Source organism: Ruditapes philippinarum, unplaced genomic scaffold (genome assembly GCF_026571515.1).
Source record: "Ruditapes philippinarum isolate M1 unplaced genomic scaffold, ASM2657151v2 ctg1715_1_1_1_1, whole genome shotgun sequence".
Taxonomy (NCBI): Eukaryota; Metazoa; Mollusca; class Bivalvia; order Venerida; family Veneridae; genus Ruditapes; species Ruditapes philippinarum.
The window spans coordinates 11,435-155,613 of record NW_026866475.1 but is presented as its reverse complement, the minus strand read 5'-3'; the positions used below and the strand labels follow the sequence as shown (position 1 = coordinate 155,613).

Here is a 144,179-nt window from a genome sequence, read left to right as displayed (position 1 = left end):
GCCACAAACGCCTGTCTAACAGAGGAGGGTGTCGTCTGTTCTATTGCGTGACGCAGAACTACAGGAAATCTCGATCTTCCTATTGACAGGCTTGGGTTGGCGAAGCCCAGATGCGTCGCCAGATTACTGAATCTGGTCTTCAGTGGTCCATTTACCTTCAAAATATCAGATCATTCCTTATAGATATACGTAAAGTGTAACTCAAAGGCTTAAAATAATAAAACGAAACTAATTTTGTATATATTATATAAATATGTTTAAGAATATGTACATACTTGCTCTAAACCTTCCCAATATATAAGGTAACAAGTACATAAAATATTATAATACAATTTAATGATATTATCATGTATCTTTTCTAATGCAAGTCTCGACAAAAAAAATCGTTTATGTAATTGCATGTGCATGTACTTACTTTTACATCCAATGGTTGAAGAATGTACGTTGTGTGGGCAGGCAACCCGAGCAGTACCACATCATTTAAACGGGCAGTCTCCACCAATGGCAATGTAACATGGCTATCGTGGTTGTCCATGACTAACAGGACGGGTCTCTCCCTGCCGCAGTTAATCAGAAATATTTCTTTAAACCACGTCAGAAACAGGTCACCGTCCATGTAGCCGTTCTCGCTCTTGCCGTACAGCCAACTTCCAGGTATACCGTCATGCATGGACCGGTGTGGTAACGATTCCTGTAATACTGAAATCCGGTATACATGCATAAACTATTATCTAGAAGAAAGCGGCATGATTGTACTGTGTTGTAATGAAAATATATTCTTTATTACGAGCTCTGTATAGATTTGCAGCGTATACTACTCGATGGCTTAATACTCGATAGCTTAAAAAGACTCACTTAAAAATACTCATTTGTACAATGTTAAGGAGACGACGTGTTTAGAACAAATTATAGCATAATTAATGTATATAACGTGACAATATTCATGTAAATTATATAATGTATGTTTTACTTTATATATTATCATTGGCGGTAGTATTCTGCCATCTGCGCAAATACACATGTTGACCGTCACATGTTCACATGATGTGATATTGTTGGCCGCAAAGCAGTGGGCCCCTTTCTGTCCAAACACTTTCACCTTCTTTCTCTCCTTCCCCGACCAACCCACTTCGTCTACATTGAAAATCTGTAATTAAAAAAGCTTTTACTTCATAAGAGATGAAGTAGAAAATATTTGATATTTTTTCCAAAGAAAATTCAATATATTTCATAGATTAAAATTTTATCAAGAGTAAAACTTGGTATAAAGGTACCTGTCCTTCCTTGTTCTCGAGCTTCTTGTCCCTCAAAACTTTCTTAAGGAGCTCAAACCAGCCGTCCATTGTATTCTGACTAGACATTCTCGCTCTAGACTTGTCCAGGTTTTCCGGGGTTCTCTCCGACAGTTGTGGGTGTCTGGCGAGGAAACCCCGGAACCACTTATCAGACGGTCCAGTTTCCATGCAAATGAGGGACACACGTCCTGTAAAAAACAAGATTATTATTAGAATCGCAATATCTCGGTCATGTATGAGCAAATGAAAAGACGCAGAAATGTTAGGTTTAACAAAGTTTTGCATTTACAAATCTATATACTAGTAGTTGCTACATTTGCTAAATCTTCCATGGAATTAGTTATCATATGCATGCCTATCATATCAGAATTTAATAGTTAATTGAATGTTACCTGTTCTACGTAAAATCTCCCGCACATACACACGAATCATGGTCCTAGTCATAGGGAATGACCGCCCATGTAAAGTACAAATTCTACCAGGGCCCCTTCCTCTTCTACAGTCAACAGCCTCGGGAGCTTCTTCCGGCTGCAGATGTCCAATGGTCTCTCCTGCAACCTGTCATACAGAGTGCTTTTAGGTATCCCAAACTCCCGGGCTGCAGTCCTGATCGGCTGTTTCTTCTGTCGAACAGCAGATAAAGCCTTCTTCAATTGTCCTGGTGAGTAGTTTGCCTGCATTTTCTGAAAGATATGAACATTTGGTTTGAATTTCTTATATATTCCACAAAGCAAAGGCATACTTTCAACTTCTGTGTCTTTTCATTATCTTAATATGCGTAATAACAACCCTTTTGTATTTAAAGCTTGAAAATTGAAGCATGACCCAGTGATTAACAGATCGAAAGGTTAACAGTCCCTTGCGTTCGATAGAAGTCGGTCTTCATTGAGCATGGATCTAAATATATTATATCTGTGCATTGACCAAGATTTAAAATATTAAAGGGAACAGATTGGTATGTGTGTTTGAAAGCTTAAGAAGAGTCTTAATCTGTTAAAAAAAAATCGATGAATAAAAAAATCAACATAAATAACTCAAATTATCTATTTTTTTCTATTTTTTCTTTACACGCAGCAAAAAGACTCTATAACTAAATGGTGTTATAAATACTCCCAAGAAATCCACTTATTTGTAAGGGAGACAAATCTGCAATTTTCCGACTCGATACGTTCGTACGAGTTGCCTCCCTTAGATTTAAAAATCGAGCGTAGTTTTTCCATGAAAATTGTAAATTTTCATTTATTTTTCATATTTTTGCGATATTTTGGTGTAAATATGTCAAAACTTTTATGACATAACATTTTAAAAAGTTTTTCTTTCGGCGAAAATAAAGTTTGATATTATCGTCTGCCGACATAAATTTATCGGTGATACTGCAGACGGGCCTCACATAGGAAGGGGCTGGAATTCTGCGCATGCGCATTGGACATTTTTCAACTTCCCCCACGATGATAAACACGGAAGTGAAATTTGGAAAATTAAAATGATTATTTTGTAACAAATACTTACAAACAAACACTGCTACTTTCTGATGTTGGTCAAAAACAAGCGTTTGATTGATCGACAACAACTGATCAAAGAAAACAACGAAATCAAGCGTTTAATGAACCGTCCGGGTTTGATGGTCATCCGGATTTGGTGGTCGCCAACCAGTACCCTGTAATAATTTACATGAAACACACATTTAAACTAAGTACTGTCTCTACCCTGTAATAATTTACATGAAACACATTTAAACTAAGTACTGCCACAACCCTGTAATAATTTACATGAAACACATTTAAACTAAGTACTGCAACTACCCTGTAATAATTTATAAGAAACACACATTTAAACTAAGTACTGTCTCTACCCTGTAATAATTTACATGACACACATTTAAACTAAGTAATGCCACAACCCTGTAATAATTTACATGAAACACATTTAAACTAAGTACTGCAACTACCCTGTAATAATTTATAAGAAACACACATTTAAACTAAGTACTGTCTTTTCCCCTGTAATAATTAACATGAAACACATTTAAACTAAGTAATGCAGATCAGCCCTTTCAATCGGTAATTTTTATTTGAACAAGAAACTAGAGTATATTTAATCAATAAGTATTTAAATATGCTTGTATCCATAACATAATTTCTAAAAACCAAACGCTGCTTTTAGGTCTTCGAAATACAATCACAAAATTGTTTTCAGCAGCAAAATGAAAGGGATAAAAAAAACTCAACATAGGAATAATTTTTACCTTAGTTAAAAGCTATGATCAAGGAAGTTGAGTTAGTAACATGTGTTATGTTTAACATTTAGATTCAAATAAGAAAAGTACAATGCACTACATACCAGCATGTTATTTATCTGTCTTTTAAACCTTGTGCTGTTAGTTGTATTCTCAAAATCTTCCCAACTTTTCCTCTCAACAACAAATGGCAGTACCTATAGGTTAAAATAACTATCTTTATTATTATCACAGATATTTGTCCCACTTACATGGAAAATGCATGCAAACTTTTTTCATTTCAACTTTAAACATACCTAGTGCATTTGATATATAGATGATATTGAATGAGTGTAACTTTAATACTTAATTTATTGAACGAGTTCAATAAATTCAGTAATGAATTTACATGAATTTAATATTCTTTTTATCACATACCAAAAATAAAGACTGTTTGACGTGAAACCATTTTTCATTGACACGCCTATAGAATAGCCCTGACTTTTATCGCGTCTTAACACTATGTTTGCATAGAGCAAATGACTTTGTGACAAAATATATGCACGGCTGTGCAAAACCACTTTTACGGAGTCAAATTATCGCCACAGGTATGTGATAAAAATTCATAGCACTTTGTAGATGCACCGTGATTGAGTCCTTCACCTTAAGCAATACTCATTACGGGTGAAAAAGTGAAGGTTATTTCAACTTCTTTTGCTCTTATAATTTTAGACATAAGGTGTAACAATTAGTGTTAAAGCAATAATAATTCATTTACCATCTCATTCCCATAATCTTTTCCTGTATAAACTACAGTAGTGTCTATCATAGGTGGAGTGAGGACCCAGATATAGTCACCGGCAGGAAGGAGTCGCACCTGGGCATCTATATTCTTCTCTTTAGCATATCTTAACAATCTCTGTTTATCTCTCTCATTCTCATCTATGATCAAACATAACTTTCTGTTGTTGATCACTCCAGTTCTGAAACTTCCGCTGAAAGAACAATGAGAGGGATGGTGTTAATTAATCATTTTAAAGACAGAAACATCCAAACTTTTGCTTGATTTTTACATTTTATTAAAAGAGAAGGTATTAGTCAATCATTTTAAATACAAAAACATCCAGGTGAGTCGGAGCACCGCAAACCAAAATTTTTTTAATGATGGTCTTGGAATGTCAATTTAGCTGCAAGGAAGCCTTCAAAGCTTAGTATTTTGAAAGTTACATATTAAGACTGGTTAAAACATTAAATCTAGAAACTATTTAAATTTACCTGTCAGTATTTTGAATCTTCGGCAGCCTACAGGATTCCATGAAGGTATAAAACTGGTTGTAAAATGTGTACAACTTCTGTCCTAATACCTGACCACTGGCTGACAGGGCATAACTGTGGCAAATTATGTTAAAATATAAGGTCAAACAATAATGATAAATTATATTAAAAGTAAGACCAAATATTAATAATAAATTACATTAAAAAGTAAGATTAAACGTTAATGATAAATTATATTAAAAAGTAATGTGGCGGGATTAGTCTTCATTAATGATATAATGTTAAGTTCTGAATTACTTTCCCAATGTAAAACTTTTTTTAGAAAAAATCTCTTTGAAACTGCCAGTTAGATGATAAATGGTAGATGATAAAATAGCTTCTACTATATATACTGACAAAAATGAAGATTTCAGATACAAAATACAATATATTGTTTTGTGAAAAGTTGAAAACAAATGTTGCACCGGGTCCCCTGAGTTAAACTGATGAATATTATTATTGCAGACAAACTGTTTTTCTATTGAAATTTTAAATATGCCATAAATATATACATTAAAATTCAAATCTACAATTCAATCATTTAAGAAGCTACTTACGTAGGGACCCTAGCAGCTTCTTTCTTCACCAGACCTTTATTCATGAGAACATTCTCCATACAATCAAATCCTCCCACATATTTTCCTATAATTATATATAGAATACATCATTGTAACTGTGGTACATTCATGCTATACCCCACGATTATACTATCAGTCTGTTCTTATACTATCAGTCTATTCTATCTACAATTTATTTTTTTATTATATCACTGTCAATATTCATCACATGCTCAAATACAATCCAACAGAAATAAATCTGTATCACACTTGAGCCTGATCAAAAATGATATAGCTGGTGATATTTCAATTATGATATGGTTGAATTTGTAGTTTCAAATCAATAAAGTATGTAATAAAGGGTTATTATAGGACTCTGATGGATTTTACTTGAATGGATAACAATTGGCGCTACAGCACCTTGTGATATCCTTATCCTAATAAAATCCACTCAAGTCAAATGCACATTCCAGCTAAAGATACACTTATAATATCCCTTTTATAACTTCACTTCCTACAATAAAGTCGATTTTTGTTCGCTCGAACTCGGAGGACCTGTGCAAATTTGTTTGAGAGATCGGTAGTTCGAGCTAACCAAGGTTGAACTACTATTATGATGATCATATGCCTAAAGGTTTCTAGCTTACATCAGTCAAATGATAAATACGTCAATATAATTGTTTGTTAGTACATCTGTTCATCGAATATGTCATATTCAGAATTATTATCCCAGTGTTTTCAATTAAGTATTAACGGTACGCTGTGTTAATCTATATTCTTGCATATTGTAATTGGTTGAGATCGATTTGGCAATCAGACCAAACTTGTTGAACAATGTTCAAAATATCTTTATATGTTTATTATGGGATGAACCTAATTTTAAAAAATAAATTAATGAATAAATTTTTTGAAAATTTTTTACAGCAGCATCTATCTGTAGTGATTTACTAAAATAAACACACGCACAAGTATCATTCTATAAATAGATAATACTGTTACAATTCATGTCACATGAACCACGGTTGTAATCAAAGCCGTCTTGGTAAACGTTATTCTTTATTAAGGTAGACCATGGGTAATGGGCACAATAAGGAACTGTAAAATTGACAACATAGGACAGTTACATGTCTTCAAGGTCACCTGTATGCAAAATTGAAATAAAATTTACCATGTGGTTTATGAGTTATGGATATATTTCTGAACTAAGACCTTGCCATTAGAAGGGCTTATTTTCAGAAATGAGGAAACTGTAAATAATCTGTAATATCATCATTATAAAAAATGTTTTACTATTGCTTATTGTTAAGAAACAAATAATAACATTCAAGTAACACATTACACAAGCAAAATGTTTGTTTCTAAACAAAATGTTCTTAATATGTATAAAAATGTTACCCTACCCCACCCACTTTTAACACTAATTTTTACATTTCCCTATCTAAAATGCCTTATTCAAAATATCCCTAAAATTTATCGAAATGAGGGTCTGTTTTCAAAGTTTGCCTAACTTTTCTCAAAGGTATATTAGTTGATCGTGCGAAATATAAAATACTTTTACCGTGTAGTTTTTATTTTATCGAACTTTGAAAATAAGAAAGAAAAAAAAAGTTGCCTCTTCTGGGGTTTGAACCCACGCCCCTCAATTTCAATGTAGTTTACAAGCGATTCTAGCCTATTTGAATACTCTTCAAAGTGGAGGTAATGCATTACCCATGGTCTACCTTAACTATTGCATAATTCATTTATTTCACGAGTAACTTTCTTTTTATCATTACCATGAACGGCAAATCAACAATATTATCATAACAAACAAATTGATTACAACACCTCCTATTTTGTATCAATTAACCTTTATTAACTTTGTCTTGATCACGAGGTTTTGAAAACATGTGTTGCTGTCATTTATTTAGGACATGACAACTTCTTTTTTTATGTTCGACCTAAAAGGTGTGATTTTCACCATATTTCTGCCAGACCAGAGATCAGGTTCCAGAGTTTGAGCGATCGGTGTTCGAGCGATCCGAGGTAGAACAACATATATTATATAGGAATTTTGCCGGGACTGGGCTATGAGTTTGAGCAGGGGAGGTATTCGAGTGATCCGAGTTCGAGCGATCAAAGTTTAACTGTATATACAGGAAAGATTCTCCATGGTTAATTTCATACAATAATACATTTCTTTGCAAGACAAAAGGAATCATTCACCATGCAACATAACCATTACATACTTTCCCTAACATAATCAACATAGCACTCTCTCAAAAATACACTCTTAACTAAGTTCTACATTATGTTGTAAGATTTCTTGATGATTATTACAAAAATATGCACTGAGCTCTTTTTTTCTTTTTTAATAAAAAAAAATTAGAAATCTTATGCAACTGAGAATATTTTATTGAAAATCTTGGTCACCTACCAGCTTGTTTATCTTGTAAATCTGTGTCAGTAAGAGGCTGTGCTCTTTTCTTTATTGCTTCTTCTGTCAAACTCAGTATTGAATCTCTTGATAATGCACTGAAAAACAAAATAAAATAAAGATATCAAAGATGTTTCCCTCTGTAAAATGCTACTTCATACAAAAGAATAGAGCATCAGTGTGTGTCAAAATATTCACAAATAGGTCGCATTTTTCACAACCTCACTTCATGTAATTTCCTCTGCTTTAGACTGCTCCTTGTTAATTAAATGACCCGATAAAGTAGTTTATACAGAATTTATTTCAGTTCAATTTAGCTATAAGCTTTAGATAAACTCATATCTGTTCCTGAAACCAAAGACTACTATGCAATGTGTGTAAATTTTCAAGGCAACAACAGCTTGCCACTTACAGGGTTTTAACCCATACTGCCACCAATCCTTAGATTACAAGTATGACACATGGACTACTTGGCCACACCCCCAACTTGCCTGTTATTTATACTATACTATACATCTGTATTGAATTAAGACTTTTTCAAAGAAATTATACTGAATTCAAAGTATATTCATAATCTCAAAAAACATTAACTGGGACAAAATGATGGTAATTAATAGGAATCAGACAAAGAACCAAAATTTTACAGTAGTGGGACTGGCATTTAGCTTGTATGATAAATTCTGCATCCTTCCCCTTTATCAGTCAATCTGCATTTTAAAAAATATATATTTTACCTGAACATTGCCAGCACTATGGAAAATGGTGCAAGGAAAGCCTGAAATTAGAAAAAAAACTCAGGTGAATGAAATTCAGAAGTTTGGCAATAACCTTACATGTAAAGCTGCACTATCTTGAACAAAAAAAAATTTAAACTAAATAAAACTTTCACCATATCACTCATATTCCTCTAATTTCTGCCAATTGACAGTCATAGAAATGAAATATAACCTCTCAAGTGTTCACAATAAACATAATATTGTATGGATTTAGATAACATCAAATTAAATCAAACAATGTTTGTACCTTAAATAACAATATGAAACTTACCCTTGGTACGTATGGCTTGCTAGCACTTGAAGGGGCTTGGTCAATATCTGTATAAATTTATTGAATCAAAATTACCGTGAAAATATTTCTGTATGTTATTTTGATTATAAAGTATTTACATATACATTACAGCATACTACCCAAAATATAAAACAGTTTCTATACTGAAAACAAGAGGGTCATGATGGCCCTGAAATCGCTCACCTGTACATAGGCCCCTGGGGTAGGGCAAATTTTAACCCAAGGGCTTTTATTTGAACACTTTTGGTAGACACCCATTCGAAGATGTTTCATGATAAATATCTAAGCTATAGCGCTTTGGGGATTTTAAAGAAGATTTTTTAAGTTTTTACTGTACACATATAGGGAAAAACAATGATTCCCCCTTCCCGGGCAAGCCAATTTTGACCCCAGGGATTTTACTTTAACAAACTTGGTACACACTCACTAGAAGATATTTCATGCTTGGTATCTAAACTCTAGTTCTTTGGGTTTTTAAAAGAAGAATTGAATTCCAACCATTAGTCTTCTAGTTATGCTAGAAAAAAAAGCAATGGAAAAGTAACAAAGGGCAATAACTCTGTAATTACTTTATATAGAGTTATGGTTCTTGTGCACTGCATTTCCCCTTATTGTGCTTGACCATTGTATGAAGTTGTTTTGAATTCCAACTAGTAGTTTTCAAGTTATGCTCCAGACAAGGAAAAGTAACAAAGGGCAATAACTCTATAATTAGTCAAGATGGAGTTATGGTTCTTGTGCACTGTACTTCCTCTCAATGTGCTTGACCATTGTATGAAGTAATATTGAATTCCAACTATTAGTCTTCAAGTTATGGTCCGGATAAAAGAAAGCTATGGAAAAGTAACAAAGGGCAATAACTCTATAAATAGAGTTATGGTTCTTGTGCACTGCACTTCCCCTTCTTGTGCTTGACCATTGTATGAAGTTGTTTTGAATTCCAACTGAAGTTTTCAAGTAATGCTCCGGACAAGGAAAAGTAACAAAGGGCAATAACTCTGTAATTAGTGAAGATGTAGTTATGGTTTTTGTGCACTGCACTTCCTCTCAATGTCCTTGACCATTGTATGAAGTTGTATTGAATGCCAACCATTAGTCTTCAAGTTATGGCTTATGATCCGGACAAGGAAAATGCAATGGACGGCTGGACCGACCGACCACCGAGTGACTCCTATATACCCCCTATACAGTATACTTCGTTTCGGGGGTATAAGAAGGTTCTAAAATATTTAACAACTAAAAATAAGTACATTTGAAATGATTTCTGATAAAGTCCACAAGTAATACCTTGTAAGTTATGTCTCCTCCTTGAAGCCCCAGCATGGAGGACATTAGAACATGAATGACACATTGCGAGGCCCCCCTGACATTCTCCGCAGTAAACCTCCGCCAAGGCCTCCTCACAATCATCACAGTATTTCCCCTGTCACAGAAACATAAACTTATCTAGTTCATTTACAATTTTACTTTTTAAAAAATGCATAGATGGAGGAAATAAAAAGTTCTTTCATATAAAATTTTACTTGAAGATAATAATTAAGAGACAGTCTTCCTTTAATTATGTTACAATATTTTTTCTGCCTAAATTCAATAAAATTTAACATAAAGTGACAGTGTAAATGTTGAGAGTCAAAATAAGTTTACATTTTGCCACATTTGTATCCAATTTCATACTGGTATTCTATTTTTTAATAAATACCCATTAACCCACATGGCACGCTGAATTTTCTATAAATATTTTACAGAATGTATTGGTTATGCTCAATTGATAAATAGAGAGGGGCAGTCTTTTTGTTTTAGGCAGTTTTTACACTTAATCCAAAACATTTCTTATTAAAAATTACAGGTCAATAACAATTCAATTATCTTTTAAAATATATATCTAATTCAACTTTATCTGACAATAATAGCATAATGTCACATTAATATGCCAATCTGTAATAATGAATCAAATCATTATTAATTGACTGTGTGGACAATTGTCAATGTCTTTATGTTGTATGAAAATAAAGAAAAATGTACATGTAATACAACATATCAAACCTGCTTTTTTCTGCCTCCCCCTCTTTGTTTTGTTGTTACATTGTTTCCTCTGTGTTCAATATTTCTGTCTCTTATAACTTGTCTTACCAAAGGTCTTTGCTCTGAAGTTACAACTAGAAATGTGTCCATAGGACACGAATGCCCCCACACGCCACTGTTCTGTCAATCTTATGACTCTAGGTCAAATATTTTTTGCACTACATGTGCCACATTCAGTTAAAAACTAAAAATCAACAAAGGGCCATAATTCTTTTAAATTTGGTCGCAACAAAAATTCCTTCCTTTACTACCATCTACACATTAAGGTTGTTCATCCTTGGAAGTTTAAGCAAAATCTGCCATCCGGTTTAAAAGGAGTTGCGTTCACAAAATTTCTATATGGTATATAGTGAAAAAATCAACAAAGGGCCATAATTCTCTGAAATTTTGTCGCAGCAAAAATTCCTTCCTTTACTACCATCTAAACATTAAGGTTGTTCATCCCTGTAAGTTTAAACAAAATCTGCCATCCGGTTTAAGAGGAGTTGCGTTCACAAAATTTCTACATAGTATATAGTGAAAAAAAATCAACAAAGTGCCAAAATTCTTTTAAATTTGGTCGCAGCAAAAATTCCTTCCTTCACTACCATCTACACATTAAGGTTGTTCATCCCTGTAAGTTAAAGCAAAATCTGCCTTACGGTTTAAGAGGAGTTGCGTTCACAAGATTTCGGGACGTACGGACGGACAGACGGAAGTTCTCACAGGACAGTAATTATGTGGCTACTCTATTGTTCTCTCTATTGTTCTTTTTAGCCACTCAAAAGAAAATAGCCACATAAAAGCGTTATGGAATGAATGACATCAAAGAGAAAGAACAGTTACCTATTGTCCCTCTAGCCACATAATTACTCTCCTGTGAGTGCATACGGACGGACGGACAGACGGACAAGTGCAACGCTATATGCTCCCACTTTGTGGGGGCATAAAAATTCATGAATTTAGAAATTATTTTTTAAACATATCAGCAAAAGATATCATAGTATAAATCATCAAAATGTTACCTTAAACAGTTTGTTCCAGGCAAATTTAAAAACATGGAGCTCTTCTTATTATACATTACACCGAGCATTGATTTTTTTTCATAACTCCATCATAAACCTAAAATTTTCTTGTCTAGACATTCTTTTTTTATCGTTTTCGAAAATTTATCGCTTTTTCTGTCATCTTCTGTTTCAATTTTCCCTTTATAAAGTTACGACTGACACATATTTATCTCAGTATCTAACATTTTCTTTTCAGTATGCAATGGAAAATATCCATTTTTAGCCAACTATTCACAAAAATATTACTTAAAAAGAATCTTCTTTACAATAAATTAACTTCTTATCTGCTTTTACCCAATGTGTTCAGCCTTTGTCACCAGTAAAGAACCAGGCCAGCTTGCATATTTATATAGTCTGCCAGTCTCTATACTGTTGGTAGCTCTACTTTTGTAGTTTCACACCAAAATCCCTTTTACTCTTAATAGCCTGGAATGGCAAAACCATTTATCAAATTTAGTAGGTTACAGATTAAATCCCTACCTATTTCATCAGGTAAAGCAAGCCCTAATCTGACAGCATGATGGTCAATAAATGCAGCAATCGGATCATCATATCTTCCTACAAACTCTTGTCTATACTCCCTTTCAAATGCCCTCATATCTTTCTGGGTGTACTCAGGGTGCATTGTAGCTGCTTTTTTCTTAAGTCCCTCCAAATACACAGCAAAGTCATCCAGTGTAGGGAAATGTGGAGGCTGCTTACCATATTCACTATATCAAATAATAATATAAAGTAATCAGATCATCTTGGTATGGAACTAAACTTCAACATAACAAGTTGTCCCAATAATAATTAAATAAATCAAATTTAAAAATCAGCCACTTCTATCTTGAATAGTACAGTTTAGTAAACTCATCCAGTGTTAAGAAATGTGGCGGCTGCTTTTCATACTCACTGTATCAAATACAACTTTACAAAAATAGCAAAATTTTATAGCTGAGCTGTCATAAATTCAGTTTTACTCATCTCTTGATAAAATGCTACCTCAAATATTAATTTGACTAAGCATGTTTTTGTAAGGTATTCTCTTGCAATCTGAAAATTATTTCTAGATCTTTATTAAAATTTTATAACATTTTTTGCCCAAACACAGTCCATATTGTTCTTATATAAGATAATGTCATATCTATAAAGTCTGAGTGTAATAACATTTTATTGACAAAAGAAAGAAAATGCCTCCCTCTTTAGCCATACAAAGATAAAATACATGCATCATGTCTGACAGCCATATCTAAAAGTGGCAAATAGAATATGTTTCTTAAACAGTAGTTTACTAACAGTCAATGTGTCTTTTTCTAACTTTAGATACGACTTGTTGTTCAAGACATTGTATTTACATAAATGTTCCTTATACAAAACTTTTACTAGCTAAATAAAAAAAACCAGATCATAACAGTTTATGACTTTAATCATAGATGTATCTTAGATAATAATACTTAAAAAAATTATGTACTTTTTAGAATTCAAGAGTACACCAATCAGCACATATTTCTTGGGTAGAGATTTCTGAGTCCATTTTTGTATGTTAGCATCATTTGGGTTCCCCTCCATCTCCTGCTTGATCTCCGAGGCTTTAATATACAGGCACGAGACCCATAGAGGGTTTGATGTCGTCTCCAGGATACATCCATCTTCTAGATTGTAATGGGCTACTGACCTATAACATTGTGTAGGTAAACATGTAAACATTGAGATTTCTGTTGCTTTTGTTAAAAAAAAATAAGAACTATTATGATATTTTTCCGAGTTAAAACATTTGAAAGAATGATTTATAGATTTGTTTTTCATGCAAAAATAGTAACATGTATATAATATTATCTAAAAAATAAAAGGTAAGGTTTGTTAATTTTTCTTTAACATAAGTTAAGTTTAAGTTTAAGTTATTCTTATTTGTTATATTCACATGATGATTGTTTGACTCACCTATCATCAGCTAGTGACTGATTATTAAGAAATAATTCATCAATTCTTGCTGCACCTCCAGACTGTCTTTTCACATTCTGGGAGAAACAAGAATGTTAGATATACAAAATACATGTATTCAACTATAATCATTTATTTTAAACGGACAACAACTTGAACAAGAGCCAAGCAGAAAATCTATTAACATCCAAAAGGGGGAAAATCATTGAAAATCAATGCAAAAGTTATACATCTAGTCAGTGATCCATAAGACATGTGTATAAATTATAATATTATCTTCACTGGGTGTGGAGAGCCTGCAAAGAACAGAAATTTTCTAATCAGTAAGCACTTAAAGGGAGATAATAACGGATCAATGCTTGAGTTACGGGTCTTTTATTGTAACCTAGCATGATACTTCCCAAGGCATTAAAATGAAAATATCAAGTTAATGAGTTAAAAAGAGAGTAGCAATCAAAATGAAAGCAGAGAGCCAGAGTAGAGGCTAAGGTAAACCAGAATGTATAGGACAATGCAGACAAGTCTGTTTGTAGTTGAAACATCTGCATCCAAAATAGCATTAGAATAACAAAGCCTGCAAGATGTGGTTTCTGCAAAAGTTGTTATTAGGCAATATTGAAATGATGTGGTGATCAATAAGAAATGATTTTTTTCAATTTACATTTTTAGTTTAGCTGTTTTAGATGATCTGATGATAATGCTAGTCCAACTAATTGTACTGCGCGGCGAGATATTGTGCTATTTTCGTGTCTGGGCAATATCTCGCCTCTACAAAAAGCGATATTCTGCCCCAGAACGAAAATATCTCAGAATCAAGCTTTGGCACGTCAATATATTTTGACTAATGATAATGCAACACGCCCACCATTTCGGCATTTGATACATATAAACTATATGTAAAAAAATGTATTGTTTCATCAACATTAAAGCAGTTAGACGTTATGATTATTATATAAACAATCCAGTTCCCTTACATATTATTCGTTTTTGAGTATTGATACTAAAAGTTCGAAAATTAAAGGGACGAAAAAAATGTAAACAACTTAAAATTCGAAACCTCTTTCACTTCTCCAATGGTCGTTCCTGCAAAATCATTTACATCTACATAGAGGAAGTTGCGTTCAGTAGTTTCAGGGTTATATCTGCTTTTGTTTCGAACAAAAACACGAATACTGCACGCAGGCCTCATTATTGTGCATTTTTCATAATACGCTCTACATCACATACTTAGTTACTTCCCCTTGATACCGCGTAATTTTAGGTGATCGTGCAACTGACTTTAAAGCGGCTGGCGGCTTGCACGTAAATTTCGCGCATGTATTTTTTTGCGCGAAATGGTACTTTTGCGAATGGTGCTATATAGGATATTGCATGAGTGTATTATGATATTGCATGAGTGTATTATTAAATTAATTTAAACAGTTGAAAAAAAAAATCGAATACAGAGGATTACCTGACGAAAAAGATACAATGTAGTTCTAAAATAAAAAAAAAATTAAAAAAAAAAATTAAAATTAAAATAAAATAAAATTGAATCATTTACTTTTATTTATTTTAAAAATTTAAATTTTAAAAAATTCTAATTCTATTTCTGATTTTAGGGTTGTGTACATAAATAGAATTCTTGTATGATGAAATTTTATGTGATGTTTGATTGTAGTGTTATATTTGCTTTTAATCATTTAATGCTTTCTTACCCATATTTATATGGGCTGATAAATCTTAACTGTTTTATAGAGTCTTTCATAAATGTACATTGATCTTCTTAATACTTTTATATATTTTCTTTTATACAGATTGTTTGTTTGAATTGTTAAAGGATAGTCAGTTATGTCGGAAAATAGCTTATATAGCTAATGTTTATATGTTTTTATGAAACCGACTATAAATAAAGATTATCTTATCTTATCTTTATCTAAGCAAGACAAATAAGTATTTAAATATAGTTATGTTGATTGTGAGACAAAATTGTTTAAGAAAGGAGTGTCTCATAACTTAAAAGCGTTTAAGAGCTTCAAGACATGGACAGGCATTCAGCTCAATGGTCAAGTCAATAATGATAACATATATAGCTATCTACCTTTCATTTAGTCAAACCCCTGTCGGGGAACTAGACTTTGTTAATCAGGAACAAAAGTATTTGTTGACAAGATAAATAAGCCAAAATCATTAATCATGGGCATGGATCTTGGATTTAAGGTCGATTGCGAAACAAGTTCTTGCAATTTATATTAATCACTTTCGATTCCACTTTTTGGAACCAACCAGTACTAATGTCATATGAAGAAACATGGTCGTGACTCGAGTAGGGATCGAACCCATGATCTCTGGGTTGAGAGGCCTTAACCACTTCGCCACTGCTCCCCTTATGGATCTGAAACGGAGGAAGAAATAATATACATCACATAAAGATATAGTACTGCTGTTGTACACAGAAATTTACAGACATTAATTTAAGAATAAGATGTGTGAGGTTTGCAAATACGGGTGTACACGTTCTGTCTGTTCCCGTGCATTATTTTTTTTTTTTTTGAAAGAAAACTTAGAAAGAAGACAAATGACAATTCTACCTTAATTTGAGGCGTTCCTAAATGCAACCCTTTTTTTAAAAAGTTTTCCTGGTTTGTTGTTATTATTATTATTATTATTATTATTATACCACACTTGCAAAATTATATATGTATATAATTATGCAAATAAAACAATCTTCAAACACCAAAGAATATGTAAAATGTGTACTGCAACTATTTGTGCACATTATATTAAATCAATAAATTATATGCATTCATTTCTTATTGGAAAATTTGAAAATTTATAGAAAATAAATTTCTAACTACCTCCCTTTGTTTACATGAAATGTTAAATTCTGTAATATCTTTATAAATAATGCTTATTGGAACTTGCAATATTGACAAATCTTAATTTGAACATTAAATTTATGATATAAAACCATGAAAAAAATGTGTTACAGGATCTTTAACAAATCTATAAGTCATGGATTTAATTATTGAAATAAGTGCATGATTGTGTGTTACAGTTTTGACACGATATTTTTTATCACTATTCTCTGTTTTACATACTGTGTTTCTTAGACTCAAGTAAACGAAACATGTTTTTACTTGTAATTTGTATTTAAGTACATAAACTTGTACTTTACTTAGCGTAGATATTCTGAATAATGTTGTATTATTTTTTCAGGTTTTATATGTTAGAAGTTATATTCCTTTTAGGCAGCGTCTCTGGGCTCATCAGTTTGAGAGACATTGAATTAGGGAAGCTAAATCGAAATATATCACATACACGTGCAAGCACGAGTCAAAAAAATTTATGAAGTAAACGGTACAAGATCTTTGTCTATGAAAATAGGTAAATGTAAGACTTGAGAAGATAATGGGTTATATTAGAAAAAGGAATCCAGGAAAAATCAGTCACATAAAATTGTTGAAGTTTTGGTTTGATTGACCCTGTTAATGAACGGTAATTTTTCATAAATGCTACTGTATACGCTCCCTAGCACCGGTTAGAAAATTCAAGTTAATAGTATGAACGCGGCATGTTATGCCACGAAACGTTATATTTAAAGAAATATACCATGCTTATCATTGGGTAAAATATTTCAATCACAGAAATGCATTGAAATCTATAAAATTCTTACTGAATGCGCCTTATTTGAATAAAAAATGAACAAACTGTATGGGAAGCTGCTGTCCCTATTACAGATCAAGTAAGGTTGATCCTTTCTTAAAAAGATCTGCCAGTTTTTTAATAACATATACTCATATTGTGACCACTTACAGTGTGTAGAGTTTCAAACATAACATATCTATTTAGTGTGAAGTTAAAACATGTTTATTTTATATTTATAAAGAGACTGTGAAGCAATTATCAATATTTTCTAATATCAAATTTGAGCATAGTATATCTTTAAGTTTAAGATGTAAATGATATAACTTGCTGATCACAAACAGTTGTTATAGTCATGTAATTTGTTGATTCGACAATGTTATTAAAGATAATTAAATAAGAGAAAAAGAATTAGAGACATTAAAACACTTTAATTACAAAAAAAACAAACAAAAGAAAGTTTGAACAATTTTCCCAAAAAGACTAAGGAAAATAACATCGGTCCCAAATCTGGGTCGAATGAATTTGAAATACAAAAATTTTTGGATTTTTACAAAGGAAAACTTTGAAAAGCCTTTACAAAAAGCAAATTTTAAAAATTTAAAAATAAGGCCCAAAATCCCCTGGCAGAAAAACGTGCGGAAGTATTTTTAAATCCTCAACTGCAATTCAATTTTCCTGGTAACGTTTTTAGAGTAGTCGAATTTTATTGGATGCAGAAGCACATCAATGCTGCAATGGACTTGCGTTTTATTAAACAGGAACGCTTACTATTGTCACGAGCCACTTGATAAATGAAGTATCTTTCACATGTAAGAAATAAACTTTACTTAAGAGTATGAGTCATTGTATTTAAGGAACAGAGATAAAAATAGTATATATTGTAACATATCATCCGACCTCTGCATTGTTCAGTTATAATCACTTATTCATGTAACGGAACAGCAAATTCAAAACTGTCCTAAATAAGAAATATATAACTTCTAGCTGAACAAAGCGAACGCTACTCTATGACATCATTATCAAGAAATCGATTAAAATAAAAAGAAATGTGGTACATCCTTTATAAATTGTGGAATTGTTGGTGCCAGGCTAAAGTTACTATTTAACCCATTCATAGACGTCTTTTCGCGCCTTTTCAACACCCCCCTTTTTGAGGCCTTAAATAGTGAAAAAAAATGCCCTATTTAGACCCCCAAAACTTGTTTTCGTTTAAAAAAGTGATTACTTTTTCGGCGCCATCCCCTATCAAAAAGATAGATAAAGGGGTTGCCAGAGGAGGGGATATATCCCCTTCTGCTTGGGGTTTGAAGGAGTAGGCAGACTTCCTCAACTCCAAGAAAATTTTGGACTTGTGAGAGGCTAAAATGACCCCAGGTCGACCTTAAGGTAAAGTGTAACCAACGCTGAAAAGCCTTTGACTCTATCTCAATCCATTGAGAAGTTGCAAAAAACTTTTGGGAAACAGTTTTTGAAATTTGGAAAGTCAACTCAAAAAAAGAAAATTTTTTACAAACTCAGAAAATCCCAATCGTTGCCATGGTAAAAAAGGGAAATTACAAAAAGGGCCATTTTGGTTTCCCGGTTAAAATTTGTGCCAATTTGAACAGTAATTGAAGCCCCTTTTTTATAGTTTCAAAAGCCCAAATTTTGAACTTTTATTAGGAGGGGGGTTTTCCAAAAAAAAACCAAAACCCCTTTTTTTCGAAAAATTCAAGGAAAATAATAGGGAAAAATTTGTAACACCAGATTAAAGTCTTTTTTCATTTCGGGGTTTTTTTAAGTAAGAAAATTGCCTGACAAAAAATTTTATTTAAAATATTCCCTTTACATTAATTGGAATAAAATGCCTGGGCCCCCCCACCCAGACTTTATCATGCGCTGACAACATGTGGTCAGATGATGGCAGCCGAGATCATCGAGAGAATATTTATAAGTTTCTTTTTATTATGTAACAACCATCCTGTTTATATAAATTTAAGACTGATTAGTGAAGTATTTCACGCACACGAAGACAAATCAACCAATCCGAACGATCAAGGAACTGTCTCAGCGTATATATTGTCTTATTTTTTACGTTCTAGTCATCACTAGAGTGTCGTCTGTTCGCACAAAAATCGGTGGGGCCGTCTCTCGGGACACGAATAAGAACAAAAGACAAAAATTCCCCGAGGGTAGGGGAAAAATTTTATATAACTTATTATATTTGTTTGAAAACAAAAAATTTAGCTTAAAATCTCTCTTAGAGGATCAAATTATAAGGGGAGATGTTTTAAGTACAAAAATTCCTTATGTTTGTCATGATTAAATGTCGAGTTCTGCTTTGTTAAGTTGCATTTATCATTGCCGTTCATGAACAGACTCAATCAAACCCTGCTTGTGACATTTTTTATTTTTGATGTTTTTGGGCATTCTTTGAAGTTTCAATTTTATCTATTTTATTTAATGTAAAACATATTTCCAGGTTTTCAAAATGAAGATTTTATTGATGCTGTCTGCATGTGTATTGATGGTGAATGCTTGTGGAAAAGGAGGTGACCATTCTGTTGACGATGGAGGATATCATTACACGAATGATGATGAAAGACATTCCCTTTACCCTAGAATTCGTGGTGACAAATATGGTGCCACATATACCTACGAGAGGGGTGATTTGGAAGTTTACGGAGGAGGAAGCATGAATTTAGATAGAGACTGGGAGGCGGAAGTTGGTATAGAATACAGGTTTCGCAGAAGTGCCCAGTCGGTACTTGAAACTATTTACATTGATTATTTTTCTTTACCGAAAAATGTACACTTTGTTAGTTGAAAGAGCAAATTTTCTAGTTTTCAAAAATAACTTTATTAAGAGACAATTAAGTATCTAGTTTTAAATTCATTACTTAAGTTCCACTTAAAATTATGTTAAGATGTGTAAAATATCTAAGCTTCCTTGTGACACATTTGTGTAAAAGTATACTTTAAAACTTTTAAATATTTATGGAACAAAATTATTTTATTCACATTTAGCTTCGTTGTCTTAGCATTGTTAAGATGACCTCATTTTGGGTATCATTATATCAACTGGCAGAAATGAGATGTATATTTTATACAAGGAAAGTTACACGAAAGTGTATTTCTTTTAAAATAACATTTATCCGCTATGTTTCTAACGCACTGTATTGATAAGATTAATAATGATTAACAAGGTTGCTTTCATTCATTTTTGTCAAGAATCAAGAACTATATAAGTTAATATATAGACTTTTAAGACGTGTTCTGTATTGGAAGGGTCGATAATGTTGTAATGTGTATTGTTACAATGTTTAAGTTACGATGCATGGACTATATAACAGAAGTTTTATACAGATTGTTATGTCGAATACATGAGTGTACATTGCTTACCTGAAATGAAAGGTTTCACTTTCTTGTTAAAATATATGTGAATTGTTAGAGGATGTTATATTAAGATACTCCAAGGATTAAAGTTAAAGGGATGTTCTAGCGTCTAAACTTGAGCAAGCTATTATGATGTTTTTTCATTGTTTTTAAATTTTATTTTTATGACATGTTTAAATGAAAGTTGATGTCTTTCTTTTAGCCCAGGTTTAATGTTACCCTTCATGTGGACCCTTGTAGTTTCTTGGCGTATGACCTCAACAGAAACGGAGAGTTCAGCAAAGACGAACTGAGTGCAATCTTTGGAAAGGACGAAAAAGCCAACGCTCTGTTTGCAGGCCTTGATATGGATCCAAGTATGTACTTATCTTTTTTTATAAATGATAGATATATAACTATTATAATGAGTGATCTTGTATCATTTATCATTTATTATGCAACAAAACAGCAAACTCGTCGTCGTTTTTGTGAAAATATAAATTACTTATATGATACTTTAGGATAAACACTGTAAATGTTTCAGTATTGCGACATGTACATGTAATTAATGTCAGATACTCTTTAGTATCATTTTATAGCATAATTTTGTTCCCGGGACTTTTTATCATTTATATCTATAGACATGTACGTATATATTCATGTGACTAAGATACTGTTATATAGGAATAATCTGCCACATATATCATGAAAATTTAAGTATAGCAAAGCATAATCTTAGAGAACGCCCAAAGCGGCAAAACTTGAAAAAATGCAGACCCTGTTCATGGACGATCGTGGGTGCAGAATACCGTCTACACCCCGCCATCGGCTTTAGCAGATGTCAAATTTAAGATTTAGTGGTCAAATTTTAAATCAATTCGAGTATCGTACGCACATGCGCGTATAGGGCGGTTATCATTTTTGTTTATTATTCTTTTTTCCAGTTCTGGTGCGGCTATGACATTTCTAGATTGATTAAACAAGAACTTCTAATACTTTTTATATATTTGTGTATATATACATACCATATAATCAAACACTGTTTACCTGAAAAAGGGATTGCTTTAATGACTATGGCAACATGTTACTACTGAAGTCGATTTATAAAATATTTCTCTCAACAAATATATGTTCAAGTTTATGCTTTCTATTGAAGGTGATGGTGTTATAACAGAAGAAGAATTTCTGGCGATTGGACCACTTATCATAGCAGACTGTTTTAATAATGAAAAGTAATGCATTGTAATGCAAATGGGTCCGTGAAATGCAATGTATAACATGAAGATTACACCAATAAACTCGTATAAGACACATACGTCTATTTTTATTCCGCATTTGTCCTTGAAGTAAACTAATACCGATAATACGGTTACAAAACTCGAAGTTCCTCACATGTTCAATCCGTTTTGAATGAACCTGCTATGCGTGCGTGTGTATGTACATGTGTGTGCGTGTGTGTGCGTGTGCGTGTGTGTGTTGTTCTAGCAAGCCATATTAACCTCCCATGAAGCTTTTCATGTTGACCTCCCTTGATAAAGATTAAGCTTTGCGGGGATTTTAAAAATGGTTTTATGGCCCTTTTTTTAAAATAAACGGACACAATTAAAAACCTGATAATTGTGACTAGTTTTAAGGGGAAAGGGGAAAACAAAAAGATGCCCTCTCCATGCAAAAAAACCTTTAAAATTAAAAGAGGTGGTCTCCCAATTTAAAACGACCCTTCGTCGGGGAAAAATTGCTAAAAGTAGGGGTGAAATGATATGAAAAAAAACCCGAACATTTTCGGACAAGAGATTTATAGTCAACGGTAAATTTACCAATTTAAGGGCCCCGGAGGTCCCCCTTCCAAATTTTTAAAACCTACCCAGAAAAAGAATTAAAACGCTTAAAAAATCAATTTTGAGCCCCCTATTTGAAAAAACGATCTAAAAAAGTAAATTTAGGGTTTTAAATTTAACATTCTTAGATATTTTAAAAATTTCCCGGTGAAAAAATATTAACCCAAATTTTTAAACCAAAACAGAAACAAACTCTTCTATGTGCAACCCTCCCTTTCTTCAAATTTTCATACGACTATTTTCATCAAGTGTCGTTCACATTATCTTGGGTGTTTGACATTACCCGGCTTTCCTGAATAACTAGACAGGTTTTACCAGTTTCACCCCTAGTGACCGAATACTTATCCCCTGATCCCACATGATTTCTAAATCAACGGTGAGCGACAAATGATTAATTTGACGGAAAAAAATGTCGCCCTGTCAGAGGATGGAACCAGATCCGATTCTCTACCTAATGAGCTTAGCAAGCAGACAAATGATAAAGTGCAAATTACCTTATATCGAGCCTTGGGGGTACACCACTGTTGATTGTATGGCAGAACAAGAGTTTTACACATTGAAGTCTAATATTAAAGTAAGAATAAAAATGGACAAAGAATTCATGGGAACATTATTTCTTGTGCTCTTCATGTTCTACTAAAACAGAAATATGTGTCATATAATTATGGTGTGTCCGTGTGTCCGCTAGTATAGGTAGTCCGTCGTGAATAATCTGGTATTTTACCGACGTTAAGCCAAAACTCGAACTGTAAATGTATGAGCTGAAATGCTCATATATCAAAATTAGAATTTTGCAAGACGATAAACAACAGGATAGGAAAGTCTTAGAATTTCAATAGCATATCTCAGTTCAAGTCGACCCATTATGCTACATTCTAAATTGCTTCTTTAACACATACTTTTCAGTGAAAAAATATGAAACATCTTTTTGTCCGATTCCTTAAAATACCCAGGTCTGATATTTGACACGTGTTTATGTGCTGTGATCACCACCGCCAGCAGATGTATGCATGTTTTACTGGTGTAAATATATAAGATAGAGTTTGCATAATCACCTAGTGGTCTTCTACCAATAAGTGACCCCGAGGGTCACATATTAGCGCTGAATGTTGTAGTACACTCTAAACAGAAACCCAGTCTGAATAACAAAAATCTGGGTTTGATTGTCATAATACGTTCCACTTACGGTCATATGTATTCCTGTGATGCCTCTAAAGTATATCATAGTACCGCTATGAGGATTCCCAGCTATACATAGACTTATATTGAAAAGTCTAAAATATCCTCTCGATAGAGACACTTAGGCAAAAGATGCTTCATGTTGATGTTTAAAATTTGTTAAAAATTATGTCCTGACGGTAAAAATTGGCACGCGTCATGATCACAGACCAGTTTTTTTATAAATACTACTCAAAATTTGCTAAAGATCACCTTTTTGACATTGCTTATTTCAGTCCTATTATCATCATATTAAAATAATATTTCCGCTAACGATACATTTGTACGGGGACCTCATAACTGTGTACTTAATTAACCGATTTGTCGTGTACACCTTGCACGATAAGCACGTGGAAAAACATACCAATGGAAATTTGGTGTTTTATGGCCATGTGCTTTCACTTAAACGTGTACAAGCAGCTACACTTTCCTCGTTTTATTGTGAAACTGTGTTCGAAATGAACAAACTATGGCAAATCGACAGGTTAGACGTCGTTTTAGTGAAGATGAGATGAACAGGGCTATTGGAATGTTGGAGGCTGGCCGTTCACAAAGGCACGTTGCCCATGTCCTTGGGGTATCCAGGAGGTGGAACCGATTGCAAATGACTGGAACTGTCTTGCAGGACCACGCCGGAGGTCGGGAAAGTTCAACGACTCAAGCCCAGGACCGATTTATTGACCTTCAAGCCAGACGCCAACGGTTCTCGAACGCTACGTTATTACGAAACGACTTCCAGAATGCAACTGATGTACGTGTTAGTACACAAACTGTTAGAAACAGGTTGCATGATGCTGGGTTGAGGTCACGGAGGCCAGCACTAAGCATTCCTTTTTAAAGAGCGTTTGCAATGGGCGCAGACTCATGTCACATGGGCAGCTACTGGTTAGACCCCGGTCCTCTTCACTGATGAGTCAAGGTTTTGTGTGGACTTCACGGACAGACGGGCTAGGGTTTGGAGAAGTCCAAATGAACGCTTAGATCCAGCATGCCTTGCAAAACACGACTGTTTCGACGGGGTTCAGTCACGGTGTGGGTGGAAATAAGCGCTCAGGGGAAAACGGACCTACACATCATTGAAAACGGTACACTGTCGCAGAAGAGTACGTCAATGAAGTTGTGAGTACGTCAATGAAATCTTAGACGTCCATGTACGCACGTACGCTGACGCAGTCGGCCCTGATTTCATTCTTATGGGTGACAATGCCCATGCACACAGAGCCCACATCACAAACCGATATTTTGAGGAGGCAACTATAGTCCGCATGGATTGGCCAGCGAAGTCCCCGGATTTAAATCCAATTGAGCATGCTTTGGATATGCTGCAGAAAGCCATTTCTTCACGGTGCGTCCAACCAACAACAGTTCAGGAGCTAAGGCATGCAATCATAGTGAAATGGGCCCAGATTCCTCATCACAAGGTCCGCAGGCCCATCAGCAGCATGCGGCGGCCAGGCCGTAATTATTGCCCGCGCATACCATACTCGGTATAAGACACCCTACGCCAACCATTTCCTGATTTCAAAGATTCTTTTATTCCACTATGTGATCTCCAAAATGTTGATGTTCGTCCAGCACACTCTTTCCGCAACAGGCACACTTCAAGGAACACTTCTATTGTCATTATTTTCATAAAAATCAATTCCTAACTAATCACATTTAATTCATTTTAATCAATATTCACATTTCTTACAAATACACAAAAGTAACACATTGTAGAAAATTTTAAATTTTTTTAAATTTAGCAAATTTTGAGTAGTATATATATAATGTACTAAGGCCCGTATTCAGAATCGATATTTACACTCACACTCATTGAGTAAATCTAATATAATAGCCTAAAGGTCAAGACAGTCCTCAACCTTTCAGCAATATAAAGTCAGTTTCGAGTAAACTAAGGTAAGTTGAGAATTTGTGAGATTAGGAAGGGGCTACCTTGAGGTGTTCTCAATAAAATTATACTGAATACCACTTGGGTTTGAGGATTGATTTTGAATTATTTTGGTCCCATATTATACATTAAAATGGGTCACTTACTGGAACTGACAGAATTTGAGGAAATAAATGTTAAAAACAGATACTTAGGGATAGAGATAATCTCTTTAAAATTTTGTTAAAAGTTGAATTTTATCAAAAATTTTAATATACGAAGGAGTGTGCCCATTTTATATATGCACTTTGCACATTATGAGTTGTGAATGCAAGCTCAGTATGTGTATATTTTGAAAATCTGGAAACAAAGTGATCCCTCGGAAACATTAATCACAACAAAATTACATAAGAATTGCAGACTCGGTTTGATTGAGTCTGTACATGAGGGATAATGAATAAGTGCAACATCCCTCACGCCCCCTAGTACCGGCTTGAGCGGTACTCAATTCTCAACACTTAATAGTGCTGGCATCATTGATCCAGAAGGACCAGAAAAATATAACAACACTGAACCCTTTAAATCGTTTTCTTTAGAACTACAATGTATTAGCCTTTGATATGCAGTATGATGCATAGATCCCTGATGTCAGGAGAAATGACTGCCTTGATGTTATTTAATCTAAGAAAGATTCAGTAATAAAAACTAGAACCAATATCTAAGAATTGGGGGCCGGGCAGCACCGCCTGACAAAAAATTGAAATATTCTCTGTTGGAAAAAAAACTAGCATGTAATTGTTAAGTTGACAATTTTATTTCTTTAGATAATTTACCTTTTTCTTTCTCAAAGCCATATATACATTTAAACAACAAACTCTCATTATTATTTACACCCAAAACAAAGAAATCTGATCATTATTTACACCCAAAACAAACACACATCATTTATCAACCACTTATACGAAATATCTTTCACGTATACGTCTTTTATACGAAACAATACTAGACACCTGGCGAGCCCAAACTCTAAACAACTTATGATCAAACAAAACAATTAAATCACCACAAAATGAAGAACACAAATATGAATATTTTTACAACTCTGAGATACAGTATAAGCCACAAACATTCAACCAACAATATCTTCACAAAATCTAACCAATATCAGAAAAGCAAACTAAAGCTTCCAATATTTACATACATTCTCAAATCAAAGCATCAACTTATATAATCTTGACCAGACAAACATTCAACCAATATCAACTAATTATATCTTCACAAACAGATATAACTCAACAACCAAAACAACTAATTACAACCAATAAAATAGATAAATACAGAATCCCTAAAGAAAGCCCAACATGGCAAAATTGAAAATGTTGCAGGCTCGGTTTGATTGAGCCTGTTCATGGACGGTACTGGAAAGTGCAAGTTACCGTCCACGCCCCATAGCACCGGCTTAAGCAGAATTCAACATTTAAACGTGAAATAGTAAAAATTTGAATTTAGAAACATCCGCAGATGTGTTCATACGGCGGTTATCATGGAACCTTCAATGTGACACTTCTGTGCCATTCCATGAAAAGCGGCGTATGGTCCCCAAGTAATAAAATGCGTGTGCCCTAAACGAGAAAACAATGGGCGGAACTAAATAAAATGGAATTTTGAAAGGGGATCAGAGGTTATGAAGCCTGCGTATCACAGATAAGACGTCAAAAGACAAATTTAAAAAGCAGGCAACATATCCTGAGGGTGATTCAACATTATTCAAGTAGGAATATTGGAACCACCCATAGAGAAAATGCCGAAAAGTTGAAACTAAAAAACCCTGATCAATCAAGATCACCACAATAACATTCAACCAACTTCAACAAATCAACAAAACTCCATTTACAACAACAATTTCTCTTCTCAACAAAAAATAAACGCTATACACTATCAGTGTGTCTCTCCTAAACTGATGTAAATTCTCTCTTAAAACTCACATATTTCCTGTTATACCGATTTGACATTTAACATGTATATACGCACAGCGACTTGTTTAAACATGATATTTACACTCCATTTAAAACAATGTATCACTGTAAAGAAATATTAACTCGTTTTTTCATCTACAACAATATATCACTGTAGGGAATTATTAAATATTAACTCGTTGTAAGATACATATCTACATATAAACTTCATGATTATTCTGACAGCCCCCTACTCAAGAAAACATTCCAGTGTTTTCAAACAATTTGAATAATCTACAATTTTCCATTTCAGGTATCGGGTCTACTTAGGTAATCTGCACACACGTTGTCCTTTCCTTTCACAGCTACTATTCTAAACTTATATAGTTCTGTAGAAATAATGACCATCTCATTATGCGGCCACTTTCAACTTTACATTTCTGAATATACGTTAAAAGAGCATGGTCTGTATAAGCAGCTCAAATTCTTTTCCGTACAAATATTTGTTGAATTTCTTTATTCCAAATACCATTGCAAGACATTCCCTTTCGATAACCGAGTAGTTTCTTTCTCAATTCAGCAATTTCTTACTCGCGTAAGATATTGGAAGCAGACCATCATCAAATGTTGAACAAATGCACCCTCAACTCCTGTGTCTGAAGCATCACATTGCGAAACAAATGACTTTGAAAAGTCTGGAAGTCGTTGTATTGGTGATCGTGTCGATACTTGCTTCAATGTCGTTAAGGCTTTTTCATGTTCTGGTTTCCATATTATTTTATATGGCTGTCCTTTCTTAATAAGATCTGTCTATGGTGTAGCAATTTCTGCAAATGAAGCAATGAATTTTCTGTAGTATCCAGCTAGACCAAGAAATGATCTCAGTTGCTTCTTTGACTCTGGTCGCATAGCGTCTCTAATTTTGATCAATTTGTCATCTTCCATTTGCATTTGTCCTTTTCCAACAACATGACCAGTAAATTGTATACTTTCAAATCCAATCATACATTTAGAAGGTTTAACTGTGATCTTTAATTCTCGTATTCTTTCGAATAACTATCTCAACATTTTCATATGTCTCTTCCATGTAACCGTATATCCAAGCACATCGTCAACCTAGCTTTCAGTACCATTCACTACGGAAAGCAACCTCGGCATAATTTCATTAAATGTTGCACCAGAATTGACACTTCCAAATGGCATCTTTCTGAATTGGTAACTACCTTCCGTTGTAGAAAATGCTGTTAGATGTCTTGTTTTTGCTTCAATTGGTATCTGCCAAAAACCTTTGGTCAAATCAATTTTCGTGAAGAACTTATCTTCTTTAAGCTTTGCCATCACATCATCAACATTACCTATTGGTTTGGTATCAAACTTTGTTACAGAGTTGAGTCGTCTAAAGTCAATACAAAAGCAGTTTGTATTATCCTTTTTCTTCACCAAAACAATTAGAGAATTAAAATCAGAATTTGCTGGTTCAATGATACGACATTCAAGCATTTTCTTAATTTCATCCTCTACTGCTGTCCTTTTTGCATATGGAATCGTATATTGCCTAACACGAATTGGTGATTTATCAGTCAACTCAATCTTGTAAAATTCAAGATCTGAAGTTCAAGGAACATCAGTAAAAATATCATTTAATTCTTGAAGCAACGCATTAACTTCTGATTTTTGTTTAAGTGATAATTGATCATTAACATTAACATCTCTGTACTTCTCTTCACCCAGTGTGTCTACTAGTTCTTAAAGATTTTCGTCAGCAACTACCCCAGTATCATTATTATTTTCGGCTTCTATTAAAGCTACACTCGCACAAACTACCTTCTCGTTCTTTTTTCAGAAGATTAATGTGGTACATCCAAATTATATCACCTACTTTTACTTTGTAGTTAAACTTGTTAACTGATTCACTTACAACAAATGGACCTTTCCATTGTAATATAAGTTTATTGTGTGTTGAAGGCAGGAGCAGTAAAACTTTGTCTCCTTTCTTAGGACTTCTTGATCGTCTTTTCTTATCATAATGATGTTAATACTCTTCTTGTGAGTTGTTGAGATTCTCTCTAGTAATCTAGCATGTTTGTTCTTACCTATTTCTCAAATCTAGGATGTACTCGTACGTATTACGTGTCTCTGTTACTTCTGTTTCTGTCCATAATTCTTTTAGTGCTTGCATGGGACCTCTAACAGTTCTGCCATATAGAAGTTCAAATGGTGAAAACCCTGTACTTGACTGAGAGACTTCTCTGTATGCAAAGAGAACCGCCGACAAATATATGTCCGAATCCTTAGGTCTTTCTTGGCACATTTTCCTCAACCTACTTTTTTAAAATACCATTCATTCTCTCACAAATACCATAACATTTTGGATTGCAAGGGCTAGTAAACAACAAGGAAACAAGTCTACAAACTTTTTCCATAAGTTGTGATGTGAACTGACTACCTCTATCACTAAGTATTTCCGACGGAAAACCTACTCTTGTAAAAATATCTAACAATGCTTCGACTGTATTTTCAACCTCAATTATTGGTAAAGCAACAGCTTCTGGGTAACGTGTAGCATAATCAACTGCAGTTGTTAATATGTATCTATTTTCCTTTTCCGATACAGGCGTTATTGGCCCTACCAAATCAACTGCAATTCTCTGGAACGGAGTGTCAATCATTGGCATTTCACCCAAAGGAGTTTTCTGAAGTCTACCCCTGGGCACCGTCTTCTGACAAATGTCACAGGAACGACAAAATCTAGTTATATCACAAGAAATACCTGGCCAGTGAAAACTAGACTGTATCCTGTCCAACGTCTTGCGTACAGACAAATGCCCACCCACTATAGATTCATGAGCTAATGACATAGCTCTTTTGTGATATTTACTAGGAAAAGCTATTTGTCTTGTTTCACACTTCAAATCACCATTCACCGTCTCAAATATTCTATACAACACATCTTTTTCTACTTCATATCTAAATTTGTTGCCACTTTTTGTTTTCATGATCTTATTTTCCCTAGCATACTGCCATAAACGCTGTAACGTATTGTCATTTGATTCTTCTTTCTTAAGAACGTCTACCGTAATTTCGTTATCTTCGACCATTGAAACTTCTCTTTTTCTTCCTGTGCTCTAGTAACAACAGCAGCTATGTTTGTTACTTCTCGGCTAACCCACTTCTCATTTGGCTTATCAAGTACACCCTGAATATTGCCCAAGACTTAGTCACAAATTGCTGACTCTTAAACCATAGCTTCTATTTCACCCATACAATAAGGTGTATCAATGTCTATTTTTGCCATGGGTACCAACCTGGCCCGACCATCTATTGCTATCATGACACAATTTTAATCCAACATTTGATCTTCTTCGACCAACTTCTTTCCAACTACTGCTAACTCGCAACCAGTGTCTCTTAGAACATTCAGCTCTTGATTACCAAAATATACTAGTTTCAGATTCAATTGACGCTCACCTTCTAATGATTCAATTTTACAGCTACTTGTTATGACAGGCACATAATTACCATTGGCAAATTTAAGTTTTCCCTCTTCAATACAATCATCATAAGAATTTGTTGGAGAAATTAACATACATAACCCCGATCCTTTCTCATAATCTGATCTACCATCAAGTGATTTCGATGCCCATAAACTAAAGATGAAACGATAATGTGCGTGTTTTCATTTTGCAATGATAAAACTGAAGATCAGAGTTCGGATTTAAGATTAACTGATGCAAAAATTTTTGTTTGGATTTATAAAAAAAGAATACTTTAAAATGCTTGTATGAAATAAAAATTGCCTTAATGTACGGTGGCACAAAGGTGACATGTATGTGTTTTATTTATCTCGTGCGCACGAGATACTATGTCGTGGCCACGAGATATTTAAGTCGTGACCACGAGATATTTAGGTCGAGGGAACGAGATACGAAGTCGTGGGCCCGAGGGAACGAGATTCTATGTCGTGGCCACGAGTTACTAAGCCGTGGCAACAATGGCTTATTCCTTCTAAATTATTCATCAGACAAGAATTTTACATGAAGTGTCATTGTTACCTTAACCCTTGACCTCAAACAACCTTATAGGCTATCTACTGTCCATGGGTAATGTCCCTATTATTAAATAAACCAGGACTTATTCCTTCTCAAGTTATCGTATAAACAAGAATAACAGGCCGTTGTACGTGACAACAGGGCTATAACTTAGTCAAAATTAATTGGAAAGTGACTTTCTAATATGATACTAAAGACATGTTTTAAGTTTAAAGTGAATAACTTCAGTATTTTCAAAGATAAATGTTGCATGTAAAACTTTACACAGAAATTTTTGTAAGTTTAAAAAACTCATACATATAGGGTTATCTGATTGCTGAATTACCTCGTGCGTACGACTTAGTTATCTCGATCTCACGACTTAGAAACTCGTGGCCACGACATAGTATCTCGTGCGAACCATTTAATTATCTCGTGGCCACGACTAAGTAACTACTGGTCACGGCATAGTATCTCGTGGCTACGACATAGTATCTCGTGCGCACGAGATAAATAAAACACATAGATGTCACCTTTGTACCAACGTGCTTGATAATAGATAGAGGCTGTTTCAGCTTCCGAAAACAAAGTATTGATGTGTATTAAACGATATTGAAACAATGCGAAGGCCTTCCTTCTATTTTAGTGTTGTTGTTTATTCTGTCCCAGACTAACTCTTATTAGGTGATGAATGATTTACTTTCGTTGAAGCGAAGCTAATTACTGTCAAGTACCATGCCTGAACACCGTATCAAAATACACTGTTATACGGGAATATTTTACATAAAAATGTATACGGGAATATACGGACCAGGCCAGCCGATTACTGCCAAAAACATTTTGTATCCTATTAGCGGTTATCGTACTTATTACGTATGGAAAGTCGGTGACAGTAACAAATCATCATAGTCATCATCATCATCATCATTATTAACATTTAAACCACATTGGACTACAGTATTTTGACAAACAGCATATCTAACGGGCACAACACATTGTTTTCTCTATCTAGTACCATACGTCAAATAAATAGACTGAATTCTGGTATTAAAGGTTACTTACTTATAATATAACAATATAATTCAATTTGTTCAACAATACAAAAGATACCTTACAGCAGCAATTATATACAATGATTTTTAAAATATTTGAAAGCATTATGATATAAATTATTATGTATAATGCCTGTCGTAGTATTCAAAAGTTTGTCCTAAACAAAAATAAAACACAAGCATAGGAGTATTTTTAAATACGACAATACTTTCTAATACTGAATATTATATAAATCGAAAATCAGGTTTGTATAATTCGGATACATGAAAAAATATTACATTTATTGAACTTGTTGACCGTATAAGTAGCAAAGGCTCAAGGCTTTTATTCAACGAGCTCATGGACCGCCCTTGATGTTCTGTGTTGAAAGATGCAGGTAGCTGTGTGTGATATTAATTTTGTCTAGAAATTTCAGTTCTTGAACGTTGCCTCTGATAATTTTTGGGGGTTTTATGGCCGAGCGGCTAAGGTCAATGATTTTAAATCACTTGTCGCTTACCGCTGTTGGTACGAATCCGCATGAGACTTTGGATTCTTTTATGTCAGGAAGCTATCCAGCTATCTTACAGAAAGTCGGTGGATTTTCTCAAGTGCCGGAAATAATGCACGGAGGGGCACCTGATGTCTTCACTCACCAGTAAAGCTGAAAAGTCGTCAAATGACTTGTACAGTGTTGGTGCTCAACACAAAAGAACCAACAAAAGATACCCACCAAAAGCCCTCCGCCCCCCCCCCCCCCAAAAAAAAAAAACCTGATCCTTTGCTTTGCTTTGAATAAGTATCAGAATTAAAGAAGCGTCAGCGGACAAGCAGTATGGGTTAGTGAAAGTGCTAAGGATATGTACATTAAAGACAGCGTTCATGAGCAATTATCAGTGTCTTTAAATCTCGGCTTGTGAACTTAAATGATGTTATAGACAATTTGTACACTTCCATTAATTCATTGTGTTATGTTAATAATTTTCATTTAATATGCATTTTGAAATATAAGTTGGTCCACAATATATAAATAATACATGCCCATTCTTTTTGGTTCATCTGACTGTTTAGACGCTTACTTAAATACAGAATTTATATTGCAACTAGTTGTTGTTTTATATTGAAACAGTTTTAGGTATAGCCATACTCTTATTTAAGGATAAAGGAAATGTAATTTTCTTTGTTTGAGAGTAGCGAATATGAAGAAAATTAATTTCCCTGAATGTAATGAGTGACCGCTAGGTGTCGCTATTCGTATAATTTTTGCACGTGCAAAATTATCGATTCAATAGCCTTTAGCTTTGGACAGTCAGAATGACCTGTACGCTTATTTTAAATTTTAGCAAGGTTTGTTTCCAGAATTTCATATATTGTGGACCAACATTACGTATAAATGATATTTCAAGTTTTTCATATATATGTGACGTAATCGTATAAAGTAATATTGCTGGTATTTCATTTAAGTATATTTATCAGAAATAATGATGTTATAAATGATTTCGTGTTTTGTAAAATTGTTAAACACATAATAGTCAAGTTTTACTGTATTATTATACAATAATAATAATGTATGTCATATTATAAGTGTTCATCTGACTGTCTAGACGCTTACTCAAATACAGAATTTGTATTGCAACTAGTTGTTGTTTTATATTGAAACAGTTTTAGGTATAGTCATACTCTTGTGTTAGGGAATGAGGTTATGAGGTTACAACAAACTCTCGTCTAAAAGCGCTATCGAAATTCGATCTTTTTGTTTTGAAGACTCCTCGTGAGAGCAATAAAAACCTGGAGGAAAGGTGATCCCTCGGAAGCATTAATCAAAACACAAATACATGAAAAGTGCAGACTCGGTTTGATCAAGTCTGTGCATAAGAGATAATGAAAAGAGCAGCATCACGCATGTCCCATAGCTAGCACTGACTTGAGCGGTATTCAAATTTCAACACTTAAAAGTGTTGGAAGAAGCAATGATCCCGCAGGACAAGACAAATATATCAAAAAAGTGAAGTACTGGGAAATTTTTATAGCTGCCACAAACTTCTTGTACGACTCGGAAGACTTGTTCACATTAGAGCACCCATCAGCTCTTATTTCTACCAAACTGAATGATGAGCATCAATTATGCTTTGAATCAATTATTATAATTCCTAAACATTATTTTGCTACTTCTCAGTGGGGCATTATATACTTTTAATATGAAAATACATTATATGCCTGTGATATGAAAATAATTTACACAAGTATTTTCTTTGTGAGTTGTAAGTGATTAACCTTTTTTAATGTAATAAAATATTTTTTTGTCTTCAACTCTTATTAAAATTTGTATGTACTTTCTTAAAAATAAAATGAAAATTTTAAGTTTTCATTATATCTCAACAGTTCTCTGAATCCTCAGGCTCTTGAAACAAGATAGGATCATAAAACATTCAAGGGTGCTACTATCAGCAGTATGGCGACAAGCCATGCTATTATACTTAAATGGTTATCACCGGCCAGAGATTGGAAACAACAACAAAAACCTTGTTTTCATCATTCTATAAAGAATTAAGGTTAGATATTTGCTATGTAAAATGGTCTGCTGGACCTGTTGTAAAAATTCAAATAATAGTCCGCCGGTCAAAATTGGCTCCGCCCCAGGGAACCTAGATTTTTTATTTGTATATTGTTGTAAAAACCTCTCCTTTAAATCTACAAGAGCTCAGGCTCAGTTTCCTAGCAACCCGGAGTGACTTGCATAGCAAACATTAACTTTCCATAGCAACGAGTGAATCTACCTTTGAATTTCATAGCAGGTACTGAATTCAATGTATGACAACCAGTTACTTCTTATGTAACTGTTGATTTCCCTTAGCAAATAGTAACCAATAATGTATCTTCACTTCACTATTTCAGATACAAATATATACTTTGTGATATCAGTTTATGATTTAGATTTTATATCCGTTTTCATCTATATCTGTTTCATATTACTTGTTCCTGGTAATGGATAGTATTGATATTCAGATGAGCAATATATGGACCATCTTGTCCCTCTTGTATTTGATGGGATCTTCTTCCTTTAAATTCGGTAAGGGATTAGTTGGGTCAAGGTCACCAGTGCTTAAAAAAGATGTTAACACTTTTGCAAATATAACATTTATTTATGGACAGATGTCTTTCTTATTTGATACTTGCATGGTATTCTTCCTTTTGATTAGTTATTTGATGAGTTAGGGGTCAGTGGGTCAATGTCAAGGATGTCAATAATAGATTTCTACACAATTGCTTAAACATGCCTTATCTTTTGACTTCTGTTTGTTTTTTTTTTCATATTTGAAAGGATGATAATTTGCATTGGTAATGGACCTTTCCAGTATTAACAGTTTTATGTAAATTGCTAACTTGTTATCCAATTGCTACACTGAGATTATGCATAGTCACTGGTTGACCTGGTTTGTACAAAAGAACACATGGCTATGTTTGTGAAACTGTTTGTGAGCAGTTGACCTAGCTATGAATGGAAAAGATGAAGCTAAATGTTCGGCTACGAAAAACCGGAAAGGTCCATTTAGTTTGGGGTCAGTTCACCAGTGCTGAAAATTATTTATCACTCTTTTGCCCATACAGAACTTATAAATGGACAGATGTCTTTCATATTTGCATAGTCTTCTTCTTTTGGATTGAGTATGAGGTCAGTGGGTCAAGGGTGCAAAATAAAGGAAAGATTTTTCACATTGGCTTATGCAGCCTTTATTTATAGACTGATGTTTTTCATATTTGGACGCACATGCTTTGGATGGTCCAGTGCTGCGAGTCACAAGGTCAGTGCCACTTGTGCTGACAATAGATTTTTACACATTTTTATACAGCCTTTAATTTTTTAACAATGTCTCATATTTACAATGAACATACTTAAAGTTGTTGGAGTTTGGGGTCACTGGGGTCAAGGTGAAGTCTTGCATTTAAATATGTTTGATAAAGTTACATATTTTTCAACCTCATCACAAGTCATAGCAATGATTCGACAATTTTATTTTCACAACTACAAAATGTCAAGACTCAAATTATTTGTATATAGTAACAATGTTTTCAGGAACTTTTCTGTCCATAACTGAAAAATTATTACTGACAAGAATCTGAGTTCGGTGCATTTGTTTTGAACAAACACATATGCATTCTTGTTTTTCCTGTTACAAGCTTATACTTTTTTATTTATGAATGGATTAACTCCAGACAAAGCAAAATCATACGAAAATTGACCTTGGCTCATGCAAGAGCTTGACCTTATTGGTTAAATTATTGAATTTTGGTTAAGTTGTCAAAATTTTGTTTTATGTATGGATTTGATTCTTAAGGGGACAAAACAACACGTGTGATCAACGGACGACGTGTTAAATGATTCAGATATGACCATGACTGTCTAGGTCAGATGATTGAATTTTACTTATAATTTTTGTCATTAATTAATGAAAATGAAAATGAACATACAAGTGTGACTAGACAAACCTATAAAAATAATAACAGGAAAAAAAGGTTTATTTCTACACGCAAGAATTTTGATTTTGATCAATAGAAATTCAAGTCTTTATACTGTCTGCTTTTGACCACATGTTTTATCGGTCAGTCAATACCCTACAAAGAAGCTTACATATATGGACGTTTGCTACATTGTTTCTTGCCCTTTGTTGAAGAGAAAGCAGGTAGCATTTTAATGCTTGTTGAGGTCTGTTTTCTTGTTCCATACATTGCCCTAAAATGTTTAGAGCTGTTTCTCTATGTCCAAGATTTTTATCTATTTCTATGGTACTTATAAGTTTATTAAGTGCTTGTTGTTGGTCTTGATGTCTTTGTAGATGACGATAGACTTTATATTGTAGGAAGTACAGGAAAGGTAGAGAATCAACTACAGCCCAGTCCATCCAAAAGTCATGATAAAGTTCTCTGTGTATCATGTCATCCTGTGTAGATCTGAACATTTCATATTGTAGTTCATGAGGGACACAGTTGATTTCTTTCTGTATAAAACTGACACAAAATGATGTAAGATGGTTGATACTGTTGTCACTTTCCTCAATACAAGCCCTCATGAATTCTGCTGTTACTTGTGTTGGAGGCTTTTGCCAGCAGCGACAGATAGGTATAACAGGATAAGAGTAATATTGTTGTTTAGTGTGCCTCAGAATTAGTTCAGCTTTCTCCATATCTCTTGTACTGTAGAATACTGAAGCCAATTTAAGTCTGCTAGATGAGATATCTGAGTTTAAACCAGCTGATAGCCAAAGCAATGATTCAGGTGACACTTGGTTATTTTCACCAATACTGGATGATGCCATGACAGATCCATTTGTGGTAAAAATAAAAGGTGCTAGAAACTTGAATGCAGCATGTTGTAATCTATTATCACTGAAGGTCATTAGTTTACAAACAGATTGCTTCATTTTTCTAATGTTTTGATTGTGTAAATGTTCTAAAACAAGTACATTACATCCACCTACATGTGTTGCAATGTTTTGATATAATGAGCTTAAATTTATTTCATATATTTCAAGAGAAGAACGAAAATTGTATCCTCCATGTGGTACCATGTTCAGTTTAACTTGCAGTCTTTGACCAAGATCATCGAAATCCATTCTAAGTAATCCATGCCCATCATTCTGTATAAATTCAGTTATATATTTTGAAAGTTCATGTTTTGTTTCATCTGTAAATTGCCCTGCCATCAAATTGTTTTCTTGGATAATGAAATGTGAACAACTGTCATTCTGTACACAGCTGTGTAATTCTAATAAGCAGTATGTTAAACATGTAAATAAATTGTTTTCTTTCCATATACTTGGCTCTGTGTTTTCTATACAATGTAGTAGAACTGTTTTACACATAAAACTTGATATATTAATTTCCGCTTGAGGATTTAGGAAGTATTTAAGAATCATTTTCAATAATACACAGCACCTTATTTGTGTTATATTTAGGTTTAACATAACACATCTTTCTGCCAGGGATGTAGATATTCTCCATTCAAGTTCAGGATATTCACTGATCTTACTTCCAGTTGGAACAACAAAACATCTAGTACTAGTTGCATGTCTTCTCATATCTTGTGTTGGCCATCTTCCTATACCTTGTCTCCCTAACCAACCTGATGCTGATTGAGGCCATGATTTACAAGGATAAGCCAACACATAGTCTGTATCACATGCTCCTTGTTGTCCTATTAAAGCATTTGATGGACCATGATCTACAGCACCCTTAATAACACCATGCATTATTGTGTTTTTTAACAAAATTCTTCCACTTGTATCAGATATATAGTCATCATTAGGAATGAAAGTGACAGGAAGAGGTTCATCATATCGGAGCAGTTGTAAGAAACAGTAACCAGGGGTAGTGTTCTCATCCTGTATCATAAAGTAGTTTTTCTTGCCATGTTCCCACTCTGACCAGTCTTGTATTAAATTGAAATCATTTACACAGTTAAGTGCATCAATGTCTGAATTTAGTCCTAAAGTAGTTGTACCTTCACTCCGACTCCCTAGATAATATACAGTTCCATTTTCATCATTTAACCTGTCTGTGATATAGTCCATAGTCTCCATCAGCATGTTTTGTATTCTACTTATCATCACTATTCTTTCATTGACACCAATGTCATGTAAAACCTCTGATAACATCAATGATAGATTTTCTCTGTAGTCAGGTTCTTGAAACATTCTGGAATATAGAAGTAAAAGGATATATTGTTTCTGTCAGCAACCAAGTTTATTTTGTCACATACTTCTTCCTTGATGTCCCAGAACAGAAAAGCCAGTTTTGATATTATGAAAGTTTTAGGAAAATATAGGTAGATAATGTTGTATAAATTATTTCTGTCTCTCAGTTTGTTTCTTTTATCTACATGTATTTGTCCTGATATTTTCCTATCTTTTTATGTGAAAATATTGATGTAAGTGTACAGATAAGTCTGGTTATGTTATAAGGTTTAAATATTTATTATTTAAATTATTTAAATTAAATTGGCACAAATTGTTACTAAATATTATGATGTAGAAGATTTTCTTTACTTGGAAGATACTTCAATTTAACACTCACTAATTAGATAATATTCCATCCATCCAATATTTTCTTATACAACAATATATTCATTTTAATGTGAAATTATGTGTAGATAAATATTGAACTTACTCTGAAGGTCGGATTCGATACTATTTAGTGAAAATAATCAAGAAATTGTATTGAATATCCGTTTGACAAGATTATACTAATTTTACTTCCTCTTTTGGTTTTGGAATGAAAATATGAAGGGGAAATAACTCACTTCCTCTTCCTGTTGTAAAATTATATTTGATTATTTCCCCTTTTAAAAGAAAAATACATGAAATTTTAAGACTCAATATAATTATATAAATAAAAATATAAGCTTTTTATCTATTTAACCGATAAAGAAATCATTAATTCAATATCTACATGTTTATAAAGTTCTATCTATTTTAGCTAATAAACATATATAGAGAAACAAATTGATTTCGAAATAACAAATAGCAAAAGAGGGGGGCCAAGTTCTTACAACATTAGCGATTGGCCCTCCAAATAAAAAATATATTAATCAACAGTGATGGCATTATGTGAGAAAGTGTAACATGTATCCATATAAATTTAAAGCGATTAAAGAAAAAAGATAAAGACAGATTAACATCTAAAAGATTAAAACAATGTTAGAAAATAAGTAAGGCAGAAAAATCTATATTTATGTATTTATATAATAACGACAAGTTTAAGGATCCAGCATTTAGCACTATTCGTAAAAGGGAGCAAACGTCCATCATAAATGTGATTGTCAATTATCTATGGTACCAGGCTATAAAGATTAATACAATCGGTCGATTTAAAAAAAATATCAAGTGTTTCAAAAAAACGAACAGTAGTTTTGATAAATTTTTGGACAGTCGCAAATATTTTTTTCATCATTAAGTTATAAGGTTTAAATAATGGACAGCAAAATAGATAGTGCTTGGCATCCTCATAAACGTTTCCACATATACAAGTCGGACATTCTCTCAAGTGATTTTTGAAAAGGTCAGCGTGTAAGTTGCTACAATTGTTCCTTAATCGAGCATGTAAAACTGACAAATATCTTATAAAAAACAAAAAGTGTTTAGGTACTACGGGGGCTTTAAACTTTTCTTTCATTCTAGATTTAAAAATATTCAATAAATTAATTTAGTTTAATTAAAATAGTTTGTTGTACGTTTCGGTGCGCCTAGCTAGCTATGGTTATGTGATTGTTGTTGTTTTTTAAAGATTTGTTGTTTCTGAAACTAGCAATGGAAATATGTTTTCAAGGTATTGTGGAAGAAGACCATTTTTAGCTTTAAAAACCGTAACTAATTTTTGTATTTTACGCCTATGTGAGAGGGAAACTCACCTAACTTCTTTCATAAATGAATTGATCGTTACCGACCTGGTAATATGGAACCGAATAAGTGCATTTATTCCATCTTGCTTGATGATATTTGGACTTACATAATGCTTGCTTCCATACTTCTTTATGGCACTCGAAACCTACGTTTTGCTGAATATAAATTACTGAATGCACTATCAAGTAATTGCAACTTCATGTGTTCATTTCTGAACCATGAAACTCACTTATTTTAATATGCTATATGTTAAAAATAATAATTGGATCAATTTTTAAGGACAGCGTATTGTGTTCGGTGTTTCAGATGTTCTTGATATAACTAAATGTAAAATGGTAAGTTCCTGTAAATACCTTTAATTTGCTATGAATCTGCCACTTACATTGTCGACACTTTTTCACAATTTTGATCAATACTTTGCAAATTTGACGTGTCTTAACATTCAAATGATTCAATATATTCACTGATTACAAAAATAATGCAAGACAGGGTCAGTGCGCATCGGCAACGAAGATGACAACGATAGCAATATTATAGTCGCATGTTACAGCATGCACTAAGCAGTTTGCGGTAGTTGCAAAGACAAGGTTAGCTTTTAAAAAAGCTAGTAGCGACTCGCTTCGTAATTTTTTTCCAGGGGTGTGTTTAAATGTAAAAATGACAGTTCTGTTAGCTGAAGAGACTTCAGCGAACATAAAAATAAAAGTGACATATAAAGTTATGGAAGCCAGTTCTCTCAGTTTAACAAAGAGGAATATGAGTATATATGAAGATGGAATGAAGTCCCTATGTCTATGCACATTTACTATAATATGGCCGGTTTACCTTGACCAAAAAATGTTAGATAGGTAGAATTCATAAAGATGTCTCTTTATACGAAGTTAAGTTTTAATATGTTATTTAGTATTGGAATGGGTGACAGACACAAGTCCTATACAGAAATATATTACTGAAGAACTCTCCTCTTGGGTGTGGGATTCATGGGGCATGATTAACATTTGATTTGTACAAGTTCTCAAGGCATTGATACATATTCAATATTAAAGCTGGAGGCATTGAAATTTATATCAATAAGACTTAAACATATTTTCCCTATGCATTTTAATAAAAATTATGTCCACTTCATCTTGGTATGTGAAACATTTTAAACAAATGGATATGATGTAGATACATGAACAAAATTTTAAAGTGGTCAACAAGGCAATACCACATGCCAAAATTTTTAAGGTTTAGGCATTAATAAGGTATAAAGGTGTGCGTATGTGTTGCTATATAAGACGTGTCCTTGACCTATGTGTAGAACAATATGAACAATTATGAAAGAGGACTCTTGTAGTGTGGTTAATGTGCAGTCTTTCATAGACATCATTTAAAGAGAAACTAAATTACACATTAGGGACAACAGATGAATAGGGATCCCAATTCCTGTTTATGCTCACCAGAGCACAACTTGCTCACCAGAGCACAACTTGCTCATAGTGAGCATAAAAGGGAATTATATTGTAAGAGGGCTTGGTATAATGACCATCTCCTGTACAAAGATTCAACGACAATAATCAACACAAATATAGTTTATTCCTTTTCCCTATATATCTAATACTATCCCGGGATTCCCCCCCCCCCAACCCTAAATACCGGAAAGGATAAAATGACCGGAAAAAAAATAAAAAAATGCACAGAACCAGATGTACACTTATGTTAATTAACCAAACGAAAACTTACTACAGAGAAAACAGGTGATATCGCTAAATCAAAAGTCAGTGTTAATATCATTTATTGAAAAGAATTCATGAAAACAAACATTTTAATCATCATTATATCTTTGTGCTCAAAGCAATACTTACTGCTTTTTAAAAATGGCGTGAAAATTGAAGGTTTTTTGACGCTATGTAAGATTAAATTTGATTGGCTAAATAATTTTGGATTCCAGCCCTGACAGATAAATTTTGTAGAAAGCTGGAAGCCAAGCTTCGATTACATTTTTGGTTGGATTCAGAGTTTTAGGTTGTTTCTCAGTAAAATCCTAACGTAATACCGGCTCGCCGTGGCGAGCCGGCATTAGTTCAGCAGGTGCCGCTTTGTCGGTACATCCCGTTATTTTCCGGATGACCCCGCTATTTGGCACGTGGAGTAAACAAAGTTACGTCCCCTTTACATAAGGGCGTATACCGAACAGTATACATTGTGTACACCGGTCTTACCGACATTTGAGACCGGTGTGTATACAATGGAACAGTGTATGTATGTGGACGATTTTAAGGAAAAAAAATAGAAAACGATGCGACAGGCGAAAAGTGCATGTTTTTGAAGATTCGGTCAGCATGTGACAAAAATGTAATAAATGTCTCTTGTAACTCATCCTAAAAGTGGCAAACATCTCTTATATATTGTTTAATCAACTCTTTGGGCGTGTGCCCTAGTCGTATGCACAGGCAATCGGTGCGTGGCTTGGATAATATACATGTACATGACCACGCCCACTTATTTTTTGTAAATATTTTTTCACTAATAAAATATGTTTTCATTCAAAATGTTTTTAAATATCTTATTTTCAATTAGTTAACAAAGGAAATTTGTTTTTAAAAATTTCATTCATATATATTATAAATATTATGATAAACACTACTTATTAAAACCAAGTAACCATTGAAAAGTTTATAAGAATATCTGGTCATCAGATGTCTACTAGTTAATGTTCACTTGCTGCATGTTTTGCTTGAACGCCCTTATATGCTTTGCATCAATGCTTTTCTTGTTAGTTCCTGGTACGTATTGTTATATACGCAAAAGAATACCGTTGTATGGTCACCGCAGTTTATGTACGGAAAATTCCGATGTTAAGCGAAATCTGAAAATTCCGTTAATCTCGATAACAGAGTTCTCGACCCAGTAACAGTTCACAATCACTAGACATTGTTTATAATGATCAGACATAATCCACAAAGCATCAGACACCGAGCTTTATTTAGCATAAACACTGAATAATGAAAATGAGCGAAAGCTAATAGTAATCACGCCATGCAAGCGATAAATCATATAAGACACGCGTGTACAAAAGGAAATAGGGAATAAAATAATCGGTTTTATATGACTGCTACTTAAAATTTATACAAAAAAGAACTAATGTAAATAGTTTGTATTGAGCATGAAGTAAGGTAGCTTATACATAAAGGTTTATGATGTTAACATTTTAATATTCAAAAACAGTACAATAAATGGCTTGTGCAAGTTTAATAGTTATCACTCAATGAAAGAATTAGTCACTACGAAAGTTTGAATGAAAAAATGAAAAAAAATGCAGCTTAATGTCATAAAGCAAGATGAAATCAAGCATAGTGCAAGTTTCAATGTCATCAAGCAAGATGAAATCAAGCATAACGCAAGTTCCAATGCCATCAAGCAAGATGGAATCAAGCATAATGCAAATTCCAATATCATCAAGCAAGATGAAATCAAGCGTAATGCAAGTTTCAATATCATCAAGCAAGATAGAATAAATGCATTAATTCTGTTCCATATTGTTGGATGTAGTTGATGAAAAAAGAAACATAACCTCCGTTTTATTGGGATCCAACCTTACCGTGATTTAACTGATTCTATGTAACGCATGTCATTGGATGAAACGGCCAATTACTGTACAGTAAATAATATTCCATCCAATACTTTATTATATAAGAATGTATTTATTTTAATTATGTTACTGTAGATGAATATTTAACTTACTTTGAAGGCGATAATATTTAGTGCAAATGAAGTTCAGAGTCGATATATTTAGTGAAAATAATCAAGAAATTGTATTGAATATCAGTTTAACAAGATAAAATGTGAATAAAATATGAAGGGGAAATATTTCACTCTTTCCTGTTGTAAAATCATATTTGATTATTTACCCTATTAAAGTAAAATTAATGAAATTATAAAACTTAATAAATATATATTCTTATAATATTATAATAATATATTCATTTTAATGTGAAATTATGTGTTTAAATAAAAATTGTAAACTTACTTTGAAAGTTGGATTAGATACTATTTAGTGAAAATAATCAAGAAATGGTATTGACTTTCTGTTTGACAAGATTAAAAGTTGGAATTGTTTAAGTATTTCTACTTCCTCTTTTGGTTTTAAAATGAAAAGGGTAAATAACTCACCCTCTCTTCCTGTTGTAAATTTTTTATTTGATTATTTCCCCTTTTAAAGGAAAAATACTTAAATCGCTGAAATAGAATTATGTTTTTTTATGATTATTCACTTGGTTTTTGACAATAGTGACATATTTCATATTATAATGTGCATAAAATGATGTACTTGTCGTAAATGATGTTATTTGTTGTTGATGAATAATTTCTTGAAATATATTTTTGATGTTATATTGTCATTACTATCTTTCATTTATATGCATGCGATCAAATTTGAGTATACATCTTTTTAAAAATGCAAATAAACTATATGCTTTATTGTCTTTACATTTTACATAGGCTGTTGTCTTCCCCAGAAATTCCAGTAGTCATATACATCAACATAGAACTCAAAACTTTAGGGATACTATTAAAAAGGACATGTTTACATCACACGTTTACAAAAACGTCTAACTTTATGCACGCGTTAAAAATTCGTCACATCTCATCTCCATATTTTTTTTAAAAAGAAACAAATACCAACTAGATATAATCTGAATATCCCTAAAAGGGACAAAGGCAGCGACATTCAAAAATTAAAAATAACAAAAAATGGAAACTCATTTTCATATGAATAATTTTGTTCAAGAAAATGAATTGTGCAATATCTCTCAAGACTAAAGCAGAAAAAGTAGCAAAGCCAATAATTCCAAATGACTGAATTATCAAATACCGAAAGAAGCAGCATTTTTGTAAAGATATGAACCAATATTATTAGATAAGCCATACCGTTACTATTTCCTCAATGGACATTACTGCAAGAGTAATTTCTTTTACATGTGGACATATATCACCACTTGAAGCCGATATCCACTCCCTGTTTACTGAGCAAGCATCTCTTGTACTGTTTCTAGATATGTATGAAAATGAATATAACCGCTATGACATCTTCATTATTTTATACAAAATACAGAAAGAGATCGTTTCAAATTGATTTTATATCTTAAATATTGTTATGTTCTTTTCTTTCATCGTGTTACTTGAAAATTCAGAGAATAAAACAATCACCTGCATTTCTTTAAATGAGGATTTTTTTTATAGAATTATATTAGCTTAATAATAAATAGTAATTTTGAACATTTGAATGAATCACACATATATTTTTTACCTTTCTTCTAAGGAACACCATCCACAGTATGGGCCATTACTACCTAAACACCCATCGCAGGTAACAAAATCAGAACATGACTCCACAGGAATTTTGAAAACCTGAATTGTTGATAATATTGGTTATTTTATAAAATATGAAAAAAACAAGACCAACAAAGAAGGCGGCATTCTATGAACGCATCCCACAAAACAAGACCACTATCAAGACCATGTTAAGTCTTCAAGGAAAACAGAAAGAAACGCTATAAAAATAAAATTAAAACACTAAAGCTAAAAAAAGATGTAGGCCTGGTTTCGGTTTGCTTGATTTGTTTGATTTAACAATTTCACTTTTAGATGTTGAATTTTGCTATAACAGGTGCATTGGGTATTTCCATGCACTTTTCAGTTTTGTCCATGGACAGGCTAAACTACAGTGAACCTGCAACACTTATTTTCACCATTGAGACGTTCTTAGGGATTCCATTTATCTGTCTTTGTTATTGATCCCATGTTGATGTTTTAACGACACATTTTAGTGTGTTTACTTAATAAATACGATAACACATCTTGGAAGATTGTTTTGTGGTCAATATAGTTAGTATTTATCTATCTTCAACGAATAGAATTAAAAAATATTCTTTTTAATCAAATAGGAATTCAAAATAGTTTTGATAATTATGCAGGCATGTCACCTTTTATTATCTATTTTGTATATCTATGTTTAAATTTTTAGCATAGGTTAAAGAATCTTTTAGCATTATTTAACACTTTTATTTGTGTATATATTATAGATATTCTTTTGATGTCTTGCAGTTGACAAGTTACGATTATTCAACAACGTGTTCATGGTCATACGTTCTTCTATGAATAACATCAAAATATCACTTTGACAACAATATTGATGATATACTTTGTCACAGGACCTATACAGTGACGCACTAGAAGTGAAGGTATGCAGTGTTTTTGAAATGGTTAATTTCATCTCTCTCTGAAACACGAAAACATACCCCAACCGGCAAGGTATTTAGATATTTAATATTAAATTAAAAAACGTATCCTTAATTATTTTCTTTTTCTTTTAATGATGCAATATATTTTAATTACTGTTATTTTTTGGCTTTTATTTTTGTTTTGTTATTGCTGCTTTTGTTGTTGTTTGTGGTGTTTTGGGTTACCGTAGTGGTGGTGTTTCATTTGTATTTTATCATGGTTAAAGAGATACATTATGAACTAGTACAATATAAATTTATTACATTGATGAGCACTTACATATCAGTCAAAATGAATTTAATGTGTTAAGGTGTTTGTGTATGAAACATGAATTCTTCATTTTGCAAAGTGTGACACTTAATCAATTGCTTGCTCGTGCAATTCAGCCCTCATACTAAGACAACAACCAAGTGAACCTCTAACTCACATAGCAACTAGTTTATACAAAAATATATAAGTTAAATGACATCTTATACAGTTTCTGTTAAAAAAAATTGTACTTTAGGTAATCTTAAGACGATTGTAATAATATTGAATTATTTAATTTACAATGTAATATAATTGGAATGCGGAGGGCAGGAGTCAGTGAATGAAGGAATGTCATTGATTAGCGAAGAATCAATGACTGCGGGTTGTATATTCTTATATTATGAATATAAACATAAATACACTTTACAGATAGATGTTTTCGAAACAATTAAGCATCAAAGTTTTGTGAAATGCCATATCAAAGGAAATACGGCGTCAAGTGTTGTTATCCTAATTACATTCACATATAGTTTCCTTCATTTGTTTCCTTTTGTTGAGAAACGGATATATCAGTCATTTTGAAGGGATTGCAAAGAAATTTATTTATAATTGTAATCGGGATTTGCAATAACTTCCTATGGAGCAGAATTTGGGTATTTATTTATTTGACTACTTGTTGTTTTCATTTGCTTAAGTTTTAATCATATTCCTACAAATTTGATTCATCAGTGAGTAAATCAAAGTTCTTAACTTAAAATTTATTTACATTTGTATTCTTTCTTACTATGTTGACGATGAAGGATATCATTACACGAATGATGATGAAAGACATTCCCTTTACCCTAGAATTCGTGGTGACAAATATGGTGCCACATATACCTACGAGAGGGGTGATTTGGAAGTTTACGGAGGAGGAAGCATGAATTTAGATAGAGACTGGGAGGCGGAAGTTGGTATAGAATACAGATTTCGCAGAAGTGCCCAGTCGGTACTGAAACTATTTACATTGATTATTTTTTCTTTACCGAAATATGTACATTTAGTTAGTTGAAAGAGCAAATTTACTAGTTTTCAATAATATTTATTTTAAGAGATAACTAATAATTTAGTTTTAAATTCATTTACTTAAGTTCAACTTAAAGTTATGTTAAGATGTGTAAAATATCTAAGTTTCCTTGTGAAACATTTGTGTAAAAGTATACTTAAAAACTTTTAAATATTCATGGAACAAAATTATTATTTTATTCGCATTTAGCTTTGTTGTCTTAGCATTGTTAAGATGACCTCATTTTGGGTATCATTATATCAACTGGCAGAAATGAAATGTATATTTTATACAATGAAAGATACACGAAAGTGTGTTTCTTTTAAAATAACACCAATCCGCTATGTTTCTAACGCACTGTTAGATTAATAATAATTAACAAGGTTGCTTTCATTCATTTTTGTCAAGAATCAAGAACTATATAAGTTAATATATAGACTTTTAAGACGTGGCATGTTCTGTATTGGAAGGGTCGATAATGTTGTAATGTGTATTGTTACAATGTTTAAGTTACGATGCATGGAATATATAACAGAAGTTTTATACAGATTGTTATGTCGAATACATGAGTGTACATTGCTTACCTGAAATGAAAGGTTTCACTTTCTTGTTAAAATATATGTGAATTTTTAGAGGATGTTTTATTAAGATACTCTAAGGATTAAAGTTAAAGGGATGTTCTAGCGTCTAAACTTGAGCAAGCTATTATGATGTTTTTTTCATTGTTTTTAAATTTTTTTTTTATGAACTGTTTAAATGAAAATTGATGTCTTTCTTTTAGCCCAGGTTTAATGTTACCCTTCATGTGGACCCTTGTAGTTTCTTGGCGTATGACCTCAACAGAAACGGAGAGTTCAGCAAAGACGAACTAAGTGCAATCTTTGGAAAGGACGAAAAACCCAACGCTCTGTTTGCAGGCCTTGATATGGATCCAAGTATGTACTTATCTTTTTATAAATGATAGATATATAACTATTATAAGTGATCATGTATCATTTATCATTTATTATGCAAGAAAACAGCAAACTCGTCGCCGTTTTTGTGAAAATATAAATTACTTATATGATACTTTAGGATAAACACTGTATATGTTTCAGTATTGCGACATGTATATGTAATTAATGTCAGATACTCTTTAGTATCATTTTTTAGCATAATTCTTCTTGTTCCAGCGCTTTTTATCATTTATATCCATATACATGTACGTATATTGATTCATGTGACTAAGATACTGTTGTATAGGAATAATCTGCCACATATATCATGAAAATTTAAGTATAGCAAAGCATAATCTTAGAGAACGCCCAAAGCGGCAAAACTTGAAAAAATGCAGACCCTGTTCATGGACGATCGTGGGTGCAGAATACCGTCTACACCCCGCCATAGGCTTTAGCAGATGTCAAATTTTTAGGATTTAGTGGTCAAATTTTAAATTAATTTGAGTATCATACGCACATGCGCTCATACGGCGGTTATCATTTTTGTTCACGACTTTTTTTCCAGTTCTTGTGCGGCTATGAAATTTCTAGATTGATTAAACAAGAACTTCTAATACTTTTTTTATATATTTGTGTATATATACATACCATATAATCAGACACTGTTTACCTGAAAAAGGGATTGCTTTAATGACTATGGCAACATGTTACTGCTGAAGTCCATTTATAAAATATTTCTCTCAACAAATATATGTTCAAGTTTATGCTTTTTATTGCAGATGATGGTGTAATAACAGAAGAAGAATTCCTTGCGATGGGACCACTTATCATAGCAGACTGTTTTAATAATGAAAAGTAATGCATTGTAATGCGAATGGGTCCGTGAAATGCAATGTATAAAATGAATATTACACCAATAAACTCGTATGAGACACACACGTCTGTTTTTATTCCGCATTTGTCCTTGAAGTAAACTAATACCGATAATACGGTTACAAAACCCGCAGTTTCTCACATGTTCAATCTGTTTTGAATGAACCTGCTGTGCGTGCGTGCGTATGTACATGTGTGTGTGTGTGCGCGCGCGCGTGTGTGTGTGTGTGTTGTTCTTGCAAGCCATATTAACCTCCCATGAAGCTTTTCATGTTGACCTCCCTTGATAAAGATTAAGCTTAGCGGCATTTTATCAATGTTTTATGCGTTTTTAAGTAACACGGACACAATTAAAGACATGATATTGTGACTAGTTTTAAGGGTAATGGAAGACATAAGATGCATCTCCATGCATAAACCTATTACAGAGGTGGTCTCCCAATTTAATACGACCTTCGTCGGAAATGTTGCTATATAGCTGACTGATATGAAAAACCAGAACATTGTCGGACAAGAGATTCATAGTCAACGGTATTGACCATTAGTCATGCAGGTCCACATTCCATTTTAAAGCATATCTAGAAAAAGAATTAAGCGCTTAAATATCAATTTTGAGCTGCTGATAGAATACGATAGTAAAATGTAATTATAACGGTTTGATACAACATTCTTAGATATTTATGATTCTGGTGAAAAGATATACAATTCTTAAACAAATCAGAATTACTCTTCTATGTGCAACCCTCCATTTCTTCAAATTTTCATATGACTATTATCATTAAGTGTCGTGTACATTATCTTGGGTGTTTGTGATTACATTACCCGGCTTTCCTGAATAACTAGCCAGGTATTACCAGTTTCTCCGCTAGTGACCGAATACTTATCCCCTGATCCCACATGATTTCTGAATCAACGGTGAGCGACAAATGATTAATTTGACGGAAAATAAATCGCCCTGTCAGAGGATGGAACCAGATCCGATCCTCTACCTAATGAGCTTAGCAAGCGGACAAATGATCAAGTGCAAATAACCTTATATTGAGCATTGGGGGTACACCACAGTTGATTGTATGGCAGAACCAAAGTTTTACACATTAAAGTCTAATATTAAAGTAAGAATAAAAATGGACAAAGAATTCGTGGTAACATTATTTCTTGCGCTCTTCATGTTCTACTAAAACAAAAATGTGTGTCATATATGGTGTGTTCGTGTGTCCGCTAGTATAGATATGTCCGTCGGGAATAATTAGAATTTTGAAAGACGATAAACAACAGGATAGGAAAGTCTTGGAATTTCGATAGCATACCTCATTTCAAGTCGACCCATTATGTTACATTCTAAATCGCTACTTTAACACATACTTTTCAGTTAAAAATTGTAAAACATCTTTTTGTCCTATTCCTTAAAATACAGAGGTCTGATATTTGACACGTGTCTATGTGCTGTGATCACCACCGCCATCAGATGTATACATGTTATACTAGTATATACATGTATATAAGATAGAGTATGCATATTCGCCCAGTGATCTTCTACCTATTTGTCATACCCCGAGGATCACTTATTACCGCTTAATGTTTTAGTACACTTTAAACAGAAACCTTGTCCCAATCTGAATAACCAAATGTTCCACTTACGGTCATAAGTTATCCTGTGATGCCTCTAAAGTATATCATAGCACCGCTATGAGGATTCCCCGCTATTCAAAGACTTATATTGTAAAAGTCTAAAATATCCTCTCGATAGAGACACTCAGGCAAAGACGCTTCATTTTGATGTTTAGCTTTGTCTTGTAGCCATATTTCGAATTTGTTTAAAGTTAAGTCATAACGGTAAAAAATGACACGCTTCATGATCACATGACCCGTATTCAGAATATCGATGCTTACACTCATCCTCACTGAGTAAACCCCATATGCCAGGCGAACAAGACAGTCCTCAATTTTTCAGTAAAGTGGTATTCAGATAACAAAGTCATTTTCGAGTTGATAATTTGTGAAATTATGAGGGGACTACCTTGAGGTGTTCTCAATAAAGTTAAACTAAATATCACTTATGTTTGATGATTGATTTTGAATTATTTTGGTCTATTTAAATATACATTTAAATGGATCATTGACGGGAACTGACAGAATTTGAGGAAATATATGTTGAAAAACAGATACTTAGGGATAGAGATTATTCCTTTAAATTTATGTTGAAAAGTTGAATTTTATCAGAAATTTCAATTTACGAAGGACTGTATGCACTTTGCACACCGTTAGTTTTCTCCAGCGTCACTTTTATAATGAGACCTTTCATGAATTTCAATCCAGAATTTAGAGTTGAGATTAAGTATCGTTTCTGAATAAGGGCCTAGTATGTGTATATTGTGAACCCTTTAAAATCTTAACCTTAGAACTACAATGCATAAGCCTTTGATATGCACTATAATGCAAGGAACCTGTTTCATTCTAATACATGTAATCAGATTAGTGGATATAATAAGAATTTCAGTTAACAAAAGAGCACACATGTCAATGTTTGTGCTTAAGATATTGATAGTCAAATAAAAGGTATGAGTAGTGAACTATCAATTAGGTGTGTGGCAAGTTTGATTGACTTGTGTCACTGGAATCAAGATAAGTCCTGACTTTTAAGCCACTTGCTTTCTTTATGCACTTGACCAGAACTATGGATTGATTTAAAGTAAAACAACAACATGTAGCATACTTTTGCATCTTACAAACTATATATACTACTGTCTGTTGCATTTCTTGGGACATTACTACCCTTTTTATTATGAAAAACACCACTGAGAAGTAAATGAGGTGTTCTGAAAATATATTGAGAATATTAGTAAAGCTTAACAGGATCAATAACGTAAATGCATGTACTGTGACTACTTTAAAGTAAGCACTTCAGTGTGGTCGAACTTAATTTATTATTTATGTTGGCTTGATGTCTGCAAATTTGTAGCGATAATAATAATAATGATGATGATAATAAAAATCTTTATTTAAAGAAGGCAACACATGCAGATATACCATCGTAGAAAACAAACAACTTATCTTAATTTTAAATGTGGCCTTCTAAACAATATATAGAGACACAAACACAAAACATCATAAAACAATAACAACTACTTAGTATTTCATAAAGAGTATGCCCTATAATTTTTTTGCAAACGCTCCTTTTAGATATTAAATCAAAACGGCTTCGTATCCTACTAGACAAACGCCGTCATCTTCGAACGAAAAAGCTATATTTTTGTTATTTACTCTTAACTACTAAGTTTGCCAATATAAGTCTAGTTTACTGAATAATCAAACTGATCATTCACGGTATATAACAATGTTAAATATTTAGAATATTTTGTTTCATTTCCAATATAGCATTTAATTTTATGTTTACATTGCGGAAGCTACTTTTCAGATAAACTTTAACATGTTAATTAATAAATCATAATATTATATCTTCTTGTATGTTCAAAGTTATCTCTATATTTTAGGATTAATATTATATAATTAAGTCTATGAACTCGAGACATAAAATTCATTTTGGCTAGCAACTGCGTCGTATCATTTCGTAAAAATTATTATTTTCTTTCAAAATAAACATTTCTTTTTCATGAAATTTTAGTAAATATTGTAAAATTATATTTTGAAGTTTATGGTTTATTCTGAAACGAGTATATGATCGATTTGAATGGAAAAAAACGATGGATAAAGCTATATTAACTGCGTCGTATCCACAAAACTCCATAAAAATTCTGGCCCGCTTCGAGATGCAATTTCGCTATAACTTTTGTTTGACAAAGTAGTTGTGCAATCAACATGCACAGAACGAAGCGAAAAATAGCGGAGCATGTTAATAGATATATTTGCTTTTCAGTCATTTCCATAACCTAAAACATATCTTTTTCGTTCCAAGATGGCGGCGTTTGTGATACAACCCAGCCCTGTAAATATCATTTATACCATTTTTTATTTACAAATACTTTAACAAATATACATGTACATTGTGTATAATAAGAATTCTAACATAATGACAGAGTTATGAAGATATTTATTTGATCTGCAAGATACGTTTTTATACTTATTTTTAAAAGATGTCAGAGAATTAGAAGAACGTACATTTATGTATATTAGATGGTATTCTATTCCAAATCTTTGCACCATTGTAACAAAAGGTCTTTTTACCATAGTGTGTGCGATGTTTAGGTTATACATATACATATATGGTAAAATCGTCAGCATAAAGATCCGAGGGACGGTCAGAAAATATCCGGACTTTTCATGCTCCTCTCTTTCCACTTGCAGATATATACACACATTATATATTGGTGAAAACTACATTCATTCGCCAATAACGTGGTCAGTTTACTTTCAACGATAGTTGTGTATACACAGTATTTTACCCTCTGATATATGATAGGTGTTTCGTCTATCACGGACTCTTTGTTAGAGGAACAACGCTCTGTAATAAAGTTTCTGGTTGCAGAAGGTGAAAAGCCCTGCCACATCTTTTAGAGGCTTAAAAAAAGATTTTCTGATAAATGTGTATCACGTTCAACCTTCTACAACTGGGTTTCTCAGTTTCGTGAAGGCAGAACAAGTGTTTGTGTCAGGCCTAGGACTGGGCGGCCAGCTGAGGAAGTGATCCCAACAATGATAGCAAATGTTAAAGCTTTTGTCAACAAAAATCGTCGAGTAACTTTGGAGGGGGTAGCCAACAAGTTTAACATCGGTAAGGCATCGGCACACAAGATTTTACACGAACACCTAGGCATGAGCAAGGTAAGTGCCAGGTGGGTGCCTAGACAGCTGTCCGCAGATCAAAAGGCAACCAGAGTAACCAATGCAAAAGAACATTTAAGTCGTTTTAATCGTGAAGGAGATAAGTGTTTGAACCGCATTATCACTGGAGACGAGATGTGGGTTCATTAATCCGAACCTGAGACAAAAGCTCAGTCAAAGCAGTGGAAACGAGCTGGTTCCCCACCTCCTTAAAAGTTTAAGCTGTCTCCTTCGGCTGGCAAAGTCATGCTGGTTGCCTTTTGGGATTCACAAGGAATGATATTTACTCATTTCATGCCAAAAGGTCAAACTGTCACCGCCAAGTACTATTCTGAAGTAATTCTGAAAAATCTCAGAGAAAAGCTGAAGCAAATGCGTCCCAGGTTAGCACAGAAAAATGTCCTCCTTCTTCACGATAACGCCCCCTCCCATACCGCCGCAGCTACAGTGGAGGTTATCAACTCTTACAAATGGCAATTGTTGTCCCACCGTCCTTATAGCCCAGACCTCGCCCCCTGTGCCTTTTTTTTGTTTTCAGAACTGAAAATATTGCTTGCTTGAAAGAAATATAAGACCAGGGCCCCATCCCACTTGAAATTTGAGGAAACGCATCTAAATATATGCTTAAGGGAATAAAATATGCTTTTCCTTGAAAACAATACTGGTCTAGGACTAGGGACGAAAAGAAATCTATAACTTATATTACTTCACTTATAAATGATTTATGTTCAATCATTCACAGTCTTTGTGACGGAAAAATAATTATAACTGGTTTTAGTGTCAGATATTTTGTGAAAAAATCACGCACCACGCACAGCAACAACATATCACATACAAAGACAAGTATGCGCACGCATACAAATACACGCGTTCACACATACAGCCACACAACGAACAAATTCATTCCAACACTGATTTTGACACTGCACTAATGACATCATTACGACTGCTTTAATTGTTCGTTCCAGGATATCAAAATAAAGAAAATACAAGTACTTCTGTTGTTTACATGCGTATTTCTGGTGAATACACGCGACAAAAGCAGCCGAGGTTCTTAAAGCGAGAGTATATGGTGATCCAGATTGTCAAACATTTAAAGGAAAATACACATACAAAGATGAAAATGTGGGTGCTCATGTTGGCGGAAGTGTCAATTGTAACAGAGATTTTGATGTGGAAGCTGGTGTACAATTCCGGAAACGCAAAAGAAGTGTGCAATCGGTACTAAATTTTTATATAGTGTTTTAGCTAAAAGCAACACGTTTAGTTATATTGTCAACTTATTCAGTTTTATATAATGTATTTATTTTAGATACAGTCTTAAGTAATACTGATTTTATGCGACTTTTCTTGAAGCATTTAAATATTCTAACCTCTGTTTGTTAATCATTTTTGTTATTCTTATATAACTTATTCTTGATCTCGACGGATTTCGGATATTCAAGAATTTCTTTAAATAATACCTCAGAAAAACTTCGAAATGAGCCACCTTGTTTTTCATGCAACAGAATGTATATGTATGCATACTGAAAGAAGATGTTGTACGTTGCATAAAATTGTCCAAATGCATGCTCATTCTTATTATTTCATTGAAGACCTTGTAAATATGTTTGGTAACGTAAACATTATTAGAAAAATTAAAGAGACCATACTCAGGATATTAACCGCAGTGATGCTGTTAAAAAGTTAAATATCTTTTTTTCTGTTTTTATATATACATATTATACTCATTTTTTTCTATTAGGACGAAGGCAAGTACAATGTCACTCTGCATGTAGATCCGTGTTTTTTCGTCATTTATGACCTCGACAAAAACGGAGAGTTTAGTAAAGATGAACTACATACACTCTTTGGAAAGGACGAGAAAGGCATTGCTTTGTTTGCAGACCTTGATACAGATCCAAGTAAGTATTATACAACTGATGAATGGTAGAACTCATATATTGATTGGTGCATCCTTTTTTAAAAACCTAACTCAAATAGGTCACAACAAATATGTGTTCAATTCCGACACATGCATGCACATAGTATCAACCTTGAAATATTATTAAGCAATACATTCAAATTTGAAAATGATTCGAAACTTATTCGATTTAAATAATCTTATATCAATATTACATGTCAGTTTTGATAAAAAAAATCGTATTCTTAGCTTTAGGTTTGTTTCTTTGGAAACGATGATAAGTATATATCTAAGGTCATCTAAAATCGTTTACACTTTATCCTAAAGGTGATGGTGTGGCAGGGAGGAAGAATTCATGAAGAAGGCACCGCAAATCATAACAAGTTGTTTTCACAAGAGAGAATAAAATTTCCTTCAAATGAATTAAACTTTACTGTGTATACACAAAAAATATTTGCTATTAATGAAATTAATAGAGATTTTCTTAAAGTTGTTTATTTTAAACGATTATAATGAAGTGCTAGAAAGCGTGAGGAATGTTGCATTTTTTATTATCTTTTTATTATCTATCATGTACAGACTCAATCAGAGCGTGTTTGCAATTTTCATGGAATTATGCTGATTTTATTGTTTCAGACTATCAACCTTTTTTCAGATATAGATATAATTAAACATAAAAGATGTTTGTTTTATATCTCACAGAGAAGTGAGAAAATAACCACATTTTCACTCACAATGTACAATGTACATGTACTGCAATTATCTTACTTCTAATTGTGCTCTATTTATTAATCTGTATAATATTCACTTTAACAGAACAGAAGAGAACATAATTTTATTAACACACATATACATATGTACATCGTCTTATTAACAAATATTTGATTAATTATAGTCACATGGCAGGTGAAAACAAACAAGTAATAAACAACTTTTTTAATAAATAAACAATAATATAAGAGAACAAACTTTGTGCAAGAAGATAACATAACAATTCAACTATGTTAAGAGTTAATGATTGTGTTTCTCAAGGATATATTTTGATATCTTAATTAAAACAGTTTTATTTTGTGTTGAAAGTAGTTCTATAAATTTAAACACAGATGGTCTAACATAATATTATTTTTAAGATACTGCATTCGAAGAATATGGAAACAAGGGCATACACATATAAAGTGATATTCTTATTCTATGTCAAATGTATTGCACGATAAACAATATTGCTGATCAAGAGGTGTATTATTCCTATTGTATCTCTGTTTGTATACCTACAAAAATAATATCTATATTTACGAGGCAGAATATCAAGATAGCTTCATAACCAAAAACTAAGCTTAAAATCCTTGAAATTATACAAACCAAGGCTATGTTCTAACGTAGCTTCCAATCCCTGCAATCTTCGCAGAACCATAATTACAGAGTAGCTGTTTAACATTTGAAACCCAATTGCTGTGTCCTTTATTATAATAAAATAAACCGTCTGCATGTTTTAAGACAAATACCCTGTATTGAACAAATTAAAAGGAAATAAGAGAGATCTTTCACACAGAACTAGAAGCAAACTTCAGCTACAATTAGATATAATTAAATCAAATCAAATTTAACTTCATTTGCAATGAATGTGTTTTAAAAGCCTATTTCAAACGTACCCACTGTACAGGTCCCTGCAGAGAGAAATTCGAGGAACTGGAGAGCAAATATGCATATAAAAAAACCTACAATGATCGTGAACGGTGTTTGCTTTTTCCTCCTGGTAATGGTAATAAGTAATGATAATTTCCTTGAATACAATGAATAGAAAAATGATCATGATAGAAAGCTTACCATGCTTGTATACAGACTGAGGTAATAAAGGCGTTTAAAATATTATTAATTCTAATAGCAATAAACCGATCATTGGATAATGTATACCATAGATTTAAAAAAGGCACCGTCTTAAGAAAGTTTTGCGTCAAAACCTGATAGGTAGGCTGCTATGTAAGGTTGTTTCTTTTAATTTGTATCAACATTTGTGCGATTTTTTAGAAGTGGAATATCAGAACAGAACAGAATTTTATAACTTGTACGCACATAGGTATATTTTTTATTTGGTAGATTTTTTTCTTTAAAAAGATATCAAAGAACAAAGGCGCAGATCGTTCAAGAATAGAAAGTATGACAAATTGCGAAAACGTTCGCTCATAGAGTTATGAACGTTTCGCGACAATGAAAATAGTACGAGTTTTAGGATAATCTGGTAGCAAAATAAGGAACTATATATTCATAACAAAGTTTTCTGCGTTTTCTCAGTTTTGATTAACAAACCTTTCAGTCTTGATGACAAATTATACAACAACACCCTTAAGGTTAAGAACGAGCTTGGGTGTTATATGCATTTCCCTTTATCATTTGTACTTGATCTCAATGTAAATACATAAATACATTACAAACATATTGTACATAGATGTCACTATAAAACTCATTTCTGAAAACACAAATTAAATACAAATATTTTTATTGTCATGCACCGACTTATTAGGCGGCTGATATAAATTTGCCCTTGTCCTATGGACACATTTCTATTTTGTTGTGAATATTTTTTAGAATTTTTAAAATTAAAGGAAAATGCAAAAGTAAATAAAAAAGGTACAGACTTTCTGGTTATAAGATCACACCAACGTTTGGTGGGACTGTATACTTTACATGTTAAGCATCACTTATTTTCACAATCTATTTGTGTGTTGAATTATGAAAATATAATGCTTGTCAGACAAATAACTAATATTTATTTTATGCTTTTCAGTGGATTACTGATTTTTCCGTGAAAATTATATTTGATAATTTCACAGTGAAAATTATCAAAATATAATTTCACACATTTCAATGACGAAACTACTTTTTTTTAAGTTTTTCCCCATTTGGTGCTTCAATTTTATTTTTTGTTGACAATTCTGACATTGTCAGGGCTGCTTAACTTGATAAATAAATGGAATTTCAAAAGTAATAAAAAGAAGAAAACTTACTTCAATTCATTCAAACTGCCAATCACCAAATATCGTCTCTAAATTGTGTGTTTCATTTCTACAGTCTAAAAAAACAATTCCTTCCACATACAAAACTGCTCTTGATGAAATTTGGGCTTATTTAAGTATCCTACGAGCAATAACTGCCTATTGCAATATGAAAACTTGAATAGCAATGACAGCCATCAGCCCAAAAAATAAGTTAACAACCAAGCGTTTGTAACTGTAATGCAGCCTTTCAACATTTCCATGTTTTCCCATTTCCTAGCCGCTTTTAGAATGTTTACACATCTGTCAACACTTATTGGTTGTCAGTAACAATCCTCAAATAAGTTTTTTTTCTTCTAAAAAGATGTATGACTAACAAATCCAAATGATATCCCTCTGAATCAAACACAAGTATTATCCTCCCGTGAAATACACAACTTTTAAAAATGGCGGCCGCTTACATTTCACAAAGCCATGTCTAATATAAATTCGCAGTATTAAGTAACGGAATTAATTTCGGATGGTGTGACTTTTTTCTACTAGAATTGTCTGTTTTTATTTAAACAAGCAATCATTCATATTTTATTAATAAAATGAATAATATCACCGCCAATTAACGTTGATTGTCGAACTCATTTTGCACCCCAAGACTTCTTGTATTTTATGAGAAATTCGACTAATATATAAAGGCTACCAGTGGGGAAAACAGATTTTAATATTAAAGTTAACATTAAGGAAATTTCGTTTAAGCTAGTATTTAAACATAAAATAAAAAGAAAATGTGTTTGTTTGTTGTGTAAGATGTAATTTTATTTCATCTCGTGAACTTTAAAAACAGTATTCTCACTCGTGGCTGTGCCATTCATGAGAATACTGTTTTAATGACCACGCGATGAAATAAAAATTCATCTTACACACAAACAAACAAATATCCTCTATATGTAAAATAAAGCAATAGCAGGGCAACAACCTTGGGTAATATTTTGCCCATCTAAAACCAGCTATATAGGGTGCGTAAGAAATGCACTTTCCACTGTGTTTCCTATTGGGGCTGACTTGGTACATTGTGCGTTGTGCACAAAAGCGTTCCAAATCAGCCACCATAGTTTCCTGACCAGACTCAGTGAAACTTATACTGCGATTTCCGATTATTTTCTGTTTTAGCTGTAAAAATTACCCTGTACTTCAATTCAGTGTGGTCCTTCGTTATCACTGCTTCTTCCAACACATTTAAGTGTTGAAATTTGAGTACCGCTTAAGCCAGTGCTAGTTAGGGGATGCTGCACTTTTCCATTATCCCTCATGCACAGACTTGATCAAACCGAGTATGTAATTTTCATGTAATTGTGTTGTGATTAATGCTTCCGAGGGATCACCTTTCTTTCAGATTTTTATTGCTCTATCGAGGAGTCTTCCCTTTACACCAAAGTGATCAAATTTCGACAGCGCTTTTAGACGCGAGTTTGTTATAACCTCATAACCTCTGATCCCCTTTCAAAATTCCATTTTATTTAGTTCCGCCCATTGTTTTCTCGTTTAGAGCACACGTATTCTTTTTCTTGGGGACCATACGCCGCTTTTCATGGAATGGCACTACTATGTCACATTGAAGGTTCAATGAAAACCGCCGTATGCACACATCTGCAGATATTTCTAAATTCAAAATTTCACGATTTTCGTGTTTAAATGTTGAATTCTGCTAAAGCCGGTGCTAGGGGGCGTGGACGGTAACTTGCACTTTCCAGTACCGTCCATGAACAGGCTCAATTAAACCGACCCTGTAAGATTATCAATTTTGTCGTGTTGGGCTTTCTTTAAGTATTCTGTTTTTCTCAATTTTTTTGGTCTTAAGTTAAACGAATGCTTGAAAAGATTTACTTTGAACTGTGTGTTTTTTCAAAATTCACTGCCATAAAATAATAAGGAATATCATTACTTCTTAAATTCAAGAAACATATCATTAAAAAAATTTAGCCAGAAGAAAGAAATTTACTATTTTTGTTTTCTTATTGGCTTTAATCGAATTTCTTTGCATTCAATTACTGTTTTTCTTGTGATATTTTTTACTTAATTAAATGTTTATATGATATACATCTTGTACTTTAAACAATGAACATGTTTTTTATTATTTACAGTTTTGTTATTTTACACCAGTTTACAGCAGTCTTTATTTTTTTACAATATCAGCAGTCACTCGAACACTAAGGATAACTTGGTACAAAATACTTTACAGAATGAAGTTTTCCTTCACTCATCAGTTATGGAATACTTTGATTGGTTCATGCGCTTTATGCTGACATATCCACGCTTGAGGTCCTACTCAACCAGGAATTTACAAATAATTAGATGGTAGGTAGAGACATGCTTCGACAGAATCCATATTACTAATATGTATAATTGGAAGATTCTCCAGCCAATGAAAATGTAGGGTGTTCAAAGTTATAACAAAGTATGTCCTAACTACAAGGATTACATTATCAGCATTAATTTTCTATGAGTGATTAGGATGCTCATTAACATTTGTTGGTTATTATTTTGTATATATATATACATATATATATATAAGCATTTTCTGATAGACGTATGTTGTACTCTCAATCATCATTGTTCTAAGCAACGCTCATTGGCATACCCGGAGCAAGCAAATATATCATTTCTTGAATTGATTACTACTGTTATTGCCGCATTGGCTACTGCATTGGCTTGCGTTTTCTTTTCTGATCGCGAAATCGTCTGTTTTCCAATGACGTTTTTGTAATTTTTAAAACATTTCTCTGAGTCAAAATTAGATATGTCTCCGAGTCAAAATTAAAAATCTTATTTGACAAAGCATTTTGTGGACGGTAAAAATCTAATACTGGAGACTAAGCACTTCGATGCCGGTGGACCTACATTTTGTTATAATTTGACAGTGAAAATTTGTGAAACATCTTGTTAAGTCCATTACTTAGCACAACGAGTGTTGACATTTGTCATGCAACCTTTTGATGCGTTTCATCCTGGCCCAGCAAACACAAGACGTCATACTGACGTCAGATTTAAGTCAGGTTCTGACGTCGGATGACGGTCGGAAAAACGGTTGGATTTGAAAGTTTTTTTGACGTAATAATCTGACGTCAGGTAGACGTCAGAATCTAACCATTATCTAACCATTTCTGACCAAAATCTGACCATTTTCCGACCAAAATCTGACCGTTATCTAACCAGTTTCTGACCATTTTCCGACATCAATCTGACCATTTTTCCGACCTAAATCTAACCAGTTTCTGATCATTTTCCGACCTCAATCCGACCATTTTCCGATCTAAATCTTAACCCTTTTCTGCCCTAAACCTGACAATTTTCTGACCTTAATCTGATCATTTCCCTAATCCTTCTTGTTTACAATGTTATAAATATTTTCTGGCCAATCCTGATTTGATCAAATTTAATGCAACTCATTCTTTTAAGTAACTTTCACTCCAATGAAATGTATTACAAAAAACTAAAAGCAAAAATATGTTTTTATGTTTTTTATTTAAGATAAAAGTTGCAATTTAAAGCTGATACATACAGTTTTAGTTAATTCTGCAAGGCTAAATAATTTTCATAAACTAAACAAAATAAAACATAAAATAAGTTAACAACAAAACAAAAAGTATTACAAAAACAATGACATAAATGAAACTAAGAAATCATATACAAATATTAAAGAACAAAACAATGTATGAATATTTCTATCAAAGTTTGCCTTATCAAACAAAATAATGATAATATTATAATTTTAAGAAAAGTTAAAAGATTTGGATAATAATGTTTCAAGCAATTAATGACAGATTTTCAGTATTGTAACTATTTTTCTACAGCATTAGTAAAACATTTAGTGGTATTTTTCATATTTTGACCTCCTTTTGATAATTGTCACTAACATATAAATTACTTCCTTTTAGTTACTTCACAAAGTTACACTAACATATAAATTACTTCCTTTTAGTTACTTCACAAAGTTATACTTTTAAATATCCACGAGAATTAGCACGAATTTGGAGGTGTTATGCCTTTATGTCTGTCCGGAGGATATGTTAATGTCCAATGGCTTTTTGTGATATCATTTTCACTGAAAAAAAAAGAAATTTATAAAAATTGGAAAAATTAAAAGCAAAAATGTTTTTCATGGTTATCTGCCCTTTAGAAATTTTGAAAGTTATCTTAAATTAATGAACAACTTTGCTAGCTTTTCAGAAGTGAGCTTTAACAAAAATTAAAAGTAAAGATAAATACTGAAAAATTAAAAGACCGCTTAAAACTCCAGTTTTGTATATTCCAGTTTTGTATGGATTATAGTATGTAATAGAATTTACAAAAATCTTACTTACCCATGATTCAAGTTTCTTTTTACATTATTACGTATTCCTGTCCCTCCGACCTTTGAGAGCATGTCCAACGCTTGAACTATCTGAAAAGAAAATTATATTCTAACTTAATATGTATATTCTACTTATGAAATAAAACAGTTACACAAGTCTTAAATTTTTCATAGTTTCAAATTAAATTAAAGATTGTTAAGAAATTGTTGATTATAAATGTATGTTTATGTACTACGTTTTGTTAAAAAGTTTATGTTCTGTTTTGATTACATTTTTCCTACTATACTGTGCTCCTCTTAGTTCACGGTACTTAACACTTTAAAACAGTAAAGAACACAAACAATAAACTTACATAACAAAAACTGTTATAAACTGTATCATTTAGTCATTTTTCTGTTATATGACACAATGAAACAACAATATATTCAATCAAAATTAGTTTTAATTTGTCAGATGTAAAACTTGTGTCGGCCATTTTGAAAACAGTATGTCATCATTTACCTCGCGGTAATGGTGTTTTATTTCAGTTTTTCTTGTTTCAGTTAAAATTTCTTAAAGTTATTTTGCATAATTTTAAATATTAAAAGTATCTTTACATTGTAACTCAAAATTTATTTTTTCAACAAACAAGAACATTTAGAAAATGATGATTGTTTCAGACATATGCACAAATTTAATGGACTATTGTTGTTTTTTGCAGAAGTTTGTAAAATGTTGTTCAGTTTTACGTAAAAATCTATAGATTTAAATTATTTTGCACAAAAACTTTGTTGTTAAAGTGGTTGAGTAAAAAATGTCAATTCTGACCAATTATAACAATGGTCACATGAAAATATGCCATTACCGTGAGATAAGTGATGACGCGGAATTAGTGATGTTGAGTATAATGACTAAATGAAGCATCATTCTATATTACAAAATCATAATTAGATAATCTATCAATTCGCTATTTCATTATTTTCCGTTCATTTATTAAAATGATATTAAAATCTGGTGTAAAACACATAAAGGTTAGTTTATTTTGATAAAAAAATTGGGCCGATTGGGAAAATGCCGAAATGTTATTGTCTGGGACCGAATCGTCTTGAGTTATTTGGGACTGAAACGTCTTGGTCCGAAATGCTCGAAATCGTATCAATTCATTCTCAATTCTAAGATTTTAACTGACAAAAACATCATAGTTTAACAAAAAATTTCTCTTTGGTTGTGCTGAAAAGCACATTATAAACCCTTCACAAGCAGAGTTAAAACATGCCAAATTTGAAATGATTTATTATCAAACATTATCGCGAATTTGTGTGACATTTTTCTTCAACTGCTCAAATAAATTAATGATAATTAAATCTAATTATGCTTGCCATCATGCAATTATTTTTCAAATACAATGTAGAAATAAATTTACATAAATTGAACTGACCTTTTTATTCAAGGAAATCTGGAATATTCACTTTATCAATGCATCCCGATTCCTGATTACGAAACGCCTACGAATTTGAATTTTCCATCCACGTGTCTGTAGATTCGAATTATAATCATTGTTCCTTTCCTTTTTCTGTCACTATGATTAAATATCCATTAAAAACTCGTGATTTTGATACATATAATGTACCACAAATGATAATATTATAACGTTAAATGATTGGAACTCGTAAACAGATCTGTGGCTATAAATAGATTTCATAACAATAACACATGTAACTTGCCTATATACAGCGCCACCTATATGTTTTATTAGGTTGCAGCGCCGCGCACGTGGTCTTCGAAAGGCACTTGTATATATATACACTTAATTTGTAAGCCAAATAACATTTGAAAAAAATGTTTAAATGATTACAACAGCGAATAAGGATTACTTTTTGTTTATTTTTTACCTACTGTCAGGACACCGACCAGAACCTGACGTTAGAACGACGTCAAAAAGAAACGTCTAATAAACATCGGTTTTTGGACATCAGATTTACGTCGTATTTTGGTCGCCGACGTCGTGACCAAAATCTAACGGTAATCTGACGTTATTTTAACGTCATGTGTTTGCTGGGGGGTCAGTTATTACCACTGAATGTTTAAGTCCATCCTACAAAAACTTTTCATATCCAAATATTTATCCGATGATGTTTAAAATAACCTTTGGCATTGAATTGCTATTGAAATTTGTAGTTTGCCTATTACACGGGGATAGGGTGTTGACCACTTTTCCGCACAACGTCAAAATATACTTCTGACCGAGACATCATACAAAATAGATGTCAAGCCTGCATGCGACATGAATTTAATGAGTTCAGGTCTATCATGGGCCCTAGCTATTCCATAAAATCACTAAGAGTTCTAGATGATCTTCTAAAGAAAAAAAAGATACAAAATAGTAAAGCTTAAAAATTAAAAAAAAAACCAAAACTTACTTTAAAGTAAATACTTCAGTATAGTAGGAACTCAAGTTATTATTTATATTTGCTTGATGGCTGTAAATTTGTAACGATAATGCTACTTCCTTAAATGTATTTTTATCCAATTAAATCCGTGTGAAAATTTGATAAATAATTATAATGTATGAAATAAACATTTTACTTTGCACTTTGTATGTAAGTCATTGTGAAAAGGGAACCCTTAAATTTATGCTGTCCCACGTACTTGAAAATTGAGGAAACATATTTAAAAAATATCTAGTGAACAAAACATCATTCTCTTCCTTGAAAAAAACTTCTGGACCAAGGACAAAAATGCGTCTACCATCGTGTGAACCAAGACTGTGATTGGTTTAAAAAAAAAGAAAACTTACATAGCCAATCAAATCAGTGACGATATCTGTTCAGCGCTTATATAATTACATATACACATGTATTTGGACTTATTGTTGATAAAACGGTTAATCTCTGTGCTAAAGAATAAACAAATGGTAAGTTGAAACTTGAATATATTTATGCTTTTAAAAGAGTTATAATCTGCATCTTCAGTATTTCATGTACAGAATATGTTATTGAAAATGTGTTATGTACAGGCAATACCAAAAAGCCTTACAGAAACTAAAATCGTACAGGATTTGCAATTTGTCTTTATTTCTATAGATGCACTATTTTGTTCTTAGGAATGGCAAATGAAGTTGTTTACAATTCACCATTTAAGAAGAGTATTTTACTGGTTATGCTTAAATATGACTCATGATACAACAGTTATGCATGTCTTTTAATTGTTCTTTTGGTTTAATTGTTCAAAGTCAAGGTAAGGAGATATACATGTTTAAATTATAGGATGTTTTGTTGAAAAACCACACACAGCAGCAACAAAAACACACACACGTTCACCAGCACACAAACACACATACGCAAAAGAAAACACACACACAAGTAAACAAACGCGCACACGTGATGCTGAGAGCAGATCAACCTTAACTTTGATTTTCAAATCACATCAATGATTTTACACTTATGTTCAATTATTGTTTCAGGATATCGAAATAAAGATAATACTTCTGTTGTCTACATGTGTATTGCTTGTAAACACATGTGGCCGAGGTGGGAGACATTCTGTTGGAGCGAGAGTACATGGTAACCAGCATAGACAAACGTTTCATGGAAGGTACGACTACATGGAGAAAACTTGGGGTGGTCATGTTGGCGGAAGTGTTGATAATAGAGGAAACTGGAGAGTTGAGGCCGGTGTGAAAATACCAGTAGGCAAGAGAAGTGTTCAATCGGTAATTAAACATTACATGTATTGTCAAAATCATATATTTTGTATCTTGCAAATACAATCTATAGTAATATTGAATTTATTGGACATTTCTGGAAGCTTTTAAATAGTATTACTCCTGCCTGCCAGTTTTTTTTCTGTTATTCTTTGAAGAAAATATTTAATGTGTCATCGTAACAGCTTGTAAAATGGTTAAATTTGTTAATTTCTGTTTATTCAAATCTTAAAGTGTAATAACCTACTTTTCGAGTTACCAAAGACAAAAGCATTTTAGTCTAAGCTTTCATTTTCCTCTTGTATCCGTTGCTTTTGAAGAATGCCTGTTTCAGTGATTTTTATACTCACCAACGCACGCCTCCAGATTCACGCTAATTTTCATGAAAATTAGAAAATGTATTTAAACAGTATAATATTGTGAAGTTGAATGAATGCAATTTACACATTATCAATGGCACTTACAACCCATGTGAATTATCATAAATAGGTCAAAATATGCAAAATTAGCCCATACTGAGTTAGTAAAGCAGTAGAAATATAGTTATAAATACTGAAAAATCGGTCTAAAATATAAAATTCCTAAAATCTTAGTACATTTTTCTCAGGTTTGATTTTATCGAAATATTTTTGCTCATCTGGAGGCGTGCAGCTTTAAGTGCTACATCCAAACGTTACCCTACATTTCAACTCAATTTATTTTTTATTTATTTATTTATTTATTTATTTATTTATTTATTTATTTATTTATTTATTTATTTATTCAAAATCAAACTGGACAATCGTTCTGAATATATCGGTAACTCTAAATTCTTAAAAAAGCGGGGCAGTCTTTTTATATTGTATCATAAACTTTTTATATTAAATATATCATCTGTAGGTAATTCATCATTATACGAGGAATTTTTGACTTATCTATTATTCACTTTTATTCACTATTATTCACTTTTTTTAGCATGAAAACAGGTACAATGTGACTCTCAATGTAGATCCGTGCTTTTTCGTCATTTACGACCTCGACAAAAACGGAGAGTTTAGTAAAGATGAACTACAGACAATCTTTGGAAAGGACGAGAAAGCCAATGCTTTGTTTGCAGACCTTGATACAGATCCAAGTATGCATTAACCTTATAATAATAAATCGTACATCAAACTATTATGCACACTGTTATATTATGATTTATTATAATTAAAACAGTTATTTCAATAGTGAAATTTTAATTGTCGCTCCAATATTGGACTGCACACTAGTTATTACCTTTCAACTGGAGATACCGCTTTGGTTCCATTTTACTAACTTAAAGTTACAACAATGAAGTGTCCAGTCATTTGAACTCGAACTATAAAAGACGAAATATATTATACAACAGTTTTAACTTATTTTGTGATTGATATTTGGTTAATATTGCATGTCAATTTTGAAAAAAAAAAACATATCATCTATTTTTATATATGGGCTTTCTTTTCAAAACCTCATCAAATAATTGTTAATGATTTCTATTGAAGGTGATGGAGTAATAACGGAGGAAGAATTCATGACGATGGCACCGCTAATGATATCAAGTTGTTTTCACATGGAGAATTGAAAGTCCAAATAAATGAAAAACGTGTCATGTATTTGCCAGTTTAGTTTATATTAATGAACTAAATAAAAACGCTCTAAATTCTTGTTATTGTTATTATTGTAATGATCATGAAGATTGTACAGTGACAAATACTGCTGGTCCGCTGACGCTTCTATAATTCTGATACTGCAAAACAAAGCAAAGTATCAGGTTTTAGGGGACCTTTGGTGGGGTTTTTTGTTGGTTCTTTTGTGTTGAGCACCAACACTGTACAAGTCATTTGACGACTTTTCAGCTTTACTGGTGAGGGATGACATCAGGTGCCCCTCCGTGCATTATTTCCGGCACTTGAGAAAATCCACCGACTTTCTGTAAGATTTAGCTGGATAGCTTCCTGATATAAAAGAATCCAAAGTCTCATGCGGATTCGTGCCAACAGCGATAAGCGACAAGTGATTTTAAACCATTGACCTTAGCCGCTCGGCCATAAAACCCCCAAAATTATCAGAGGCACCGTTCAAGAACTGAAATTTCTAGACAAAAATAATATCACACACAGCTACCTGCATCTTTCAACACAGAACATCAAGGGCGGTCCATGAGCTCGTTCAATAAAAGCATTGGCCTTTGCTACTTATACGGTCAACAAGTTCAATAAATGTAATATTTTTTCATGTATCCGAATTATACAAACCTGATTTTCGATTTATATAATATTCAGTATTAGAAAAAGTGTCGTACTATGCTTGTGTTTTATTTTTGTTTCGGACAAACTTTTGAATACTACGACAGGCATTATACATAATAATTTATATCATAATGCTTTCAAGTACTTTATAAATCATTGCATATAATTGCTGCTGTAATGTATCTTTTGTATTGTTGAACAAATTGAATTATATTGTTATATAATAAGTTAGTAACCTTTAATACCAGTATTCAGTCTATTTATTTGACGTATGGTACTAGATAGAGAAAAAAATGTGTTGTACCCGTTAGATATACTGTTTTCCAAAGTACTGTACTCCTTTGTGATTTAAATGATGATGATAATGATAATGATGATAATGATGATGATAATGTGTAGCAGAGTTGTTACTGTCACCGAGTTTCCATACTTAATAAGTACGATAACCGCTAATAGGATGCAAAAAATTTTGGGCAGAAATTTCTTTCTTCGCGCCGGTCCCGAAAATATTCCCTTAACATTATTTTATTCCCAGGTTTTATACGTTTTAAAACACTAAAACCAGACTACTCAAAACGAGATCATTATAAAATTCGGAAAAAAATTTTTTTAGGAATTCAATAAAATGTAACTGATTAAATTTGAATGGGCATTTCCTACTAAAAATTTTCTCTTAAAACTCAAAATATCATTCAGTATAATTATATTCACATTTTCATTTGCATTAAAGGCCCATTACACCTCAGACATGCTTGTATTTTTAATTCTCAAAAGCTTTTTAATGTTGGTGCCCTTTATAGTGTTTTAAAAGTTACTCATTGGCCAATTACCTGAACCATTATTTCCTCTTTTTTTTGGCAATAATGGTGATTAAGTACTTTATATGAACTTCATTTGCATTTAGTTAACAAAAGCATCGACCATTGTTTTAAACGTTATGAAAATTCATACTTGCCTTTTTTAAAGAAGATTTTTATTCATTTCTGAAGCATACTAGTAATTGACGTGCATTAAATACAGTTTCGTTAACGGTTGCATTTTTTGCTGATGCTATTGTATATTACATAATTTATCTGTCTGACATCTTAAAACACATTGCATTAAAATGTTTCTATAACTCAACATGGTGTAAATATTTGCACTTTTCTTCACACATGAACGACGGCGCTTTATGTAATTAAAATGTAAACAACGATGTTTTAAAATTTTATCATTTAAAACGTTCTGCAACGATCCGTACAGAAGCTTGCCGTATATCGTCTAATAAGATCAAATGATTTAGACATTAACGCTTTGAAATAATAGCTTTTTTGAAATTGTGTATACCATTTCTTATCTTGAGGTCTGAAATAGGGGTGTTTGTTTATTTTCAGTGCTAGTTAAAACCATGGACAGAAATAAGTTCCTTCCAAACAAAACCAGCACAAAAAATGAGACTTTAAATTGCGCTGAATTTGGTGATAAAAGTCTATCGTTCACAGTATACTTTATTTATTTATTTATTATTATTATTATCATTATTATTATTATTATTATTATTATTATTATTATTATTATTATTATGCTTGGGTACAGTTGTTCTGAATAAGTATTCAAAATACTACTTTGTTATTTTGCTACTTTAATGACATTTTTTCACATTGCATGTACTTTATTTAGGTAACAAGCATCTAACATTCACTAAGATCATTATTTAAAATCCACGGTTGCCTTTCTTTCTTAATAAGTAAAAAAAATATTTATTTCTGAAGCATAAAGTGCTTTTAAGTCAATGTCCATATTACAAACAGTATACAAGTATCTTTGAATTGCAGCGTTTGACATCAAAATGCATGTTGTATCAATTTATTTCCAAGTATACCTTGTTAAAATTAGTCGTTACATTGCAATCTTTGTCAGACTTTAAGTCTATCGTTACAGCTATCTTTGCAGCCTTTGACATTAGAATGTTGTAAAATGCTACCAAAGTTAGTCACCCGTATTGAGGCATGTCATCTTGCACATCCTTGCAGCCAGGCCAGGCTCTATACTGATGATAGTACAATATTTTAATTTGATATTAAAATACCTTTAAAGCAGAATATTCCATTACCAAAATCCAGTACAGATTGTTGGTTAAGGGCCGGTCAAGTCATTTATTAAAAAATACATGAATTTCAGTAAATTTATGGAAAAGAGAATTTCGAACAAAATAGCTATCCAAAGTGCAATCATGGCGCAATGTCCAATATAGAAAAATGAGGTAAAAAATGAATTTTTAACCACCATAAGCGTTGTTTGTTCTACAAATGAATATTTTAATACAGTTTTTTTTACTGAACATTGAGGAAATATAGTAAAAGTAACGCATATGTCTTATACTAGTTTTAATAACGTATTTTACTATTTTAGGACCTCTATTAAGATAAGATATTCGTATGTAGGTAAATATGGTAGAAAAACTGTATCCAGTTACAATTTGACATAGCGTCAAAATTTAAAGTCATATTTGAAACTACTTAAGATTTTATAACTTTGATGCGAGATAACTAGTTAAGCATTCTAACAATGCAATAAGAAATATATACATGATAGCGGATATTCTTTAATGTAAACATGATTTCAAATGAAAGTTATTTGCCCTAATTTTCGACAAATACATTTTAGACATGGGTTATAAGTAAAACTTTCAGTTTTCTTTTTAAATCACTCATTCGGATCAGTGATATGGGTATGTCTTATTGACTAGTTAATATCTTTAAAAGGCAGGAGTAAACTTTTGTAATCGATATATTTATGAGTAAGTTTCTCTTACTTTAAAAAACATTTGTACAATGAAATAACGTTTAAAGTGCTGGCTATTCTGAAACTGACATAACTGGTCAGCTGATCGATCTAACAAAAGTTTTATTTTGGACATATGTTACTTTTATGGATTTCGCTTAACGCAGGTACGCAATAAAAATGTTCTTGCATTATTTCTTTAAAATTATGATTTCTACTGGTAATAATCTCTAAACGGGCCGCAAAAATGGTCAGTTGGAATTTCCCATGAATAATAAGTTAATCAATATACCTTGAACAAACATACAAACACGGATAGACACCGTGCACATATGACAAATGTGTCTTGGCACTTTACACACATGTGACCACCTTCTCTGGTGCCAACTAGTCAAGAAAAAGTTCAATAACTTTGCATAGAGTATAATATGAAATAATGCAAAAGACGTACTTGACATTTCAACATGTATTCAATGTTCAAGTTTATTTTGAAAATATTGATGCTATCAGATGAAGTAGTTTATTGATCGATTGTTTATTTATGGGAATCGATAACTTCAGGATCCGCATCTTTAAGCACATCTGTTGGAGTAGCCGTACGTTCTAAACAATTAAACACGTCAGGGTTTATTTCAATGTCACAAATCATCACTGTATTGGATGTAGCGTCAGTACACCTGTATAATTATTGTGTATATTTATATAACATTGTGCACATATGTAGGGATAAATGTTAAATTACGTAATCTAAATACGGATGTATTTTGGTTTAATATTCAATATTATATTTTATGATTACACACGCAATTTCAGTGTTTGGTATACATTTAGTGCAGTTAAAAATGTGTTGCCCGGGAACATTTTAGCAACAATGACATTAAAGGATTTTCTCCTGGGTATACTTTTTGTCATATATTCAGGGAACAAACATATAAACTATCTTTGGATATAAACCGATGTAGATAAAACTTGTTATAAAACCTTACTACCTATTAAGCTTTACTTTTTATTCTAAGTCACCCTTAAAAATATGCTGTTTGCAACTTCCGACCCATTGCGTTTGCGTTGGGTCGGGTTGGGTTTTTAAGTATACATTTCAGAAACATAAAAGTATGTAAACCAAAATCAAAATATGGTAATCCCAATGTTAAAATACAAGACATTCATTTTAATATACATGTACCTCCTTAACTTTGTGTGCAGATATGACTTAGCGTTAATAATTATTGTTTCATTTTATGGGAAACTCCTTGTTAGCCGAAAAGACGGCGGGGGATATAGAAATAGTCTCCGTCCATCCGTCAGTCAGCCGTCCTTCCGTCCCACATTTTTGTCCTTAGCGTGTCTCAAAAAGTATTTGAGGTATCAACTTGCAACTTCATAGGTGGATAGATCTCATTGAGGAGGGGTGCAGCATACAAGAATGATAAATCTACCCTGCATTATTTTTCAGTTATTGATTTTTGTTATTTTCAGCCATCAGTATTCATATAGGTTTCAAATCTGTAATCACTTCAGCCATCAGTTTTCATTACCAAAAGACCTCTTAAAATTGAATTATTCTGCTCTACTACAAATACATTCTTCCAACGAGCAAACACATTCGGCGGGGGATGGCCATATTAGCATATGGCTCTTGTTTACAGCTGTTGCTTTCCAGCAACCATCCGCTGTGGGTTCGAATCCCGTCATGGGCTTCTTTTTTTCGCGCGAGGAAGCTACCGTATCAAGCCAGCTCGCAGAATATAGGTGGTTCCACTCGGACTGTGCCGTTTATGCACATCTTGATGAGGTCTTCTTCCGCTAATTAATCTGGAAAGTTGCCATATGACCTTTACAGTGTTGTTGTAACAAACAAACTACATTTGAGCCGTGTCATGACAAAACCAACATAATGCGTTTGCGACCAGCATGGATCCAGACCAGCCTGCGCATCCGCGCAGTCTGATCAGGATCCATGCTGTTCGCTATCAGTTTCTCTACTTATAATAGGGTTTGTAAGCGAACAGCATGGATCCTGATCAGACTGCGCGGATGCGCATGCTGGTCTGGATCCATGCTGGTCGCAAACCCATAATGTTGGTTTTGTCGTGACACGGCTCATTTATAAAATCCACTTGTATCGTTACCTAACAAAGAAATTGATATGAACTGTTTGAATTATTATTAGGTTTATTCAATATTCTAATACATCAATAATGAATTTAGACACTTTATCTATTTTCCTTTAAGATAATTTAAACTGCCTCATTTGAATCAATAGTTAATTTGATAAAAACGTCAGCTTGATAAAAAGGCTTCGATCTCCTTTTTTTCTAAGGACGGAATTAATGTGTTTCATGATGTAGTTTGCCAGCAATTATTTTGTCAGGATGATAATATGATATTCACCATTGATTAATAAATCTAACACAAAATACATCTCAAACTAAGTAAATAGCTTTTAGAATTAGAGTTTAATGGCTTATTCTTAATATGTTTAAACGTGTGATGTACTTCAATTTCAGTGCAGCGGTGACGCGTGAGATGTGGTTCACGTGCATGTATATTTCCGGGATAAATTGGACCTGGACTTATTAATCTCTTATTTATGACAATTTCCTTCACAGTTCAAGGAAATCATCGCATAGCTGATGAATGTATACAGTATCGACAGAAACATTGAGCTTAGCACAATTATACCAAACTTTGAAAAATGCAATAACATTGCACTTTGAAAAGTGGGATATTAAATTTTATAGATACTTTATAAACTGAATACCTTTAATTTACCTTGACTGGATATAGATAGTATTCGATTGATAAAATGTCATATAATTTATACATCAGATGATCGGCTAAGTGATTTCGATGTCCATAAACCGAAGATGAAACAACGATGTGCGTGTTTTCATTTTGCAATGATAAAACTGCAGCTCAGAGTTCGGATTTAAGATTAACTGATAATAATGATGGGGTTAATCCAAATTTGAACTATCAATATGTAAGATAGAGAAGTAAATAACGATTAGTATCTTTAATGGCATAATCTAATGCACTATCTATGGAAGATATGGTATAAGGCTCCCCTGCAAACATTATTTTTTTCGGAATTGTTAAATCAAAATTCAAAATATTTACGTAAAGGATCTTTCAGTTATATTGTAAGTCTTGGATATTGTGTGAAATATTACTTTACAATACATTTACAAGACATGGCTGTTATTTTGGATGTGTTTCAATCAGTATGTTAGTTCACATGAAGGATGCCAGTGCACTCTAAACCTTACGCTGGACGTGCAAGAAATGCCCCACCATTGCTTGGACCTAAACCCTATCAGAAACCTCCACAACACGGACCACATAGTGCTTGGGTAACGCCTGGGAGTCCAGTTACAAGAAATTTCAATAATGAGCCTACAAATAACGGACCAACACATATTGAATCCAATGGACCATTAAGTAATGAATCCAAAAATGACGGTCCGATAAACAATAATGAGTCGTACCGTGGTTCCAGTGTGCAGTTTTCGGTACTTCGACGTCCAGCTGAAAAGAAAACGGACAAAGTTCCAAAATCGCCACAAGTTGTGCGTTTTGGAGCGGCAGAAATATTCGGAAGTGAAAAGTATGAAGATGACGGTGCATGTAGCAGACAACCGGAAGAAGAAGTAAATAGTTCTGCTATTGCAACCAAGCAGACGACAAAGCAGCCGATATCACCAAGTTTGAGTGGTGCTCAGGCTTTACAGGAATGTGAGGTGAGTAAACTCAAAGTACATTGGTCTATAATGAAAGGAATGTAATACCATAAATAATTATGTTGATTTATATCATACGACACAACAAACCACGAAATAATTGACGTATGAAATATTTCTATTGTTTTATCAATATTTGAAATACTTGTGGAAAATGTGCCCATTGTAGACCATTCCACTTTAGTATGTCATTCAGAGTTTTATTTACATTGAAGATATTGATAACATTTTTCTTTCGTTTGATTTACTGTGGTGTGCGGTTTGGAGACATGTCAATATTATATTTATTTCCCTCTTTCTTAAAGATAACCACGAACCCACATGATGTTCCAATAGAAATCATTATCGGATCCAATATTGTCAATTTATCGTCGTTTCTATTTCCAGAGTACAAAACATCCATATCAAATGTTTATCACACCCCATATAGCCTCGTTTTCATTTCTAATTAAGAGTCCAAAATACTTTTATCAAATACATATCGTACTCTACCTAAGCTCATTCAAAAAAATATGCATATTCCTTAATGTATTTGAAGTAACAAAGTTGTCAAAATGTCAAAAAAAAATGTGAAAGAGGTCATTAAACAATTTGAAAGCAATACTGATTCTATTGGACTCGTACACAGCTGCAGTGTTCTCGTCCAATAGAATTCAGTATTGAACTCAACATTGTATAATAACCTCACAATACCATCGTCGGATACCCGCGACCGAACCATTAATGTTATGTTACATGTTAATAAACCGTGGGTATCCGACGATCTCTGTTAAAATGTTTCATATTTTCGTAGTTGTGCGTGACTGACACAGCAGCTGCCCAGTTTCTGAGACGGCGCTCTGTGTTTTGACATAATACTTGCTCCATTATTTAAAATGAGTTTGCAGTGTTTAGGATATGTATGCGTTTTCCATTTTGAAACAGATTGAAACAATAGTTGTTCTTTAAAATGCTCAACACTTTAATTAATTATGCCATATCTACTAAATAGAATAGAATAGAATAGAATTAAATCTAGTAATAGAAAATCTTAACCCATTACCTCATATATACGCGAAACAACGCACTTTCGACCCCCCCCCCTTTTTAGGCCTGAAATAGTGAAAAAATGTCCTATTTGGCCCCCAAACACATGTTTTAGTTTGAGAAATGTTGCTAAAAAAAGTGAGCACTTTTTCGGCGCCGCCCCCCATCCAAAAGATACATGAGGGGGTTACCAGAAGGGGGATGTGCCCCCTTCTGTTTGGGGGGTTTGAAGGGGGCGGAGTACCCCTCATCGCCAAGAAAATTTTGGACTTGTGAGATACCCCAGGTCGATCATAAGGTAACGTGTAACCAACGCTGAAAAGCCTTTGACTCTATCTCAATCCCTTGAGAAGTTGCAGCACTTTGAAATAAATTTTGATGGAAAAAATCGAGGCAAAATAGTGATTTTTGGCAATTTTGAGATGTCCCCTCGTTGCCATGGTAACAGGAAATTTAATGTCGTTACAAAGGCAATGGTCCAGTCAACATTTGTGCCAAGTTTGATTAGTATTGAAGCATTTTTCATAGTTTCATAGCAGTTTGAACTTGTAAGAGGAGGCTTTTCAGTAAAAATGGCCATTTTTCACAATATGCTCATGGGGGAAAGGGTTATCTAAAAAAATTATAAATGTAACAAAACAACAATTTTTCACCAAAATTAGGTAAAAGACCACATGTTAACATGGAAAAACTAGATTTTGGGTGATTCAGAAGTTTTTCATCATTTTTTGTTAATATTAAAGTGACTTTCTTTTTCTTTTTGTTATTGTTTTTTTTCATATGAAATTGTTTATACATATATGCAAACAAAACAGTTACCTCTTATTATTTACTTTACACTCAGCACTTAGAATTCGATCAAAAAGAAAAGTTTAGTTAATCAATTTTATATTATGTCCGACACAACCGCTTTACTGAAACGGGACTAATTTACCAGGAATATTTTTACCTGGATACCGGTAGCAAGGTAACAAAACAAAGAATTTTTATTCTACGAATATTTGTGATTGTCGATTCAAATATCTATTCAAAAGGAAAGATACAGGTAAAACATGTTTGATTTATTAAAAAAGTATGTTGTTCCACAATTTAAATATGTTGATTTATTTTGTGAAACATGATTAAGAAAAACTTCATTATATTCGGATGAACCATTTTCGGATCATATATGTATTTGCATTTAATATAGTGTACTAATGATATCATTTGATCTTGTTATATCTTGTCTTATCTTAGATGTAATAAAAAAGTAAGTAGATCTATAACAAATATTTATGTAATTTAAAATAACACCCAGTATAAGTGTTATTTAGTAATTTACAAAATAAAAAAGCAAAAAAAAAAACAAAACAAAAAAACATGCTCAAACCAAAACATTATGTATACTGGTTGGAGAAATAACTCCGACAATAGATCACATATTTTTTGCAATATCTTAAGTTAACTATCTTCCTGTATATTTTTAATACTGAACCACTAATTTCAGTTCAAATACTTGACATATATATATATATATACTACAAAAATTATGTATGAAAATGGAAACTGGTACACAGTCATGTTCTTCTTTGAGGTCCTGAATGAGGTATACAAAACATGGTCTTTTAATTTTACCCCACAACAGTAGATAAAGTCAACGCTAAAATTTTCAAGTAAAAAATGACAGGAAAATGAGCGTCAATAATTTATTTTTACATCTTATATGTTTTATCTATTTTTTGTTGATATAAAAACAATTTTTCAAAAATCTTTTCCAAGATAGTGGCCTGTGACCAGTACAATTCTAACTACCTGATTGTAATTTATTAAAAAAACGTATTTGAAAAATATTAAAAAGTTTACAAACTTGCAAAAAAATCATCACATTCTGTCCTGCTCCTATACTACTATAGGTGACCATATGCTTGTTTTTTGAAAAACAGAGTTATAACAATTATATTTATCAATTCGGGGTCACTTCAGCCCTAAAACTAACTCGACAGCTGTCACAGTCATCTTGGCCAGATAAAATCTTGGCCAAGTCAATCTAGCCCAAATCAATATAACTGATCAATAATATGAATTATAGCATAAAATCGGCTATTTTTCCCTCTTTTGCCCATGTTATAACGGGACCAAAACCATGTGTTAACATAGTCACGCGCTCTTGTTATAGCCCGGTTTCACCTATGCGCAATACATACAGGGTCCAGTAAACAAACAAACAAAAAATGATGATTTGGCCTGTTTGCCAAAGAGTCATGCGCTCTTGTTATATTGAAATTTATTGATTCGCGGGTCTCAGTCGCATATTCAAGTAACTATGCCGGAAATACGGCGTATAGACATCGGTGCTAATCTTGGTTGTCGCCCTTTCGAAGAAACGGACAGTTGTCAATGTAAACAAATACAGTACAGTAGAATCTACCTGTCATTCAGTTTAACACTCCGATTAACTTACAAAACTAGACAACACAAAATTAATATGAGAAAATGTTTTTTATTTATGTTAATGTTGATAAATGCTCTTTATATTTCTTTGAGAGAATAATGCTTAGTGCCTGATTTTTTTTATAAACTTGTTTGCTTGAAAAAAAAAACTGATTCTGATGTCACTGGTCTTTTTTCTACCGTCAATCGGAAATCATTCTAAGAATTTCTGAGGGTCATGTTTTGTCTTGGGTAGAGGGTAGAGTAATGTAACGTTGTTTTTTTTTCTTGAGATAATAAATCTCCAAAGGCCAAGCTTTGTTAAATCAATTAAAATTCAAAATTTCGTTCGGTTCCGAGAATTTTCCAAGTTGTTGGCCCCGGAAAAATAAAACGCATACGTAAAACATGTAGAATTGGATAAATACCGTCCAAGCACAAGAATTTAATGTAATTGTGTTTTGTATAAACTATACATCACGAATCTGTTTGAAAATTTTATGCTATAATAGCGTCAACGCACGTTTATTTCGTGTTATAAAGTCTGCAGAATCCCTCAGAACTGTTGGAGCACTCGCCCTACCGGGCTCGGGCACCAACCGTTCCTCGGGACTCTGCAGACATTATAACACGGAAAAACGTGCGTTAACCCTATAGTATTTATTTTCTATTTCCATTAAGCATTTACAATGTTCAGGCTGACCTGTTGCAAGTTGGTTTAGGGCTGATAGAGTTGACTCAAATACTTTACGTATCATAACACGAATGTGTTTTATAATTATGTTACAATTAAGTGATCAGCTTGAAAGATACAGCGTAAAAGTGAAATTAGAAATACAATATGTTATACATTTAAACATAGCAAACAATATCATATGAGGCTTTCAGGTTATAACAATGTACATTTTACTTTTATATCCTCCTTCACAGGTGACAGACTTGATAAGCAGTCTGAAATTTTAGCAACTTTATAAAAATTCATCAAAATGACTTTATAACAAAATAAAAAGTGTTGAAGTTATGAAAAAAAACTGTCAATATTTTTGCAGCTTGACTGTTATGTTTTTGTAATAGGGAAAGCTTATTACTATTCACCCAGGCATCAGCATCACAATTTTGGTTAATTTTCAAACTACCCCATTCTTCAAAGTAATGTTTAGAAACTTTGAATGTCTGTTTATGTCCACCATCTCCATGGCGAGGACAATAAGACATAACTCCATCATGTTTTTGACAAAATAATGCTTCTTTTTTCAACTTAATTTTGATTGATTTTTATTTCATACCACCCCATTTTTTTCTATTCTCTTTGAAACTCTGAATATTTGTCCGTATATAACCATCATTCCCACTCCCTTGCAACAGGACATAAATTGGAAAAGAAATTTATCAAAATTTTCACAAAGTGCCCCTTTATCAGCGGAGAATTGCAGTTACATGTAACATTTTTGTTCCACCTTTATTTATTAATAATTCCCTTAAGGTATTGCTTTTGAAACTTGAATACTTGTTAGTAAGTATGCATTATCCTAAGTGCACAATAAAACTGTCTAGACAAAATTATGCCCCGAATTCAACAAAAAGAAAATAATTATACAACAGTACATTTATTTTTATCTCTGCCCTCACCCTGGTAATACTGTAAAACATTGAATAGTTTCTAGTAATCAGACAAGAGACATACATGTAACACTGGAGGGCAGCTGGACCTATATAAACATTATCACTGCAACTCCTCGTCTAGAGTTTTTAACCAAACTATCACAAGACTAATGTCATCTAATGCTGTGGTGCATACTACTAATGTTACTATTAGGCATTGAATAATGGCATTAATCAGACACCAGCATCAAACTTTGTCTCTTGTAATTGTGTTTTCATATTTTTGTCTTTTCACAATATTTTATAACAGCTGCATGCAGTATGTCTGAATCTTAAAACTGTTTACTTAACAGTAATGTTTGTCTTCACCTTCATTGCAAAGGAATTTTAATTGATTAATATTAACCTTATTTACAAATATTTTTTTTATCTGAATGAATAAAAATAAAGCACCTTTTTGGGGACAATATTACCTGAACACAAAGGTATTGTTTAATGTATAACTGAGTTAGTGAAGTGAATGATTCCAATTTCGTGTCCACTAATTATTGAATTTTTTCACCAAATTGGGAATGCATTATTGAGAGGAATGTTATCAATGAATTATTGATGTTGAAATAATTTGTCAATAGTTAAAGATGCCAGTCCCTGATAAAAGGCTGTAAATTTACACATTGGGTATTGATGAATTATTTTGTTTTAAATAAACATGCAAGGTATGAAATGTAAAATGTTTCATCTGTAAATGTTTCATAAACAAATTCTAAAATTATCTTAGATGAACTCGCTTCTGTGTCATTGAAATGTGTACATGCAAATATTGGTCTATTTTGTGATTTTTATGAATATTCAATAACAATTGCTTTTATGTTCTTTACGTTAAACTTAAATTACTAATAAATGTAATTGTATATGTGCAGATAAGTTCAAATAAAATAATAATGAATATACATGTAAATGTGAAAAGTTCACATATAACATTAATGAATGTACACATGTAAATGTGAAGAAAACATTCACAGATGTAACACTTTTTGATTAAAATAAAATCTAAGTTTCATTTAATTCAATTATGAATAATATATGGTAGTATCATGGAATATATATTTGTAAGATTTATTAGATATTTAAGTACAGTAATATTCATATATCAATGATAATATTGTATTCCAATATTAAATTTCTTAATCAAATAATACCATCACCTGTGTTACAAAAAATAGCAAAAATACAGTAGGTCTCTGTGATTTATATTTTTATGCAATGAACTATTCGGAATTTAAAGATAAATAATATTTGAAAATTGGAAGTGAATCAAAGTTTTTACTTAGATAATTTACCACTATGGTTTTTTCAAAGGGTATTTCCTGATTACTTAAATCAAACAGTTTAACATTTGCTCATGTGTCATTTTCAAAATTGTATTGTTTGTTTTTCATGTGAAAAACATTGAAAGTAATTCTATGTAAACATTCAGCTTAAGTTTAGCACATTTATTATATACCAGTGAGACAAAAATCAGGGTGTTTATTTTGATCCTTTAAATGTTGATATTTCAAAGTATTTTTGATTGAACACCCATGTCGTTTGTGTTTTAATAAGGAATAAAAAAGGTGTGTTCAGATCAGTTTAGTGTACGTGCCATTAATGCTAGGTTAGTGACAGGATGGGTTTCTTTTTCTTCTTCTTTTTTTTGTTGTGTGTTATAATACTTCAAGAGATATTATTTTTTTAGATATTCAATGCTTTAAACTTTCTTAATTAACATACATTTATCGTACTTCAGACCTGCTTTGACATTGTAAGTGTCCATTATTATAGTATTTTAAAAAAGATTTTATATGTAAAAATGTTGATTATTATCAGTCAATAACAATGTTAAATTAAACTAAATAGATGTCAGGAAGCCAGCCTGGTTATGGACTTAACATTTTTGCCACATGTGTTGTGACTAACTAGTTGAGACATGGAGTTAAGGAGGCATTAAATCAGATGTTTAAATTGGGGAGTTGTAAGATTGTTATGTTTATGGATTTACAATATAAACAGTTGGATAAAACTTTTCTGCTTTTAATATAAGTACAGGATTTGCAGATTAATCCACCAGTGACCTAATATGTTCTAAAATAGTACAACACAACAATGACTGTGTGTTTTCTTTGTCAAATAGACATGAAAAAAAGACATCTTGCAGGGTATTAGTAACACTGTTGTTGTCATTTTGTTTGTTTCACTGAGCAATAATACTATCTTAAATATGGGTTTCTAAAATTTTACTTTATTTGAGTTTACATATATTACCTTGTACCTGAATCATTAAGAAATTGTATATTATCATATTAGTTTTAATTATGATGGTTTTTGATTTAACAATATTTGAAAATAAGAAATTATTTTTTACAATTTCTTTTTGGAATTAAGAAGTTTAAAGTTGATAATTTAAGGTGATGAATTTTGGAAGTCATTATTAAAGTTAAGATATCGTATTTTACAATTTTATTATACCCACTTAACTTCTTTTTATAAATTTTAATTTTTTGTTAACAAAAAGCATTAAAGTCATTGTGAAGGATTGAAGTTTAACTATAGCCTGATATTAAATACAGTAATATATACTATAGCTATTAATTAACCTCTTATTTAGTAATTCAATGATCTGTACTCTAACTTACCGTTATAATAACGGGGCGGCATTATTTATGTTTAAATGGGTTAGTTCGGTTTTGAAAATCTATACTTATATCTTTAAAGATCTGCTTTACTGATTGGCTGATAATGGTTTACATGCTAAAGCTTGTTGTATGTTTACAATTGAAATAAATGGAGTGGGTTGTGTGGTTCATGGTGTATGACACATGTTCTTGTATAGGAAAAATTCAATAATTTCGAGATTTGACGGGGTAGTAAATCGTGAAATCTTGTTAAAAATTTAGTTATAGGTGCACACCTGATGTTAAAATTGTATTGATCGATTACGGGATAGGATAATATTGGTGCTTAAACAAAAATTGCTTTTATAGACTGGATTTTAATGACTGCAGGGAATATCAGTTCCTATTGTGTAGACAATTTGGAATCAATTGCCGCACACTGTTTATGTTGATTGATCTTATTGTGTATGGATGTAAAATTGTGAGCTCTTGAAAGTTTATGTTCCAAGTAATAGTGTGAAATTGTGAAATTTACTGTAATTTGGATGTAACACAAAAGGAAGGTAATCATTTTTATTTACTTTAAAGTTTTAATGTAAAGCTTGAACTTTATCATTAATTTTTGTAATAAGGAATATATGGGTTTCTTTTAATGAGTCTGTTTAAATAAGTATTTTCCCTAACTGTGATTATAACCTTTACTGTGTAAATAAGTGCAATGAATTTTCATTTAGAACTGAAGTTATTTCATGCAATCTTGTGAGATTTATGTAGTAGCTGTTGGTAATAGATGAGTCAAAAAATATTCAATAACATTCATAATAGAGTAAAAATAACTACAATCTGTGACAGTATTATACACCTCATATGTCTTTGACAATTATAATTGCTGCTTGATTTATTAAAATATAAGTTGCTTAAGTTGGGCTTATATTTCACAATATTTATAATTCCTGTCTATACCTGCATGTCACATATAAAATTTATATAGAAAATGTTGTAAAAGGAGATATGATCATTTTTAGTCTATAGATAAATATTCTGCTCTGTTCTGTCTAATTGCCCTGACAGTTAAGTATGTAGAACTGTCTAGGGAATGATATAGACAAGGATGTAAAAGATAATCCAGGCTGTAAATTTCTTCTAGTGAAAAAAAAAATGTCTGAAACTATGGACTTTTATTGGTGAGATAGGATTTCAAACACTTTCCAAATCACTGGAACATCAATAAGAACTTGTTCTATTTGTGTTTTTTATTATTCACAATGAACACAGTCTGAAAATAAACAATACAGAAAACCTTTAAATGTGACTAGATATACATCACAAGACTTGACAATACGACTTCCATGTCATAACCAAGGGAATGATTAAATTGACAATGAAATACATATAGCATGAACCGTGATAAAGTGCAATACATGAAGGAGTAAAATAATCTTATACATTTTGGGTTTGTAATTACCTATCAATTAAAGTTTATTGTGCCACTTCACTTGTGATGTTGTGTCTTGTAAAAATATGTTACAAATGGCGATTTTCCCATCAGGGGAAGTAACTCTACCATGTGAAGTCCTGACCTCATGTACCGTGCACTGTATATATTCGTATATCTCCCCCCAAGTCTTTTGACACATAATTTGTAAAAGAAAAAAAGACTGAAACACACATATATATCACTAAATAATCAGTCACGGTACAAAATAACACCATGTCATGTCACTACACAATAATAACAGTTTACATGTTCTGACGTAGTAAAAATAATTCACTATTATGAACACACCCTGTGGATTGGAACATCATTAAGGTTAATTTAGTGGGTGATGACGTATGAACACTGACTGTGGTATGATTACGCTTATGGCATGTCGTAATCATTGTGCCATTTAGGTTTCCTTGTTATTCGCTCTGAGCGTCGGGGTGTAGTAGGTGAAGGGGGAGGTTCGGTCTGAACACTACTTGGTAGTGGTGGGGAACTTAGGTCTTCCTGTGGGTGGGGGTCCGTTGGGTGGTTGGACTTTTCGGACATGCCCGAGGTAGGGACCTGATGGGTAGTTGGTGTTTGTGTAGGCTCAGTGACACCAGGTGAGCTTGGGGTAAGTTGGGTGGCTGTGGTAGAGGGCATCCCATGAATATGGGCCGGATGAATGAATGTCTGCAATGGAATGCCCTTGTCTGGGAGTAGGTGGCGTGAACTCTGGGGGTAAATAGGAATAAACTTTCTAAGGAATTGTCGGTTCCTCAATGTGACGCGACCTGACCCGTCTACTCTAATGACATATTGATCGAATTGCTTCACCTCAATTATCGTACCTGTCTTATCCCACTTAAGAGGATGGGGCCCAACCTGATTCTGGATGCGGACATGGTCCCCAATGCGGAGTGCGGGGAGTCTCTTAGTATGTAGCCTCAATCTTTCATATGACAACATATGTCGTTTCCTAAGAGCGGCCTCACGTAAATCAAGGGTCTCACGCCATGTAGTGTGGGGGAGGAAACGACCCGGTGGGATGGGTATGAAATCGCGAATGGGTCTCCCGAACACGCACATTGCCGGTGAAAGCTTTGTGTCCCTGTCGGGTGTATTGCGATACTGTAGCATTGCACGCTGAAAGCGGTCCGTATCTAGATTACCGTCGGCATTAGTGTTTGCCATAAGTAAACGCTTTACAGTCTTCACGCCTAATTCAGCTCGACAATTGCTATGAGGGAATGCTACCGAGGAGATACGGTGATGCACTCCCCACTGCTGTAAGAAATTACGTGTGACGATGCCTGTAAATTCGGGACCGCCATCCGAAGACAGCTCTTCTGGAATCCCAAAGGTAATGAATGTACGCCGTAGTGTATCAACCAAGCCTTGGCAACCTGATGATGCCCTTTCTACAGTTGGCCAGCCAGAGTAACGGTCTACTATGACTAAGTAGTAGTGCCCCTTGAAATGAAAGAAATCAGCGCATAAGCACTGGAATGGGTATTCTGGGTAGGTCAGGGGCGTAGGGGGCGCCCGAGGGTTAGAGGGTGCGCTGCGGTTACAATGTTGGCAAGATGCTCGCAAGGAGGTGATGTCTGGTGTTATTCCAGGCCAGAAAACTGACGACTCAGCGCGTGCAGTCATTGCAGTTACTCCTTGGTGAGCTGAGTGGAGTGAATTGAGGACTTCCGGTCTGAGGACGGGTGGGATGATGATGCGGTCCTTATATAAGATAACACCATCAATTGTGTGAAGGTTGTCTCTGAACTGATAGTATTCCTGCAGCGCATCTGGGAATCCTGCTCGGGACTCCGGGAGGCCAGATTCAATTAGTTGTACAAGGGTATGCAGATTATTATCACTGGCTGTGGCAGTTCTGACCCTGTCCCAAGTCACTGATTTTAAATCAAGGGAGTCTAGTGAATTAATGGCTGATAAAACTACAGTGCTCTCAATGGAGGAATCGGAGGTAGAATACCGGGGTTCTCTCAATGGTGCAAGGTCAATGTTTGAGATACGAGTTAGGCTGCTGATACTAGCAATATCGTCTGTGAGCACAAGCCGTTCTGTGTCCCCAGTAGGGTTCCGAGACAGGCTGTCTGTGGCCTTATGTTTAGCACCTGGGATGTAAACCATACTAAACTTGTACCTGAGGGTTTTTTCCTTTAGGTTCCTGAGCCTAGCATTAGATATATTCTCTAATGATCGGTCGCCAAAGAGCTTAAGGAGTGGTTTGTGGTCGACAGCAATGATAAGGTTAGAGCAACCCAGGACAAAATACCTGGCCCTGTCCAGTGCGTCAGCTACCGCTAAGGCCTCTCCTTCTACTGGAGCATAGCGTGATTCTGCTGCATGAGTAAAGCGGCTACCTACTAATGTGACCCTCCAGCCATTGCTACAACAAAATGGCTCAGTTTTTAGACAACTGCAATGTTTCTGGAGGAGCCAAAAGCCAATGCCATCCTTGGACCAATCTGTGGTAAGACATGTGGGTCTAGTCGGGTCAAAAATCTTAACCCCTTCTTCGATTTCCCTCGTGATGACCTGTTTGGATTCTTCAAACAAAGTGTCTAGTTCTTTGGTCCAGAGAAATGGGGTGTTAGGTTGGAGGAGGTGGCGAAATGGGGCCATCTTCCCTGTCATGCTAAAAGCATATGCAACCTGGTTGACAAGGCCGAAAAAAGATCTGACATCAGTGATATTCTTAGGTTTCGGAAAATCAGATATGGCTTGTAGGTATCTCTGGCAAGGTCTGACAGAATTGGGACCAATTTCAAAACCTGCAAATTCGACTGTATCTTCTGCAAAGGTAAACTTCTCCGGGTTCAGAGTTATGCCATTTTTTCCGCATAGATCTAGCCAATGCACGGTTTGGTTAAAACTGTCTTCTATTGTGTCTGACCATAGAAGGACATCATCAATGCATTTAGTTTTGTTGGGTATGTGAGCTACAAGTTCATCGTACCTTCTAGTGTAGCCATCGCCCGAGGCTATGTAGCCCTGAGGGGCGGTTCGATACCTGTATCTACCCCAAGCTGTGATGAATGTGGTAAAGTGACGATCCTCTTCCCGGATAGGTACACTATGGTAGCCATTCCAGGCGTCCAGTACAGTTTTGATTTTACCATGTGGTACGGAACGCGCTTGATGGAAGGGGGAAGGGGTATGATGGGTCTCTCTCTTTGCATGTGCATTTAGGGGTTGTAGGTCAACAGTGCGGCGTGGCTCGCCATTCTTTTTGGCGCATACAACCATTCTGTGGCACCATGTTACCGGCTCACCAATAGGGACGGGTTCGATCACTCCTAGGCTTACATCTTGGTCTAATCCAGCTTTAACGGCTTCACGCCAATGAATTGGTACTGGGATGGGGGTATGGTGGGCCACAGGCTCTGCTTGTGGGTCGATCATCAGCTTCATTGGTGGGCCATTAATCATGGGTAAAGGTTGGTGAGGGCAGGTGTTAAAGGTGCTAGACCTATAGTGGTTGAGAAGGTATTCCTTTAGGAGGGGAAGATTATCTTTGGTGCCTGGAAATGGTATTTTGTCTGGGGGTGGTGGAGGTAATTGGCGTTTAGGGCATGAGCATGTTTGCTGCTGGATGGCAGCGGTCTGGGTGGGGGTAGGAGCCGTGAAAGGGAAAGAGGCGGGAAGGATCCCTAACTCAGTGCAGGCCTCACGACTAAGGAATAGTTTGTCGCATGAATCAGTGACATACGTCATTTGTCTACTCTCAGCAGCCCTTTCCCCCTCTGTAGCACAAATGCGGAGCACAGTGGCGCCTATGATTTTAATACCAGTATTGGTTGCGGTGTGCATTTGCATTGTAACTGGAATAAGGTCCGACTCCCGAAGTCCAAGGCGTTTTATCACATTTGTGCCAGCTAAGCAGCTCTGGCAGCCTGTGTCAGCCAAGGCAGGAAGGATTGCTGAGAGAGGTCGGTTTGCATTTAGTTCGAAACCGAGGGCAGTATAGTCTTCTCTCACTACACGCGCACTAACATTCATGGTAGGTTGAGGTTTTGATTTACGTTTGATCCATGTGTCAGATAGTTTGTCATAGGCATGATGTTCTAGGCGTAGGGATCTTTCAATGCCCTCTTCACTTATCGAACAAGAGTCTGTGATAGTACACAACGCGTCAAATGTAGCAGCTGTCTCACTGAAAGTGTTTTGTTGTCTGGCATCTAGCTTAGCACCCCTGCAGACCTGAGGAAAGTGATTTTGTTTAAGACAGCGGTCGCACATCTTACCATACGCTGGGCATACATTCTTCCTTATCCTTGCAGGTGCATTTGTACCATGACCTTTTGTTCCACAGTAGCCACAAGGATCTTTAGTTTCTTTTTTTTCATTCTTGTTTTTGATCATTTTTTTGTAGGAGCTGGAGGCTGCATCCACCGGCTGGCTCTCAAGTAAGGAGGAAGCTGACCTTTTACCGGCTTCCTTGACCTCCACAAATTGGAATATCTCCTCAAGTGTCATTTTCTGGTTTTTATCACCAAGCAACTCCAACTGAATCTCAGGGTCTGCGATGCCCCTTGTCACAATATCGCGCATAACCTCATCGGAGAAGTCCACATTGGCACTGCAGTTAGGGCATTTAAGTGATAAACAGCAAATGTTTGCTTGGCCCTTCACACGAGCTCCAAAATTGCGTATTGTCTCCTCACGATCTTGTTTCATTGCATGTAACTTATGTCTAGCGACCATAGCATTCTCTTCCCTGACTGCGAGTTTCCTAATAGCAGATAACACTTCATTTTCAGGTTTGCCAGTCAGGTTTCCACCAGTAGCCCTTGTGAGGTCTTTCCTAAGCGTTTCTTCACAACATTCTAGAAGCTGTAGTATTAAGTCACTGCCTTTAACTTGAGTGGCTTTTTTGTAATCGTCCCATCGTTTTTCGAAGTACAACCAGTCCTCGTTTGTGCCAGCTGCTTTGATAGTTGGACGTTTCACCTTTTCCACTTTAGCTGATGCCGCCACTGCGGGCGTGTGTGTCATCGAGTGTGTGTTGAGTAAGGCAGCAACTATCACAGCGTCCAGCTCAGCGGTTTTGTAATCGCATCCAGGAAATGGGCATTCAACGACAGGCATCTTGACTGGACTGTGTTCATCAATAAGAACTTGTTCTATTTGTGTTTTTTATTATTCACAATGAACACAGTCTGAAAATAAACAATACAGAAAACCTTTAAATGTGACTAGATATACATCACAAGACTTGACAATACGACTTCCATGTCATAACCAAGGGAATGATTAAATTGACAATGAAATACATATAGCATGAACCGTGATAAAGTGCAATACATGAAGGAGTAAAATAATCTTATACATTTTGGGTTTGTAATTACCTATCAATTAAAGTTTATTGTGCCACTTCACTTGTGATGTTGTGTCTTGTAAAAATATGTTACAAATGGCGATTTTCCCATCAGGGGAAGTAACTCTACCATGTGAAGTCCTGACCTCATGTACCGTGCACTGTATATATTCGTATAGAACAGACTCCCCAAAACTATAAATCTCTGGGATAAACTCCTCCATTCTATTTATCCCTGGGATACACTCCTTTATCCTATAAATCACTGGGACAGACTACCCCATCCTATAAATCACTGGCCTGTAAATCACCGGGACAGACTCTCTCATCCTATAAATCACTCGCAACAGACTCTCCCATTCCTTAAATCCCTGAGACAGACTACCCCATCCTATAAATACCTGTGACAGACTACCCCATCCTTATTATCACTAGAAAAGCTTCCCCATCACTGGCCTATAAATCATCGGGACAGACTCTCCCAATCCATAAATCACTGGGACAGAGTCCCCCCATCCTTAAAATCCCTTGGACAGGTTCCCAGTCATCCTATAAATCACTGGGAAAGACTCCCTCATCCTGTAAATCACTGGCCTAATAATTACTGTGACATACTCTCCCATCCTATAAATCCCTTGGACAGATTCCCCCATTCCATAAATCTCTTTGACAGACTGACCCCCATCCTATAAATCACTGAGAAAGACTCTCCCTCCTCCCCCCCCCCCCCCTGTTTTATAAATCCCTGAGACAGACACTTTTATTATAGAAATCACTGGGACATACTCTTCCAATGGGACAGACTCCCCGCCCTACATGTATAAATCACTGGGACAGATTTCCCCCCCCCCCCCCTACCCGTTGTGTTCAGTACAAAAGCAAATAAGTCATTTTTAGGGTTTTACTTAAATAACCATATTGAACTTAATGGTCAAAAGGTCATTTAGCATATTTGTTTCAGAAATGTTTATATGATGACAAATCATATTTTGATCTATTGATCAAAAAATCTTTCCTAGATTTATCACAGTTCACATGTCCAAAGTTTTGACTGGTTACACAAAACTTTTTGTCATTGTCATCTGTTACATAAGACCCAGTCTGATTCTTGATATTCCATTATATTGTAATAAATATTAATACATTCATACGACTGTGTTAGTTTTATCAAAGGTGTCTCTATTCAAGGTAATACAACAGGGTTTGTATCTTGTTTATTGTATTTACAGAACCATGTCAATATTTGTTTATACTTGTTATACTTGTTATATAGATACAGTTTGTCAAAATTAAATCTTTATTGGTATTTACAGATGACTACTGTAATATAAAAGTTATAAAATAGCTTAACAGTACTGTACTTTAGTGATCAGATTAGATTGAAACTTATTTCTCATGACCACTTACATGAGCTTGTTTAACTTTTACCCTTCTGAGTTTAAATAATTGACTTGTCCAACTTAAAATTTCGAATTGTCCATTGTGAACATGTTTCAATTTTCAAAATAACCTGTGGCCTTCTGAAGGGAAAATTATAGAACCACAGATCAGAAAGGGGGGAAACCCTGAAATCAAATTCCATAACAACTGAGAATGGAATTTACCCATAGATTTTATAAAATTTTCAATAGTTATGGGGATCAATGAGTATAAACCACTGATGGGATTTGGACCCACGTGGTCAGCAATCCTTAGATTACTTAAGTCTGGAGTGCTATTCATCTGGCCATGCCGCCACTTCCAAATTTTGATAGTTATATTCTTAATGTTGATAACAGACTGTTTTAAGCTGAAAATTTATTAAGAAATAAGAAAATGTAGTAAGTTATAGGTTAGATATTGATAATTTTAAAAATCATATGAATGTCTATTTTGATAGATGTAGAGATGTTATTACAAAATTACACCAAAGATTATAGTGTCTTGCTGTATCATGATGATAAAGTATGAAATGTTTGTGACTGTATTAACAAGGCTGCAGGGTCTGTTTTATCAAATCTGAATGTCTCCAGAAATTGATTTCTTGATGTGAAAACCTAGCAAAACTGGAAAAGTCCCCAGTTGATACAGATTACTGTATCAAGATAATTTCATTGATATCACCAGGGAAAAGGTACAGTTAGTACCTGACTCACTTTCACCCTTTACCTTCTGGAACCAAAAGTAAATAGCCTTTGTCAACAGTATAGAGAATGTTAAGAAATTCAACAGACTTGAGGCCCTTCTCCTCTGCTGTTGGTATTTCATTGTCTGTGTTTTGATACTGAAATCCCTTAAATTTGAATGGCAAAGCAGGGACAATCTATTACACAAATTTAGGGGATTAATATTAGACATTTCAGTGACTACAATTAATTATAAAAAATTATTTGCCAAATGTATGGTATTTCACCTATAACCACTTGTATGAATTGTTGTTGATTTAAAACTGTCTTTTTAATATCTGTGACAATCAAAATATTTAGGAAGTTTAAGAAGTTAGGAAAATATACTTGTATTTTGTATTTTTCACAATGCCAAAATAACAATCCTTTTTTTTTTTAAAGAAAGAAAAATCAAATTTTAATCATCCAAACATCTCAGATTTCTGTTTTAACTTAATATACTTTCTAGGATTTGTTGATAAATAGATTGGAAATTGAGTGTCATTAGAATCAATTTCAAATTTTCTAAAGAGAAAAATGATTTTATAATTAGAAAACTGATATTTACCCTTTTATCTATTTTAGTGCATTATATTCTAGAGACATTGTATAAATTGAGGTTTAACATGTCACTTGAAGGAATTATCAGCATTTCATTCATGATTTGATCTACTCCTATATCAACGTGTCATCAATGGAATGCATATGCCCCCACTTTGATTTTTTTTATTAAAAAAATTGATTTTCAATAGAATTCAAACATTTTGTCAATTCACGGGTTTTTTAATCCGTCAAAGTTAGCTGTAAGAAACAGGTGTACGGAGTTATGCCGTTATGAGTATGTAAACAGTACTAATATTTGTCCGGTTTTGTGGAGATGTTTGATTTTTAAATGGAATTTTCATAATACGATAAAAGTTTAAAAGACTATGTTTACGTATCTGATACATGAAGTGCAATGTCAACAGGTGGGCTGGGGAGAAAAGGAAATTAAATTTCAAGCTAAGTAAAAGTAAATGTATACAATGTAATAGTAACATACAAAAAGTTATTGTCAGCTTAAAGTTATATTTTTGAAACCAAATAAGATTATTTTAGGGCTCTTAGATGAAGAAATTTGGGGAATAAAATTGTGATTAAATAATATTTGAAAATTAGTTAAGGTTTCAGTGATGTGGAAAGAGGTTGGAATGGGGTTTTTGTACTCTGCTTGAGGATATAAAGCTGTAATAAAAACTGATTTAGTGTATTTATGTCCATTACATAGAGTTACATTGGTTACAAAGTTGTCAAATTTTTTATCAGTATATCTAATTGAAAAATATGGGCAGATGAAATTAATTTAGAAGTAATTGAATAAAAATACCCCAAAATGACTTCAAAAATATAAAAAAAAAATTTATACATAAAAGCTCAGTTGCTTTTGTTTTAGTGTTTTTGCAGAGAAGATGGCATCAGCTATTTTAGGAGGTTTAGAATTTGAGGAACACTGCAGCAGTATTTGAATGTTTATTGGCTCTTAAGGTTCTCATTTTATCAATGTAATTGTTTTCTTCTTATATGTTAGTTATTAATGTTCGTTCCAGTAACAGATGCTATTAATTAGACATTAAGTAAAGACAATCAATATAATGATATATATTTACAGGAGTATACAGACTGGGCTAATGAAGTTTTAAGTCGACATAACCTTCCTCTTATCTCTGACCTTAGGAAGAGTATAGGTGATGGTTTCACCCTACCTACTATATTAGAGATTATAGGTAAGTATTTATCCTCTACTGTCAATCCCTACATGATACATTTTTACTACAAATATGGCATGTTAAATATGTTTGTTTGGTAAATAAACTTGGCCATATCCCCTCTTTATTAACTAGATAAGAAGTTTATGCAATTGTTAGGCCCACAGTACTTTGGGTTCGAATCGCGATGGGCACTTTGGATTCTTTCATGTGAAGAAGCTATCCAGCTAGCTTACGGAACGTCGGAGGTTATCTACTCAGGTGCCCGTTCGAACCTGAAATAATGCATTGAAGAGCACCTTAGGTCTTCCTCCACCCATATAACTGGAATGCTGCCATTTGATCTATACTGAGTCGGTGTGACGTTTAACCCAATTAAACAAAGCACTAAAAGAAAAATAAACTTGGTCAAATGCTTGAGAACATTATTATAATTTTGTTTTGTTTTGTATTATTATGAATAAAATAATGATATTGAGTATTATAATTATAGGAGGTGTATCATTATCGTGTGTGAAGACAAGCCCCGTGTCTAAAGAAGAGAGGGTTACTAATATACTTCATTGTCTCAAGTTCCTGTGTAAACGTGGAGTAAGTGTAACAGGACTAGAACCTTCAGGTAATATATATATTGTTGGTTATTGTTAAAGTTTAATGTACACCAACCTCCATAACTGTAAGTACAGCCTCTGGCAACTGCTCAGAAAACTAGAGTGTTGTCACTAGGGGAGGCTGCGAGTTCGAATCCCAGTCACATCAGGGACTTATCTGGTGCATTAATTTTGCATCTTTCTGTTACTTTGATACTGACATCCCTTTTATCAACTAATACATGTACATTGTAACAATGATTTTGTTTTCAAAGTTGGAATGTTGACATTACACAAAGTCAGTAGATAACAAAACAGCATGTTTCTATAATAATAAAAAGTCATTTGTTTTCATTAGGTATTCATAGATGTGTTTAAAAATGCATACACCAAATATTCCATGTATTGACATATTTGTAAACACAACCATAAATGATATTATATGACATTTAATGTGAAATAAGAGGACATATTGATATGCTCATGTAATTGCTTCATTACAAAAACATGGAATAGATTACAAAACAAAAAAACAATGCTTAACATGAACATTTAAACAAGCTCAATCAATTGATAATAGAATATACATGAACCATTGAACAACAGTACTTAGAATGTAGTTTCTGAAACAACAGTACTATAATGTAGTTTCTGAAACAACAGTACTATGTAGTTTCTGAAACAACAATACTATGTAGTTTCTGAAGCACTTTGACATCACCTCAAAGTGTAGTGGCTGTCAACTTTCATGACATAATCACCACCAGTCCTATCCTGCCACTTTCCACACATTTAGCTCGTCAATAAGAATGTGTTGCACTGTGTAAAACAGGAGAGAATGTTGCTCTGCAATACCTCGGCTATAAAACTTCTGTCAGTATCTGTATGTTCCTATATTAACAACAGTAACTGTCAATGTAGTGGCCGACCGTCACGAGGATCTCTACCATCCCATAAAAACTCATGTCAGTACACAAATGTTTTTCCCACTGGTTCTGAAGTTTTAATTTGTTTTATTGTTGCTACCAGTGAAAGTTTGAGTTCACACAAAAATTGACAACAGCATACTAAACTTAAATGTTAAGTAAATGTCATTTGTTGACATCTAGTCCTTTTAAAAGACCATGGCCATAAAAGGCTACTATAAAATAACTGTCATACTTACCATCTTCAAATTTTCTGGTGTCAACGTTGAAATGTCATACTAATAAAAGTACATGTATTCTCAGTTAAGTTCACTCCAAATAGTGGTTGCTATAGATATCATTTATTCTTCTTATGTATTAAATATTGAATCACCTAAGAACATAAGTTGCTTTACTTGTATATGAGTTATCTTATAAAAAAATATATAAATTATATATGGCATCAGTTGTAACAAAAAATTTTCATGGGATCAGGTGTAAAATTATATGAAAGATTAATCTGGCATAAAAAATACCATTCATATTTACTTTTTTATATGTTAATCAAGTAAAATGGTATTATGGCATAAAGACATGGCATATAAAGTTTGATGTACCCATAATTTTATGAATAACAATTATGAAAAATAGACTTAGGGAGTATACTTTATACTTACATGTTCTAAGTATGAAGTTATAGAGCCCCTGCCAGAATATTTCAGTCAATATTTACAGGCTCTTCTTTTAAAGGCTTAACATTATTTTGTCAATGGATTTTATAAGGCATGTTTTTAAATATAAATTATATAATGTTTGTTTATGTTTAAATTTACAATCCAAGTTTGAATATTTGATTTATTACTTTGTTTATAAGCCAAGAGATTATGATAATTTTCTTGTAACATTACTTCATTATAAGGGCCACAAATTAATATTAGAGTTTGACATGTACTTGAGTGAACAAGTGTTTAAAGTAGTTTTATAATATTAAAGCTGCACGCCTCCAGAGATTTTAGGAAAAGTATAACAATTTAAAATTCTAGTAATAATTTACATGATATGTGCGATTAATGACCGATTTTTCAGTATTTATAACTGTATTTCTACTGCGTAACTAACACAGTAAGAGCTATTTTTGCATATTTTGACCTCTTTTTGGTAATTCACATGGGTTGTAAGTGCCATTGATAATGTGTAAATTGCATTCTTTTGGTAACTTCAAAATATTATACTGTTTAAATACATTTTCAAATTTTCATAAAAATTCGCATGAATCTGGAGGTGTGCTGCTTTAGATATTCTGGGAGCCATTGAATGGTATCCAAAATTACCATTGATTTAACCATTATAGCTGGTCAAATTACCCAAATTGAGTGTTCTAAAGTCTATTTTGAGACAATTCTTTATAAGTTTAATGTATATAATATCATGATGAAAATGCAATAGTTTTCAAGCATGATTTAACTGATATTAGTCTGGCTATATATTGGTTGTACAGGTTTTCCAGTTTCGATTTCAACATTGTAAGTGCTTAGTTTAAAATATGATAAGTTGGGGAGATAACAGGTTAATGGATTTATGATTTAGAATACAGGGACAACATCAAGTATGTTACAATTTGAATTTGAAATGAAATAGGCAAAAAAGTTCTTTTATCCTTTACCAAAGTATGAATCAGAAATATTGTAACCATGTGGCACTAACGCCTTGGAATTTCAGTATTAAAATGAGCAATTAACACCAAAAATTGTTTGTGTTGTATCTTACATGACTTTGTGTTCTACATTTTATTTTGTATATACCTTTTAAAAAGTCCTGATTATGCATGTTGACCTAAATAGAATGATTTTTTTTTTACTTCCGTTTAAGATTTGAACGGGTATTCCAATTTAAGTGCATGATAAATTTAAACAGACAAGGAAATATTTATGTTAACATATTAAACAGTTCAATAAATCAAACAAAATTGGTTTAAAAATGTTAGCACATAATTATTATGTACAATGTTAAAGAAGGTAGGTAATATGTCTTATCATAGTGAGAAGTAAGTGTTAGATAAGACTTTTGTTCTTATACATACATTTTGTAATCTAGTTTTACCATTTGTTAATTTGGGACTGTTAAATTTTATTTTAAAAATTAGCAATCAGTGATATAGAAGATAATAATCATATCAATTTTAAAGGATATCTTTTCTCCTGTAGAACTTATGGCAATAAAGGTGTTATCATGCATAAGATTAATGCATGAGCAACTAAATTATTTATTGTTTTTTGTGATTCAGATATTGAAGATGGGCATTTAAAGTCAGTGTTGCAGTTAGTTGGAAATATAAGACAGCATTTTAAGGTATGTGATCTGGTTATTTAACAAGTAAGCAATTACAGAGAATAAATGGCTGTGCATGATTGTTATCACCATAATTATGCATGGACTTAATTTGGTTATATGGTGTCCAAAAATCACATTATTTGATTGGTGTTATGATAAACTTTCTGAGAAACACTCTCCTAAATTATAAGCTATGTAAGCTTCTGTAACGACAACATTAAGTGCAGTTTGTCCTGAAAGTTAACTCTGCTTTTAGTGTTGGGCCATTTACCTGTGCCCTTACTTTGAAACAGAAAATAATAATGTTTTCCAGTTGTGGTTTTCTCAGACAGGTTTGATAGACTATTTAATTCCTTTTGAATTGATTAAGTTTTGTAAGGATAAGATGGAAAAGAAAGATAATGATTACAAAGTGTGTATACTAACTGCCACATGGATATTTATCATTAATTTTATGCATTAAACTTGCCTAATTGCTGACAGATTCTGTTGTTTTAAAACTTTTAAAGTTACATTTAATAAATTTCATAAAAAACTAAATAGCGACATTTCATTAATAAATTGGGTTTTATATCGACTCCAGGTCTTATTTTAGTGGTTTTATTAGCATAAAAATAGGTAACCTCATTGTGGCGAAATGGGAAGTACAATTTCTGTTTGCATGAGAAACTCCGCCTTCGGATCATCTGTACATCAGTATTAAATCAACAAACATGACTGTTAGTGGCAGTCCTAATTTAACGGTATATTTCCGCATTGTAACGGATGTTTTCATACAAATTTAATCTTTTTACGAGATGATTACTTTTACTGAACCCCAGATTTAGTGCACCGTGAAGCTTAAACGGTTAAAGTGTGTTTGCACAAGAAAATATCACATTTGCTGTGTTCCGGATAGTAACTATAAAACTGTGACGTAGCGCATACACGAGCTCATTATAGTCTTCATTTGCATGTTAAAATTCGTATACGAACTTTAGTGTTACCGTGGGGTTTCCCGTTTAAAATCCTAATTTATGAACAATATCTGATGAGATTTACAACAATACTATTAAACAGGTTAATGAAACTGTAGAATGTTTGATTTTTAGGCCGACGACAAAATATTTTTACATATTTATTTAATGTAACTTTAAGATGCTATATTGCTAGTACTACTTTGTCCTTTCTGACAGATACAAGCCAACTAATAGATTTTATGACCTGACCTTAATGGCGTGCCATATATCATACGAGAAAAAACAATATTAAGTTTGTATAACATATATGTTTACAGAACACATATAAACCAGAACAGAATGGATATTCTAACCATGTGCCAGACTCTCCTGAGATAACTGTAAAATCTCCAGTACAAACTACTATGCCGGGAACCATGAAACTACCGGGAGCTGTACCAACCCCTTTTGTACCTCAAGGTCAAAGAAATAGTAAGATATCTTTGGCATTTTTTTACAGACAGATAAAATATTGAAAATGAATATGTGTTGGGACCTAAAACAAAGTTGCTGATACATTCACATCACATTTCTTTGAAGCTAAATTTATAACATTGCATGTATAATTAAATAAAGACATGTTTGATTTATAATCAATATGCTTGAAAAAAAGATGTTAAGAAAAATAAGTCTTGCAGAGTGCATAATCTAAATACATCATTATATAATGTACAGGTACATGTTTATTTTATTAAAATCCTGAAAAACAGGTTTGCAAGTGGAATATACATGTATAGATGCAATTTATTGTTAGTTTGTTGTAAACTTAATCAATGACAGCTATAAACACTGTTTAACTTTGATATTTATCAGATAAATTTAATGTTGCCCCTCTGAGGACTTTATGAGAGAAAATAGTTAAAACATTCACTAATGGATATATGAATGAAATTACATTTAACATGACATAGATCTCTAGTATTTGATTATACGGTTATATAATTTGTTTTTAGATAAACCAGAACCAGTCAGTAGGAAGTCTGGGTATCATGATGAGGAGATATTACCTGGTGTACTAGGCAGAGATATCAACAGTAATGATACAAACAAGCCTCATTTTAACATTATTGTAAGTATTTATGGGATATTTAAGCTTTTTTCTATAAATACAAAGTTTTTTTTTTTGATCTAGTGGTATAAAAATAAATGAGTCAAATTAACAAACAAAAAATCTCATATTAAGTCCTCTCCTCTGAATCAAAACTTAAAGCTGTACACAACTTTATTTGGACATAAGGCTGCTTGTGATAACTGAATATACCCCTGTGACTAATGCAGACCAGGATCAGCTGGCACATTTATACCATCTGATCCTGGTGTATACTATTAGCTCTTGAGTCAGTACATATTTTAAATTTTTCCAGAAAAAAGTTAAATGGTTATATCCAGATTAAAAGAATTGATGGACTGGTCCATTTCAGGTATAAAATTTGATGAAGGTTAGAATTTCACTTGAAATTACTGTTTACAAAGACTTTGCAAAAAAGGGAACATTTGTATATAAGAAATACATGTATTAATGTTTGTATATTTTTCATACTGTAAGCCATTTTTTCATAGAATTCTAATAATTAAAAAAAGCAAAATATTCTCTATAAATTTTATATGAAAAGTTTCATCAAGAGGAAAAGTACAAAAGAAATTTATTGATTGATTTTCATCATTATCAATAGGAAAATATGTTATCTATAATTAAGTTTCACTTCAGAAACCAATAGTTTTAAATATTGCTATTTGATCAGCTAGAGGCTGTTAATGTAGAAGTAAGTGTCTTAGGGGAATTGAAGTAAAACTTGACATTTAAAGTAGTGGATAGGTTACTGGAAATAGATTTAATGACATTACATCAGTCTGCATGTGCTCCATGCTCAATCTTTAGACTACTTTCAATGCTCAACTACCACTCAGCTACCAGTATCTACTTTAATTAAAGATTAAGCATTCAGTCTTTCATTCTAAAAGCAAGATAACTTATTGTTAGTCTGTGTAAGTGAATAATTAAAGAAAGTTTATGTTTTTTCCCTGCCAGATATGACTAAAAAATTGCCATAATCTTGTATATGTAATATTTTATAAAAATTTTGAATTTCATAATGTTTTCTTCAATCTTTAAGATTATTGGCTTAATAAAGCTTAATAGTTTATCTGATAATAGGGTTATTTCCTTTTTTAGCAAACAACTTCAATTGGGTTTTTGGTGGTTTAAAAAAATCTTATTTATGTTCACTTTAAAGATGGTGTTTTTATTTTCAGAATTTAAATTTCATGTGTTTTCAACAGATCATTGTTCATTACATGACTGTATAATTTATTGACATGTTATCTTGGATTTTGTAGTCTACAACAGAGATAGGCACTAATGGTGTGGCTCAACACGGGGTAGATGAGAGAAAACAACACTTTGCTTCCAACAGCAACAACACTTCCAACAGAGGCATGGTGATCAGACATCCTAATGCCAGAACAAATGTTCCTGGTGTACACGATCAGTCGGCACTACCACCCAGTGTAACACAGCGAGCATGGACAGGAAGTCCGAGACCACAACATAATAATGTATGCATCAGTTACCACACTTACACTAAACGTTTATTATTTGTAGTTTTGCTTAATATGTCTGCCATAAGCATTTGATAATTCAGATAATTTTACAGTTTTGTCTGATTATTATCAAATAAGCTTTACAATAACCATTAGAGATAAAAAGATTTTTAAACTTAAAATTTTATACCAGATAAGTTAAGTGGTGAAGTAGATTTTATTTTACTAAAGTATTGATAGGTTGAGGGGAACAAAGTTCTCAGTTCATACATGTAGAAGTTTATTCAAATGCCTATTGCACCTTTGCAACCACAGGAAACTAATAGTTGGTAACTCTATGTTTACATTATGATTGTTTGTTTGGTTGGATAGTTGAAAAACTTGATTACAGAGAAATTTGTTTGTGTGAATAGATTTTAAATTTTTGGAAAATTTAGATATTTGTCCTATCTATAATTCATCTTTTTTATCTTAATAGGTAAATGGTTCAGCAATGAGCCCATCTGTGGAGGACCGACTAAAGAACCTGCTTGGTAATGGGTCCAGCCGGAGTAGCAGTCGGGATAATCTGGTATGTCTGAGTGATTTAATTGTACCCCACCCACTATGTGTGCTGTGCCATGGGCTGCAGTTTATGTTACATGTTATACACTGTGTGTGTGTTTGAAATATACCCTCAAAAATATCACTATTACATTAGATTAGAGATGCATGCGTCTAGATATTACAATTTCTTTAAGACAACTCTGTGTTGGAAAAATAAGCTTTTGACTGCTATTTAATTGTTCCAAAAGATTTATAGTTTAGTCAATATTCAATTGTTTATGTTTCTTATTGAATAAGAAAATTTAGCTTTTGTAACAAAATAAAATTGTATGAAACCGAGAACATAAAATCATGAAGTTTCATTAATGAATAGATCTTTGAATTGTGATACATCTTTTTAATTGGCAACAAAATATCTGTAAAAATGTTCTAAATTCTCATAGATATGTAGGGTATAATCATTCTCTTTTTCTATTCCACGGGTATAATCATTCTCTTTTTCTATTCCACTGTTGCATCAATTGTGAATTAGTAATTGATTGAGAATCCTAGAGAATATAAACATAAGCCTTAATTCACCTAAATGTTCAACTAAACAGTAACATTTCTGTAAAAACAACTTCTGGAAATAAGCTTTTATCATAATATATATTTCTCTTTCTAAAGTTATTTCAATTTACAAAAAAAATCTACACATATGTAACCAATTATCAAAACTCTGTAAGCAGCTACACAGCCTTTTTTTGCTGAAGACGAATTCAGTAAATATACCCAATCACATGAAAATCCTGACTTTACAAGAGTTAAGATTCACCATTTGCCTATATTTTAGACTTAAACTTTCTCCAATTTACATAATTTCTTGACTTATATTTCCAAGTTTGGTTGACCCATACTAAGAATGGTAGGGAAAAAATCATTTCCAGTACTGATAATGATAAAAAATACTGGACTTCTAAAAAGTTTGCTGTTGACCTTTGAGTCATTCTGCTTTAATTATAATTTTATCAGATTAAGTTAAAACAAAACTATTTACAATACACCTGTACATCCTTGTTTATATTTACCTAAGGTAGTTATCTTAAAAGTAGCTGTATGTATAGATAGAGAACAAAGTTGAGAACTTGCAGTAAGACTGATATAATGTTAACTTCATCATTATTACCTAATATGTCGAAGGGATTTATACTTCAAATAAATGATTAAATGATTTTATAGGATTTCGATTATGACAGATTTGATACAGGTTTATATAGCTTTTAAACTTTTTGAACAGTATATTGATTCATCCAAGTTTGCCCATTAAGGAAATAAAGAAGACAAGATAAAGTTTAGATTTCGTTTTAAAATACTATTTTTATTCATAGAGTTTCAGATTATATTAGAACATATATGAGCCGTGTCATGACAAACCAACATAGTGCGTTTGCGAACAGCATGGATCCAGATTAGCCTGCACTCCATGCTGTTCGCTTACAAACCCTATTACAAGTAGAGAAACTGATAGCGAACAGCATGGATCCTGATCAGACTGCATGGATGCGCAGGCTGGTCTGGATCCATGCTGGTCGCAAACCCATTATGTTGGTTTTGTCCTGACGTGGCTCATATATGTTATATAGTGTTATAATATTTTTGTGTCTGGAAAGGGGGCAGGTGTTTTAGATGTGTATATTTTGAATCTAACTGTTTTGTTTGATGTTGTGTGTGTATTCACTTAACCCAGTTTTTCTGTGCACTTGCATGACAGGGATATTATGGTGGTGGTTTTCACGGTGGAAGTAGTGAGATTTTAGATGACGATGACGGAGAAATATTGGTTGTTCCCGGACCAATGTCCCGTAACTCGGCTGACTTTGAGACGGCCATGTTAGGGGAGCACGGGTATGGTCCCGGTTATAGACCACCCGGTACAGGCAATCATCACACACGACAGAGGTCACAGCAAGGTTATGTGGTAGGTGAAGGGACGTAGAGCCCCACACTAACTAACACCCAGGAAAACAATAAACTTTTAATACATCTATGTTATATTGCATGTTTTATCTTTTCAGTCTTTCTAAATTACATATCCTGCTGCAGTCTGTATTGCTCTTTAAATATTTAAAAAAAAATCAATTAAGTTAATGTTTAGAAATCGTAGTTTTCAAATTTTAAAAATTTAAATTTTGGAATATAATAATAAAATATAAACATTGGACTTTTCAGAGTTCAGCTGAAAGAAACATTTAAGAAATATTTTAGATATGAATTTATTTTTGGAAGATTGTTATTTTCGGAGGTGCTTTTCTCAGTTTGTTTGTTGAAATAAAGATCGAAATGCTTAAAAAAATAACATGCAGTATTTCTGATGTATAAAAGTTGATTTGTTTACAGTATGAGTATCCTACTAACTTTCCATGCTAGAGTCAGACTTCCCGAAAGTTGAAAAAAACTGTCAGACATTTGGTCTGACAAACCATGAAAATATGTCGGACCGAAACGAAATCTGTCGGACCAAATAAAATTGATCAAAATCAAAGAATAACTTGTGTTTGTATTTCTAAGACACATTTTGTTTTTAATTTTTTCGCCGTAAAAATCGGCACATTCCTTACAGCGCATTTTCATCTCCTCCCTATCATACATCAACGATTCACTGTCTTGCTTCTATTTTTCATTAAATTTTGTCTCAGATCTATTCTTTTTATCCTTTTACTGCTGTTCTGCCTGTTCCTCTGACGTAGATTTTTAATTTTTCCAAGGTTTGTCACCTTTAGCGACGCCATTTTGTATACATGCGGCTTGGATAAAAGCCGGACAGTCGGACCGATCCGGAGTAAAAACTCGTCGGACCTGATCAAAATTTATCGGACATGTCCGTCGGACCGACGTATTTCGGGAAGTCTGTAGAGTGACTTGAAATCTAATAACAACATTTTATGTTCTATTGTAAATCATACATTTAGTTATTCTGAGCCTATACTCAACATACCATGACTTTGTTTATTTCCAATTCATTGTTACAAAATATGTATAAATATTTAAATGACATTTGAGAACTGTGATCTTGTTTAATTTATGAATCTGTTTTGTTAATAATGAAAACTTGGTGATGATTTTACAAGATTTATTGACTTTTTTATATTTTATACTAAAATTATACAATTTAACTACACTTGTGTAAAGATTCTTTATCATATGAATAAAATTTGTAATAATCTGCAAAATGCAATGTATCGACATCCGTTGTTCTGTTAATGTTCCAGCCATCCAAACCATCGGAAAGAGTTCAAGGGTCACGAGCAGAGGTCATTATAAGTCGCCCTCCATCAGCTATTGCATTCAGGAAGACTGCACCGTCCAGGACTACACAGGGCATGCCAGGGTCGGTACCGGGTAACGGTCATGATAATGGACCAATCAACCATCGTTCTCCATCTCCCGGGAACTACGGTAACAGAGGAGGTAATCAACCAGGTGGAGAAAATAAATCACCAAGGTATAAATACTTCAATATTTGTTAAGAGATAGCTCAGAAAGAATAATAGTTATTATAAGTGCAAGGGTCTCCATGTTTTAGATTGAAGTAAAATTTGATGAAATGTTGATGGATATTATGTTGTCCCTGTAGTGATGACAACAATATACAAAAGGAAGTCCTGTACAATATTCATGTTTGACCCATGTCTGTAAATGAAATCATCTATGTAGTTATTAGTATACTTGTGTAAGTTTTATTAGTTTTTAGCTAATTTTATTTATTTTATTTTGGTTTTGATTTTATTTTCAGTCCATTAAAGGCTGGGAGTAATGACTTGCGGAATGCTTGGAATAAATTATATGGACCACATCAGACACAACCCCCGCCTTATGGCAGCATGAGACGTGGAGATCAGCTTAGATCATCACACGGTCATCAAACACAACAAAGACCACCAAATGTTAGCACACAGCAATCTGTATGTATCCTGTGTCTGCCCTTTTGTTAACAATTTATATATATTACATGTATATATATATGAGAATGTAGAGAATATGAATTTTATGAAGCTTTAAATTGATAAATGTTAAGAAAGTCTTTACATAGTCTTAGCCAAGTCTTTACGTAGTCTGAGCCTTAATACTTATTCATATCTACAGAGAGTTGTTTGTGATAGGTGATATATAGTATGTTTGTGATAGGTGATATATAGTACATGTATATAATTTTCAAAAAAATTGTTTTTTAGCAGTTGTAGTACATATTTTAATATTTTTTCTTCTATTTTAATCTAGGTATCATTTGCCCAGCCACAGCCTCAGATGTCTTCTAGACCTGTATCAGCCCCTGCTCCTGCCCATATGCAGGCATACTTTCATTCACATGATCAACATAGTCAAGGTCAAGGCCAGTCTCACAGTCAGGATAACCTCGATAACCATGGTCAAGGGCATAATTATACCTCACATCAACGAGAAAGTCCTATGGGTCAAAGTTCAAGCACTCAGGGACACTTGAATGAATCATCATCTAGTCAACAGAGTCGGCTATCACAGGAGCAGGTTCCTAAACATTTACAAGTTCAAACTTCAACAGACAATAATTATGGGAAATTAAGTCAAAGTTCACACTCAAGTTTAAGTCAGCCAAGTCCAAATAGTCCAGGGAGCCCTAACTATGCTATAGGGCCAGCATCAAAATATCCAGATAACCCTGGAAGTCGGCCTACGTCTGCTAGGAAACCGACCGGACCTACGAACCCTGCAAGTCCTCAACAGAGACAGAATAGACCAAGATTGCCTCTACCACACCAGTCAAATGATCAAATTGTTAGAAATGATCTCAGATATCCTAACAAACATCAAAATAACTTTCCAGAAGATCTCACTACAGCTCTACAAGCTGCTAGTAAAGAACATAAGAATTTGGGTGGATATAGTTTTGATGATTCTCATGATAGATCACATGACCAGTCACATGACATGTCTCTTGATTTTCAAAATCGTAGCATTTTTGACTACAATGTTCCCTCTCGCAGTGAGAGTACTGGTTCAGTCACACCTCCATTACCTCCCTTGTCCCCAACCAACACACCTCCAGATTCGCCACAAATGGAGTTAAATTCAAACTTGCCAAGGTCATTAAGTGCTACCAATGTGTCTTCTGCTTTTAACAAGTTTGAAGAAGCAGACAGAAAAACTCTATCGAAAAAGAAGCACAGAAGAACATCAGAAGTAAATTACAGAATGGAAAGGCAATCCAAGGGAAAGAAATTAAAGAATAAAGCATTTCATGCCAGAGGTATATTTATACATTTATATTATTATACAACTCAAAAAGTTGAAAGATTCAATTTTTGTGGGGGTTTTGTATTGAAGAAAGCCATTACAGAACATGTGTTCATTAACTGTTAATATACTAACATTAGACCTACTGTAGTATTACATGCTAAATATAAATTTTTGTCGTCGTTTGATTCAAAGCACTTTGATTTACTGAAATGAAACTTTGAGAAGTTATCTTTTGACACAAATGAACTTGCCCAACAATTTTTGTTTGTATTAAAATAAAAAAAAAAACAGAATTTTTTTAAAAAAATTTTTTTTTTTTTTTTTTTTAAATTTATAAAAAAAATTTTTTTATTATATTTCAAAGGTTTTAATCTAAATTTACCCTTGATTCAAAATATAGTCTTAGAGTAAATTTCTGTTTTATTTGCAGTTTTTGATAGCTTACTTCAGCCTATAAAGTTTTGTCAAATTACAAAATGAGCTGAAAATGATTAAATTGTATGATTTTATGGTTTTATGTTGTAGGTGCTAGTCTAAATGATGTAATGGAATCGGGTACCGACACAGAAAGCAATCTTTCATTTGATATTGATGATACAATACTCACTGTGGAATCTCACGACACCGAGCAACCTCATCCTGCTGGAGATATCTTATCCTCGCCGGAGGTCACGACCCTTCGTGACCAACTCCATAACTTTTTAGGTTCAAAAAACCATGATTTTCGGGGGTAAACAGTCCATAAAACGCCCCTGTAGGGAATCTTTAATAAACATCCGGGCCAGGCAGGGTCAAGGTTGGGTCCCCCCCCAATTGGACGAAAAAAGACATGGAGTATGGGGGACTCAGATCAATCATTTAGGAAGAAGCAAAATAAAACCCTAAAACAATTCATCATAAACTCTTCAAAAAATTTTAATTTTCCAAAAAAAATTATTTTTCTTTTTTTATTTCTTTTGATAAAAAAATATCTTTAAGTTTGCCCCGTTTATGTATTATAAAGAAGTAAAAGTTATGTTAAGTATACTCTTAACACCCCAAGTTTTCTTGAAATTGGTCATTCACGCTTGTTCCGTTTGGGACCTGTTTAAAAAATTGTACCCTGCATAAAGCTATTAAGTACATTGGACCCTTTGCCTGCTGGCAGCAGCCATTGCAGACCAAGATCAGCTGGCACATGTATGCTCCCTCATCATGGTCTGTACTGTTGCCTTTTCAGTCAGTGCATTTTATTTGGAAATTTCCTATAAATATGAATAGTTTCACCCAGATTGAAAGATGGATAAGTCTATTTAAGATATTAAGGGGGTTAATTGGTTATAACTGTATTAGGTACCTTTATGACATGCTCATCGTTTGTATTTTATTTCAGGAATATCAACAAAAGATTTCAAAGACTAGAGTCACATGTAGTGACTCTAGCAAGGAGTGTTGCTCACTTATCTTCAGAATTACGTACCCATAATACTATGGTGAATGACCTTGAAACAGTGAAACGTGAGCTGCGTGAGTTAAGAGAAAATCCGTCCCGTCCTTTCCCAAATATGATTGACAGAACCATGGCTGAACAAGAGAGATTTCGAGACTGGGTCCCGTCCCTCACAAACCCTAAACGAGTTAATAAACTCACAAAGTACGTACATTTGTAATAGTTTTCAAATATTGTCATTTGATTGTTACTTCTTATCTCATTTTTGATAAAGTTCTCATTTCTAATCCAGTACTTCTGATTAAGTATAATCAACTTATCTTGCTTTGTGTAAGGAATGTTTATGATCAAACTTTAATGTAACGTCAAGGTGAGAATGCAAAAATTAGATTACAGGTAATATAATCCATAGTTTTACTAGACTAATGTTCTTGTTGCCTCTTCCCTTTGTTCAGACTTGCCCTCCTCATTTCATTTGGTTAGTAAAATGTTATGCCTTTTATCTTGTGATTTTGATCAAGTTATTTTTCTATGTTTGTTATTTCAGATTCTTTGGCTCTGAACCACCATTGTTGGAATTATTTCTTGAGAAACTAGGATATAAGGTAAAACAGATTTGTTATCTAGTTTTCTGTAGAATTTTAATTTAAGGTACTGAAAATACATGTATAGCAATGATAAATTTCTATTTAAAAGATTGTTTCTGTCAATAATTTTTTAACTTCTATGCAATAATTTATTATCATGAACTTCCTTAAAAATACCTGCATTCCAGTTAATACATTGTGCATTTATGGGTAAACAATTTAATTTTAACTCTGACACATTTTCAATAGAAAGGTCTCCAAACTATGATGCAATAGTATTTATTTAGTTTCCTGATTTTGCTTTGCAAGTCTAAAATAAGTACCTTATTTAAAATAAATGAATACATGCAGTTATATTTATATTACAGAAATACGTAAGTAATTTCCAATCGGAGCATATAGGAATGATTGAATTACCATACATGACAGAGGACCGTCTGGAGAAGATAGGGGTACCAATGGGGGCCCCGATACGAAAATACAGAAAACTCAAAAACTTTTTCCGCCTGAAAACAGAATATTTATCTTTTTTGAAAATACATTGTTTTAGAAAACGATTTTTTTTATTGCGATGAAATACAGAAGAGGATCGAGTAAAGTCGTGGAAAATAAAAAGAGCGGAAAAAAGGTTATTTAGAAGGTATATTTTTATTAATTGACAAAGGAACTTCTCAAACGGGACATTAGATTTTGGGGAAAAGGGGAATTGTATCAAAAGTGTTATAAGTGGGTATAATCACACTTCATAACAAGCCTTTAAAGGGGAATTTTTTTTTAGGTGGAAAAAAAAAAAATCGGTTTTTGAATTGATATGTGGGTTAATTTACCTGGAAGAAAACAAATGGTAAAAGTCTGTATAGTACTAGAAGAGGTTGTAATTGAATAGTCTCCCTTCCATCATGAAAAAAACTTGATATTTTAAAACAGTGCAAGAAGTTACAGAGGTTACTGTGATATATCTATTTAACATATCAGTTACATGTTTTTATTTAATTTACATTTTTTGCTTTTTTATTAACCAATATATTTAAAATTTCTTAGAATTAATTGAGGCAGAATAAGTTTTAATGTAGGGCAGCCTTATATAGTGTCGATATATATTTTATGCTATATATGGTCATATTTCAAACTTTACTGTAATTTCAGATTATATTACAAGTACACACAATTACATGGTTTTTTAGCTCACCTGTCACAAAGTGACAGGGTGAGCTTTTGTGATCGCTTTTCGTCCGGCGTCCGTCCGTCCGTCCGTCGTCCGTCCGTAAACTTTTACTTTAAATGACATCTCCTCATAAACCACTAAGCCAATTTCATCCAAACTTCACAGGAATGTTCCTTTGGTGGTCACCTTTAAAAATTGTTCAAAGAATTTAATTCCATGCAGAACTCTGGTTGCCATGGCAACCGTAAGAAAAAACTTTAAATATCTTCTTTTAAAAAAACCCTAAGAGCTAGAGCTTAGATATTTGGCATGAAACATCTTCTAGTGAGTGTCTAACCAAGTTTGTTCAAATAAAATCCCTGGGGTCAAAATTGGCCCTCTGCCCAGGGGGTCATTGATTTTCCCTATATGCATATAGTAAAAACTTAAAAATTCTTCTTTTAAAGAACCCAAAGAGCTAGAGCTAAGATATTCAGCATGAAACATCTTCTAATGAGTGTGTACCAAGTTTGTTCAAAATAAAAGCCCTGGGTCAAAATTGGCCCCGCCCGGGGGTCATTGATTTCCTTATATGTGTATAGCAAAAACTTAAATAATCTTCTTTTGAAAAAACCTAAATAGCTAGAGTTTTAGATATTTGGCATGAAACATCTTCTTGTGAGTGTCTACCAAGTTTGTTCAAATAAAATCCCTGGGGTCAAAAATTGGCCCGCCCCAGGGGGTCATTGATTTCCCTATATGCATATAGTAAAAACTTAAAAATTCTTCTTTTAAAGAACCCAAAGAGCTAGAGCTAAAAATATTCAGGCATGAAACATCTTCTAATGAGTGTGTACCAAGTTTGTTGGTTCAAATAAAAGCACTGGGTCAAAATTGGCCCCGCCCCAGGGTGTCAATTGATTTTCCCTATATGAATATAGTAAAAACTTACAAAATCTTCTTTGAAAGAACTCAAAGAGCTAGAGCTAAGATATTCAGCATGAAACATCTTCTAATGGGTGTCTACCAAGTTTGTTCAAATAAAAGCCCTGGGGTCAAATTGGCCCGCCACTGGGGGTCATTGATTTTCCTTATATGTGTATAGCCAAAAAACTTAAATAATCTTCTTTGAAAAAACCCAAATAGCTAGAGTTTAGATATTAAGCATGAAAACATCTTTCTAGTGAGTGTCTACAAAGTTTGTTTAAATAAAAGCCCTGGGTCAAAATTGGCCCGCGCCCTGGGGGTCTTGATTTTCCCTATTGCATATAGAAAAAAAACTTAAAAAAATCTTCTTTGAAAAAACCTAAATAGCTAGAGTATAGATATTAAGCATGAAACATTTCTAGTAAACATCTACAAAGTTTGTTCAAATAAAGCCCTGGGGTCAAAACTGGCCCCGCCCCAGGGGTGTCATTGTTTTTAACTATATGTTGTGGTAGTAAAACCTTAAAATCTTCTTTTTAAAAAACCCAATGAGCTAGAGCTTAGATTGTTTAGCATGAAATATCTTCTTATGGATTCTACAAAGTTTGTTCAAATAAAAGCCCTTGGGTGAAAAATTGGCCCTGCCCGGGGGGGGGGTGATCATTTTTTTTCATTACATGTGTGTAGTAAAAACTTAACATTTTGAAACATCTTTTAATGAGTCTTCCAAGTTTGTTCAAATAAAAGCCCTGGGGGTTTCAAACTGGCCCGTTCCGGGGGCCTATATACAGGTGAGCGACCTCAGGGCCATCATGGCCCTCTTGTTTTTCTAATGATTAAAATGGATATGATTTAGCTAAATAAGCATGTGACTTTTTTTTGTAATGTTTGATGTAAGATATAGTAAAATATTTTTATTTAGGTTTACAATGTACAAAAGGTGTATGTAATGTGACAATTGAGGAGGCCTGCCCACAGAGTTAAAAAGTACAAAAAGATGATGAAATACGAATGTTATTATTTAAACATATTGAAATGTAGTATATTTTAAAAACAAAACAAATTTTATTAGTTTTAAGCGCCTGGTTTTAAAATTTGTTGTGTAAAAAGCAGATAACCGGCAAATTTCAGATAGAAAAATCTTAAAAATAGAGATTATATTAGATATTTTAACACTGTCAAATCAATTTAATTTTTTTTTCCTATAAAAAAGAAGTCTTATTTCTGTATCAATGTTTTATCTTATAGTTGTAAATACTGTCTCTTTATGACAAACTACAATTATCAAACTTGTGCCGGTCAGTTAAATGTAGCAGTTCATTTGACAAGATTGCTGGAGTGTTAAACTTCAAACTAGTAATCTAGTGTCTCTAGCCACATCGGTTCAAATTCATCAGGGGCAAGCAGTTATTTCCTTGAGCAACATTCTATGGCCAGTAATGTTTGATTGCAAGAACTGGTTAGAGGTGTCTATTAGCTTATAGCTTCCTACACAATGTGACTAAAATAAATTCTGTGTCTAAAACTCTTTTAATTTTGTGAAACAAAATCTTTATTAAACCATTAAAGTTTAAAATAAAAAATTAAATAGTGTTAGAGTTTTACAAATTAACAAATCTGAATTCAAATGTTTTAAAATTCTATAATTTAGTTTAAGTAAGTTTACGCCCTTACATCACACTTTTGACATAAAATAAATATATTCTATAATATTACTGTCATATCTTACAATAAACATATTTCAACTCTCTTTAACAATATGCTAATTGTATTTATTATATAATCTATAAATAGCTTTGAAATGCCTTTCCCTGATTGGCTAACAAGCAACTTTTTGTAAAAAATAACAGGTCAATATCAGAGTATATTCACTGTTTTTTTCCTAAAAATAGATTTTCAGAGTATATTCACCGGTTTTTCTTCTAAAAATAGATTTTCTGGAAATCCCTTAAAGACGCGAGACTTTTACGTGACGTCACGCCAAATTTGTTGTTATTATTCTGAAAAAACTTTGTGTGGGTGTACATAAGAGTCAAATTAGTCTATTTTAGTTACCGTTTTTCATTTTTAAGAACAATAGGAATTAGCATGCCAATGGAAAGGGCCAAATTATGGAAACAGTAGACAAGCTGAAAAATAATGATTTCCGTCGTATGCAATGGCAAATGTGATAAGCCATATAAAAGCTATTTATAAATTATATAATAAAACAGATATGTACTTTTTAGCTGTTGAATATGATGTGATATGTACTAAAAAATTAATATTAATTTTTTAGTACATATCACATCATATTCAACAGCTAAAAAGTCCATATTTGTATAATATTTTATATGAAAGATACACATCTGAAAATTTGAATTGTATGCATTAATTTGGGTGGGGCTTTTAAGGTCTACTGAATATTTAGATACACCCTACAATCGGAGGTAAACAAGTGAAATATTTTTGATATTTTAGATAAATATTTAGGCAATAAAATAGGAGGTAGAAATTACCATGCAGATTTTTGAGGAAGTACATTTTACACCTTTGATACTGTTCAGCCAACCATGCAATAAGTAATTTATTATTGCCCATGTTACCCAGTATGATATCTTTGGTAATTAATAACCCTAAATTATTTTCCCATTAAACATAGAGAAAATCATTATATTAACATTTTCAATGTAACATAACATATAATATAGGTAGCTTGATAAGTAATTTATGTTGCAAAGCTATGTAAAAGCTTACAATATAATAAAATACCTGATTTATGGGGTTTCATTTTGGTATATAAGCATGCATTCTAAATAAAACCTGCAAAAACTTTAATAGTCTGATCAAACAGATGTTGTAACCTGTGGCATCATTGATAGTTCTGACTATAGATAGACAATAGCTAAACAATGAAAATAGTTTGTAGATATTTGTTGAGTTATTTTATATTGATACTGGCCACTTGGGTAATACATCCTTTAAAAGCTGGTATTATTTACTCTTAATTTTTTTCAGTAACTTAATGTAGAAGCATTGAGCTGACAAATTTGTTAATGGTGTTTTTTGCCATTCTGGTGATCCTTGATTTTTTTAATGAAAAGAGACAAAATTACTTAATTTTCATGACTTGATGAACCATGAATAAATCATCTTAACATCGATTTTACCATCTTAACATAGATTTTATAGCATTTTAATCTATTTGAAATGGTTTTATAAAACCTTTTATAAAACCTCATATATTTTAATGATGGTGTAACTTTGTTTTTTAAAGTCTTGATATATTCAGGAATTTTGCTTATGTAAGTTATGTAGATAATAAAGTTTCACTGTCATCATATTGTAAATAATTATTATAATTATGTTATATATTTATATGTAGGTCTTATTTATCACAATACCTGTGTTTGTATATTTTATATCAGATGTTTTTAGATATCAACTTACATATCAAATTGTGCAATAGATTTTTCTTTTCAAATGAAATCCCACTGTATTTTTGTAAACAATAAACACCTTAAATATATATTATATAGTTATTTTATTTTTATGATTTTGAATCCTTCCTGATGAATTATATTGTAATGCAATGCACATGTCCTGCTTTGAATTGTATGTAAAAAAAAAACCTTGCCCGGGCTGAAATCCTGTCTGTTTCATGTGAGGAAGCTATCCAGTTAGCTTACGGAAGTTCGGTGGTTACTACTCATGAGCCTAAATCTTGTGCCAGAAATAGTGCACAGAGCAGCACCTAGAGCGTTCTTCTCCAGTAAACTTTGGAAAGTCACCATATGACCTTCACAGTGTTATTGTGTCTCAAACCAAACATTCCATCAATCAAATGTTACTGTCTTACATTTTAATTACTACAGACAAGCTCTAATATAATGTTTTATGTATTATATGCGTCGAAAAGAACATTTGTTTTAATGCGGATTGCTATTTCATAATGAAATTCGGGGACCAGTGCTATTTTTCAAGTCTCGTGATTATAAAGCCTATGTTGTACCATATGCAACACATACCAGGCTTTTATTTGTGTGGAACATTGTTTTTATTTGTGTCAAAATGTTGCATTAAGTCATATTCTTCTATTAGAGTCTGGAATTTCCGACTATACCTCCGAATACCTGTTATTATTACAAACTTGCATTAAAAGAGTTACAAATGGCACAAGTTCTACAATACCTGTTATTACATTAAAAGAGTTACAAATGGCACAAGTTCTACAATACCTGTTATTACATTAAAAGAGTGACAAATGGCACAAGTTCTACAATACCTGTTATTACATTAAAAGAGTGACAAATGGCACAAGTTCTACAATACCTGTTATTACATTAAAAGAGTTACAAATTATTGTAACAAGTTCTACAATACCTGTTATTACATTAAAAGAGTTACAAATTATTGTAACAAGTTCTACAATACCTGTTATTACATTAAAAGAGTTACAAATTATTGTAACAAGTTCTACAATACCTGTTATTACATTAAAAGAGTTACAAATTATTGTAACAAGTTCTACAATACCTGTTATTACATTAAAAGAGTTACAAATTATTGTAACAAGTTCTACAATACCTGTTATTACATTAAAAGAGTTACAAATTATTGTAACAAGTTCTACAATACCTGTTATTACATTAAAAGAGTTACAAATTATTGTAACAAGTTCTACAATACCTGTTATTACATTAAAAGAGTTACAAATGGCACAAGTTCTACAATACCTGTTATTACATTAAAAGAGTTACAAATGGCACAAGTTCTACAATACCTGTTATTACATTAAAAGAGTGACAAATGGCACAAGTTCTACAATACCTGTTATTACATTAAAAGAGTGACAAATTATTGTAACAAGTTCTACAGATCATTGAAAATGTTTAGGTCAGCTTAATGTGATAATTTGATAGAAATGGATGAGGTAAAACTTTTACAGATCAAGATCTTTGTGACTTGTTTTGAGTGTTATACCTATAGGAATAGAATAACTCTTTTATTATGAATATATTATATGCAATTTTATTGCCTTTCATAACAGTAACAAAATCTACAAATTAATGAAATCTATAAAATAATAACAAAATCAATTTTCATCCCTAAAAGGATGTCATAACCTGACTTTTTACACTGAAATCTTCCTGTCCTAAGTCCTTGCAAAATAAAGCATGGGCCTCATATATACCCCAGCAGAAGGTACGTAAATTTCAAACTGAAATATTGCACAGTCACGAACTACTTCCCACCCTCGATGTCCTCAACTGTCGTCTGCTCGACTAGAAATGTTCAGCATAACATAAATGCAAATTCTGATTTGTTTGGTTGCTTTGTAAGCTCATTCTTCTACTCTGCTGTTTTTGCTGAACTTTCTGAATTTGAATGCTGGCATGCATGTTTTTAAGAAGGACTGTTTCCTTTTCTTAGGACACATGGCCGTTTGTAAAGCTGACTTGAACACTTCAGAGACGCCTTCACACTTAAGTGCCGAACATTCTAAATATTGTTTCGCACCAAGTTTCCTAGCTGCAGATTTACCCTTGCTTGCAGAAACACATTTTGTCGGTACTAGGTTTTCATGTATGAAACTTCCCTGCACGTGTTCTGTGTCGTCTGCTTTTATGTTGCGTTTGTCACTTTGTGTTCCAACTAAAATGAACGGAGTATCTGGTCTATATTGTTTAAGTTCTTGGATCCATTTTGTTTTCACATTTTCAAAGGAATCTGTGTCTGCTATATTGAAGCAGACGACAAAAACGTCCGTGTCGAAATATGACAGCGTTCGTAGACGATCGTACGTCTCCTGAAAAACAAAATAGCATGTCATAGAACAGTCATCTTTATAAGGCGTATTTACGAAAATCACAGAAAATGTTAAACCAGTAGATCAAGAAATATTTATTCTCATAAAATGATGCAACCAGAATCATATACCAAATAATAGACAACCGCGACAGACATACCTGAAATGTTTGCGGTAATATAATGATAATTAGTATCGTCTCCTTAGTAAAATATATAATGGAATCCTTTTTTTTTTATTATTATTTTTTAATATCTTTTTGCTGAATACAATTTTGAAATAAGATATCAAAGGATACATTTTTTTAGTTTAACAGTGAATAAATGATACTTAATTATACACATTGTTGCATTTGAATAATAAATATGATATAAATTTAGGTTTATATAATGCGTTTCAAATGTGCTCATGAAATGCGACACGCCCGTTCGATGCAATTAAAAGGTAGCGCAGGTGTGACGGGGCGTGCGTGCGATATATAAACATCGTGAGTCTTCATTTAACTGACACAATAAAAAGCGACAAAAAGTATTGTTTGGTGAGGATGATATAGAAATTATGAAGTTAATAGATACATACCTGTCCCGCTGTATCTACCAAGGTCATACTGTAACTTGCATCGTTAACATTCATATCCACTGAAAATAAAAAAAACAAATATGTATTATGAAAAGTACACTTAATCGACAATGGTCAGTGCATGTTATTTTCCCCTTTTTTGTGGGGGGGGGGGGTGAATAAACAATAATGACAGTCCTACAGACAGTTACTTAGATGAGTATAACTGAAATGTTTTAATCAACTACATAGTTATCCTTTGATATCACCATTTATATATCATTTTCTATCTTACGTATTCTTGGACGTGTTCAATGTACATGTATATGATAGAGAAAAACGTTACACGCCTATCTCACGAAATGGACCACGCCTTAAAGCTATCATATTATTCACATTGTTCATGCCAAATGTTTATTTATGACTACACATGTATGATAATATATATAATTATGCTCATTATTATCATCACTATTATAAGATAATCGTCATCATTTACAATTATATTAGTATAATACTTTTCAACTATATGTTATATCATATTAATGTATAACCAGGATCTTTTAAATTTCTATCTGTATAGTATCGGAAATAAAAACGGGAAAAGCGAAAATTTATATTGAAAATAAGAAATTGTAATATTTTATTTTAATCTACAGTACCTGTATAACAATCAAAACATGTTGGAATATAGTCCATCATAATTCCGCCTGAAGTATAACTCATCAACAAGCTTGTTTTCCCGACGCCGCCGTCCCCGACGATAACACACTTTACTCCACCCGACGTCTTTTTATTTAATTTATTCATTCCCATTTGTATATAATACGTGAATATACTTTCTTTCCACGTTCAGTTACTATTGTAAGTTATTTCTCTAGCTTAAAAGCAGTTAATATAATAGTATAGCGCAGTTTTACAGTATTAAATGCGTCAATAGTCCGGACGAAGTTTATATATATATGACCACAAAGTTGTGCTTAAAATAGATCACACTATCGCGCTGTTAAAAAATTAATACATAGCTATATTTAGCTTGTTTTATTTTTAAACTAACAAATCAATCACCAATCGATTTAAATAGGCCGTATTAACGGTATATTTATAGTGATTTAACTTTAACTTTTATATTAAGATTACCTAAACATAAAAACATTTACGCTAATTATGATCTTAACCGAAGAAAATGGTGATAGTTTTGATAACAATAATTATAATTAATGAAGAAAACATCTTTTTAATATTATGCTAACGAGTACTTATTTCCAGTTCGTTTCGAATTCCTCTTCATGTACTAACAAAACAAATATCAACAAGAGAACTGCGTTCGATGTAAACGCTCGTCTGTTAAGGGCAACAACTTTCGGTAACCAATTTTTATTAATAGTCAAGTTTAAATAGGGACATAACTCCTAAAATATTGTTTTAATGATAATAACTGTCTTAAAACTGTGCATTGTCATAATAATCAAGTACCCTATTCAAAGTTCCATGTTGATATCTACAGTTATGAAATAATTACATTATTAAGCAGTTTTGACAAAAGTCCAAGGTAAAAGGGTTATAACTCCAAAAAATAAGCTTTCAGAATTATGCCCCCTTCCAAACAGAAATACAAACTATATGATAGTGCACAATAATACTATGACACTTCATGCAATTCAGGGGGGTGGGGTGTGCACATATTTAATGTTATTTAGAGTCATTGCTGTTCCTTAAGCATACACATGTATTTCAATCAATTTATGAGCAAAAATAAAAAATAAACAACAACAAAAGACACCCCTCTTCACATCTAAGATTTCTTTCTTCCGAGTTTTGTCATATGTATATATGTATGCCAGAATAAAAGATTTTAAGTAACACTAATGTATGAAGTTTATATAAACAATCACACAATGATAAACACTTTGAAACATTGAAGTGGCATAAAAAATGTCCTTGTATGTCCGTCCCGTTCCACTGTCATATTGTTACATTGTCCATCAGTAGATTGGCAAAACAGTGTAATGCAACGGCATCCATTTCTAGTTATATAATGAAGAGGGGTTTGACCATTTATCAAACATGTCTGTGAGAAAGTCCGGATCGGACACATGAAAATGCCGTTTCGATTTCGATAAATGCAAATGTCAATCGTCAACGGATACAAATTCGATCATCTTAAAGATCCTGTATGTTTTGTGATTGATATTTTTACTGTGTGAATACCACACTAGCAAAAAAATATATATGTACATATTTATGCAAATAAAACAATTTTCAAACATCGAAGAATATGTAAAATGTGTACTGCAAATATTTGTGCACATTATATTTAATCAATAAATTACATGCATTCATTTCTTATTGGAAAATTTGATTTAGAATTTATAGAAAATAAATTTCTAATTACCTCCCTTTATTTACATGAAATGTTAAATTGGGTAATATCTTTATAAATAATGCTTATTGGAACTTACAATATTGACAAATCTTAATTTGAGCATCATATTTATGAAATAAAACCATGAAAAAATTGTGTTACAGGATCTTTAACTAATATGAACGGCCGGATCTTGGTTCGTTGCGTCTTGAATTATAAAGTTTTCATATGATTGTAATATAAAACAAATATATCCATAGGCAATTCGTCAAGTTCAATTCGTTTGTCATTTAAAATACGAAATCATGCTATTTAAAATATGTTTTGTAAACAACAACAACAGTGGTATATATTCTGATGTAATAACGTGTACACATACATCATTCAATGAATGTAGTTAATGGTACCAATACCCGTCGGTTCCGACGATGTTGTTAATTGTAAAAATATATATATATAAGCTGTCTGTACTGCATTTTATTGAAAGGGCTCAGTCAGTCGGGATGTCTGCAACAACCCCGTCATCTTCCAACGCAGTTTTTATCGTGCGGTAGTGACAATTAAATCATTTGTATTTAGAGCTAGAGAAGCGTCTCGGCAATCTTTAATAACTTTTCATACTCACTTTTATTACAACGTAGGTGGGTCCATAAAATATATGCATTTGAATAAAGAATTAATATATATATAGAGAGAGAGAGAGTGAGCTAGACCTAGCATCATTTTTTAAATAAAAGTAACTTCGATGGAAACGCAATAACACAATACGGCCGTGCAATCTAACGATCTTGCACGTGCATTGGATATATTTTCCCGCTTTGCGAACCTTTTTGGAATTACTCGTCATTTTGGCGCTAAAATAACCGTGGACCACAATTAACAATTAAAACGTGACGACCCTGATTGTAATAATATAATGTACACTTGTGTTGTGGATTACTCTCGCCTGGAATCTATAGATTCTACTGTATCTGAAAAAAAAACTCATTTCAATGCTTTATCTCCAAACTGGGGCATAAATTAATTTAAAGGTCAAAAGTAATAAAACGAAAGCAATATTACATTTTCAAATTATTTACGTTCCTAAGAACATAATAATCTATATGTTTTTTTGTTGTTTTTTTTTTTGTTAAACTTCTCAACGCACCTGCAAAATAAGGCGGGACATTTACAGATCACATGACCGATAGAAGTCAGGTGGTATTCATGTGACTGCAATATGTCCGCTGTAGTATAAACAATAAAAATATCTTGACTTCTAATCAGTAATTGAAGAACAATCAACATGAAAGGAGTGATTATTTTGTTGTTTTTAGTTGTGGGAAGTGTATTTTCTTTCCCAGAACATGTAATAGAGTTCGAGCAGGCGTTAGACAAGTTAGGAGAACCTGAAGAAGGTGGAAACCACTGGGCATTACTGGTTGCTGGGTCCAATGGTTACTTCAACTACAGACATCAGGTAAATTTCTCCATGTAAACTTGCTCAATTTAAATTACGTCTTGGTAAAATTTAACTTTTGTTTAATTTGATAAAACATAAAAAACAGTTGGGGGTCGGAAATTGCATCGATTTAAATACTAATGGTGTGAAAATATAAAATTAGAAATTTATATATTTTTTTTAATTAGATTACATAGATCTATTATATTCTATTCTTGAATCTTCAGACAATATATACTTGTATTTGTGAGAAAATAATATTTTATTGGAATGAATATTATTTTCACAAATATGTACATTAATTTTTGTAGTTATAGATTATAATTATATCAAATGTACGTACAGTACAGATTGCAATATTGAACTGTTGAACTTAATTATATCAAAAATGAAGGTTTGTTAGAACCGAAACTGGTATATTATTATTATTAAATTACTGAACCTGCACTGGTGTTAACATGTTGTATTTCTTCATTTCTATCTTATTCTAATTGAGTACACTCTAGAAAGTGGAGTAATATTTAAATTAGTAGATAAATTATCCGACCAATATTGCTTAATTATTTGATTAATGTAATCTGAAGCTCTTGTTACAAGATGATTTTATGACTGAATTAGTTTTTTTTCAACATATCCACATAAATATTCACTCATTATCATAGTTTAATTATTTTATAATGGACTATGTAGGTAACATTTTCTGTAGGCATTTTAGGTGCAGAGTTAATTAGTCAAACTAATAGTACTATGTGATGAGATATTTGCTATTTTTTGCATGGTTTTAGAAGTTAGATTCTGGCATGTCAATATATCACTACTGAGTTAATATTAATTTCCTGTGACCCATTAAAATTGATAGAATGCTTTTATGGCAAGGGCAGATACACCATGACAGTTGTGTCAGTGTTTTGTTTACAGATAAAGTTAGTATTGTTTGGTTTTATTAACCTGTCAATTACATACTGATTACACGGTCGATGCACACAGTATATTAATCTTCGGTAGATGTTCGGTAAGTTCCGTGAGATGTACGCTGTACGATGAAATTTAATTTAATTAGTATCTCTAAACTAAGTGTACTCAGCGTTATAGCGCAATAGGGTAAATCACGAGTTTATAATCTAAGTGCCACACGTGTTTTAAGTTCGAGGCCGTGTTGGTCCATGTTTTTTTCTTACTAATACTTTCAACATTATTGAATCTATATATGATTATTTTATGTTGTTCGTTTTGTTTGATTATGTTTTACTTAATTTTGTTATGTATATACTCTTTTTAAATAACATTTTTTTAAGAATTCATGTTTAAAATTAAAACGGAAAATCAATGTCTTTTCAATGCCGTAAAACACACTACAAATCTGTTCCATTAAAATATACTGCAAAAATAAAGAAAGAGTACTAAAACAATGGCAACAGTAAGGATCGAACCACAGACCTCTCAATTATCAGGCATTCTCTTTACCGACTGTCCTATTGTGAATTAACGAAAACTTGCACATTAAGCTGGCGTGACTTTCAATCCATGACTAATATACTCCACATTAACTCTCGTAAACTACACGGACCAAACCGAAGTGGGATCGAATATTTAAATGAGTCCTATAATGTATTCATAATTGACAGGTCAATAAAATCAGACTATATATAGGTACCATCTGTATACTGTACCAGTTATATACTGACACTGAGCAATTTAATTATACATTCAATGATCTCTCCATTAATTGGGATTGTAAAACTTATCAGTACCACCAAGATAAGAAATAAATTAAGGATAGTGGAGAAGGTTTTCCTGTCTATACTTGTACATATACACTATTACATTTCTCAAGATCTATTATATAAATGTAACAATCAAAATAGATATACATTTTTTCCTATGACACAATTTTTTTTTTCATTCCAACTGGGACATACCAGTAATATAATATACTATGTTCCAGTTACCATGCATAAAGATTTATTTTTTAACTTGAATATTCTGCAGCAGTTTTGATTTCTTCCTTTACTTCTGACAAAAGTATAGTACATGTTTTCCGTGATTTTGAAATAAATCATGAACACAATATTATTGCATGGAGTTTAATAGATGTATATCTGTGTTTATTGTAATAATGAAAGATCTGAAACAAAAAAATATAAAAAAAACCTATTTTTTGTCCCAGTAATTAAAGATATAGATCATAATTATTAAAGTTTTAATCTTTCATAGATAAAAATCATAATTGTATTGTTTATTAATTTGTTAAATCAATCAGGAATGCTGTATTTTATGGTCATTCATTATTTATAAACATGAAAATTGTGAAAATTTCATATCTAAAACATTTGTGATTTTTGCTACTGGTTGTTGTTGTTCGTTTTCAAATGTGTAAAGACACTGAAATTTAGAATAAACAATATTTGAAAGAAAAATGGATTTTAGATCTATATTATGGATTTTAGATCTATATTACATTTAACAGTTATATCATAATCTTAGACTATTATGTAGGTATAATGGTATCATTTAAGTGTATGTCAAAGTTTTTTTATATTGAAATATTATTCTAAAAGCAGATAAAAGGAGTATGTGAATTGGGGCATATCATTGCGTATATAAATATGTTATTGAAGTGGGTATGAAGGTGAAGGTAAAATTTATAAAAAAAAATAGTACACAAAGAACTTCAGAAGTAAGTTAAATAAAGTGTCCTAAATAAACCATGTGGTCTATACTATTTAGATTGAGATTTTTTCATCCCACCATGAGCTACTTAGGATTTTTTTTTAACATTGAGTTTATGCAAACCAATAGGGCTGGAAAGTAAATATAATTTTTTTAGTGCAAAAATTTGACTCATGTGCACTTAAATACTTGGAAAATGCGACACCCTTCCCCCCTATTATCTGGAATTATATATAATACCCCTTGTCAAAATTTTGTAGCCCCCTCTAGTACATAATACTAGATTTACACATTTGCATGCCTGTAAATTGTGACTTAATTTTATCACTGAACCAAAATCAGATAACAAATGAAAGAAAATTATATTATGCTAGCTGTTGTGCTGAAAAGATGATACTTTACATAAATTGCTTTGGGGGTTTGATTATACTAAGTTTTACTTTAGCTGAATATATCAAATAATTTACTGTGTTTGCAAGTTTTACATAGTGGGAAAAAATTAATAAATTTTGTGAGTTTGAATCTTTACAAAGAATTTCTATTAAATATTTGAGTGCTATTTAATAAAATATCTGATATTTAATGCTATTGTGAAAAATAATTGTTTCATACCACTTATTAAACTTATTTCGATTTGAAACAATATACTTTATTACAAGTTTGCCCTGTATTTATGCAGATCTAAGCATTGAAAAATCCATGAAGCAAAAAATTATGGGTATGTTTTGTATTGCAGTATAATTAATATGGAAGGGAGTGAGTCCAATAAGACTTTATTAATCTAGTAATTAATAAATATTAAAGTGTTTTTGTTCAGCTTATATTATGTACATGTAAATATATATATTATGAAAGTGTATATATTATATTGTCAGGTGTCCTAAATTCAATCCCGTCCTTGGTTCAAAAACATCTCTTGTTAATGTCCCAAAGTCTCGTAAGAAGTCCATCAAACAATCAGAATTTTTTTAAGATATCAAAATAAATTATAATGATATTGAAGTTAGAATTACTAGAAAATGTCAACTAGTGTATCAAACATTGCACTGTTAAAATGCTTAGGTTAACAATTCCTAATAAAATTGACTACCTCTGGGTAAATTATGCTCTTTTTGTGCCCTTCAGTTGATTATTTAAAAATAATTCCCTAATTGGAAAGTGCAACATGACCAAAAAGACTGTTGATTTAGGGAATAAAAATCTGTCAGTTATAATAAAGTCAGATAGATCAAATTTTAAAGCCTGTTTATTGAAGAAAACTCTTTACATCTTAGTTTTCCTGGATCCCCAACCTTTACAGCAATGGTACATGATGAAGGTGAATGTTGAAACAAACTATGGTATATATACATATACAAAGCCCCAAAACAACTGGTCTTGTAATAAGACACTCTTGTTTAGTACAAATTGGTTATCTATATCAGTAAATTTGATATGTTTCGATGAACTTTTTAATGTACACTGATAATAAATCTAATTCTAACATCTAACATATATGAATTCTGTTGCATTAAGAATTAACAGCTGGCATTACTATAAGCCGGATCAGGTGACTCAATAGAACATGACCATTATTGTTGTAATGATGACTATAACATAAACACACATGATCTGTTGATTTTAATTAGAACAAAGAAAAAAGAAGCATGTGATATCTGATTAATTTAATACAAGGTGGGGGTATCATGTGATACAAGAATTTCTTTAGATAAGAATTTTTTTATAACTAAGGCCGTGTCTACACCTATTCAAGTTTCTTACATGTCACATTTAGATAAGCTAAATAAATGGCCCTTTCAACATTTTTTCAGGCACAATTTTTTCTGAAATGTCTCATTAAGATAGCCCAGGATTTATACCTTTGTCTTTGTTTCTGTAAAATATGTGAAAAAAAGCGGGAAAATGATGCAATTAGCTAAAACAGAATGGAGTAAATGAAATGCGTTCATTCTTTTTTAAAATTGAAAAAATGTGACAAAAATTTATTTTGATGCAAATTCTTTATTCGATGAAAGTTATTCACTAAATGAACAAGATCATTTTAAATCCATTTTGACTCTACTTGAAAAAGAGCTCTTTTTTATTTTTTTTACAATGTATTTATTTTTATTTATTTATTTATTTTTTTTTTGCTCTTCTGTGTATCAGCGTATTGATTTGTTCCTTTGACCAAGACATTGTAATCATTTACTGAAATTCAAAGGGCATGTACACTGAATCAACAACAAAAAGTCAGAAAATAATAAAAATAACAGCACTATCAAACCTTCGGGCACATGTTTTGTGTCAAACTGGTGTTATCAGTGTCTTGACAGCCAAAAACTTGTAGAAAAATAGGACGTGTTCTAACTTTCTTGCAAGGAATTATCTTCTTGAATGTCACATAATTTCTCTTTAAAACTCATTCAAGTAGGGTGTCTACACTATCCAATACAAGAGAATATGATACTTGCATTCAAGACTTGGATAGGTGTAGACGGGCTCTAATGTTTAAAAGATTTCTTGCAAAGATTTAACTAAGCTTTAGAAGTGCATGATCATGAACACTTTACAGTTTGTGGATGATAAGTTCATGATATATTAGAATGACTTACATTTATATTTCACATGATATGTCTATCTGATTAAGCAGTGAGAATATAGATATTTTTTTTAAACATGTACGTTTTCAGTTACAGTTTAATCATATAATATTGTTGTTGATATGATACATGTAAATTAATTTATAATAAAGAGAAACAAAAGTTTTATGAAATAATTGATAAATAGCAAAACAATAGAGTTAGTGACCAACTTTTCCTCATGAAAAATTAATGTCACATTGTGCTTTGAATGATGTGTGTACTTTAACCTTTTTAATTAAAACTCATGTGATTCATGTATATTATTGTAAAGCAGATATTTTCCTTATATCTCATAAAACTTCCTTACAAACGATGCTGTCATAATTTGTCATAATTTCTAACTTTTATATAGTGCATGCATATTTGTCACCAATGCCAGACTTCTTTTCAAATTATGTTAACTACATTGTATATGTCTATTAATATTATATTTAATGGTGATAAAAATATTAAATATCAAAAGTGGTGCTGTTTATATTAATTTTAGGATATAACCACATAAAATTCAGGATGACATGCCTGTACAGAAGCAAAATTTTATGAGAATATGATATAATGCATGTAATTGTATATATTTCATGCCTACATTATGTCATGCATACAGGATTTAAACCGACAATATGTCATGCATACAAGTCAAGATCATGTCATGCATACAATATTCAGACTGACAGCATGTCATGCATACAAGATTCAAACTGACATCATGTCAATCATACAAGATTTAAACTGACATTATGTCATGCATACAAGATTCAAACCAACATCATGTCATTCATACAAGATTCAAACTGACATCATGTCATGCATACAAGATTCATACTGACATCATGTCATGCATACAAGATTCATACTGACATGACATACATACAAGATTTATACTGACATCATGTCATGCATACAAGATTCATACTGACATGTCATGCATACAAGATTCAAACTGACATCATGTCATTCATACAAGATTCAGACTGAAATTATGTCATTCATACAAGATTCAAACTGACATCATGTCATTCATACAAGATTCAGACTGAAATTATGTCATTCATACAAGATTCAAACTGACATCATGTCATTCATACAAGATTCAGACTGAAATTATGTCATTCATACAAGATTCAAACTGACATCATGTCATTCATACAAGATTCAAACTGACATCATGTCATTCATACAAGATTCAGACTGAAATTATGTCATTCATACAAGATTCAAACTGACATCATGTCATTCATACAAGATTCAAACTGACATCATGTCATTCATACAAGATTCAGACTGAAATTATGTCAAGCATACAAGATTCAGACTGACATCATGTCATTCATACAAGATTCAAACTGACATCATGTCATGCATACAAGATTCAAACTGACATCATGTCATGCATTCAAGATTCAGACTGACATCATGTAATGCATATCGGAAAATTACACACAATAATATTATTTCAGGTTGACATAAATTGATAATTATGATATGCATACTATAAATTGTACAAAATTATGTATTATTATTTCAGGCTGAGATATGTCATGTATACCAGATTTTACACCAAATTATATATAATATTTCAGGCTGAGATATGTCATGTATACCAGATTTTACACCAAATTATATATAATATTTCAGGCTGAGATATGTCATGTATACCAGATTTTACACCAAATTATATATAATATTTCAGGCTGAGATATGTCATGTATACCAGATTTTACACCAAATTATATATAATATTTCAGGCTGACATTTGTCATGTATACCAGATTTTACACCAAATTATATATAATATTTCAGGCTGAGATATGTCATGTATACCAGATTTTACACCAAATTATATATAATATTTCAGGCTGACATTTGTCATGTATGCCAGATTTTACACCAAATTATATATAATATTTCAGGCTGACATTTGTCATGTATGCCAGATTTTACACCAAATTATATATAATATTTCAGGCTGACATTTGTCATGTATGCCAGATTTTACACCAAATTATGTATAATATTTCAGGCTGACATTTGTCATGTATGCCAGATTTTACACCAAATTATGTATAATATTTCAGGCTGAGATATGTCATGTATGCCAGATTTTACACCAAATTATATATAATATTTCAGGCTGAGATATGTCATGTATACCAGATTTTACACCAAATTATATATAATATTTCAGGCTGAGATATGTCATGTATACCAGATTTTACACCAAATTATATATAATATTTCAGGCTGAGATATGTCATGTATACCAGATTTTACACCAAATTATATATAATATTTCAGGCTGACATTTGTCATGTATACCAGATTTTACACCAAATTATATATAATATTTCAGGCTGAGATATGTCATGTATACCAGATTTTACACCAAATTATATATAATATTTCAGGCTGACATTTGTCATGTATGCCAGATTTTACACCAAATTATATATAATATTTCAGGCTGACATTTGTCATGTATGCCAGATTTTACACCAAATTATATATAATATTTCAGGCTGACATATGTCATGTATGCCAGATTTTACACCAAATTATGTATAATATTTCAGGCTGACTATGTCATGCATACCAGATTTTACACAAAATTATATATAATATTTCAGGCTGACATATGTCATGCATACCAGATTTTACACCAAATTATATATAATATTTCAGGCTGACATATGTCATGCATACCAGATTTTACACAAAATTATATATAATATTTCAGGCTGACATTTGTCATGCATACCAGATTTTACACCAAATTATATATAATATTTCAGGCTGACATATGTCATGTATACCAGATTTTACACAAAATTATATATAATATTTCAGGCTGACATTTGTCATGCATACCAGATTTTACACCAAATTATATATAATATTTCAGGCTGACATTTGTCATGCATACCAGATTTTACACAAAAATATATATAATATTTCAGGCTGACATTTGTCATGCATACCAGATATTACACAGTCATGGTATACCTGATGAAAGGATTGTTGTTATGATGTATGATGATATTGCAGATAACAGAGAGTAAGTCTACATACTCACTCAAACTCCATATTTCTTTAACTTCTTCCTATTTCATTTATATGTCAATAAGAAATTATTTTCAAAAAGTGTACATAGCTGTTGTAATTCAAAAAGCTGTTTTTATGAGGATTTTTTTATCAAATGGTTGAATTTTAAAGCAAACACCAGTAAGGTTTAACGGTATAGAAACACACAAATATATGAGTTTTGTAGTTTTTATAAATTTCATGCTTTTAGGCTTTGAACCTCAGTGGAGTTCCTATATTGCCTAAAGATTTGGCATCGGATGACGTTTATGAAAACAAAGGGGAACAACTCTTTCACCTTAATGTTCTGTATATGTCCGTACCATTCAGTACGCTGACAAAACCGTACCTGACTACACTATGGCGAAATATCAAAAGTAACAAGCATAATTTTTCTGTTTTTATTGTTGATTGTTTCTTCTTCAGAAATCCTGTAAAGGACAACATCATCAACAGACCTGATGGCCCAAATGTCTACCAAAATGTGCTAAAAGATTACACAAAAATGGTAAGTATAAATTACAAACTATTAAATAGTGGCCACTGATAACTGGATGTACATGTGAGTACATGTATTTCCATCACTGTCACAATATATATACCACTGTTAAGTTTTATAAACAATGATCATTTGTGTAACATATGTTTTTAAGCATGGATAGTAAACATTTCGTAATTTAGTTTTATATGAAGAAGTAAAATGATGTAAAACAAGGAAATGTGTCATTCACTATATTGTACTACACTGTATTGAAACATGTACACTTGAAAATGTTCAAGTATATTGTTTTTTGCCAGAATGAACACAACTTGATAGATGTTCATGAGTATGCTCTTACAAATGAAGATGCTCCTTGTATCTGGAAGTCTTAATATTTATTTTCATTTCTATTTGAAAGAACACTTTATTACAAGTTTGCCCTGTATTTATGCAGATCTAAGCATTGAAAAATCTATGAAACAAGAAATTAGTTATGTTTGGTATTGCAGGAAGTGAATCCAGAAACATTTATAAATGTTTTGAAAGGAGAGAAAGATAAAGTTAATGGGAAAAAAGTCATTGACAGGTAAGATATCCAAAGTTTGTCCTTAAATTTACATGAAAAACACATTTTAAATGTAAGGAAAAATTAATTCCAAAACCATCTGTTCAGAAAATGGTGACCTTTGGGCTAATGCCTCTATACATACATTTGTATTTGTTGTAGGTGAATTATGTAAAATACAAATATAACAGCCAAAGAAATAGTGATAAAGGAAAACACTTAAAAATCATTGTATTTCTCTTATAAATTTACAAAAACATCAGGAAATACCTCGGCATTCCAATTACGGCAACTATGTCACTATGTCATTATATGCTAATTAGCTGGAGGAAAAATATGACAACCTGCATGCTCATACCCTCGCAAAATCAATAAAATCTCACCAGCAAACCTGACTAAATAATGCTATATGTATTGTTCTTATCAAATTTTCGATATGTCATAACGTATGGGGACATGGTCAAATTTCCGTATCAAAATATGTAAAGCACAAAAAGGCATTGACAATAAAAGGGCTTTTGAGTAAACATGGTGTTTATAAGAACTAAATATTTTGCATTTTTTGTCCAGTGACAATACACTTTTGATACAGAAGAAGGAAAAAACAACAAATATGTGAAGGGGCTTTATTATCCTTCAAGCGATCTGTCTCTCGTACTATAGATTGTCAAACTGTTCTAATGTCTACACAGTAACAATTTCAAATAATTTTTATAGTTTTGTATATTAAAATGCATGATAAATTGTTTTGTTAGTATAGAACATGAATGTAAATTGTGTAACATGATTGTATATCATGTGTTTATAGTGTAACATGATTGTATATCATGTGTTTATAGTGTAACATGATTGTATATCATGTGTTTATAGTGTAACATGATTGTATATCATGTGTTTATAGTGTAACATGATTGGATAGTATGTATTTATAATGTAACATGATTGTATATCATGTGTTTATAATGTAACATGATTGTATATCATGTGTTTATAATGTAACATGATTGTATATCATGTGTTTATAATGTAACATGATTGTATATCATGTGTTTATACTGTAACAAGATTGTATATTATATATTTTTCAGTGGTCCCAAGGATCATGTGTTTGTTAACTTTGTTGATCATGGTGGCCCTGGTATCTTGGGCTTTGGCAGTAAAATGGTAAATTTGTTAAATGTGATACACATATTTTCATTAAACATGATTATCTTTTTGCTGTGGTAAAGACAGTCAGGAGTAATTTAATAATGATATCCGATCAGATGTATAATCTTAATAGTGGAAGAAACTTTAAGTCAGTTAGGTTAAACCTTATTGACTTGACCTTTGATTTCTTTTTTCCCTATAACAAAACAAAAAGGAGTAAGTAAGTGATAAACATTTTTGTCTTCATTCTATTCCTTCATTTGACACTATGGAAGCTTCTGCCTATGATCAGTCAGGCAGAGTTTGTGTTTATTATTTAGGCTTTGTTCTTGAGAAATAAACAAGCATATTTATTTACAAATAAACATTGTAGACACTTCACTGAAAATTGCAATTTGAGCTTTATACATTGCTTCTTTTAATTAAAAAAATTGTCACATTTAAGCATATTTAACATATTCATGATTATTTTAGTTTCTCAAAATAGATATGCATTATGCAAATATTTTTTGTTGCAGTTGAAGGCACAAAAGTTGATAGATGCAATCATGTACATGCATGACCAAAAAAGATACAAAAAAGTAAGCAAACATTATCATAAATAAGTATATAAGCCTTTGGCCATCTTAGAAAGGTTATTTACCGGATGATGTCTGACTCTGAATATTTTGTCACTTTACTCTGTGGGTTTGAAGCTTGTATAAAGCTATATCTGGTTGTTGTTTTCATAATCTAATTGTCTATTCTTGAAAGGAATGTGACATACAATATCTGCATGAATATTGTATGTACATTTTATTCTGCATCTGTTTTTAGTAGGTTTTACTGTAATCTCATGCATGTCCAACTCACTTTTAATAAAATATACTGACAAATTTTCTTCATTTTGGGTATGTTGTAATCATTTTAATCAAAATATAAACAATATTTTTTACATTTACACTTTAACAATTACCATGCAGTTGGCAACAGAATTTACCCATGTGACCATTAAGACCTTACCAATCAATATATATATATACATGTATATATATCCTACAAAATATTTACAAAGTGACTGTCATGTATCTATGAATGTATCTAATATAATGAAAGAATGTCATCTTAGCTCAGTAGGAAGAGCATCAGATTTGTAAGACAGAGGTCGCTGGTTGGATCCTTGAGTGAGGCAAAATATCTTTGTGACAATTGATTGTTCAACATAATACAATATTATTTGAATTTATTTATTTATACTTAAGCAATTATTAAACTTGACTATTTAATGCTTTAAAACTTCTTTAGATTTAGGTGTTTTTTTTCTAAGTGTATTATTCTCATACATGAAAACTATATCTAAATGTCAAATACTAGTATAAGTATTAGTACTATTACTGTAGAGCTGTTGTTATATTACATTTAAAGGAAAAATGTAAAGATTGCCTCCAGATTCATGCTAATTTTCATGAAATTTTGAAAATATGTTAAAAAGTAAAATATTGTAAAATTGAACAAAGAAAGTAATTTACACAATGCAAACAGCATTTACAATCTTGGTTTATTACCCAAAAGAAAGGACAAAATATGCAAAAATAGCCCTTACTGGTTTGTCACGCAGTAGAAATGTGGTGATAAATACTGTAAAATTGGTCATTAATCATGTATAACATTTAAATTATTACTTAAATGTTATATATTTTTACTTTTTCGGAAAATCTTGGTATATTTTTCTCTATTTTGATTTGCTTGAAATAGTTTGGCTCATCTGGAGGCATGCAGCTTTAAATCAGGGAATAATATGTTATTGTCATATTAACATTTATACATATAATTATTACAGCTGGTGATTTACGTAGAAGCTTGTGAATCAGGATCCATATTTTATGATCTCTTACCTAAAGACATTAATGGTAAGTTTTTTTTTCTGAACACAAAGTTCAGTAGCATTATCAACAATTTCATCATCTAATTATTCGGTCTTTCTATTCTTTTGTAAAGAAAAGGCATAATAAGAATTTACTTATTCATTCAATATAAAATAAGATGCATGTATAGCTTTGATCATTGTTATATCCTATTGATGTGTATACTAAAGTAAATTACAGCAATGTTTTTTTCTTTTCAGAAATCTGCTTTATGCTTTAAAACTATTCGGATTAATTAAAGGGATACTCAGGCAAAATAATGGCAAAAATATAAAAATGATTTTCTGTACTCAAATCACCCTAAAATGACATTTCTTAAAGTCCCAACATGAATTTCTGTATAAATTCTATATATTTTGGGTTTGAAGTTTAAATATATCTATATATGTTGAACGAAATTTTGACGCGAACAGAATCACCGAATAGTTTAAAAACAAGTCCTGCGATTTGAACAAACCCTGGAAGTTACAATAACAAATATTGTTGATATTGTATGATTGAAACAAGTCTAAGTAATTGATTTGACATGTTTTTTAACGTTTCCAGAGTACACAGTGACAACTATTGTGAAATTTTAGCGCTCTAACCTGACCCACGCGTGTCAAGTTAGGAAAACACCATTTTATTCTTTATATGGAGAAAAGTTTTGTTCCTTTGACTGTTTAGTGTTTTCATTTTGAGGACATTTACAGAATAATGAATGAAAATTTCAAAACTAAGAAATGAAAATTTTGCCTGTGTCTCCCTTTAAAGCCAATTAAACAATACTTAATACATATATTTTATCACTGTCTAAATTATCCTGTTTTGATGTAAATATTTTATATTTTCTGAGAGTAACTAGGTTCTATATCTTGTATGTAATTTCAGCATATGTCACAACAGCTTCAAATGCCCATGAATCATCATATGCGTGTTATTTTGACAAGACTCGAAAGACCTATCTCGGTGATGTTTATAGTGTTAAGTGGATGGAGGATTCTGACAAGGTATTCATAATTATCTTTACTCAGACTTGATCAAAATGAGCCTACAGCATTTTCAATTTTGTCATTTTGGGCCTTTTAATGGATTCATTTTTTCTTCATTTTCCTGGCTTAATGCTGAAGGCAATGCAATTAGATCCCTAACCTGTCAAATTCTCATTATCAGATAAGTGGATACAATAAGAATTTCGCTACAACAATGTTTGTGGTTAAATTAAAGGTCAGAGTAGGGATCTATCAATAATGATTCTAATGTTCCTCAGCTGCCACTGTTGTTTGACTAAAATATAGTACTGTTACAAAAAACAGTAAAATTTAGCTGAAGTTTAGATGCTTTGTAACACCTGATTTGATTTGAATGATTTAACACAATTTCAGGAGGATTTGAAGTCAGAAACTTTGCAGAAACAATTCATGATTACAAAGTCTGAGACAAATACAAGCCATGTACAGGAGTTTGGAGACATGAGTATAGGAGATATGACTGTTGCAGAGTTCCAGGGAATGCAGGCAGCAAAGGGAGATAAATTCAGAAAAGCACCCCCAAGACCTAAAGATCCCTGTGTATGATTTTTACTTTTTTTTATATAATTTCAAAATATCAAATCATTAAAGGACTTAAATTGGTTTATATAAGTTATATTTATGTAGTACAAATTTCTCTTATAATTGAAATGTGAGGGAGCAGTTCTGCTAGATGAAGATAGATCTACCTGGATGCTCACTCAGTCTTGAAATAATGCATGGAATATTTTATTAGCTTGACTATTCTAAGAAAGGAAGAGTCATTGTACTAACCCAGGTATTGGCCTTGGCATCACAATTTGTTTATGTATATGTGTGCAGGGCTAATTCTACATTATCCAGGCTTTTGCTGTACAAGCACTGATAATAGTGGCGCACACAGTTCTATGACAGCTCTTGTTTTGGTCTTGTTCTTCCAGTAAAGCTGTAAATTTGCTTAAAATTGTTTGTGTAAATTAAAAACCAACATCAACAATAAAATAATCTTTTCAGCTAATAAATATTTTAGAGGATGGTGTAAGAGCAATGTTGGAGCTCAAAGAAAAAGAAAATATCTCTTAATTGAAGCACTATCTATGCTCAAACACAAGCATATTTAGAATAACTTATTCTTAATGGTTTTATTTAAAGACAGAACTTGTTGTTGATACCATCTAAATGCAAAACATTTATAAAGATAATTAAAAATAAGTATTAATTTCATGACTTGTAGGAAGATGCTGTGAAGTCTGAAGACGTTCCCCTTGAGATTCTACGACGTAGTCTGAACCTGGTGGAGTCGAAAGAAGAAGCTCAAGAAATAGAGGCAAAAATACAAGCTATTAACAAGGTATGATGTTAATTAAGTTTAATTGTAATAGTAAAGTTCAATTTTAACATAATTGATTTTACCTGGATTGTGATAGAAGCTTGAAGCTTATTTGAAATTCTCTTGAGTGCAACTCCTGGTACTGGTGTCTTATGAGTAAATAAAGCCATGACACCAATAAGGTTTCAACCCACCATCTCTTAATTGTGGAGTTAGTTATTGCCCTATGTATTTTTCATATTTATTTTTTCTCAAAGTACAATGTATTAGAGATATCAATTTCTTACATTGATATATCTCATTAATGGAAAACTACATTGTCCACAAACTTTTATTCTCTTACATAATTTAAAGACTATTTTTTCTGGGATCCAAACTGAAGAAATATTAGAGATATTGACTTTAAACTTCATACATTAATATTAAGGAAAACCTAATTGTCCTAGAACCTTAATTCTCTTTTGACTTCAATAAATTTGATAATATAAGAAAAAAATTTGCTTTTGATACATTTGAAAGTTTAAAATTCTCTTATCAACAATATACTGTAAATTGATAAACATTTGACAGTAAAAAAACTACCTTAATGTCATATTTTTAAAGAAAATGTCCTCTTATTTTTGTGGACTTTAGAGCTTTGTATCATAATATTTATGCTCTAAGGTATATAATACTAACAAGCTTCAACTATTTGATTTGAATCATTTGACAGGGGATATCAGTTCAATTAATTTGCATGTTTGAAACAGAAATTGAAAGCTTCATACAAAAATGATGTACTTTTAACAATTTATTTTAACCAGCACTCAATGTGTTAACTAAACATGTTCTGCTATTTTTGACCCTTTGGCTTACATTCAAATGTATATGTACTTGTATTTGATTACATGTACAGGATATTTGCTACTGTTGAGTTAATTAAAAGAATTCCTTTTTTTAAAAATCAAACCAAATCATGGTCAGATATCTTACTCCAAAGATTGGTTACTGTTTAAAGCAAATATATGGTACTGTAAGTGAGACAGGTAAAGTCATGGTGTAAACACCAAAATTATTAATGATGGAGGTATTAAAAGGGTTAAGACTAAAAAAAGGATTGGAGCACCTCACTATATACCATAATCCAGTATATACCCGGACAGTACACTTGACTGACTAAATGCTAAAATCTCACTTTTTCACCCAATGGAATGAACTTTAAAATGTCAAATCCATCTCTTCTGCCACTTTATGTACGATAATGAATTAACGATATTTGTCTATTTTGTGATCATGATTTCTGCAAGCGTCCAGAAGTACAGCTGCAATGATGTATTGAGTTAAAGCTGTATCAAAATATCTATGCTCATATTCTTGTCTTATAGGAGCGATACATTGTTGATAAAACTGTAAAGATGATTGTTGGTATAGCAACAGATGATCATGTGACCTCCACTAACATGATGGAAACACACAGCAATATTCAGGACTGGGAATGTTATGAACAAGTTCTTGATTTCCTTGATGAAAATTGTGATGATCACCTTAATATTCCAGAGGTCTGTCACTTTATATTTTATCGTGTTGTACTTCCTCAAAACAGAACAAAACCTATGCTTATGATATAAGGTCATCTTGCTTATATAAAATTATGAAATACTCGTGCATGTACTTACCAGTATGTAATTATAATATCTGTCATATGTTGCGGTTCAGATCGAAATATCTGTCCTGAGGGGACCCCGCCCATTGGGCAGTAACAAGGCTTGTAGGTTTTTAATTTTACACACTTCGGGTAGTTACAAAATGATTTCACAGTGTCATTAAAAAAAAACGGGCAGTTTTTATAATAGACCTAATCAATTTGACAAGTAAATGCAAATGCAACTTCCTTAAAGTAATTTGTACATTCACATATTCAAATTAAACATATTCACGAAGAATTTACTAGATTTTTACCTACAAGTTTAGCTTAGTATATCTTTAACATAATGAAGGACTTCTCAATAGTTACAAAATGTTGTGAACTTTCATTGAGCCTGTATATTGATTGAATGTTTGATACTGTTTGCTCACCAAAATTTGTTTTAATTAAACTTAATCTTTATCTATAGTTAAATATTAGTAGGTATAGAATGTAAGAAATAAGTGATTATTTTGTGTTACAGAATGATTATGCTCTAAGAAAGTTGTACATGTTTGTAAACATGTGTGAAGCCAGGATTCCAGTTGCTACAATTACAAGTGCCATAGAAAAGGTTTGTCTTGATGCAACTGTGCTGGAAGATTGAATCAAGTTTCTGCAGGACCAAGAATAAACAACCTGACATTTAAAGTACATTCTGTAATGATAAATCAGCACATATAAATGGTTGCTTACATCATCATCATTATATGATTTATTGTTATCCAATTATTGACTGTGTTATTAAGTGTACAGAGTAATTTTGAGGGAAAAAAACACAACGTCTTTTACTATCTTAAACAAGCTTAATATAATGGAAATTACATATCTTAGATAAATTAAGTTATAAAGAGTCTTTAGGAAATTAGACTTTTATGTTTTTGTATACATGATATTTCTATATGTTGAATGAAGGTGTAATGTTTGTTACGTTTTTATCCAAAAGTCTTCCTTATAACGTGTACCTTTTTCTTTTTTACAGAAGGTCAATTAATTTACAGTTACTGTAAGGGGAGTTAAATGAAACATTTTACATATATTACATAATAGAATTTGATTTTCTGTTTTGAATAATTTTTAAATTTCAATGTTTACAGATATATACATATATCAGATATAATTTCTAGCACGTGTCATGGAATGTGATTTCGTGCAACAGTTCTCTGTGATAGACATTTGTTTTTCTAATATTATTAAAGGTAGCAGTAAAAACTGATATTTATTTACTAGATTTTGTATATTTATAACAGTATTTTTTAATCTAAAGGTTGCTTTTACTGCTTTGATAATGTGTTGTTGTTATGCTACTATGTCAGAGTTATATTCTTTTGTAACTAGGTTGTAATTATGACGAAAAAGAACAATGTAGTAAAATTCTTATAACATTCCATTATTTTACAATAACTTAAATTACTATTTTATTGAAATATAATCGTTTTTTTTTCTTCTACAATAATGGCTATGTTCATTTATGATATGTTATGGCCATGCATGTGAGGTTAAAAGAATAAGTGTGAGGGGCTAAGCAAGCTACTCAATTCTCTCAGGAAAAACCTATCAACAGTGATAAAAAAGTGCAAACCTAACACCTTGTATGGCATAATACAGAATACGTTTTAATGACTTATGTTGGATATTTTAAGTATTATATTATAGAGTGAAAGAACTGTGCTGATATATAAATTGAAGGATTTTTCAACTTCTACACACCTTTGGAATTAATACCAGATGTTTAATAGCATTTCACTTCATATAAATCTCTCATACATGTATTATATACGTAGCGCTGACGATAACTATTGGTAGCAAAAACAAATGATAAAAAATACTTACATGTTGGTGTATAATTACTGAATCTTATAATGTAATTTAATATGTTTCTTGTTGTATTTTGATAATTTTGTAGGTAAAAACTGTGCAATAGCAATGATCTGTATGACTGATGGTTTGAACCATTGTAATAAAGGTTGTTATATAACATACATGTATATCTGTTTGGAATCCTAATTAACCATACCCCCTTTCCTCAATATTTATTTCGTTTCAACTCGTAATATGAAAGACTTAAGCCACAGTCTGCTCTACCTGTACACGTTCTGGCGTAATGTTTTGTGTATATAGCTTTGATCAAATACAGTCCATTGTCAAAACCTGTCACTAAACCATAGCCATGTTTAAAGGCACATTACGCCTGAGAAATAAATAAATGTAACTTAATCAGAAAGATAACTTTAATAACATTTAAAAATGATTAAAGAGCATATAAGATGCTTGTTAGCTGAAGAAAGTAGCAGTAAATGTGAAATAATAAGTCATAAAAAAGCGAAATGTAAACAAAGAAGTATTTTGACTTCCATACAAAATACTAAATCACCATAACTGTAATAAATTTGTCAAATAGCATAGAGGAAAAAAGATGGTTATACCAGTGAGTAACTTTTTGATGGGTTTTATTAGTGAGTCAGATCCTGGCCATAAAATACAATGACACTTCAGCTGTATCACTTAAACACAGGTATGTTTAGATAACCATGTCCTTTCATGACATGGAATGGGGTATATTTGCTTACAAATGGCCCTTGTATAAAATGAAATTGAACATGTATATCGTTCTTACGGTTTTGGTAAACTTACCATTCAGCATAGTCCTTCGAATCTGTAGTGATTATATCCCTCTGTAACAAATAACAGACGGCCACCGGCGGCATCAGTTTCTCCAAAGAATCGCAATAGCGACCAGCGGCAGTGACAATCGGACGACAGAAGCTAAAAATTTTGCTAATCGATAATTTTTTGGGTCAGTGAGTTTAAAAAAATCATCGGTTAGACATCGCACGGTCAACGGCGATGTTTTTTTTTTGATCGGGCGTTTTGTTTTTGATAGTCCGATTTTTAAGGCACCCGGGGACCCACCCGGAACCCAAATAGACACCAGTTGGCGAACAATTGTCACTAGGTACCCGGACGATTCATAAGCAGACACCGGGCGGTCATGGTTTTGCCGTCTGGCGGCCGGGCGGCTTGTGTTTGTTGTATACGCGGCTTGAGTTTGTTGTTATTGCCTCAAAAATGCATTTGTGAATTCCTTTGGATTTTACATGAACTTATTCGTAGTGCAAGAACGTCTACGGGGATTATTCTTAAGGCAAAGGCAAAATATAATTGTTTCAGCAGTAAAATATGGCAATGATCAGTACAGAGGTGGCCGTAGAAGAAGGTTTGTGTGGATGAAGTCATGACTTTAGCTGCCCTTTTTTGCTGGCATATTGAAATTAAGCTGATTTATAAAAGAATATAAAATGTCAAGCCGACGCCCGCGCAGCGACAGTCCGATCCATTCATGAATCGCACAGGCGCCGTCCGGACATAACGCGGCGACCGCCCGATCCTTTGAATACTTTCTGTAAGATCAATTCGGCAAAAATCGCTCTGCGACCGTTTGATTCATGACCACCAAGGTATCAGATTTAAATCGCCCGGAGATCGTCGTATGCACTTCTCCTTTTTAGGTGATGCTTCTCCATAACAAACATGCTTTCAAGTCGGTCATCTTTTAATAGATATGCACTTAACCTACGAAAATGGCCGCGAAAGGTCAGCTTGGCATGGTCGATTTTCTGATAACAAGTCTAAGAATTTTCGTAAAAGGCACCATTTTCTGGAGCCACCCGTTTTGTAATCTTTCGTCTGATTCAGTTGTGGATTGGCTATTGAAATTAGTTTAGAGGTTCCTTTTTACAGCAATATAAGGATACAAGCTCTAACCTAATGAAAATGGACGCTGGAGGCCTTCGTGTTATGAATGACTTTCAAATAGACAAATTGTTCATTCTGTATTTAACGTTGTAGAATTTTCGAAAAAGGCACACTTTTCTTAAGCCACTCATTGTACTCGTACACTATTTGTCTGACTTTGTTTCAGATTAACCATTTCATAAGCTTTGAGGTTCTTTTTAACAGCAATATAATGCACGAAGCTCTTAACTCTAGGAATATAGCCACCAGAGGCACGCATCGTGTAATGGTTGAATTTTGGACAGAACATTAGTTAGCAGGTTCTTTTTTACAGAACTATAAGGCGCAAAGATTAAACTGAAAGAAAATGACCGTGGGATGCCCGCACGGCATGGTCGGCTTTTGATAGACGATTTGAACTTTTTGTGTGTAAAATCTAAATATGTTCGCAATAACACCATTTTCTGGAGCTACCTGTGGGGGTATTTTTCAGTGGTTTGTTCTTTCTATATAAACTCTTCTATTTTTCTTTTAAAAAATTGTTCGAGAGCCCGTCACAAAACAATCCGACATTATTTGTTGCGTATTAGCCATGACAGTAGTTTTGAGGTTCGTTCGTTTTTCGGCAATATAAACCCAAGAAAAATGGCCGCGAGAGGTCCGCGTGCTATGGTCGCTTTTGGGATTGGCGATTTGTTCTTTCTGTATATATAAAGTCTTCGATTTTTTGTAAAAACACTATTTTCTAGAAGCAATCATCACTTAACTATTTGTGTTACTCTGTTGCGGGTAAGCCAAAGCAGTAGTTTGGAAGTTCATGTTTCCGCTATTATTATGCAGAAAGCTCCAGGCCCCGTGTTCACTAAGAAAAGATCAGGATCAGGATCAAGTGATCCTGATTTTATTTTCATTGTTTAATGTTACTAAAATTATTTGTGTTTTGTCGAATTAAATTGTAAATATTCAATATGTAAAAATATGCTGATTTGCAAAGAAAACAAACTATTTTGGGATGAAATCAAGAAATAACAAAACAAATACAAAAATATTTGGATCAAAATAAGGATCAATTTTAGGATCAGGATCAATATTTGGATCAACTGTAAAATGCCCATATCTTGCAAATTAACAATTAATTTATTCTAAAATTTCA

General features: G+C 32.6%; 9 protein-coding genes across 9 annotated transcripts in view; 5 read left to right on the top strand and 4 right to left on the bottom strand.

Annotated features, from left to right (window-relative positions):
* Window positions 1-1,739, bottom strand: part of LOC132732603 (uncharacterized) — a 3,124-nt gene extending 1,385 nt beyond the window's left edge. Inside the window, exons 1-5 of the mRNA XM_060719080.1 lie at window positions 1,688-1,739; window positions 1,275-1,483; window positions 971-1,147; window positions 416-691; window positions 1-155 (exon numbers count right to left, since the gene is read on the bottom strand). The exon at window positions 1-155 is cut by the window's left edge and continues 83 nt beyond it. Of these exons, the coding sequence (XP_060575063.1) occupies window positions 1-155; window positions 416-691; window positions 971-1,147; window positions 1,275-1,483; window positions 1,688-1,739 (869 nt within the window). The remainder of the gene's footprint in view (window positions 156-415; window positions 692-970; window positions 1,148-1,274; window positions 1,484-1,687) is intronic.
* The window catches only part of LOC132732605 (uncharacterized), a gene marked incomplete at its 3' end in the record, with an annotated part of 19,752 nt that extends 4,268 nt beyond the window's left edge, over window positions 1-15,484 (bottom strand). The window contains exons 1-13 of the mRNA XM_060719083.1: window positions 14,974-15,484; window positions 13,917-13,993; window positions 13,447-13,650; window positions 12,474-12,703; window positions 10,909-11,009; window positions 10,153-10,288; window positions 8,845-8,891; window positions 8,532-8,572; window positions 7,798-7,895; window positions 5,382-5,466; window positions 4,786-4,899; window positions 4,289-4,505; window positions 3,636-3,728 (exon numbers count right to left, since the gene is read on the bottom strand). Coding sequence (XP_060575066.1) covers window positions 3,636-3,728; window positions 4,289-4,505; window positions 4,786-4,899; window positions 5,382-5,466; window positions 7,798-7,895; window positions 8,532-8,572; window positions 8,845-8,891; window positions 10,153-10,288; window positions 10,909-11,009; window positions 12,474-12,703; window positions 13,447-13,650; window positions 13,917-13,993; window positions 14,974-15,105 — 1,575 coding nt within the window. The remainder of the gene's footprint in view (window positions 1-3,635; window positions 3,729-4,288; window positions 4,506-4,785; window positions 4,900-5,381; window positions 5,467-7,797; window positions 7,896-8,531; window positions 8,573-8,844; window positions 8,892-10,152; window positions 10,289-10,908; window positions 11,010-12,473; window positions 12,704-13,446; window positions 13,651-13,916; window positions 13,994-14,973) is intronic.
* Window positions 15,485-19,976: 4,492 nt separating this feature from the next.
* Window positions 19,977-22,210, top strand: LOC132732598 (uncharacterized). Its single transcript, XM_060719076.1, has 3 exons — window positions 19,977-20,286; window positions 21,121-21,274; window positions 22,054-22,210. Exons 1-3 carry the CDS (start codon window positions 20,014-20,016, stop codon window positions 22,131-22,133), a joined length of 507 nt encoding a protein of 168 aa, XP_060575059.1. The 5' UTR covers window positions 19,977-20,013; the 3' UTR covers window positions 22,134-22,210.
* Window positions 22,211-36,394: 14,184 nt separating this feature from the next.
* On the bottom strand, window positions 36,395-45,361 carry LOC132732600 (uncharacterized). Its single transcript, XM_060719078.1, has 2 exons — window positions 45,244-45,361; window positions 36,395-39,531 (listed from the first exon to the last, which is right to left on the bottom strand). Exon 2 carries the CDS (start codon window positions 39,528-39,530, stop codon window positions 37,434-37,436), a length of 2,097 nt encoding a protein of 698 aa, XP_060575061.1. The 5' UTR covers window position 39,531; window positions 45,244-45,361; the 3' UTR covers window positions 36,395-37,433.
* Window positions 45,362-48,529: 3,168 nt separating this feature from the next.
* LOC132732602 (uncharacterized) lies at window positions 48,530-50,663 on the top strand. The gene is made up of 3 exons (XM_060719079.1): window positions 48,530-48,732; window positions 49,571-49,724; window positions 50,507-50,663. Exons 1-3 carry the CDS (start codon window positions 48,664-48,666, stop codon window positions 50,584-50,586), a joined length of 303 nt encoding a protein of 100 aa, XP_060575062.1. The 5' UTR covers window positions 48,530-48,663; the 3' UTR covers window positions 50,587-50,663.
* A 16,699-nt stretch (window positions 50,664-67,362) lies between these two features.
* Window positions 67,363-69,968, top strand: LOC132732599 (uncharacterized). The gene is made up of 4 exons (XM_060719077.1): window positions 67,363-67,511; window positions 68,061-68,309; window positions 69,255-69,414; window positions 69,806-69,968. The coding sequence occupies exons 1-4, from the start codon at window positions 67,452-67,454 to the stop codon at window positions 69,883-69,885; spliced, it is 549 nt and encodes a 182-aa protein (XP_060575060.1). The 5' UTR covers window positions 67,363-67,451; the 3' UTR covers window positions 69,886-69,968.
* Window positions 69,969-73,092: 3,124 nt separating this feature from the next.
* On the top strand, window positions 73,093-113,670 carry LOC132732604 (uncharacterized). The gene is made up of 18 exons (XM_060719081.1): window positions 73,093-73,482; window positions 75,823-77,055; window positions 95,339-95,453; window positions 95,929-96,054; window positions 99,215-99,279; window positions 100,538-100,691; window positions 101,213-101,328; window positions 102,597-102,815; window positions 103,279-103,371; window positions 105,097-105,303; window positions 106,595-106,827; window positions 107,119-107,287; window positions 107,604-108,609; window positions 109,125-109,329; window positions 109,972-110,232; window positions 110,576-110,633; window positions 110,984-111,119; window positions 113,609-113,670. Exons 2-18 carry the CDS (start codon window positions 76,561-76,563, stop codon window positions 113,668-113,670), a joined length of 3,720 nt encoding a protein of 1,239 aa, XP_060575064.1. The 5' UTR covers window positions 73,093-73,482; window positions 75,823-76,560.
* Window positions 113,671-117,680: 4,010 nt separating this feature from the next.
* LOC132732597 (cdc42 homolog) lies at window positions 117,681-119,979 on the bottom strand. The gene is made up of 3 exons (XM_060719074.1): window positions 119,695-119,979; window positions 119,054-119,112; window positions 117,681-118,474 (listed from the first exon to the last, which is right to left on the bottom strand). Exons 1-3 carry the CDS (start codon window positions 119,846-119,848, stop codon window positions 118,010-118,012), a joined length of 678 nt encoding a protein of 225 aa, XP_060575057.1. The 5' UTR covers window positions 119,849-119,979; the 3' UTR covers window positions 117,681-118,009.
* A 2,606-nt stretch (window positions 119,980-122,585) lies between these two features.
* LOC132732596 (legumain-like) lies at window positions 122,586-140,058 on the top strand. Its single transcript, XM_060719073.1, has 12 exons — window positions 122,586-122,856; window positions 131,087-131,184; window positions 131,637-131,718; window positions 132,201-132,277; window positions 133,345-133,420; window positions 133,924-133,986; window positions 135,225-135,294; window positions 136,180-136,298; window positions 136,674-136,859; window positions 137,533-137,649; window positions 138,993-139,166; window positions 139,776-140,058. The coding sequence occupies exons 1-12, from the start codon at window positions 122,683-122,685 to the stop codon at window positions 139,896-139,898; spliced, it is 1,359 nt and encodes a 452-aa protein (XP_060575056.1). The 5' UTR covers window positions 122,586-122,682; the 3' UTR covers window positions 139,899-140,058.
* The last annotated feature ends 4,121 nt before the right edge of the window (window positions 140,059-144,179 follow it).

Coding starts and splice junctions, on each gene's coding strand:
- LOC132732600 (XM_060719078.1), bottom strand. CDS start 39,530: ATGTTTCAAGAACCTGACTACAGAGAAAATCTATCATTGATGTTATCA.
- LOC132732596 (XM_060719073.1), top strand. CDS start 122,683: ATGAAAGGAGTGATTATTTTGTTGTTTTTAGTTGTGGGAAGTGTATTT. Junction 133,421..133,923: donor TGGGCTTTGGCAGTAAAATG/GTAAATTTGTTA, acceptor TTTTTGTTGCAG/TTGAAGGCACAAAAGTTGAT. Junction 133,987..135,224: donor ACCAAAAAAGATACAAAAAA/GTAAGCAAACAT, acceptor TAATTATTACAG/CTGGTGATTTACGTAGAAGC.
- LOC132732599 (XM_060719077.1), top strand. CDS start 67,452: ATGTATTTGGACTTATTGTTGATAAAACGGTTAATCTCTGTGCTAAAG. Junction 68,310..69,254: donor GCAAGAGAAGTGTTCAATCG/GTAATTAAACAT, acceptor CACTTTTTTTAG/CATGAAAACAGGTACAATGT. Junction 69,415..69,805: donor AGACCTTGATACAGATCCAA/GTATGCATTAAC, acceptor TTTCTATTGAAG/GTGATGGAGTAATAACGGAG.
- LOC132732597 (XM_060719074.1), bottom strand. CDS start 119,848: ATGGGAATGAATAAATTAAATAAAAAGACGTCGGGTGGAGTAAAGTGT. Junction 119,113..119,694: donor ATGTTTTGATTGTTATACAG/GTACTGTAGATT, acceptor TTTTATTTTCAG/TGGATATGAATGTTAACGAT. Junction 118,475..119,053: donor TGGTAGATACAGCGGGACAG/GTATGTATCTAT, acceptor TTTGTTTTTCAG/GAGACGTACGATCGTCTACG.
- LOC132732604 (XM_060719081.1), top strand. CDS start 76,561: ATGCCAGTGCACTCTAAACCTTACGCTGGACGTGCAAGAAATGCCCCA. Junction 96,055..99,214: donor AACAGGACTAGAACCTTCAG/GTAATATATATA, acceptor TTTGTGATTCAG/ATATTGAAGATGGGCATTTA. Junction 109,330..109,971: donor AAAAACCATGATTTTCGGGG/GTAAACAGTCCA, acceptor ATTTTATTTCAG/GAATATCAACAAAAGATTTC.
- LOC132732598 (XM_060719076.1), top strand. CDS start 20,014: ATGAAGATTTTATTGATGCTGTCTGCATGTGTATTGATGGTGAATGCT. Junction 20,287..21,120: donor TTCGCAGAAGTGCCCAGTCG/GTACTTGAAACT, acceptor TCTTTCTTTTAG/CCCAGGTTTAATGTTACCCT. Junction 21,275..22,053: donor AGGCCTTGATATGGATCCAA/GTATGTACTTAT, acceptor TTTCTATTGAAG/GTGATGGTGTTATAACAGAA.
- LOC132732602 (XM_060719079.1), top strand. CDS start 48,664: ATGAATTTAGATAGAGACTGGGAGGCGGAAGTTGGTATAGAATACAGA. Junction 48,733..49,570: donor TTCGCAGAAGTGCCCAGTCG/GTACTGAAACTA, acceptor TCTTTCTTTTAG/CCCAGGTTTAATGTTACCCT. Junction 49,725..50,506: donor AGGCCTTGATATGGATCCAA/GTATGTACTTAT, acceptor TTTTTATTGCAG/ATGATGGTGTAATAACAGAA.